At 40.8% G+C, this 142,952-nt stretch overlaps 10 protein-coding genes and 1 pseudogene across 18 annotated transcripts; 4 read left to right on the top strand and 7 right to left on the bottom strand.

The window, feature by feature from the left end:
* Positions 1-4,085: 4,085 nt before the first annotated feature.
* Positions 4,086-10,562, bottom strand: LOC142369105 (uncharacterized). 2 transcript variants are annotated; one of them, XM_075451361.1, is made up of 7 exons: positions 10,261-10,562; positions 8,329-8,459; positions 7,882-8,235; positions 7,446-7,682; positions 7,103-7,327; positions 6,676-6,751; positions 4,086-6,112 (listed from the first exon to the last, which is right to left on the bottom strand). In XM_075451361.1, the coding sequence occupies exons 1-7, from the start codon at positions 10,436-10,438 to the stop codon at positions 5,040-5,042; spliced, it is 2,274 nt and encodes a 757-aa protein (XP_075307476.1). In that variant the 5' UTR covers positions 10,439-10,562; the 3' UTR covers positions 4,086-5,039. The 2 variants fall into 2 exon arrangements, with proteins under 2 accessions (XP_075307476.1, XP_075307477.1); XM_075451362.1 differs by having other exon boundaries at positions 6,676-6,733.
* Positions 10,563-22,537: 11,975 nt separating this feature from the next.
* LOC142368703 (GTPase IMAP family member 7-like) lies at positions 22,538-24,692 on the bottom strand (annotated as a pseudogene).
* On the bottom strand, positions 24,519-30,972 carry LOC142368983 (uncharacterized). 2 transcript variants are annotated; one of them, XM_075451202.1, is made up of 7 exons: positions 30,682-30,972; positions 28,149-28,279; positions 27,702-28,055; positions 27,266-27,502; positions 26,923-27,147; positions 26,493-26,568; positions 24,519-25,949 (listed from the first exon to the last, which is right to left on the bottom strand). In XM_075451202.1, exons 1-7 carry the CDS (start codon positions 30,857-30,859, stop codon positions 24,865-24,867), a joined length of 2,286 nt encoding a protein of 761 aa, XP_075307317.1. In that variant the 5' UTR covers positions 30,860-30,972; the 3' UTR covers positions 24,519-24,864. The 2 variants fall into 2 exon arrangements, with proteins under 2 accessions (XP_075307317.1, XP_075307318.1); XM_075451203.1 differs by having other exon boundaries at positions 26,493-26,550.
* A 1,690-nt stretch (positions 30,973-32,662) lies between these two features.
* LOC142368702 (E3 ubiquitin/ISG15 ligase TRIM25-like) lies at positions 32,663-36,334 on the bottom strand. The gene is made up of 7 exons (XM_075450896.1): positions 36,098-36,334; positions 35,207-35,566; positions 34,931-35,026; positions 34,363-34,596; positions 33,808-33,970; positions 33,659-33,718; positions 32,663-33,568 (listed from the first exon to the last, which is right to left on the bottom strand). Exons 1-7 carry the CDS (start codon positions 36,332-36,334, stop codon positions 33,039-33,041), a joined length of 1,680 nt encoding a protein of 559 aa, XP_075307011.1. The 3' UTR covers positions 32,663-33,038.
* An 11,297-nt stretch (positions 36,335-47,631) lies between these two features.
* LOC142368631 (GTPase IMAP family member 7-like) lies at positions 47,632-50,011 on the top strand. Its single transcript, XM_075450841.1, has 2 exons — positions 47,632-47,744; positions 48,555-50,011. The coding sequence occupies exons 1-2, from the start codon at positions 47,738-47,740 to the stop codon at positions 49,634-49,636; spliced, it is 1,089 nt and encodes a 362-aa protein (XP_075306956.1). The 5' UTR covers positions 47,632-47,737; the 3' UTR covers positions 49,637-50,011.
* Positions 50,012-51,720: 1,709 nt separating this feature from the next.
* Positions 51,721-57,326, top strand: LOC142369255 (GTPase IMAP family member 7-like). Its single transcript, XM_075451578.1, has 3 exons — positions 51,721-51,893; positions 54,911-55,100; positions 55,636-57,326. The coding sequence occupies exons 2-3, from the start codon at positions 55,094-55,096 to the stop codon at positions 56,679-56,681; spliced, it is 1,053 nt and encodes a 350-aa protein (XP_075307693.1). The 5' UTR covers positions 51,721-51,893; positions 54,911-55,093; the 3' UTR covers positions 56,682-57,326.
* Positions 57,327-58,091: 765 nt separating this feature from the next.
* Positions 58,092-61,814, top strand: LOC142368701 (tripartite motif-containing protein 16-like). The gene is made up of 7 exons (XM_075450895.1): positions 58,092-58,328; positions 58,868-59,227; positions 59,418-59,513; positions 59,848-60,081; positions 60,474-60,636; positions 60,738-60,797; positions 60,891-61,814. The coding sequence occupies exons 1-7, from the start codon at positions 58,092-58,094 to the stop codon at positions 61,421-61,423; spliced, it is 1,683 nt and encodes a 560-aa protein (XP_075307010.1). The 3' UTR covers positions 61,424-61,814.
* A 1,845-nt stretch (positions 61,815-63,659) lies between these two features.
* Positions 63,660-77,831, top strand: LOC142368589 (uncharacterized). Of its 2 annotated transcripts, none has more exons than XM_075450798.1 (7): positions 63,660-63,946; positions 68,178-68,308; positions 68,415-68,645; positions 68,917-69,153; positions 69,272-69,496; positions 70,120-70,177; positions 74,536-77,831. In XM_075450798.1, the coding sequence occupies exons 1-7, from the start codon at positions 63,769-63,771 to the stop codon at positions 76,089-76,091; spliced, it is 2,616 nt and encodes an 871-aa protein (XP_075306913.1). In that variant the 5' UTR covers positions 63,660-63,768; the 3' UTR covers positions 76,092-77,831. The 2 variants fall into 2 exon arrangements, with proteins under 2 accessions (XP_075306913.1, XP_075306912.1); XM_075450797.1 differs by having other exon boundaries at positions 70,102-70,177.
* Positions 77,832-86,393: 8,562 nt separating this feature from the next.
* On the bottom strand, positions 86,394-89,681 carry LOC142369251 (GTPase IMAP family member 7-like). 2 transcript variants are annotated; one of them, XM_075451569.1, is made up of 2 exons: positions 89,584-89,681; positions 86,394-88,030 (listed from the first exon to the last, which is right to left on the bottom strand). In XM_075451569.1, exons 1-2 carry the CDS (start codon positions 89,588-89,590, stop codon positions 86,952-86,954), a joined length of 1,086 nt encoding a protein of 361 aa, XP_075307684.1. In that variant the 5' UTR covers positions 89,591-89,681; the 3' UTR covers positions 86,394-86,951. The 2 variants fall into 2 exon arrangements, with proteins under 2 accessions (XP_075307684.1, XP_075307685.1); XM_075451570.1 differs by having other exon boundaries at positions 86,394-88,027.
* Positions 89,682-98,427: 8,746 nt separating this feature from the next.
* LOC142369249 (GTPase IMAP family member 8-like) lies at positions 98,428-119,709 on the bottom strand. Of its 2 annotated transcripts, none has more exons than XM_075451567.1 (4): positions 119,103-119,709; positions 118,440-118,538; positions 105,022-105,765; positions 98,428-100,479 (listed from the first exon to the last, which is right to left on the bottom strand). In XM_075451567.1, exons 2-4 carry the CDS (start codon positions 118,444-118,446, stop codon positions 99,767-99,769), a joined length of 1,464 nt encoding a protein of 487 aa, XP_075307682.1. In that variant the 5' UTR covers positions 118,447-118,538; positions 119,103-119,709; the 3' UTR covers positions 98,428-99,766. The 2 variants fall into 2 exon arrangements, with proteins under 2 accessions (XP_075307682.1, XP_075307683.1); XM_075451568.1 differs by having other exon boundaries at positions 98,428-100,476.
* Positions 119,710-125,004: 5,295 nt separating this feature from the next.
* Positions 125,005-130,359, bottom strand: LOC142369247 (uncharacterized). Of its 4 annotated transcripts, none has more exons than XM_075451563.1 (6): positions 130,119-130,359; positions 129,736-129,833; positions 128,391-129,425; positions 128,038-128,289; positions 127,713-127,937; positions 125,005-127,480 (listed from the first exon to the last, which is right to left on the bottom strand). In XM_075451563.1, the coding sequence occupies exons 1-6, from the start codon at positions 130,291-130,293 to the stop codon at positions 126,374-126,376; spliced, it is 2,892 nt and encodes a 963-aa protein (XP_075307678.1). In that variant the 5' UTR covers positions 130,294-130,359; the 3' UTR covers positions 125,005-126,373. The 4 variants fall into 4 exon arrangements, with proteins under 4 accessions (XP_075307678.1, XP_075307679.1, XP_075307681.1 ...); XM_075451564.1 differs by having other exon boundaries at positions 128,053-128,289; XM_075451566.1 differs by lacking the exon at positions 128,038-128,289 and having other exon boundaries at positions 129,357-129,425.
* Between the last annotated feature and the right edge of the window lie 12,593 nt (positions 130,360-142,952).

Here is a 142,952-nt window from a genome sequence, read left to right as displayed (position 1 = left end):
AAACCTCAATTATCCATTGCCTCTGGGCTGCTACATCCTGCATCTGGGTCCTCCGTTACATTTTCACAAGCGCAGATATTTTTTTGTTCTTTTTAGTATGTCCTCTCAAACTTTAGATTTGTAGAGGGTATGCTTTTTTTCACAAGAGATGTAACTATTGGGCACTTTATCATTATTGTTACTGTTGCCTGTTGGCAATCTGGGACAGAAATATTTAGCTTAGCTACTGTAAAACCCTGTCAGGTGTTGATTGCTAAATAGTAGTTTTTTCAAGTATAGTTATTTTAAAGCATTTGATGGTCAGACTTGAACATTTATAAACATGCACCACCTTGAGGTAATTCTCACTTCCCACTTAAACGTGTAGAATGGCAGCTAGAGTGTTGATGAAAGAAAAGCCTAGGCTACAAACGAGGTGTATCAGATGCACTGTGCTTTGTGGTAGGCATAACTTCCTCTGGCATGGGCTCTAAATATGCAGACCATAAAAAAACTACAACGCATTAAACAACAGAACATGGGTGAAAAAGCAAATATCCACTGTAGGGTTTCTATAGTCACTGTCTGTGCTGTAGGATAATCTCTGCTGCTCCATCGAGCCGTAAAGAAAGAATAAACTAAACAACTTTCAGAAGTCAGTCACAAGTCTGAACAGTCTGTACGTGCATCAAATAAATGAAGTAAGAATTAAGCAGTTGTGGTGGGTCAGCGTCTCTCTTAAGCATGGCGGCCTCCTCCTTCAGCTGTAGCTGCAGCTCGTTCGGCCCTCTTGAACCAGCTGCTGCACTCAACTGCATCCTTTCTGCAAAGAGGAGATCCGCTCTGCAAAGATCCTGTCACAACTAGTGAGCCAGGCCAACATAAATGCATGCATATTTCTTGTGAATTTGTTCACGAGCAGGGCCTGATCTTTAACTCATCATCAAAGTGATTCATCTGTGGTGATTAAAGCAAAACTGTGTCACACAGAAAATCACAGAAATGCTTGACTGGGCTTATAAGATTCTACTTTTTTTTTTTTTTTCACTTCATAGTTAAAAGTTGGAATGTGTATGACTTGTCTCCACTGCCATCAAGTGGTTAAAATGTGTTGCATTTTTGCCAGCATGCCAAAGTTAAAAAAGTTTGGCATCATGTCCAACATACCAGTACCAAATTCCATGCCAGCTGGCTTAAGACACCGAGAGTCAGTGTTCTCAGAAGTATGCCTGGGGAAACGTGCTGTTCCTGCTCATACAATGCTCGCTTTAAATTTCACAATCAATACTTTTTAGTGCCAGAACTTCTTACCAACATGTTCCATTTTACTTTAGCTCCACTAAAAGACACAGATGTAGCCCTTGGGGTCAGTCTTTTCTAATTTTGTTTTCTGCAGCGTGATGCTGTATTTGCCCTCTCCAGTAACTGTGTCCACAGGGAATGGTGACGGGCTCTTTTACGAGATCCAGACAAACCAAAGTTGTATATGTTCACATCATGGATTTGGAGAATTATGCACGGAGAACATTGATATCATTGTGTTTTGTCAGCAACCTGACGATTCAAAAGGTTTTAAATCCACATACATGTTCAATAATGACTAAAACTCTGAACATTCTGTTTATTTAAATATAGATCAAAACCATTTTCACTTGCTGATACTGAGGCTCATGGGAGCTGCTTTAAGATTTCCATTTACAATAAACTTTTCTATACCTGCGACCAGTTGCAGCAACAAGGGTTGTGTTAGAAACAGTTCAAATGTCCAGCTGGTGTCGGTTATTACTAATTTCAGCCAGTCTGTTCCACCATCCCTCTGATCGAAATGTTCATTAAATATGATGAATGGTTACATTTTAAATACATAAGCTGGCCTATGTCCCCTTACTATGTCCTCCTGTAGAATATATATTCTGTGTCCAAACCAGCACCTGAACATATTTATTGTTTTGAACTATATATTAAGAATGAGTTGACATCAGTGCTGGTCAGCACTGCATAATACAGCCTGTGATTAATAGTGTAAGTACCAAACAGATCAGGAGAAGCTGATTCATGCTTTCATCTCCAGCAGACTTGACTACTGTAACGGTCTTCTGACTGGACTCCCCAAAAGAGTCTCAAACAGCTGCAGCTCATTCAGAACGCTGCAGCCCGAGTTTTAACCAGAACAAAGAGATCACATCACATCACCCCAGTTCTCAAGTCTTTACATTGGCTCCCAGTCAGATACAGAATAGATTTTAAAGTTCTGCTACTCGTCTACAAATCACAGAATGGTTTAGGTCCAGAATACATGAATGACATGCTAGCAGAGTATAAACCCAGCAGAGCTCTGAGATCTGCTGACTCAGGTCAGATAGTGGAGCCCAGAGTTCAAACTAGACCCGGTGAAGCAGCTTTTAGCTGTTATGCTGCACACAACTGGAACAAACTACCAGCAGAACTGAAATCAGACCCAACTGTAAGCACTTTTAAATCCAGGTTAAAATCATTTCTCTTTCGGTGTGCTTATGGTTGAGTTTATATCTTTCTTTTTCCCCTCTTCTTTGATTGCTTTTAACTGTGTTTTTAATTTTTATTCTATTTTTTTTTCTTTAAATTGCTGCTTTATGCTGTTCTTTTAAATGCCTTGTCTTTATGTAAAGCACATTGAGTTGCCTGTGGTATGAAATGCGCTATATAAATAAAGATGCCTTGCCTTGCCTTACCCATTACACTTAGCTGACGCTTTTTATCCAAAGCGACTTACATCTATTTAGATACAGGGTATTGGTTACAGGCCCTGGAGCAATGTGGGGTTAGGTGCCTTGCTCAAGGGCACTTCAGCCATGAATAGAGGTGTAGGGAGAGGTAATGGCGGGACTTGAACTTGCAACCCTCTGATCCTAAGTCCGCCTCCCTAACCACCAGGCCACGGCTGCCCAATATTCGCTGTGTAATTTTGCAGAAATTATGATGTCATTTTGTGGTATGAATCAGTGTTATTGTTCACATTATTGTTGGCATTTAAATGTAGGTGCCAGAGAAGAAGGGAGAAACATTGTGATTTTGGTGTAGTACTTTGGAGGATAAGAGGAATGAATTGTACAACAAGACTTTTGTAAGTAGCAGGTAGCCACAAAATAAACCACCGCTGATGACGGCAGACAGGCAGGTTATCAGCAGACAACACAAAAAAATCTAAGACCGAAAGTGCGTCTTAGAACTTGATAATCAAAGTTAATAAAGCATATCAATAATTAACCGTACTGCCGATTTACAATTTCATACAGATGAAAATGTATGCAAATCAAAATAGAATCCAGTTTTTAATGGAAAGTGTTTGCCGGGTGACAGTGGTGAAGCAGAACAGAGGTGCCTGCCAACATCCAAACAAAGCAGGAGGAACAGGTTGCTGTGTATTTTTTTTATAATGAGGTCCCTCTTTGCTTTATAGTAAATTTAAGATAGCTTCCATTTTCTCCTGCAGGGGGTTCATTGTGTGTCCTTACTGGCTTCTTTTAATGTGTTTATTCAGTTCAATTCAGTCAGTGTGATTATTACATCCTAGCCGATTCAATGAAGGTGCAATGGTATGTATAACCTGAGATTCCTCATGTTGTTTGAATCATCTAAAAAGTGACATGTAAAAAGATGACGCTGCACTGTTTGCACAGGTGTGGCAGTAGTCAATTACTTTACCCGATACTAGAGTGGTAAACTGAAGCAGGAAGATTCAAAGGTCTGGACCTCTACACAAGTGGATATAGCGTTATCTTATCACTGAAATTGTAACCTCATCATTCCTTCCCTAAGTAATGATATGGGACTTTATTTACTGCCAAAGCCAAAAGGGGTCAAGTCAGTCAGAAAGCCTGAGAAGGGCCAAATTAGTCCTCCCAGAATCCCCACACCCATGTGTATGGCCCTGTCAAAAGATACGAGCCATCCATGAGCAAACACCTAGACAGTATAGACATGTAAGAACTGTATGCATCAGCACAAGAAGACCATAAATGTAAGAGAATAAATACTAATCACAAATGCACTTTAAAAGAACAAAGGGTTTTATAATGTCTACAAATATAATATGGACAAATGACTCAGGTAATCCCCTCAGGGGCTTTTTAGCATCACATGTTTAATAAGTCCATGAACAAACCACGTTGATACAGATTATATCAGGACACAAAGTGAACTTGAATTGTTATAAAATGTAGTGAGAAGCACATGATACAAAGTAAAGAAAAAGACAGATAATTAATCAGACTTATAAGGTCAATTTTGATTGACTGCAAGAGAAGCTGCTGAGTAACATAATAACTCATTTGTGTAAATGTTCAACACCATCAAATAAACAGAAGATGCAGCTTTAACAGAGACACGCCGTGCTACACAGAGGCGGTGTACCTTAATTCCCCAAAAATAAATCACATTTACGTTAAAATAAAAACAATTGTTTAGGAACTTTGGTATTGCACTTTATTCACCTTCTCTTAACAGAAGCAGAAAGTGTTCAAGGACTCTTAACCCGTAGTGCTGATCAAAGGGAAGTTTACGAAAAAGAGCGGAAAGTAGTAAGACATAGAATAATCAAACTAATTCTTTGCAGCAAGACTCTAATCCCATATGGTTCCTCCATTTGTACTTAAAAGAGCAAAAAAGAAACAAGAGCTTCGATGAAGAATTCCTTCAAGGTTCTGCGCAACATTGACCGGGTACTGGGTAATGGAATGTGCCCCTCTGTGATGGGTGGATTATCATCATTGTTGTTTCTTCTACTTGCTCTTGTTTATCAATGTGATGGCAGCTAAATGACAGAAAAAAAATTCCTATGTCCACAATAAAGTGCATCATATCATTTACTTTAGATTTAGATTTGTTGACTGCATATGGACTCTTGAGTTCCACCGGATCACAAACTATGCATGTTCGGATTGTCCAGGATGGACTGCACTGCTGCAGGATGACTGACTGAATCATTTTTAAAAAAGCAGATGCACAGGTGTTCCCCCGATAAGAGTCAAAGGCACAGAATGAGATGCAAGTAAATGACACATCCGTTAAATCCTATTAAATTACGAAGTTCCCTCCTTCATGACAGCTTCTGCTGCCATTTTCATTGCCTCCATTGGATTTTTTGCTCCCTTTGCTGCATCACGTCCAACAGTACCACCTTTTACTCCTCCAACTACAGCCATGGCTGTTAGTGCCACACCAGCAACAACGGCAGTAGTCAGTGCTACCTCTCCTCCTGCTGCCGCCATTGCTGTTGGCGCCCCCGCTAGAGCCGGTATCTTTTTCGCAGACTTCCATAATTCTGCTGGTCTCACAAAGCTTAGAACATCTTTAACCCTGCTTGCCACACCGAAGAAAGCCCCCAACAAAGCTCCCGTTGCTGCACCTGTCAGGCAGATCATAAAATCATTGAACACATCTGTTTTGGCCTGTTTTCTGACCTCTTCTGGGGTCAAGTTTCCTGATGACTCTCTTATGTGCGCTTCCCGTATCTGTATTTTTCTCTCCACACTCTGCAGAACGTCATTGGTGTAGTAGCGCCCGCTGTTTTCCACGACCATCTTGTCTATTGTTTGAAGTAACGCCTCCAGCTGGAACTGGTTGCTCCTGTAGTTGTTCTGCTGTTTGTTTTTCCAGTTTTCGCTGTCAAAGACATGACACCGGCCGCCACACTTCTTCACCAGATCATTCAATTTCTCATTCTGACTGACAAACTCTTCAATTTTCATCCCTTTGGGGAGCTGGTTGCCGTGAGTGAAGACAATCACGGCGTACTGTAACGCACCTTCTGAGAAATTTTTCAGTATTGTATTTATGACCTCCTGCTCATGCTTTGAGAATTTGTCCACCCTAAGTACAATAAGAAAAGCATGAGGCCCAGGAGCACACTCTGTGATACAACGCATTATCTCAGGCTGCACATCCTCCTCAGACTCGGTGTCAAAAAAACCAGGGGTGTCAATCAAAGTGATGCTGCTTCCATCGATGGCCCTGGTCTCCGCTTGGCATTTCTTGGTCCCAGAGTTGGGAGTATGGTTTACCTCGAAAAGATCTTCTCCAAAAATGGTGTTGCCCAGGTAACTTTTCCCTGATCCAGTTTTCCCCAGCAGGATGAGCCTCTTTGTGGTTGACACTAGAGGAGAATAATGACTCTGATCAGTACATGAGTTTTTTTTTTTTTAAGCAAGCTATTTCCCTTTTACTTTGGAGGAAACAATAGCCATTGCATGAAGTATGCTTTGGTTTAATTCAAGAAGCACTAATAAAAAGACCTGATCCACTACATTATTGCCTTCACATTTAGTAAAAAAAAACAAAGAGCCAGGTTTCCATTCATTAGTAAAGCTAATTTTAAGTGATCTTTATAGAGATGGAAGAAAAGAAAAACGAATCAGGTACAGGCTACGTTGCCAGTGGTTGTAATTCAGTAGAAGTTGTCCTAAGTTGATACAAACCTTGATATGGGAGAAAAAAAAACAACAGCACAAAAGGAATGACTTGAAACGGCTGGCGAGTCACAGCATATTAATCTTTGCCAAGTCGAACGTGATTCACAAAGTTGTTTCAATTCCACCTAATGTGCTGCAAGTCTCCTTTGAAACTTAACAAGAATGTATTGACTTTTCTTTTTAAACCTCTCCATTAACCTTCTCTTACACTCATCTTCTCTCTTGGGTCTCTTAGGGCTACACCCACCTTTGCCTTGATCTTGTTGCTGATAGTCATCGACGAACTCTTTGCATTTCAAAGCTTTCTGAACAGATGTGAAGACCTGGAGAGACAAGAATGTACAGGGTTTAACATCAGTTCCTGGATACAGTCATCTGATAAAGACAGAAACATCACCTGATGTTTAATATAAAAAGCTCTTTCCAACCATAATGCTTATCTACTCAAACGTCGGGTTATGGCCTTTAAAGACAATTTTACACAGTTATTTTAAGGTGTCCCTGATGAAAGATGACCGACTTGAAAACTTGAAAAACTATATTGCACTGCTACGACCTGTGCCGTAGCACAAAAAGAATCCAAATCATCTGGAAACTAACTCTATAATAAGCAAAAAAAAGGACTTTGTAAACTCTTCAGTTGCTAATAATTAGTGGCACCATGCATTAATTACCTCATAAGCCTCGTCATCATTGGGGTATATGACAATGCGGACCAGGAGCGGTGAGCTGCTGGCTCGGCCCTGTTCAAATTTATTAACTTCCTCCAGTAACACCTTGGCTACCACAGTGTCAGGAAAACGAAGGGCAAGCCCAGACCCGAGCACCGGAAAAGCGACAGATCCAAACCCTCTGTTCTCACAGGCAGTCAGGATGTTGCTGATGCCCACTCGCAGCACCTGTAAAAGGTAAACATCTAGAATTCTTCAAGCGCATGCACACAGCTTAATGGAAACACGCCCCACGCACACTGCTCTCACGACAAGAAATTCTCACAGAAACGCCCAGTAATTTCACCTGGACTGAAGATCCATTTTCATCATCATCCCAGCGACAGAGGTTGACGAAGAACACTGCATGAGATGGAAGTCCAGGCAACCCCTCCACCAGCACTGAGTCGCCAGGCATCGATTCATCTCTTTCTTCTGCTCGAAACCTTGAAGTCAGCTGAGGACCGACGATTTCATTCAAAATGTTACCAATTCGGGTAGAGAGAGGATCATGGAGAACCATGGGTGATACCACGGCATCAACCTGAAAGAAGAACAGGACATGTGGTGCAGATTGAACAGCAAATTAGTCAGAAACTGTGTGTTTGCATAGCTTTATAAGAAGGAAATGGTAGATGTGCAGATAGAGAACAGCATGATCTATTTTGAGAGATGCTTCCTGTCACCTGATGATTTAAAATCAGACATCCACACCACTTTAAGTTTTGCAAGGTATTTCTCACCTGTTGGGTCTCGATGGTCCCCTGAACAATCTCTACACAGACTCGGCCTCCAGAGGCTTCAGGAACTGCATCGAACAACTCCTGATCTGGACTCTCCTCACTGTGGTACTCGTAATAGCCATCAAGTGTATCCTTTCCAGTTCCAACGTTACTAATTTCACCAACAGCTCCAGAATTAGCCCTCTCCTCATCTGGGTGAAGGTGGGCAGAGGAGCATTCAGGGGTCAGCTCTTCCTCCTGGTCTTCCTCAGCCTTGGGCCTTTCCTTCGGGGAGGTCGATGGCTGATCGTTAGGTTGTAGCTCACAATCTTCACCATTTGATGAAGCACCTGAGGCAGGAATGGACTGAGGGTCCTGCATCAAAAACACATTCAAATCTTAACAGTTTACTGTTCTCAGTGACTGACATGTGTCAGATCAGAGAAACCTTGACGAAATTGCACTGACCCCTTCTGGAGCTGTGGGGGTGGTGCTGTTAGAGGGGGTGGGAGCTTCCCAGCTGCCCCGGACAGTGAACACCAGGCGACCATCTGCGAGCTCCACAGCATGCTCGGATCTCTTTAGGACTTCCTGCTGATCTAAAACAGAATGTGTCACATTTGTTATTTCAAGAATTAAACATGACCTAAAGAATACATTTATTCTCATGTCATGCTATGCATAACTACCACACAGAGACAAGAATGAAGCTAATCATTTATATGAGCCGCGACAGTTATTCTTTACAATGGCTGCTGTGGATACATGGAGTCATATTTTGGAAACAATTGAAAAATACTGATTTCATTTCCTCTTGGATACTGTCAGACAACATATATTTTGATTCCAAGATATCTGTGACAAAGCTCTTATAAGCCGATCAGCCACAACATTATGACCATTAAGAGGTAAAATGAGTGACACTGCTGATCTTGATCATAAGCAAAGTCCTCCAAGAAAAGAGTCAGTCCACATGTTGCAGCAGCATTCCCCGGCAGCAGCAGCTGGAATAACTGGAGGAAGGAATCAAATAAGGCATCAAAGGTTTTCAAAGCACCTCAGATAACAATCTGTAATTGTTTTGAGAAGCAAGACGCTTTATTTTCAGGACCCCAGCAAACTAGCCGGACTACCTTCATCAACGCCAAAACTCGGCTGGAACTCGGCTCACAGGACGCAGCGGGGGGTAAGAAAATGTTCATAAATGAAATTGCTAATATGGGATGTCATACAGCTTCATGTCAAAAGAGGCGAACTATCCCTTTAACATTCCAGTAACATGGGGCACCCACAGTGTTTTTTTTTCCCACACCCTGACTGGTCAGAGCACTTTTGGCAGCATGAGAAGGACCTACTCCATATTTGGCAGGTGGTTATAATGTTGAGGCTAATCATTGACATTGTGTTCACAGTTATCACCATCCTTTAGGGGCACTGGGTTCACGTTGTTTACCTCATAAACAGGAAATCACTGCCAGTCTGCATTCAAAACTGAGATCATCTCACTTGCATCAGAACTTTACCCGAATGGCAAACTTTTTTTTTTTTTTCTTCCTTCTCTTATCGCATGTAACAATATTGCACTGCGCAAGGCAATGGAAATGGGCACAATAAGATTAACACCATGGGTGTTAACTGCAAATCAACATTCCAAGAATATAGAAATAGGCTACGGTATTTTGTATTTATTTAACTTCACCTAGTCACTCATTGCCTAAAACAGATGGTTGACATTTCTCCGCCTCGGTTTTACATAAGGAAGCACATTCCTGCATGCATCACATCATGTAAACAAGGCCTGTCGACACGCAGGGATGAAATTACTCACAAAAAGTACTCAATTACAGTAACGTGAGTACATGTAATTCGTTACTTTCCACCCCTGATTAATGGAAATTATATTGTTGGCAATAAAAGGAGAAGGAAAATAGAAACGGGAACATTTCATAGGAATAAACACGGGGAGTCAGAAATGATGAAAGAAGTCGAAAACGAAAAGAGACATCAAATCAAATAAAAAAGGATAGATGGCTGAGTAAATAAACAGGGATATCAACACAAAGGTGAATCAATGCAGGTGAAAATCAAATCAATAATTACATGTGACATTAGTTACATATCGACTTTGGTTTCGTTTTCCGCGGAAATTCCCACTTTCTTTAACAGCGCTTCCACACCAGTTTTGACCTGCTTTATGATTTATTGTGCAGTCTCGTTTGCAAATTAAGCACTTAAACTTGGCCCATCCAGTCTTTGTAAAGAGAGTTTTCAAAGAAATGGGACTAATGTACCTACAGTTGGATGGACAGAGTTCCTCTTGGATAAGACGACCCCCGTCATAAAATAATGAAAAGAGCAGATTTAAGTATGAGCAGATAACTGAGCGTATCTTTACTGTACCTTTTTGACATCGGAAAGTTAGACAGTAGACGTTGTCAGCCACAGTCCTCAGTGGAGCGCACTCTCCTCCGCCGGATCTGCGTCGAACACGGAAATACGCTTCCACTTTCTTCACCTGCTGCTCCCCGAGAGGCTTGTGGCACTCGAAGAAAACAGGGTACTGGTGAATATCATCCATCGTCCGCAGGAAAGGGGAAGAAGCCGAACTTCCGCAGAATGCAGCACTTTGTTGAGCGACAGATTTACAGTATCACAGCTCCGTGTCCGTTCCACGCAGAGCTGTGCTGATAAGTGAGAGCAACTGCAAAACAAGCGTCAGCTGATGCTGTGGGTGGGACGGGCTGTGATCCGTCTGTCTGACCTTCATACGCAACACTGATAACCATAACGCGCGAATATTAGGCTACTCTGTCCTTTTTGTTGGATCAAACTCCCTGTAATTCAATAGAAAACTTAAGCATGTCATTTCTTGCAGCAGACCTCTGAAATACTACTTTATATATATATATATATATATATATATATATATATATATATATATATATATATATATATATATAAAAACAAATTTGGATGAATCATGAATTAAAACTGAAATATCGAATTCTCAAATATAAATGAACAAAAAGTCCTGTGCAGATTTAGTCCTCAAACTGATCAATTGAATTTACACCGTTTGATCCAGCAGATGTATTTTATATGTCTTCCAAACAGACAAAACCAGTTACTCCATTCTAGCAGGACTTTTCCAGTGTTCCTTATGTGCAATTATATTTTGTCAAGACTATATATGCTAAAGGTATGGAAGTTGCCTGAAGTGGCATTGGTAAGTGTGTCACATTTTTACAGCAATCAAACATCAGCTTTGTGCTGCTTTCCAAACATACGAGACAATTAAGGCTCCTTAACAAATGATATCAAATCATCATACAAACTGTTGTAGTAGTGGAGTTACTGTCAGACTAATTATCAATCTCTTGGCCGGGGCTACAGAGTGTAAAGGTCGACCAGTGTTGCGTCAGCTGAGACGCCATCTACTCCCTACCTGGGTTTTCATGTGGATGATTCAACTAATACAGACAGGGAAATATTCCCCCATCATTACGCTGCTAAAGACACGGCTTTAATCAACATTTACACTTAAGACTGATATGCGAGTGAATTTTTTGGCCAATTAACGAAAACTCATACGCCGAGTATGCATATTGATTTATTTCTCTTAAAAATGACAATTAGGCCTATGCACATTTTTTAAAAAGTAAAAGGTGGGTTTTTAACACTGATGGTAGATGTGGAAAGGAGAGCCGACTTTTTCTGAGCAGCTGCTTAAAGGGACACTATGTAATAAATTAAGTCATTTATTAGCTCAAATCAACATATTCATTCATAAGTTAGTCCTCATTGGTGTAAAATTATCTCTGTCAACAATCTCACTTATCCTCCTGAGTGAAGAATAACTTGTCTGTATCTACATAGAGCGGGCAAGCTCTATGGAGGCTGCCATGTCCTTCCGGTCTATGAAAAATGACGAAGTGCCGAGAGGGACATAAAGCACTTCGAATCGCGATTTCCCCACCAGGCCTACAAGCAGAAATGACGTCATTGTGACGTCATTTCCGCCAAATGGCTTACAGCCGCTAATGCTAAATAGATTTTATTCCTTGGCACATATGTCTTTGTGTTCATTAGCTTTCTTTTTGTAAGTGCATCATCTTCTTCTTTTTATTATTATTCCTATGCTCCCCTTGGATATCTTCTTTTTGGCGTTATGCTCACATTTGTAAACTGTTATTTTGTTGATTTACTAATAAAGTTTAAAAAAAAAAAAAAAAATGCTAACTAGATTTTATCTCGTAAATGCTCCCACTAATGATGCATTGATTGTTACCAAACTTCTGCCGTAGTACACATAGGCTCTTAACTCACAAAACGAGGCATTAGAAAGTTTGTAAGTTTACCGGGAGTTTATTTACCGCTGCTAATGCTCCTATTGCTAACGCAGGCTAATGCTAACGCTTCGTCGACGTCACTTCCGGTAACTCCCGGAATATGACTAATTGCATTGCTTGCACACCAAAGGAGATGTTATGTTATCTGACATGTTATCTGTCATTTGTATTTATAGTGTTATTGTATGTGTGTTATGTAATCCTTTGTACTGTGTGTTTTGATTTCTTTTTGTTTGTCTGGACCTTGAGTCTGAAGCTATAGCTTCTTGAATCTTGACACATTCCGCCTGCCGTAGTTCAAGAAGTTGCAGCGCACATTTGAAAACGTGAGGCGCTAGAGAGCAAATTCATTCAACTTTGCAAAATAAAATTGCACCACTAGATGGGGGAAGAAATTACATAGTGTCCCTTTAAAACAAATAAGAACTCCAAAAAGTTGGGAACTCAGGGCCATAACACCGTGGGACTGGCTGGAAACCACACTGGAGCATTTAAAATCAAATCAAGCTAATCACTACTGTGGAACACACTCCGTTTGTCTTGCTGAATACTGGGAGTTTGAATGCAGGAGCAGATCAAACTGACGGACCAAAACGGACCGGAACGGACCCAGATTTAGCCAGATACACATTAAGAACTCTTGTAGAAGTCATCTGTTTATAGGGTTGCCAACTCCCCGAAAAATAAATAAGGGACACCTCATTAGAAGGGTCGGCCGAAACCGATTGCCTTCACCCTTCCTGGCCTGGAAACAATTTTTTAACTATTTGACTCGAACCTGAATTGAATTAGATGCATATTTTTGAGTGACATGAACACATGGAAAACAAATTATTATCCAGCAATTCACTTTAATATAAAATAACAAATTAACTGAATAAAATAAGTATCTTTCTTAAAGGAGAAGTTATTTGTTTTTTTTTTACCTGTGTCTTTATTTCACCAATACTTTAAGACGAATGAATGAAAAAATGTTTTTCCCCCTGTTTGAGTAAACGTACTATTGCACTGTTAGCTCATAGTTGCCGTGTTGTTGTTATTTTGTAGCAGAGTGGTGCAAAAAGTCTACATCTCTGTTCATCATTAAGTGGTTTCAGAGTTACATGGTTCTGTAAAAGCATTCAGAAAACAATACAGCAATGTACTGATATTAGAAAATGTAGTTTGTACTTTTAAAAGTAAGTTCTTCAGTACTTTAACTTGAGTAAAATTTTTAGCGACTTTTACTTGTAGTTGAGTAAGATTTGACCATGAGTATCAATACTTTGACTCAATTATTGGAGTTGAGTACTTTGTCTCCCACTGCTTAAAATAGTGTTGGCGTCTGCGTAACTGCCATGTATGCTGCTTTGTTGTCTTCCGCTATCTTCTCAGTAACTCCTCGACCAATGGGATGAGCGTATTCTCGTGTGTGAATATGCTGTCAGCTCATTGGTCACAGAGCAGGACAGGGCCTGGGAAAAATTTACCGTATATTTTCATATAAAGCCCCGTTATTCATTTCCATTGGCATGATACTGCCTATTTTTGGATTCTCACAGTAATACGGGACAAAGTGCGTCCCTTTTCAGTTCAATACGGGACGGATGCTTTTGTTTCTAAATACGGGACGATTCCGTTTTTCAAGGGACGGTTGGCAACCCTATCTGTTTATGTAATATCCAATGATTATAACACCAAATTATTCCATAAAATATGAAAAGTTGTTCAAAATGTTACCTTGGTTTAGGTAACTTTTACTAAAATAAAAGCTTACCTTTTCAACATTCATTACTATTAATTACTGGAAAACATCCATACAAATATCAAAAACACATCAGCAATACCACAACAGTGAAAAAAAAAAAAAGGCATTTAAGGCATTTTATTAGGAACGGGGATTGGAGAAGCTATCCGTTTCTTCCGTGAAATTAATTAATCAAAATGAATCACATTTTAATTGCATATAAATATCTGATTTGACACTGGGTTGGACTGTAAAGCATTCGCCTCCAACGTGTTTAGATAAGGGTGTCAAAGTCGTGTTTTCTAAAATTAATCTTCCACAAAACTCCACATTTATAGGGCATTCGTAGTTAAACAACACGATTATATTATGAATATGTTTAAAAGTTGCCTCGCCGGTCATATTGCGTATTCCGTATTCTCATCGATATGCAGTCCTGAGTTTGAGCAATGCGCGTTCCCGCGACAGGGGATGCAATTCTCGGCAGGCATGCATTTCTCGGCATAACACCTGTTGGCAAGTCTGGAGATTCACTTGAGACGGACAGAGACTGGAAAGTCTGCGGGTCAGTAAGTCCGAGACACAAAAAAATAAAAAATAATGATTGAATAATACTTTAAGATACTCGTCTGCTTAATATACGCTGTCTTTTTTGTGAAAGAGTGATGGAGCAGACAACTTACAGGGCTATCAAGTCTTGTGCAGTTCCCATTTTATGGAAAACACATTTAAACCGTGACCCAAGTCACGACGCTGAAGTTGGCATCCGATTCGCCAGCCTCCGATTATGAATTCATTAAAACCTTTTTCTGATTTGTGAAAATGCAGAACAGGGCCATTTTACTGCATTTTTGGTATTCTGATCACCATAAACTGGGTCCTGTATGGAAACTACATTACTTAGACTGCTCAAATCTGGAAAGAATTATTCTAAAGAGGGTACAGAGTCTTTAAAACACATTTTATTATTTGTGAAAACTTTATTTGGTCATTGAAAATTCAAAAAGTTCATCTGAGCTTTCTTTCTTCTTTTCATTTGGACCATCCAAAACCAGAACCTGTATGAAAAATAATCAAACATAGGTTTAATCATTCATCACGATATAAATGATATCAAACACACTTTAGAATTTGTGAAACCTTTCGTTGTCCCAAAATTCACAGAAGTCCTCGCCTCTCCATGTTCATTTTAATTTCCATGAGGATCTCCTGTCTTTCACTACATAGGAAAAAGAAAAAGTTCATGCATTTTACATCACTAACTACTTACAAGAGTCTTCTTCACTTGTTGACTTTTTTATCTAGAAACAATGACTTCTCTCACCTTTCTTCCATCTCCCCGTGGTCAACCTCTGCCACCGATTCAATCACTTCCAGAGCCTTTATTGTTGCCTGCATCAGACATCCCATAGTCCAACCATTAATATGCCCTATTCTGTATTGGATGCTTTGATGAAATCTGCATCACAAATTTATTGCTGTCATCTCATTAATCTTTCCACTAACATGTGCTATCATTTCAGACCCTGCTTGTCTTCTCCTGCTCCCATCATAGTCATCTTACCTCCCATCTGAGTGCAGACAGGACCTTCTTCATCCCTTTATTAACAATATCTTAAATACTGTACCACAACTTCCTAATTATATCGTCTATCAAACCCGTAGTATTTTGCCATTATGTGTTATGTGCACTGATGAATTGGATATTAAACATTACATTTTGCTGTTAGAGTTAACCCTATACCAGACAAGACAATTTGTGAATGTAAGGTTGATTGATTTTGAGGAGTTTCTTGGCTTTGATGATGCTGAAGAACGTGCTGACCCAATTGATGGAGATTTATGGCAAGCACATATGTTTGAGGATGACGATAACGGCGAGGATGATTTTGAAGGGTTTGAATGTGAGTGGAAGACTGAGAATTACCACCGTAATCGACCGAGAGGTTTCAACCGCACACCAGCGGTGAAAGTCGATTTTACAATTTGCTGTTAGAGTTAACCCTATACCAGACAATTTGTGAATGTAAGGTTGAAATAATATTTACTTAATCAAGATTGTCTTTCTGGAATGTTGAAGATGTCTTTTGGGTTAAACTATTTCTTCATATCTTCAAGTGGTTGCCAGTGAGAAATAAACTTCTTGTTAAGTTGTTGTAATATAGATAGTACAGTGTGTAGTTTGGTCAGTTAAAAATGTGTAGTGTTGTCGTGGCTCCAGAGTAGAGTAAAATAAATTACAACAGGAAAATGGGATACTGTAATGAAGGTTATCTTCATTACTGACTTTTGGTCTTTGAGGTCACATGAGTAGTATTTTTAATAATGTGGCACAAATAAATTGTCAAATGTTTTATTGAATGTGTATATTAACAACAAGTGGGTGTGCAGGTCCTGTGTTGCCCTCAGCGGGGAGTGAGGGGGGACCAGGCCTGTAAAGGGAAACATCCAGTCAGTTAGTAGCCTGAAATGCTCTGTGATAAGGATACATGTAGCTAAAGGATGTGATAATCTGTGAGGTGACTATGCTGTTTGGAATTGTCAATTCTGAAAAACATATATATATATATATATATATACATACATACATACATACATACATACATACATACATACAAGGCTTCATTACCATTCCCCCCAACCCCGTGTGTTCTACTTTTGTGCCGCCTATGTAATGAATTACACAACCAAGCAATGAGAAAAGCTTGTAATTTAGACAGTGACATTGACTTACCTGTTGAGAAGAAAGCAGGCAACCTCAGCATCCATTTGAAAATCTTTCTCCTTCATTTTGCTCTTTCCATCTGGGAAAAGCGACCCAGATCTTTACCCTCTTTTAGTGGATTTGCCGGTCACGTTGCCTTTTCAATTCGCTTTTTTGGCGACGAGGATCCCTTCTCCTGTGGCGTGGCATAACTATGGTCTTCCATTGCGAACAAAAGTGCAGGCCGTTCAGGCTGGTTTATACCAGAGAATGTCTAATGGCGTAGACTGGCTCTGTTTATACCTGCGTGCAAACGTGACATCAAAATGACGTCATTTCCGCTTGCAGGCCTGGCGTTGGGGAAAACGCGATTCGAAGTGCTTTATGTCCCTCTCAGCACTTCGTCGTTTTTCATAGACCGGAAGGACATGGCGGCCTCCATAGAGCTTGCCCGCTCTATGTAGATACAGACAAGTTATTCTTCACTCAGGAGGATAAGTGAGATTGTTGACAGAGATAATTTTACACCAATGAGGACTAATTTATGAATGAATATGTTGATTTGAGCTAATAAATGACTTAATATATTACACAGTGTCCCTTTAAGTGTGGCAGTGAGACACATTGGGCTAAAGGGTGCAGAGCAGTGGAGAGACAGAAACCGTCGGGAAACGGGCAGAGGTTGTGACTGGGGTCCCAAAGAGATTTAAACCCAAAAACATCTAAGCCAGAGCCCGTGAACCTGTGTACAATGCAAGGAAAAAGCAAAAACCTTCACACTCGTCACCCTCATGTAGCACCTTTAAAATCAAATGTTAAATGGAATGATCGACCACCGCGCCCATTCGACCCGTGTACAAAACGCAAACAAGTGGCACAGCTGGTAGGCAAAAAGTGTCTTGTCTGGTGCAAAATGAATGGCAGGAAGACTCAGGCTAGCTTTACACGACAACCATCTGAACACAATCCGCAAAGGGGCGTTGCGTTCCCACCAGGGCTCTAAATTAACACCCGCCAACCCGCCAAATGCGGGTGAAAGTTATTTTTGGCGTGTGGGTCACTCTTGGTTTGGAAATACGATAGACGCCGGTGTTCAGTCGATTTGTCCTACTTGTCGAGAATTGCTACTTTGTGCATGCGCCGAGCCGATTTTCTTTCGTTTTCACGCCCATAATGTTTTGCTACCCTGCGTCTGATTATTTTCTCTTTTGGAAGACATGCAAAGTAATAAAACACTTATCGTATTAACAAGCAGTTAGGTTAACATGCACAAATGGGGTGTCATTCACCATTTGATTTTTGTATTTGGGAAACTTCTGTCTTTATTTAGGTGACTCTGCTCCGTCATGAATGCATTGAGAAGGGGGAGCATTATTTGACAGCGTGTTATTGGTACAAATACAGACGCAAACACTAACTAAATGTGGCGATGGTTGGGACAGCCGGCCGTGAAGAGAAAAGATATGCCTGCCAAAGGAGGGGAGGAGGATGATATTTCGAATATATTGAATCTGGCATGGTGACAGTTTGCGCACACGCCGGCCCCACTTTGTGAGAAAAGGGAAAAATGGAACTGATTTAGATGGATCCGAAGACAGTTCAGAGAGCTCGGACGATGTTTAAGCATTTCACAGTATCCCCCTTATAATTAATCTCTGCACATAGTTTGTGTTTAATTTTGTGCATTATCTGCACTAAAACATGGTTAGAAAGTTGTTAAATATTTCCATTTTTGTAGATTCAGGGTTCACATGAATATAAATCAGTTTTAAAGTTATTTTTTTATGTACAAAAAATGTGACCCTGAATAGTATGTGAGGGTTGAGGAGTAATGAAATGTTAGAATAAGTTTTGTATGTACATAAGTTTAATTATTGTAATTATTTTAATTGGATATACATTCCCAATTTCACTGTAAAATGAATTTAAAGCTTTAGTTAATAAATTGATCAAATTAATTCAGTGGCTCTCATCTTTCTTTTTTGCACGGAAAAATATGTGGCTAGTGGAAATTCTGATTGGCTGGTAACTTCAGAAACTTACTAGCCACATTGGCTGGTGATCAAAAAAGTTAATTTAGAGCCCTGGTTCCCACTTTTTATTTCGCGTTTAGACGAGCGTCTTTGGGTGGAAATCTGCATGCACACGGTGACGCAAAAGTGTGTGAAATTTGATGTAGTATGCATGCCAGGTGGCTAGGTGGTACTGTGAAGCACTGCCATACAACAACACCAAGAGCGCGCGCATGCGTTGAAACTTCCTTCTACTTCTCTCCGTAGTAGCGCGAAATAGGAAATAGCCCACAGTCGTAAACCAGAACATGGCAATTGCCGTAGGTAATTAATTCGCCTTCTCTGTTCTCATATATCTGTAATTACTCGGCTTATTTGCTGAAAGGACTCCTGAATAGCTATCAAAGCAGCTAAGACAACTTGAATGTCTGACTGATGGAAATAATCCGACATGTTTGTCATTGTTAGGCTGTACTGTACATGGTTATGACGTCAACGCGTATGCGAGGATCCCCATCGTGAGCAGCTCAGAGCACACATTTGCGTTTTCAATCCTTTAGACGGGAACACGACGGTGGAGCGTCTTTAAGATTTCCACTCTGGAGGGTGGGTTCATTTTTTTCCGTTTTTAAGCCCCAAAAACGCTGTCGCCGTCTAAACGAAAGGCACATCTGATAAAATATTTTGACGGTTTCACACGAGAGCGTTGTCGTGTAAAGCCGGTCTCAAGCCCTGTGGGACACAGGAGCACAAGTGTCCATCATGGAGTGAGGCATGGAGGACTCAAAACGTACCAGATGCCAGAATCAACCCTATCAGCGACCTGTTAAATGATGATGAACTGCTGGATTTAAGAGCTGCCAACGGCTCAGAAATACCTTTTCAGGGCTGGGTTGGGGTTAGTCCCAGTCTTTGTAATCCAAAAGCTAAAACAACAAGCTCTGATGAGATACTAGTTCCAGCACTAGTGACCAGGGAGACTAGCTGCTTTCGGACAGAGCCGTTCTAAGAACGCAGTTATAGGAACGGTCCTCCTCGAATTCCGTTCTGATAACTGTCCTTCCCCAGCAGAACTGTTTCAGTCTGCATTCGCACATGAGTCGGGACCAGGTCGGGAATGATGCGGTGCACGCAGCCGTCTGCGTCAGCGACAACATGTTACTTTAGCGCCACATTCAACAACAAAACAAAACCCGGTAAAAGTAAGGAGAGAAGAAAAAACACCGCAAAGAAGCTAATATGGAGAGCGGGGAGGCCACCGTGTTCATGGTCTGCATGATGGTGATATTAATCACATCAGGCGTCTAATTTTGAGGCTGGAAGAGCTCACAGAGAGTCAGGAGACGAAGGATCGAGCGCAGTCGATACTTTTTCATTTCATGAAGGAAGAAAGGAGAGCAGAGCGCTGCAGACAAAGGAGACAACGTGTAAGTTTAACTTATTAAACACGCAGTGGTTGTGTCTGTGTCGTATGAGTAAACATTTCAGCCGTGATAGCATGACATGGGGCGTAGCTACCGACCACCACACACCTCCGTCAGATGTGTTCCTATAGAACCATGAAAAGACCCGACCTCAGAGAAGGAGCCAGACATCCCAAGTCTCCCGGAAGTTCCGGGAGTCTCCCTGATATTGATAGTTAATCACGGATGCCCGCGAGTCGGATAAAATATCCCGGATTTTAGACTATGCGAGGGAGTGTCTTTTTTTTTTTCAATGCGAGTAAGACCGTGCAGGCAACACAATAACTCGTGCACCATGCACGTATCGACTGCGCAGGCACGAGAGAGAGAGAAGGGTGTGAGGAGAGGTTGCTTGTGAAATCTGTGCGTATCTGTCCAAAGCGATGCTCTGTTCAACGAGCGTTCAGGGAGACTGCTTGTCAGAGGCCGTGCTGAAACCAATAACGTTCGGTGTGGGAGGGCTTCGATTTACTCTCTGACAATCCCCTAAGTTACCACTCAAAACTGTGCATCCTGCCAAATGGCAGAGGGTGAATCCTCGAGTAAAAAAAACGAAAATATAAGACTCATTTTACAGCAGAATATACTAAAGTGTATCCATGTCTGGTGAAGGTGAAGAATGATGACATTGTGGCGAGGTGCACTGTATGCAATAGTGACTTCAGTATTACTCACGGCGGACTTAATGACTATAAAAGACATGTGGAGGTAGGCTAAGTTGAACGCGCCATCATCTGCATTTTATTTCTGAAGGTTAAATGCTGTTATAAAGTAAAGCAAAACGTATCAAAGACTTATTTAAAGTATAGGCCTATATCTAACTAGCCAGCTACAGTATCTAAATATCTATATCCAGCCTGATAAATAAGCAAGATTAGAGACCCCCAAATAGGCGGGGGGGTTTGATAAGCATCTATCTGAAATTGGTCCTGAGTTCCTGTATTTCCGAATGCGGGAGAAAACGGCCCCGTGGATTAAAAGGTTATAGGAACTGCCAAAGGTTCCTACAGTCCGAAAGCGGCTATTGTTCAAAACCTATAATAGGGTTTAATGCCATTGTGGAGATAATGAGGGAGAGAGAGGACCAGGTTCAGCTAAGTGAAAGAGTAAATCACTAAGACTAGGATCAGGGAAGGCAGTAGCACTGTTAAACCTTATTCAGGGAGCTACGAGTGAGAATGTTATTTACTCTGTCGAAACAGGCCGCACATTTGTTGTAGTTCTAGGAGGACAAATACAGCTGCTCAGTCAAAACGGGATTGATCCACCTGTTAATTTGGACCACTTGACCTGTGAACAACAAGCACTGATTAAACAAGTTCTCTGTGAGGAATCAGGTACATTCGCCAGAAATAAAGATGAAGTTGGATACATCAAAAACTTAAAAATGGACATTAAGTTAACTGATGAAGTCCCAGTAGCCAAAACGTACAATGCTATACCTCGACCCTTGTATGAGTTTGCTATTATATTCTAGAACTACGGGTGTACTGCAAAATTAATGCTTGTGTTGAGGACAACATTTGAATCTGGAATAAGACTTCACTATGTTTATATAGTCAGTTAATTGTACAATTTATTGTGAAAAGTATTATTGCACTCGCAAATAGGTGGCAGTATAAGCTGTGACACTGAGTAGCAAACCTTTCAGAAGAAGAGTGTGTGAAAACGAAAAAGGAAGGAGACGCTCTCGTTCAGTGTGGATGTACGTGAGATGCTAAGATACCTACAGCTTGTTATGTTTTACCTGTCCCACCGGTGAAGTAATAAAACTCTACGTTTTCTACACCACTGAAGTCTTCAATGTGTGCAAGTCGTGTAACATCAACAAACTGCTTGTGCTACAGATTGAAAAAAAGTTTGACCCCTTTGTTAAATGATTCAACATGTTGAAAATGTTTCTCTTGTGCAGGAATGGCAGAGCTGTGCCTGATGTTTTCTTTATTCAGATCTTTTTCTGATTTCTTAGGTAGGCTACTCCTTTTCACCCCATTGTTTCATTTGATTTTTAAAGATTTGTAATGAGGGGATTTTTACTGACTAATATAAGTGTGCCAGTGGTCTGTCTCACTTTAGCAAATCAAGGCAATATTTTCTAAGGATTTCAGAAAAGTCTCATGTGTTTATCTAAAATGTTAAATATCAGGATGAGCAGTAAAAGTCCAAATTTGAAAAAAAAAAAAAAAAAAGAAGATGAATAAATAGTCCCAGGTGGCTTTAGGGAGGTACCTGTAGCTTGGAAGTTACAGTTTGAAATAGTTTCTTATTTTTAATTGGGCTAACAATAATCTCTCCGGTTGGAGGGTATGAACGGGCCGTGCAACCAGAATGACAGGAGATTAGCTGAGTTGGAAAATAGTTTGGCTACTTCTGCATGTAAAGTTACTGTCTCCTTTCTACATCACAGACATTCAGACTGAAACTGAATTTGAAGCCTTTTAATGGTATGAACAGCCAGTGCAAAACCCAAATGTTATTGTAGTACAAACAACCAGATCAGAGAAAAAGAAAAAAAAAGCTTAAAAGTCCCATGGCATGAAATTTTCCCTTTTTAAGGTTGTTTAACATTAATATGAGTTCCTCTAGCCTGCCTGCGGTCCCCCAGTGGCTAAAAATGACTATAGACCTAAACCATGCACTGGAAATTAATCTCCACCTTTGGTAATGTGACCATGCAGATGGCCCGATCGGGAAAGCCGCCGCTTATGACGTGGAGGTTGTTTCCTCCCAGAGCCCATATATGGCTATGCCAAAACTCCCTTTCCCCGCCCACAGCTCTTTGGCCAGCTCATTGCGCTGTATATGGATGTAAAAAATCTGTTTAGTTTATAAGTAATATCAAACTGATATCGGGTATCTGATATCAGGTCAATTGCTCTTCTGTTGTGGCTTGCTGGGATTGAGTTTGGCATGATGAGCTTTCAACATATATTTCTGAGATTGCTGAAGAATGTCCTGGACAGTATTTGTCTGGACAATTTATTGTGGAATGCTACAAGAATAGATATATTTGTCTCCTCATGTGTTGATGAAAATATCCCTTTAAGGTGCATTCAGAACAAATATGTACGTGGGATTATTTTACAATTAATCACGAGTTAATTACAAACAATCTCATGTTAAATCACAATGAAATATTTTGAAGCGATTTACAGCCCTGATAAAAACATCAGCACATCCCTGTTATTTTTATGTGTACTCTAATCATCGCTTTGCCCCTCTGCACCCCCAAATCCTAAACTCGACGTGGACTCATTCCAAACAGCATCCATGGCTTTCTGAAACGCATCCCTTGTAGTTTCTGCTCCTGCAGCAGCATGATATAACGCCACACCTCCTTTTACAATCCCACCGAAAGCAGCAGACACAATTGATGCCTTTTGTGGGTCTGTTGATACCAGCGCTGCAACATCTGAATTTTCTTGTACATTTTTACCAGTGGATGTAATTCCTGCCACACCAAGTAAAGCTCCTAAAACTGCGCCAGTTTCTGCACACGCTAATTTGACCATTAACTCATTGAGCACGTTGGTTTTCGCCCTCTTTCTGATTTCCTCAGTTGACACATTTCCTGATGCCTGCGTTATGTCTTCTTCCTGCTTCTGTATTTCGTTTTTCACGTCTTTCAGCATATGATTGGTGTAACACTTTCTATCGTTTGCCTCACTTATCTTGTCTATTGTACGGAAGAGCTCTTCCACTTGGAACTGATTGCTCCTGTAGGGATCTTCGCTGTGGAGCTTCCAGTATTTGTTATCGACAACGCGGCACCTGCCTCCACATTTCTTCACCACATCATTCAGCTCTTTGTTTAAGCTGACAAATTACTCAATTCTCATTCCCTCCTGTAGCTGGTCTCCATGAGTGAAGACAACTGCAGCATATTTCAGAGCGTCTTCAGAAAAATACTGGCAGATTTTTTTTACGACATCTTTCTCTTGCTCAGTGAATTTCTCCACTTTAAGCACAATGAGAAAAGCATGAGGCCCAGGAGCGCACTCTGTGAGACACCGAACTATCTCAGTCTTAAGAGAGTCCTCAGACCCACATGTGCCAAAAACACTGTGCATGTCAATCAGAGTGAGATTTCTTCCGCTGACACACTTGCTTCTTGCTCGAGTTGGACTTCCTTCTGAATCTGGAGAATGACTTATCTTGAACGCATCTTCTCCCAACATGGTATTAGCCAGGCTGCTTTTCCCAACTCCAGTTTTCCCCAACAGAACAATCCTTCTTGAGGTCAACACTAGGAGACCAAAATGGTATGTGAAATGGATCCAGTTTGAGTAAAGGCTTTTACTTGCAAATAAGTAGAAGAACCCCAGTGAAAGCCGTAGACATAAAAGTGATCCACCCACAGTTCTTACAGTTTACTACAAGAAGACGTCATGGCAAGTTTTGAAATAGTTTTTGAGATACTTTAATCAGGATCAGTAAAGTTGTGATATAACTAATAGAGGATGTGAAGCTGTTCTACTTGCTCTTGTTTATCAATGTGATGGCAGCAAAACAATTTCCCTATGTCCACAATAAAATGCATCGTATCATTTACTTTAGATTTAGATTTGTTGACTGCATATGGACTCTTGAGTTCCACCGGATCACAAACTATGCATGTTTGGATTGTCCAGGATGGACTGCACTGCTGCAGGATGACTGACTGAATATTTTTTTAAAAAAGCAGATGCACAGGTGTTCCCCCGATAAGAGTCAAAGGCACAGAATGAGATGCAAGTAAATGACACATCCGTTAAATCCTATTAAATTCCGAAGTTCCCTCCTTCATGACAGCTTCTGCTGCCATTTTCATTGCCTCCATTGGATTTTTTGCTCCCTTTGCTGCATCACGTCCAACAGTACCACCTTTTACTGCTCCAGCTGCAGCCATGGCTGTTAGTGCCACACCAGCAACAACGGCAGTAGTCAGTGCTACCTCTCCTCCTGCTGTTGCCATTGCTGTTGGCCCCGCTAGAGCCGGTATCTTTTTCGCAGACTTCCATAATTCTGCTGGTCTCACAAAGCGTAGAACATGTTTAACCATGCTTGCCACACCGAAGAAAGCCCCCAACAAAGCTCCCGTTGCTGCACCTGTCAGGCAGATCATAAAATCATTGGACACATCTGTTTTGGCCTGTTTTCTGACCTCTTCTGGGGTCAAGTTTCCTGATGACTCTCTTATGTGCGCTTCCCGTATCTGTATTTTTCTCTCCACACTCTGCAGAAGGCCATTGGTGTAGTAGCGCCCGCTGTTTTCCACGACCATCTTGTCTATTGTTTGAAGTAACGCCTCCAGCTGGAACTGGTTGCTCCTGTAGCTGTTCTGCTGTTTGTTTTTCCAGTTTACGTTGTCAAAGACATGACACCGGCCACCACACCTCTTCACCAGATCATTCAATTTCTCATTCTGACTGACAAACTCTTCAATTTTCATCCCTTTGGGGAGCTGGTTGCCGTGAGTGAAGACAATCACGGCGTACTGTAACGCACCTTCTGAGAAATTTTTCAGTATTGTATTTATGACCTCCTGCTCGTGCTTTGAGAATTTGTCCACCCTAAGTACAATAAGAAAAGCATGAGGCCCAGGAGCGCACTCTGTGATACAACGCATTATCTCAGGCTGCACATCCTCCTCAGACTCGGTGTCAAAAAAACCAGGGGTGTCGATCAAAGTGATGCTGCTTCCATCGATGGCCCTGGTCTCCGCTTGGCATTTCTTGGTCCCAGAGTTTGGAGTATGGTTTACCTCAAAAAGATTTTCTCCAAAAATGGTGTTGCCCAGGTAACTTTTCCCTGATCCAGTTTTCCCCAGCAGGATGAGCCTCTTTGTGGTTGACACTAGAGGAGAATAATGACTCTGATCAGTACACGAGTTTTTTTTTTTTAAGCAAGCTATATCCCTTTTACTTTGGAGGAAACAATAGCCATTGCATGAAGTATGCTTTGGTTTAATTCAAGAAGCACTAATAAAAAGACCTGATCCACTACATTATTGCCTTCACAGCCAGGTTTCCATTCATTAGTAAAGCTAATTTTAAGTGATCTTTATAGAGATGGAAGGAAAGAAAAAGGAATCAGGTACAGGCTACGTTGCCAGTGGTTGTAATTCAGTAGAAGTTGTCCTAAGTTGATACAAACCTTGATATGGGAGAAAATGGAGAGAACTCTTCTTATGGAATGACTTGAAACAGCTGGTGAGTCACGGCATATTAATCTTTGCCAAGTCGAACGTGATTCACACAGTTGTTTTCATTCCACCTAATGTGCTGCAAGTCTCCTTTGAAACTTAAAAAGAATGTATAAACTTTTCCTTTTTAAACCTCTCCATTAACCTTCTCTTACACTCATCTTCTCTCTTGGGTCTCTTAGGGCTACACCCACCTTTGCCTTGATCTTGTTGCTGATAGTCATCGACGAACTCTTTGCATTTCAAAGCTTTCTGAACAGATGTGAAGACCTGGAGAGACAAGAATGTACAGGGTTTAACATCAGTTCCCGGATACATTCACTGATAAAGACAGAAACATCACCTGATGTTTAATATAAAAAGCTCTTTCCAACCATAATGCTTATCTACTCAAACGTCGGATTATGGCCTTAAAAGACAATTTTACACAGAGTTATTTTAAGGTGTCCCTGATGAAAGATGACCGACTTGAAAACTTGAAAAACTATATTGCACTGCTACGACCTGTGCCGTAGCACAAAAAGAATCCAAATCATCTGGAAACTAACTCTATAATAAGCAAAAAAAAAAGGACTTTGTAAACTCTTCAGTTGCTAATAATTAGTGGCACCATGCATTAATTACCTCATAAGCCTCGTCATCATTGGGGTATATGACAATGCGGACCAGGAGCGGTGAGCTGTTGGTTCGGCCCTGTTCAAATCTATTAACTTCCTCCAGTAACACCTTGGCTACCACAGTGTCAGGAAAACGAAGGGCAAGCCCAGACCCGAGCACCGGAAAAGCGACAGATCCAAACCCTCTGTTCTCACAGGCAGTCAGGATGTTGCTGATGCCCACTCGCAGCACCTGTAAAAGGTAAACATCCAGAATTCTTCAAGGGCATGCACACAGCTTAATGGAAACACGCCCCACGCACACTGCTCTCACGACAAGAAATTCTCACAGAAATGCCCAGTAATTTCACCTGGACTGAAGATCCACTTTCATCATTATCCCAGCGACAGAGGTTGACGAAGAACACTGCATGAGATGGAAGTCCAGGCAACCCCTCCACCGGCACTGAGTCGCCAGGCATCGATTCATCTCTTTCTTCTGCTCGAAACCTTGAAGTCAGCTGAGGACCGACGATTTCATTCAAAATGTTACCAATTCGGGTAGAGAGAGGATCATGGAGAACCATGGGTGATACCATGACATCAACCTGAAAGAAGAACAGGACATGTGGTGCAGATTGAACAGCAAATTAGTCAGAAACTGTGTGTTTGCATAGCTTTATAAGAAGGAAATGGTAGATGTGCAGATAGAGAACAGCATGATCTATTTTGAGAGATGCTTCCTGTCACCTGATGATTTAAAATCAGACATCCACACCACTTTAAGTTTTGCAAGGTATTTCTCACCTGTTGGGTCTCGATGGTCCCCTGAACAATCTCTACACAGACTCGGCCTCCAGAGGCTTCAGGAACTGCATCGAACAACTCCTGATCTGGACTCTCCTCACTGTGGTACTCGTAATAGCCATCAAGTATATCCTTTCCAGTTCCAACGTTACTAATTTCACCAACAGCTCCAGAATTAGCCCTCTCCTCATCTGGGTGAATCTGGGCAGAGGAGCATTCAGAGGTCAGCTCTTCCTCCTGGTCTTCCTCAGCACTGGGCCTTTCCTTCGGGGAGGTCGATGGCTGATCGTTAGGTTGTAGCTCACAATCTTCACCACTTGATGAAGCAGCTGAGGCAGGAATGGACTGAGGGTCCTGCATCGAAAACACATTCAAATCTTAACAGTTTACTGTTCTCAGTGACTGACATGTGTCAGATCAGAGAAACCTTGACGAAATTGCACTGACCCCTTCTGGAGCTGTGGGGGTGGTGCTGTTAGAGGGGGTGGGAGCTTCCCAGCTGCCCCGGACAGTGAACACCAGGCGACCATCTGCGAGCGCCACAGCATGCTCGGATCTCTTTAGGACTTCCTGCTGATCTAAAACAGAATGTGTCACATTTGTTATTTCAAGCATTAAACATGACCTAAAGAATACATTTATTCTCATGTCATGCTATGCATAACTACCACACAGAGACAAGAATGAACCTAATCATTTATATGAGCCGCGACAGTTATTCTTTAAAATGGCTGCTGTGGACACATGGAGTCACATTTTGGAAACAATTGAAAAATACTGATTTAATTTCCTCTTGGACACTGTACATGTCAGACAACATATATTTTGATTCCAAGATATCTGTGACAAAGCTCTTATAAGCCGATCAGCCACAACATTATGACCATTAACAGGTAAAATGAGTGACACTGCTGATCTTGATCATAAGCAAAGTCCTCCAAGAAAAGAGTCAGTCCACATGTGGCAACAGCATTCCCCGGCAGCAGCAGCTGGAATAACTGGAGGAAGGAATCAAATAAGGCATCAAAGGTTTTCAAAGCACCTCAGATAACAATCTGATTGGGACTGGTGCCATCTGTGGAAGGAAGCTCAATTCACAGAGATGTCATCCAAAAACCCAAAGGCCTTTAAGGATCAACTGTTAAAGGGATAGTTCGCCTCTTTTGACATGAAGCTGTATGACATCCCATATTAGCAATATCATTTATGAACATTGACTTACCCCCTGCTGCGTCCTTTGAGCCGAGTTCCAGCCGAGTTTTTGCCTTGACAAAAGGTAGTCCGGCTAGTTGGCTGGGGTCCCGAAAATAAAGTGTCTTGCTTCTCAAAACAATATGCGTTCAAAAGAGTAATACATTTGCATCACAAAATCGTCCCTCCAGAAAAAGTCAGACCTCACATCGCTTGGCGCTATTTTTGCCTCCCTTTGTATCACTGCGTACAGCCACCTGCCGATAGCCAAACCTGTTACGGTGTTTGCTGCTCGGAAGCAGGCGACTGCTCGGTCTGCACTTCGGTCTGCACAGTTTACACAGCCCGTAGTGATACGAAGGAAGAGAGAAATAGCGCCAAGCGATTGTGAGGTCTGACTTTTTCTGGATGAACGATTTTGTGATGCAAATGTATTACTCTTTTTAACGCATATTGTTTTGAGAAGCAAGACGCTTTATTTTCGGGACCCTAGCAAACTAGCCGGACTACCTTCATCAACGCCAAACCAAGGCTGGAACTCGGCTCACAGGACGCAGCGGGGGGTAAGTCAATGTTCATAAATAATATTGCTAATATGGGATGTCATACAGCTTCATGTCAAAAGAGGCAAACTATCTCTTTAACATTCCAGTAACATGGGGCACCCTCAGTGGTTTTTTTTCCCACACCCTGACTGGTCAGAGCACTTTTGGCAGCATGAGAAGGACCTACTCCATATTGGCAGGTGGTTATAATGTTGAGGCTAATCATTGACATTGTGTTCACAGTTATCACCATCCTTTGGGGGCACTGAGTTCATGTGCACGTTGTTTACCTCATAAACAGGATATCACTGCGAGTCTGCATTCAAAACTGAGATCATCTCACTTGCATTAGAACTTTACCCGAATGGCAAACTTTTTTGTAATGGTGTTTTTTTTGTTTGTTTGTTTTGTTTTCTTCTTCTCTTATCGCATGTAACAATATTGCACTGCGCAAGGCAATGGATATGGGCACAATAAGATTAACACCATGGGTGTTTTAAAATTGCAAATCAACATTCCAAGAATATAGAAATAGGCTACGGTATTTTGTATTTATTTAACTTTACCTAATCACTCATTGCCTAAAATAGAGGATTGACATTTCTCCGCCTCGGTTTTACAGGAAGGAAGGAAGGAAGCACATACAAGGCCTGTCGACACGCAGGGATTAATGGAAATTATATTGCTGCCAATAAAAGGAGAAGGAAAATAGAAACGGGAACATTTCATAGGAATAAACACGGGGAGTCAGAAATGACGAAAGAAGTCCAAAACGAAAAGAGACAAATCAAATAAAAAAGGATAGATGGCTGAGTAAATAAACAGGGATATCAACACAAAGGTGAATTAATGCAGGTGAAAAATCAAATCAATATTTACATGCTACATTAGTTTCATATCTGTCAGGTTTACCATGTTACAGATAAGAGTTCGTGAACATGAAAACTGGAAAGTCACAAGTCAGTGACTTTGGTTTCGTTTTCCGCGGAAATTCCCACTTTCTTTAAAAGCGCTTCCACACCAGTTTTGACCTGCTTTATGATTTATTGTGCAGTCTCGTTTGCAAATTAAGCACTTAAACTTGGCCCATCCAGTCTTTGTAAAGAGAGTTTTCAAAGAAATGGGATTAATGTACCTACAGTTGGATGGACAGGGTTCCTCTTGGATAAGACGACCCCCGTCATAAAATAATGAAAAGAGCAGATTTAAGTATGAGCAGATAACTGAGCGTATCTTTACTGTACCTTTTTGACATCGGAAAGTTAGACAGTAGACGTTGTCAGCCACAGTCCTCAGTGGAGCGCACTCTCCTCCGCCGGATCTGCGTCGAACACGGAAATATGCTTCCACTTTCTTCACCTGCTGCTCCCCGAGAGGCTTGTGGCACTCGAAGAAAACGGGGTACTGGTGAATATCATCCATCGTCCGCAGGAAAGGGGAAGAAGCCGAACTTCCGCTGAATGCAGCACTTTGTTGAGCGACAGATTTACAGTATCACAGCTCCGTGTCCGTTCCACGCAGAGCTGTGCTGATAACTGAGAGCAACTGCAAAACAAGCGTCAGCTGATGCTGTGGGTGGGACGACCGTGGTGAAGTTGGTTTGAAATTGGATATTCGACATAAGGAAATAAGGTGTATTTTTTTCCAATACCTCCCAAGCCTTGTGACCTAGTGACTCCAAACCAATGCAGAGTAGTTCTCCTATGTAGTACCAACCACACACACCTTTTTTTACATCAATTGTATGCACACTCTATTTTATATGATTTTTTAAAAAGTAAACAGTGTAGGGATATAATCAGTGCAAAGCTGTCACTGTTGTTAAATAGAATTTATTGAGAAGTATGGACTAGCTCTATGTCAACTATAGCTCTGTTTACCAGCCTGTCAAGTCATCCAACGTCCCTCTTCTTTATGCTACCTCCCCAGCAAAATTCAGCATAGGAAAGGACACTGGCAGGATTAGTGCCACATAGCAGCACAGTTCTTCATTGGTTTGGGGTGTTTGGGTTCCATAAAATGGAAGCTATTGAGCTAAAAGCTGTTTTCCACAAGAAATAAATGGAATTCTTAAAAAAAAATAGAGGATGCAAACTATTACTTCAAATTGAGGTGTCTATGGTTGGTACTACATAGGAGAACTACTCTGCATTGGTTTGGAGTCAATAGGTCACATGGCTTGGGAGGTATTGAAAAAAAAAAAAGACACCTTATTTCCTTATTGTGAATATCTGTCGAATATCCAATATCAAACCAACTTCACCACGGTGGTGGGACGGGCTGTCATCCGTCTGTCTGACCTTCATAAGCAACACTGTTAACCATAACGTGCGAATATTACTCTGTCCTTTTTGTTGGATCAAACTCCCTGTAATTCAATAGAAAACTTAATCATGTCATTTATTGCAGCAGACCTCTGAAATACCACTTTTATATATATATATATATATATATATATATATATATATAAATAAATGTGTATGAATCATGAATTAAAACTGAAATATTGAATTCTCAAATATAAATGATGAACTAAAAGTCCTGTGCCGATTTAGTCCTCAAACTGATCAATTGGATTTACACCGTTTGATCCAGCAGATGTATTTTACCTATGTCTTTGAAACTAATAAAACCAGTTACTCCATTCTAGCAGGACTATTCCAGTGTTCCTTATGTGCAATTATATTTTGTCAAGACTATATATGCTAAAGGTATGGAAGTTGCCTGAAGTGGCATTGGTAAGTGTGTCACATTTTTACAGCAATCAAACACCAGCTTTATGCTGCTTTCCAAACATACGAGAAAATTAAGGCTCCTTAACAAATGATATCAAATCATCATATAAACCTGTTGTAGTAGTGGAGTTACTGTCAGACTAATTATCAATCTCTTGGCCGGGGCTACAGAGTGTAAAGGTCGACCAGTGTTGCGTCAGCTGAGACGCCATCTACTCCCTACCTGGGTTTTCATGTGGATGATTCAACTAATACAGACAGGGAAATATTCCCCCCATCATTACGCTGCTAAAGACTCGGCTTTAATAGACATTTACACTTTATAAGATTCGTATACACTTAAGACTGTTAATTGGCCAAAAATACACTCACATATCAAATAAACTCATACGCCGAGTATGCATATTTATTCATTTATTTCTCTTAAAAATGACAAAGACAAAAATAACAATTTCTACATGCACATTAAAAAAAAAGTAAAAGGTGGGTTTTTAACACCGACGGTAGATGTGGTAAGGAGAGCCGACTTTTTCTGAGCAGCTGCTTAAAACAAATAAGAACTCCAAAAAGTTGGGAACTCAGGGCCATAACACTGTGGGACTGGCTGGAAACCACACTGGAGCATTTAAAATCAAATCACGCTAATCACTACTGTGGAACACACTCCGTTTGTCTTGCTGAATACTGGGAGTTTGAATGCAAGAGCAGATCAAACTGAATATAAGTAACTATACGTCGACTTATTCAACTGAAACATCGATCACAGGTCGCCGTTTCTGCTGAGGCCAAAAACGTCCTCTCACATGTTCAATTGTGGCGTTTGTGGGAAAATATTGACTCAGTTTACAGCCCAAAGAGTGACCTCATCACCATAGCTTCATCACTTCTGCGCTCTCAACGTTTGATCCATCTCTCAGCCAGAGGCCTGGATAGAGAGGCTGAGTGAAGCTGGTCTGCTCTTTGTGGAGCAGAGTCATCTTGTCAGAGACGCTATAAAAAGACAGCTCGCCTGCCTTATAATCCAGGTACACTCCAATCCTGGAGGATGCAGGGCCCCGCACTTTTCTGGTTGCTGCGTTATGTCGGAAAGCGTAAGCACCTGGGGCGCACTTTAAGCTCCACGACTTCTTATTCTTTCCAAACGCCGAGTCGTCTGACGCTTTGCTGATGTCTTTGTAAGCCACTGCCACCTCCCACAAACGACATCTTGAGCTGACCTCCCAGTAGCATCGCTCCGACAGACCCTCTCTGCACAGCACCTGCCCCACATCCGTAAACCTGTCAGAGTGATGGGGATAAGGTTGCGGCCAGATATGACTCGTCACCCGCCGGCCTTGCTGAGAGATGGACAGACATCTGTGAACAGTGTTGGTGTCCAGCGTTAAGGTGCGACAGTCTGTTAGAAAAGCAAAGCAGGAACACGGGGCAACATTAATATCACTCATCTGGTGTTCAGTTCATTATTAAGATTTAATTTTGTACTCACAGTGTAAAAACTCTTCTCTGGTCTTTGGCTTAGGTGGCAGTACAACACCTACAGCACAGACTGTCGACAGAGGGGAAAAGAAAAAGATTCTGAATCCCACACAACATGAAAGAGAGCACCGTTCATGAACTACAATTTCTCTCACATACCTCTGGCAGAGATCTTGGGCCATGTCTTCTTTATGAGATCCTCTATGTCACCTTTCAGTTCGCACACACACTTAGTCGCCGTTTCCATCGAATGGCGAGGACGAACAACGGCACCGGGTGGCAAGTCTGGAGATTCACGTGAGGCGGACAGAGACTGGAAAGTCTGCGGGTCAGTAAGTCCGAGACAAAAAAAAAAAATTATTGAATAATACTGGAAGAAGATACTCGTCTGCTTAATATATGCAGTCTTTTTTTGTGAAAGAGTGATGGAGCAGACAACTTACAGGGCTATCAAGTCTTGTGCAGTTCCCATTTTAATGGAAAAACACATTTAAACCTGACACAAGTCAGGATCTGATCAGAGCAGAGCAGCAGTCTCAGAATGCTTTGCTGTTTCACCGTGTGACAATAGGAACGGAAAAGTATGTTTTATTGAGAAGTCTGCGGTCTTAATTTAGCCAGAAGTCATAAGATGCAAAGCCCGCTTTTAGGCTTTGTCCTAAAGAAATGTTACGCAAGTTCTGCATGTAAACTGACAGTAAAAACGTGGCCTGCCTGAATGAAATGAATGTGGTCGGTGGTTTGAGAAAGCTGGTCCAGGTCGGCGTCTCTTTTTCTCAGCTTGGCGATCTCGGCCTCCAGCTGCAGCTGCAGCTCTTCAGCCTGAGCGACGGCGATGTTCTCCTGGGATCCCATCAGCTGCTTTGCTAAAAGTCGCCTTCGTTGAATGGAGGAGATCAGCTCGTCCATGAGGTCGTCAATGGACTTCACTGCAGTCTGGCAGCAGCTCTGCTTGCACATACACCAAACACAACAAGACTTTTCTCTCATTAACTTTCACTGTGGTTCATTTTCAACCATTTTCCAAACCAGAAAAAGACCACTGAAAGCAAAACTTACTGGCAGCAACTCCCATTTTATGACTACGGGGGCAAACCAACACGTTACACAACATTCATTTACGTGTTAAGCAACATTAATTTTCTGCGTTACTCAACTGAGTCCACACATGGACTGAAGGAGCGAGCAGAAAAATGATTACAGAGGCATTAAATCCGAAGCTACGCCATAAGCTACAGCGTAGCTGATGTTGGAATACATAACCTGCTGTCCCATTCCACACCTTAAATTCCTTCAGAGCTTGAACCAGCTCATTCAGTTCGCATTCCCTCTCCTGGAGTCTCTTCTGGACTTTCTTTTGGTTCATGACCAGCAGTTCCTGAAAGAAATCGTTTGTGCAACAACTTGAATGTGGCCGGTTTAATCCAGAGAGAATTACTGGTTCTAAAAACTCGGACCAGGTTTTCAAAAGCTGCGAAAATGCATGCAGGTTTTTACATTCAGCACAAACACGTTCCTGTGTCATGTTCACTGTGCTCTGCTGTGTCTCCCATCATACCTGTTCTTCAGCTCTTTCTGCCGCAGCCGACACATTGGAATGGCGGCTGTGGTGCTCTATAGAGCACAGGCAGCAGATACACCTCTTGTCCGTCTTACAGTAGATGTCCATCAGCCTGTTGTGCTGCGTACACACCTTCTCCTTTACTGGGATCGTAACTGAGACCAGCTGGTGCGTCTTTAACGCGGGAAATATGTAGTGAGGCTTCAGGTGAGCGGCACAGTACGATGCCAAGCACGTCAGGCAAGACTTGGAGGCCGCGCTTTGTCTGGAACTGCTGCAGAAATCACAGGCCACGTCTGCAGGGCCGGCACAGGGAGAGCACTGCTGGGTGCTCAGCCCGCTCAGGTTCTCCACAACCTAAAAATAACAAATAAAAACAAACTGCTGAATCTCAGCCTGCAAAGTGGGACGGTTTCATATATCACATATATGAGCTCAACAACAGTCACACTGCAGAACCTGTTATTCAAAAGACTCACAATCTCAAACATACAATATTAAATTATTTTTTATTTTTGGCCATGTGGAACACTGAAGTCTGTCAGACAAGCTACAACTCCGTTCAGTTAAAGGCTTCTGAGGTACAAGGACTATTCATTTAGCATTTTATCGACATATTAAGGAGTTTGAGTTGTAACGGGACAAAAAAAAAAAACTGGTACTTGGACAGCAAATTTAATTTAAAACACACCATTTAATTTTGTGGAACATAAATTAAAGCATGTTTATTTAATGTTGCGAAAACAGATACTAAAATAGATATGACTTTTTTTTTTTTTTTTATAAAAGTAACAATAATTCAACTGTTAAGCCGCAATGTGGTGCTACAGCGTAACTTATCTGAGCTCATGAGTCTGTGGCAAACAGCTGGAAGTGTAAAAGCATCACCTCTGCCAGCATGGTGTTCTTCCCCAGAACAGGGCGGGACTGGAAGATCTGCCTGCACTGAGGGCAGCTGTACTCCCCCTTATTCTCTTCATGGTCCCAGCATGTCTCAATGCAGATTCTGCAGTAGCTGTGTCCGCACTGGACGGTGACGGGTTCTTTTAACAGATCCAGACATAACGCACACCAGAACTGAATGTTGTCCGTCGCAACACCTCGATGCAGCGGCTCCTCTGCCATGTTTGGATGACCTGCACACGTGCAGAGTGAGGGGCTTAATTAGATTCGTTTTCGCGGGAGAAGCTCTCCACGTGCCTGTGGGCGGCTCTCCCGACAACAACGTAACTCCATTCATTCCGAAAAGATGTTTGGAGGCTGTGGGTTTAAAGATAGTGTCCCGCAACCTTCATTTTATACAGAGATGTGTTGTTTTTGTAAATTATCCCCACTGATATAAACAGGCGGACAAAATGATAGAGTGGCAGTTTTTCCTGCTATTCCAGCGCATAAATAGTTTGTATTGTTTGTTTTTGAGGAAATTGATGTTTCCCTAACTTTGCATTATTGCTGTCTCAGCTTTTTTAAAATCTTGAGAGTTGTGACATAAAAGCACTTGCAATCATTTCCTGATCTAAAATAATCAAGTCACCATTACTTTTACAGCCGGCTGCCATGTGAGTAAACATGCCTGCCCTCAGGGGTCTGACGTCACACAACGTCTCAGAGCGTTTGGTCATGACAAAGCCGGAGACAAAAGATTTGATCAAGACTTATGTTAAGGGTTTGAGTCTGTTATCAGCACGGACATGTTTAAAGTAGTTTTCTTTGTGGTCTATTCGCACAACTAAATAAACACTTCAATTCTTTTGGTGTTTTTCAGTTTGAAACGGGTTTAGCTGCCCCACTTTATTAAAATATGATTGAGGATGTGGGAATGCCTACTTTGGGTAATTTGGGACAGACGTGAGGTTTTTAGAAATGTGGAAATATGCATGTGAGAAATGCTAGTTGCACAAAGGGCTAAACAGACATTCCATAAGACATATTAGAGTGTTCCTATTACGTCAACAAACTGCTTGTGCTACAGATTGAAAAAAAGTTTGACCCCTTTGTTAAATGATTCAACACGTTGAAAATCAACTTTATTTATTTCCAGACTCAGGGTCCATTTTCAAAAATCAAAACACAGTACATAGACAATGCATAAAGACAAACAGAAACACACGTATAAAAGACACTTGTACCAGTGTTTCCACATGTATGACCGGTATCGCACCGCACTAAGCGCAGGATTTGACACCAGCATAATAATTTGATTACATGAACCATCCAATCTGCAGATAAATTTATACATTAAATTCCTCAACAATGCATGGAATGTGTTGACCCCTACACCACAAAACAGTTCACTTGCACTGCTCCACTTGGGCTTCTTAAGTAGAATGCGCAGCCCATCATTATATGCAACTTGAAGTTTCTGCAGGCTACCCTTTTTATACTTAGCCCACAGGGGGGCAGTATACAGGGGGGTGCAGTATGCCTTGAACAGGCTAATTTGAACACTATCAGTGCACCAGTGAAACTTCCTCACCAGCATGTTAGTTTGTGCATATAACATGCCTGTAGATGTCATCATCATCACACATTCAGTCAGTAATTATATGTCCCAAATACTTTGTTTTGTTATTTACAGCAGAGGTCTTCAACAGGGGGTCCGCGGAGGTACTGCAGGGGGGTCGCGAAATCTTTTGATTTAAAAAAAAAAAAAAAACATTAATTTTTTTTTTTTTTTTTCTCACAAATTGTGTGCAAACATGTGCCATCCACAGATGGTTTGAGGATTCATTGTCCCATCTACATGCAAATACTCTGGAGTCTAAATCCCGCCGGCGGGATTTTTTTACACATCTCCAAAAACACATCTGTAACTCTGTGAGTTTTTGTCATTGAAACATATACGTGACACCATTAAAAACCTTGAAACTTCTAGTTTTCAAATATATATATATTAAAATAAATTATATAGGTGGCCCTTTTTAAAGAGAGTGAACAGAAATCTTTGGATTTTCTGTAGTCTCAGACTGCAGCAGCCTCCTAGGCCACACCTGTCACTATTCACATGTAAAGTACCAGGTGATTGAGTGGCTATTCACAGGTGAGAACACGCCCCATTCAGCCAGCATGTGTATGTATTCAACTCTCAGAGACAATACTTTTGTTTACAAGGTTCAACCTTCAAAAGTCTTGGCTAGATACATTTATAGTGTGTTTTCTTGCACTGTTTGAAGACCTCTAAAACTTGTTTTTTTGTGCAGTTGTGTTTCCCCTCAATTTAAATAAAACTTGTTTGTATTACATTCACTTCACTCTCATATTGTTTTTTGTTAGGCTTTTCCGAATACAACCATATGTGTCACTTTTGCATAGATGTTTACAGTTAGTTGAAATACTTGAAAATGTCAAGGTGGTGACAACTGCCTCAAAGTCTCTGAAAAGGCCTTAGACTCCAGGGGGTTAACCCCCTGGAGTATTTGAATAGCTCAGAGTTGTATGCAAGATGTTTATAAAAGGCAGTGGCACGGCCACCCTGTACCTTGCACATGTTTAAAATAAAAACATGAATATATTAACCTGTGTATTATTTGAATAGCTTAGTATTGAATGTACAATAACAGAGGACCTATGTTTATACACGGCACTAGGCCCCGTTAAATATAAAACACAATTGTATGCCATATAAATAGTAGGGGGTCCCTGCTCCAACTCTCCATCAGTTTGGGGGTCCCTGGCCTGTAAAACGTTGAAGACCCCTGATTTACAGGTAAAGCCTGCCCCGCCACATAAAAAGAAGGAAAAGTGAGATCCTTGTCCCCCTTACTTTTACATACAAGCACAACACTTTTCTTGCAGCTGTATTTAACATTAAAAGTCAATCCATAATTAGAACAAACATGTAGCATTTCTTGCAGCCCAGTACTGCTGGGGGAGAAGATGGCTAGATCATCGGCATACATGAGATGGTTTACCACAGGGCCGTGGGAAGTAGTTTTTAACAGGGGGTGCGGTTTAAAAAAAAAGAAAAAAGAAAAAAAAAAGGGGGGGGTTCTCAAACTTGTAGAATATTATGTAAATACAATAAATAGCTGTATATATCTCCTTCAATGAAATATTTTAATGAGCAAAAAACGGAGCCTTTCCTGCAATCTGACCGTGGAACTCTATCCGTGCTCGTGTGTAAAGGGCTCATATTTTGCAACATTGTTGCGAGCTTTAATTATATTAGAACGTTGTTTAAGTTCCTGTTGTTACATTGTGTTTAATCGTGTCCTGAACACACAGTTTAGGTCAGTGGCGGCTTTTTCGCCCTCGTTATGGTCAACGCAAACACCCATACCATTCCAAAAAAAAGTATGCAGCCTCATCAACTGGTAAAATATTGCATTTTATTAAAGCACTAAAAATTCATGGCAACAAGGGTAGCCTATACATTAGGCCTACTGAACTCATGTGTGTGATGTGTCCCACGTCAGCTCACACAGCATCAGTCGAAAGTAATCACTAACAGAACTAATTAGGAATTAACTACATGCTGCGCGGAGGTAGCTGCAATAACAGCATCGTCGAAAATAACTCAAAACTCAAAAAAACAACTATGCGTACATTACTGCTCGGCGGCAGCTGGCTTAACAGCATTTAAAAAAAATTAGGCTATATAGAGAACAGAATGTTGCTGGGCTGAACTTGTTGGCCACACCTCCATCTGTGGATGACGAGCACAGACAGACAGACAGACAGTGGACATTAAAGGATAAGACCGTTTTTTTGACATTGGGCCCTTGATTTCACATTATAACATGATGTTCTACTCACCCCTGCTTGTTGTTGAACATTTGGAGCTGTTCCGAAGATATTCGCGAGGCGTCTGGCTGCTCTCTTGAGATATTCGGCCATGAAACGGTTTCCTATGGGCAAGCTTATACAGGCACAAACTATGCTGTTTATAATTTATTAATTACTCTACACTAGCACTGATAACGTGGAGGTGCGTCGCTTACTTAAAAAAATCCGGGTTACTAATTTTGAATTTTAGCCGAATGAATAAATAGGCAGCAGGTCTGTGGGCTGTCTGTGGTAGTAGCACGACGAGGACGTCAGTAACACCCACTTTACGACCAAAAAAAATCAAAATTACAGTAACCCGGATTTTTTTAAGTAAGCGACGCACCTCCACGTTATCAGTGCTAGTGTAGAGTAATTAATAAATTATAAACAGCATAGTTTGTGCCTGTATAAGCTTGCCCATAGGAAACCGTTTCATGGCCGAATATCTCAAGAGAGCAGCCAGACGCCTCTCAAATATCTTCGGAACAGCTCCAAATGTTCAACAACAAGCAGGGGTGAGTAGAACATCATGTTATAATTTGAAAACAAGGGCCCAATGTCAAAAAACCGGTCTTATCCTTTAAACCAGAGGTGCCATAATATCATAAACCACGTCTCATTCTCAGCCTCCTCGTGGAATGAGCCTACACGCAGGAGCAGGACTCGCGTGCCGCACGCGAGTCCTGAGTCTTAACTTTATTTTTGTTTAACCTTTTTTTTTACTATTTTATTATGTTTATCGATGCATTTATAATGGATGCAAACTAGCAGAGAACAGTCGAGTCTAAGCATAGGCTACATAAGTAAACCGCGCTGTCTCGCATTACGGAGTAGCTACAGATGTCAATAGCAACTTTGTATCGGTAGACCGGAGCAGTGGCTCATTTAGTAAGAGACGTGCTTCCGTTGCTTGAGTCGGAACGTTTGTGTTTTGAGACGCCTGTTCAAATCCCGATCGGAGGAGACTGTGCAATAGGTTTTCATGAAATATATTTTTGTTAGCTCCCCACCATCTCGCAATGCACATTCAGCAGGGGGTGCAGCCGCAGCCCCTGCACACCTAGTTCCCACGGCTATGGTTTACCAGTGTATTCCCAACCATGCAGGTTGGGAATGACAGGTCATTCATATCAATATTAAAAAGAGCGGGAGAGAGTAATCCACCCTGTCGAACCCCATTTCCCACCCCAAATGGTGTAGAGAGTACCTCCCCCCATTTGACCTGCATGGTCTGGTTGGCATTATGACAGGATCCTAATTATACTGTTTGGGACACCCCTCTGTCTGAGTTTTAAAAACAATTTAAAACGATTTATTCTGTCAAAAGCCTTAGACGCATCAATAAAACAAATTAAAATGGAGGAATTCTGTGTTCTGTACATCTCCACCATCTCCTAAGAGCAAAAATACATTGATCAGTGCCATGCTTCGGCTTAAAGCCAAACTGATTATCTGTAGTGCCAATATAGCTATTAAGTCTATCAAGCAAAATTCTTTCCAGGACCTTGGATAACACACTGGCTAGTGCAATAGGCCTATAGTTATCCAAGCTCCCCACCTTGTCCTTAATAACAGGCACCAGTGTAACAGACTAGTATGAGGCAAAATACCATGAATACCATGTTTCTCTTGTGCAGGAATGGCAGAGCTGCGCCTGAGGTTTTCTTTATTCAGATCTTTTTCGGATTTCTTGAAATTTTTTCTCTTCCATTTCAAGTAACATTGGGATTTCTATCAAAAGGTCAGCTACTCCTTTTCACCCCATTGTTTCATTTGATTTTTAAAGATTTGTAATGAGGGGATTTTTACTGACTAATATGAGTGTGCCAGATTACAAAGTGGTCTGTCTCACTTTATCAAATCAAGGCAATATTTTCTTTTATCTAAAATGTTAAACATCAGGATGAGCAGTACAAGTACAAATTTGAAAAAAAAAAGATGAATAAATAGTCCCAGATGGCCCAAGTTCACCACTAAGGTGGCAATATTAATACATCTTTAGGGAGGTACCTGTAGCTTGGAAGTTACAGTTTGAAATAGTTTCTTATTTTTAATTGGGCTAACAATAATCTCTCCAGTTGGAGGCTATGAACGGGCTGTGCAACCAGAATGACAGGAGATTAGCTGAGTTGGAAAATAGTTTGGCTACTTCTACATGTAAAGTTACTGTCTCCTTTCTACATCACAGACATTCAGACTGAAACTGAATTTGAAGCCTTTTAATGGTATGAACAGCCAGTGCAAAACCCAAGTATTATTATAGTACAAACAACCAGATAAGAGAAAAAGAAAAAAAAGCTTAAAACTTTAAAACTAAAACGAGATTACACACACTGAAAATAATTTTCGTGATGTCAAAGTAATTATCACAATGTGTGAAACAAAACATCATAGACCAAATACCAAAAACTAAAAAGTATTTGAATTAAAAAAAAAGGCTTAACATGATTCAATAAATGTATATCATCTCAAACTTACAGAAAATGCATAGAACATGCAACAGCTTGAACAGCGTAGAACCCTGAGAGATGTGATTTTACACCTCATAACAGTGTTGAAATATGTATCATGGCATGTTGCATTTCCAATAATACTAATAATTTAGTTTGCACACAAAATAATAGTAAAACCAAAAGAAGAGGAAAGAAATACTAATTTTTTGAATTGGGTATACTTTTGTTTTAATAAGTTTTTTGTTTTTTTAAAAAACATTTAAAACATCATGGAAAAACTTTTCCATGGTGAAGGTGAAATAACGCAGTTCTAGAAACCTGTTTTAAATGTCAAATGATAAATTCTGGTCAAAAATAACTCCAAGGTTCCTCACTGTAGCATAGAAGTCACGGAAATACCATCAAGAGAAATTATATAGCTAGACCATTTCTCCCTTACAAAAGTAAAAATTTCAGCTTGTATTTGTTGGAACTATTTTCAAATATGTAGTTTATGTTTAAGGTTTTAATGTCATGGTATAACAACTGATTCCTCATCTAAAGCAGAAGAATTTTTATGTAGCCAAATTATTTGGAGTCAAAAGGTAGTTTGGCTGCACGGTGGTTAGCACCGTCGCCTCACAGCAAAAGGGCTCCTGGTTCGAATCCCCTTTGGGTCCTTTCTGTGTGGAGTTTGCATGTTCTGCCCGTGTGTGCGTGGGTTCTCTTTGGGCACTCTGGCTTCCACCACCCAAAAACATGTATGTTAGGTTAACTGGTGACTCTAAATTGTAGTTAGGAGCATGTGTGAGCGTTGATGGTTGTTTGTCTCTGTGTGTCCCTGTGATGGACTGTCGACCTGTCCAGGGCAGCTGGGATAGGCTCCAGCAACTCTGAGTCAGATTAAGCGGGTACAGAAAATGGATGGATGGACAATATTACCTGACGAACCTGGCCATAATAATCTATAAATACCAGCATGTCTTAACTGTGAATTCAGTAGGTAAAAAAGACACACGTCTAATAGTATCACATGGAATATGCAATACAATTTCTTAAGTAAATGAAAAACAGAACTTAGATCTTTGACAGGCAGCCAAGCCTGTTCTGAAGACTTGTGTTTGTGTGATGCATTCATACCATCTCGCTGCTGAGAAACAAGTCAGACAGGTGGAGAAAGACAGCGAAAGGCAGTCACAGCTTCCTGGGATCCGTTTTGATCTCTGCACTGATCTGTTTGGTTCACAGCGTACATGCTGCATAACTTATATGTTTGAAATTGCTTTGTGTGCAAGTTGGGGAGAAATGGGATCAGCCGAGTCAAAACCTGAGAGTGATGAAATGTGTTCCGAGTCCATCACTGATGGTAAGTCACTCTTATTCATTCTGAGTTGATAGTGATAATATGCACAAATAACAGCATGGATTAAGGAATAACTTAAGTCTGTCTGGAGGATTATTGACAATACAATTTCACATTTGTGTCAGATGAAATTAGCATTGTTATGTTGTCTTTACTGTGAAGTCGTGTTCATTTTACCAATATCCAACTGTTCAAATTATACTAAATTAAAGTAAAGAGTGTTCCCAGTCTTCCAGTGACAAGAAAAAAAAATCACTTTATTATCTGGAAGGAGTAACATCTCTACATGAATTTGAATATCTACTTTAACCCAATTGAGTTTTTATGTAAATGCTAAATAAGTAACAAAAAAATCATCAATCATGATACATCATGATATTGTGATCAGTTTACACGTAAACCTACCTCAGCCATCTCTGTTTTGGTATATATTAAACTCAAAATTAGTAAAAATTATGCAGTTGCTTCTTTAAACTTTGATATTTTTACCACAAAGCGTATAATATCACTGCCCCAAAGAAAAGAAAAGCAAAGTTTTTCCATGATATTTTTTCTCCGTCACCAATTTATTTATTTTTTTCCTTTCCTTTTGGTTTAAATATTATTTTGTGTGCAAACTTAATTATTAGTATAATTGGAAATGCGATAAATGATACATATTGATAAATGATAAATGATACAATGATACATATTTCAACACTCTTATGAGGTGTAAAAGCACATCTCTCAGGGTTCGCGCTGTTGAAGGTGTCGCATGTCAACATAAATACCGTACAGTTATTCTTGTGTTACAGAGTTTTCGAGAAGGATTGTGATCTTGGGTAAGACTGGAGCTGGGAAAAGCAGCCTCGCCAACACTTTATTCAAAGAGAATGTGTTTGCCACCAACCATACTCCCGAATCTGGAACAATTGAATGTCAAACTGAATCGAGACGCGTCAATGGGAAAAGCATCGTCTTTGTTGACACCCCTGGATTATTTGACACAAAGAGGTCTGAGGAGGAAATGAAGCCTGTGGTAGTGAAGTGCATCACAGAATGCGCTCCTGGCCCTCATGTTTTTCTTATCGTGCTCAGGGTGGATAAATTCACTGAACAGGAGAAGGCAATCATAGAGACACTGAACACATTTTTCTCAGAGGAAGCTTTGAAATATGCCACAGTGCTCTTCACTCACGGTGACCAGCTGGCTGAAGGAATGACGATCGAGGAGTTTGTCCGTCAGAGTAAAGAGTTGATTTGTATATTTACACATTATGATTCCTTGCCTGATGTCCTCTTCCATATTGCCTTGCTTCAAGTCTGCACAGTGTATATAATTTAAGGGATCTTAATCGTGTGTATTATTGTATTTTACAAAGATTATACCAATCAGAATATCATTTAAACCTCAGTGTGATCAATAAACTGTAACTTTCAAGTCATTTTTGGTTCAATTAATGGCATTTTTTTTCTTGTCAAATAATCATTTTTTCAACAATAAATCATCTGATTCCTTATAAACATCTAATAATACAATCATAATCCATTCAAATTAAATTAAATTAAATAATAGGAGATCATTGTAAACTGTTTCAGTGCTGTTTCTGTGCTATGATGCACTCTGAACCCTGACTGAAACTCTTCAAACTGATTAATTCTCTGTAAATACATTTTTACAAGAACTGTAGACATAAAAGGAATTAGATATAGGTATATAATTAGCTAACACTTCTGGGTGAAGAGTAGTTTTTTTTTTATTAAGTAATGGTTTAATCACAGCAACCTTAGAAGGCTGTGGTACAAAGCCTGCCAACAAAGACAGATTGATCAAATCCAATATGGAAGTGCTGATTAAGGGGAAAACATCCTTGAACAGCCTGGTTGGGATTGGGTTTAAAATATAAGTTGATAGCTTAGAAGAAGATATTGTTACTGTTAGTCCAATGCTAATGCTGGAAAGAAACAGAAAAATAATAAATACAAATCAGTTTCTAAATACACATCTAAAGCTGCTGCACTTGATCATACGGAGCAATTTCATGAATCTTCTCTCTGACAGAAGCTATTTTATTGGTAAAGTAGCTCATGAAGTCCTTACTGCTGAGTTAAAGGAATACATTGCTCAACAGAGCGAGGACTGTTTTGTTTAAGTTATGCATCATGCAAAACTAATTTTATAAAAACTACCCAACAGGGATGGGCATTTTGGGTGGTGTTGTGCAGATCAGTACTGAAGTATTGACATTTGCCATCCCAAATGTGTCAGTTTTAGGATCAATACTTTATTAAAAGTATTGATACGTTCACAAATCTGCACTTATTGCACTTAGTAGTACATAGTTATGTAGCCATTAAGAAGACCTACATGCGTTGCAGGGTTATGGTACATTGCCACTTGCTCGTTCTACAGGTCAGTTGCCATTATTTAAAATTACTATGCAAATCGTTTTGTTTGAATTTCTGCTATCATCATTACTCATCTTTATTACTGAAATTATAACTGAAAATGCTCTATAAATAAAAAAATAAGAAAGCTAATCCCAGTTTTGGTGTCATTGGGTGTATATATAATTTGAAACACTATATGTTTTAAATTCCCTTCTTTTAGCACATGAGGCTTTTGGAAAAATCATCGGTATTGCTACCAGTATCAACAAAATCCCCTTTTGTTTTAACTTGGAATCGGATCGAATGAAAGTTGGTGGTATCCTCATCACATCACATCTCACACTATTTCAAATTATCTTTGAGGTCGACTAATCAAATTCAATTCAATTTGTTGCTTATTTGTAATGTCATCATTAAACCAACATTAAATCACCAAAGCAGCTATTTGTTCCTGTCGTTTGCTGTCACACGAGCGTTCAGCTACAACAGAACCAATCATTTTTCGTTGTCTTTCCATCTGGTCTTTTTGTGAGGCTTAGTAAGAGAGTCCTCATCACACTGGTGGAGTCGCTGTAAGCTAGCTTCATCTTGCACATCCCTACCATACAATAAAGAGTTTCATTTAATGGATAGTCTGAATGAAATAAGTAAAGTGTAAACACTGTATGTTTATTGTTTTCCTGTTTTTTCTGTGACTACTGAAACAAATCTAAGTTTAAATGTAAGTATGATAATGTTGCAGAAGCCAACTCCCTTCTCCATTCTGTGAGGCTCGCTCATGCTGCCAAACCTGTGCGTGTTTTTATATCTTGAGAAATAAAAACAAGCAAACACCTCCAACACCCTAACACACCCTGTCTTGCAGATGCTTTCACTTTATACCAGTTCTACCTGTACTTGAACTACATAGAGTATATCAGAGCTTTTTCCCACTGGAAGACTGACAGATTTTACATTTCTTCATCCGTCCTATCATGCATCCTGTTTTTGTATCTGCTTCATTCTGTACGGGTCGGATTCTGTCCCAGCTGTTACTTGGTGGGTGATGGGGTACACCGTCGATAAACTGACAGTAAATGAAAGATGAAGAAAATGACATACAGACGTTCATGCTCAGACTTACAGCTATGACTAATTTAGAATCAGTAATAAACCTGACATGCATGTCTTTGGACAGTGGGAGCATGCAGGAGTAGCTGGAAAAAAAAAAAAAACGCAGGATAGGCCCTCATCTGACCGGCAGATTTGAACCAACAGCGTTACATTATAATGCCAACAAATTTTACAGTCAAGTCTACAAAGCCATATCCTTTTCCTGAATATAAAAACCTTATATTAGCTATATTAAAATTTGTACGGATTTTAAGTGATGTCATCTCTTGTGTGAATTGTGGTACTGTCTGTTAAGTTATAGATTGAGTTGTTTAATACACTTGTCCTCAGTGTGCTGATCTTACCATCAGCTCTCTGCCAGAAAACAAGTCAGACTGGTAGAAAAAGAACAATGCGAGGGGCAAGTCAAAGCAACAGCACGAGAGAACAGAGTCACAGTTGAGACGACTCGTGATTTTTTTGCACGGACTTCTATTTGACAGCATGGACGGTAAGTGAAGTTATTCCTTCCAGCCTTCGTCAAATACTATTATTTGAATAAAAATGATTAATAATTATGATTTTGGGGTATTTAGAAAATGAAAGCTGCATGAAAGGTTTTAAATGTTTGTAATTTAACTATGATCAAAAGCATACTGTTAAAAATTTCAATTTGAAACTTCTTATAATTTATCCATCTAAGATTTCATCACTGTCATGGGTTCCCTTTGTTACTCTTGGCTTATAATGTTGAGGAAACTACATATACTCTCATATATCGACTGGTTTGTTTGATACAATAGGTGCATTCTATGAAATAGAATGTTAATTTACTGTGTGTTATTTATTTATTTAAAAAAATATTCTTTAATTTTTTTAACTACTGCCTAAGGATGCTAAACTCGTTTCACTGTTTAACACTGTTTTTAAACATTGTTTTATCAGGGACAATAAAGATGTTCTATTCTATTCTATATACAATTGTTATGTTTGTTATTACAGGAAACTTCTCAAAATGATCCTTTAAGATTATAATAATGCATATTTGTCACAATTCCATTTTCTCACTGCCGCTTTAATTAATCCATTGTCAATTGATATAAACCAGATACGTGTGACTTCCCACATCTACAAAATGTGCTTGTTTGAGAACATTTTTTGTGTCTTTGTTGTAACTTTGACCCACTCTTTTCTGCCGCTCAGCATAAATTATTCAGGCACAACTGAGCAGAACACATCCACAGAGAATGGGTAACCAAACAAATGTCACACAAATTCACTGATCTACTGTCAATATCCTCCCATTTTCTGTCATTTTTAGTGCCAGAAACATTGAGGATTGTCCTGCTGGGAAAAACTGGAAATGGGAGGAGCAGCCTGGCTAATACCATATTTGGGGAGACCACATTCAAAGTGAACCGTTTCAATGAAGTGAACAAATGTACGGTTTCTCAGGCTGAAACCAGATGCGTCAGTGGGAGGAACCTCACTTTGATTGACACTCCTGGTATCTTTGCCCCAGGAAGGTCTGATGAGGACATGAAGCCTGAGATAGTGAGGTGCATCATAGAGTGTGCTCCTGGGCCTCACGTCTTTCTGCTTGTGCTCAAAGTGGAGAAATACACAGAGCAGGAGCAGGCTGTCATCAATCAAATATGTCAGTATTTCTCAGATGATGCTCTAAAGCATGCCGTGGTGGTCTTCACTCAGGGTGACCAACTCCCTGAAGGGATGAAAATAGAAGAGTATGTTGGCCAGAGTGACGGGTTGAGTGATTTGGTGAAGAAGTGCGGAGGTCGGTGCCACGTCTTCGACAGTAAATACTGGAAGAATGACCAGCCAGATGATTACAGAAGCAACCAGTTCCAGGGGATGGAGCTGCTCAAGACCGTCGACCGACTAGTGAAGGAAAACTCCGGAGGATACTACACCAATACAATGATTCAAGATGTGGAGAGAGACATTCAAAATGAGGAAGAGTGCATTAAGCAGTCATCAAAAAACATGTCACTGGAAGAAATCCGAAAACAGGCCAAAAGTAATATCATCAGGAAGGAGGTGGAGGGTGCAGCACAGTCATGGAAAAAGGGTTTTGTGGGTTTGGCAATCACAGGATTTCTAGCCGTGTCAGTTGTTTTGATGAAAAGCAGATTTGGGGTGTCAATCGAAGTAGCGCTGACTGAATTAGAACAGCTAGGACCAGTATTAGGAGAGGAAATATTGGTCCCGGCAGTGGCAGTGGCAGAGGTTCTAACAGTTGAGAAAGCTTTAGGTGCAACAGTGCAGGTCGTCGAGGAAGTAGTTGTACAAGTCGAGGCCGTGCTAAACACATCCGAGGTCATTTTTAACAATCTTCTTTCGTTGTTTGAAAGAACTTACAATCCTTTCAGTCCTTTTGAATGAGCACTGCAGGAAGATCAAATGAGGGAAGCAATGTTGTGTGTCACACTGAGTGGTTAAAAAGGTGTAACTAACTGGTCCACTTTGCCTTATTTGCTGTATGCCAAATGTGTGTTTCTGACTGTCTAATTTAAAAATTTGAGATGTCTTTTTTGTTTTTTCATTTGGTCGTTGTTCTTTTTCATTTGTTTGTCGTTAATTAGAGCAACTATACCAATTTTACAAATGAATTCCAACAAATTGAGAAGATCATTTTTTTTAAACAACATCTTCTGTAGATCCAAATGAACTCTTCAAAGCATTTGTTCTTATTTTTCACTTGGCTGTATGTGTGTTCTGGAATAATAAAAAGGTGGTTTGGTGGGTGAGCATACCTTTAATTCCACGGCAGTTTTTATTCTTTAAGGCACAAACAGCGAAATATACAATTTTGAGCAACATAGATGAGTTGGTTGGGAATGTGTGACTGCTGGAGTGGGACTTTAAAGATAAACTTTTACCAAACAGCATACGCAAAGACTGATGGCTAATATATTTGTTTCTAAACACTTTTGCTTGCATATTAATGTCTGTGTGCCAAGGATTGTCTGTTTCCACTCAAACATTTTCAATTTCATTACCTTACCTACAATCAATTACCTTAAAAGCAACAAAAAGAGCAGCTGTCGTCCTCCCACTGTGACACAGAATTTATAATGATTACTATCATCATGACATCTTTATGTATAATCAATGTCAGTTAGTATCACTGAAAATCACTTTAAAATCTGCTTTAACTTGCTCATCTTTAAGTATACATTTGTGTATGTAATGAAAATTAGCTTTCTTTGTTTTTTTCATATATTTTTTCCTGGTTTAGTATTGGCTCTATTTGATCTCGATAACCGATTTTGCATCACAACTTAACATTTAAAAATAATGCCTTGTCAAGGTGCTGATTTAAGGCAGCTTGGATAAGATTGAAAAACATGATAATCAACATATTAATTGCTGATTGCAGGTACATGTGGAATTACATGTATTTTTTTCAGTCATTTTAAAGTCAAAGTCAAATCAAATTTATTTGTATAGCACATTTCATGTACAAAACAATTCAAAGTGCTTCACATACAATAAAAGCATTGCAGCAGGGAGTGTAAGAAGCATTAAAAATAGATAAAGGAATATAAAGAGAAACAAATAATACAATTCAAATTAATTTAAAAACAAGCAACAGTCTAGATAAGTTAAAAAGATACTGTGCAGATTTCATGCATAGACACATGAGAAAAGAACTATTTTTAACCTGGATTTAAAAATGTCTACATTTGGTGAAAGTTTAATCTCCACTGGCAGTTTGTTCCACTTGTTTCCAGCATAACAGCTAAATGCTGCTTCTCCATGTTTAGTCGGGACTCTGGACTGGACCAGCTGGCCTGAGTCCTTGGATCTAAGAGCTCTGCTGGGTTTATATTCTCTGAACATATCACAGATGTATTTTGGGCCTAAACAATTCTGGGATTTGTAAACCATCAGCAGGCTTTTAAAATCTATTCTGTGACTGACTCAAGTTCATTTCTCACTTTTATGCCCTTGTGAATTTTCATCCTTGTATGGTAGATATGGAGTTCTATGAAGCGCTGGAATATGGGTCATCTGAGCTGATTCATGCGCATCTATATTTATCCATTATCTTACAAACAACCAAGATACTCAGAAGGAAACTGTGAATGAAGAAAACATGTCTTTCAACGCAGTCTAATTTATTTGTGTCATGGTGGAAGTTTCTGTACCCACATGCAGGAAAACAACCAGAGAGCGCAGTCAGATACAATGATAGTTTATTAAAAACCGGGACAGTGGGATGGATGGGATCCGGAACGGACTGCAGGCTTGTCTCTGCAGACGAGGGGAATGATTACTTTCAGGTCTAGGTTTCAGTTCAGATGATCAGTTAGATATCCTTACTTGTGAGTCTGGCGGGACTGAGAGTGGGCAGAGCGAGCTGCGTCGGAGGGTGGACAGAGGTAAGAGCTGTACGAGCTGCGTGCGGCTGAATCCTGAGGGAGGTATAAATCCACAGCGAGCACTTTACTTCCGGATACGAAAACTCCTCCACGGGTTCGACTCCTGGCAGGCTCCTCCTGCGGTGTTGAAGGGGAGACACTCGAGGAAAGGTCCGTACAGGCAACCAGATTCACGGGAAACTCCTTGGAACAGACAGCACGGATGGGATTCGGCGTGAGGTCAGCGGGAAACCTGACGAGGAGTATAAGACGAGGTTAGTTCTTTTTAGAGAGAGAGCGCTATCTCAGGGACGATTGTTACCAATGTTGGTTAACACTCTGGCGTCGAAGAGCAGTCTGAGCGCCGCTTATGAAGCTCATGGCCACGCCCTCCTAACAAGCCACAGGTGTGTGGACTTGTGGCCTCTGCAGACTTCCAGGAACGGACACCTGGCGACATCTTGTGACTGACCGTTGTAAGCAGCAGCCTTCTCCAAAAACAAATAAAACTTAAAGACAGACAAAAAAAACCACAAAAGACAGACAGAAAACACACAGGCCCTGACAATTTGATTTGTTCATTTGTGTGTACCAATGAAAGGTGGCTTCAGTGACACAATTACTTTCACATTGATATAAGGTAACTTCAGCAACTTGTAAAAAAAAAAAGCAATTCAAAGCAGCCAGCAACAACAACATCAAATGTCTGAAAAAATAAGAAATTAAAACAACTTCTGGTGTTGGAGCACTTCAGCAGATAACATCTCATATTCACAGGTGAGGACAGAATCAGTGAACACACAGCTGTCTGTGCCAAGGCCAAAACAAAAGCTCCTCTGGCTTTCTGCGGTACAAGGTCGTCTGTTACAGTTTCACCTGACGGGCCTCACACTTGTTTTAACCACACATCTGTAACTGTCCTAATGCCGTTTTGTTTTTAGCTGTATATACAGCATTTGATGCCTGTGACTGGTGCAGAAATCCTTGCAAGGTCTGATGGCTTCTGCAGGGGAACATGCACCCACATGTGTGTACAGGTACAATTCAGCATGAAACGTTCACTGCAGACAAGGCAGTTATTCAATGCAGCGCGCTCATCAGTCAGAGACAGCTTTGTTTGGTTCAAAGCTCACAGACAATATAATGCCACTCGTGGATGCATTCTTCATATCAGCATCAAGACTGAACTTTAAGAATAACGCACCAATGTTAAACATTGGTAAATATACCGTCTGTGATCACAGGGAAATATTTGAACATGTTCAGATTGATAACATCCCCTCGTCACACATATAAGCTCACGTCAACACACATGCAAAAGCGAAAGTGATGGCCATTAACTCCATTCACATTGCTTTTTAGTTATACTGTCATGTTCTGTAATGCTATGATTAATATTGCATACATTGTTATAATCGTCACACACAGTTTCATACATCTGCAAAAAGAAAAAAAAAGAGGCGTGCTCAGTGCTTTGCAATGATATTGCGTAGTTGTGGTAAACTTTGGCATGCTGGCAAATGTGGAAGAGTTTGTCCGGAATGTTACTTTTGCTTGTGTTTTTTTAATTCCACACAAAGTGTTTGATGGTCTGCAGTGTTTAGCTTTGCATGTTTCTCCTGTTGGGACACCATTAGCATCTAAGCTCACAGTGTCAGACATGTTATCCTGTAGCGTGGCAGTGGTGAAGCACTCTTCTGTTGTTGTTTGCACGATGGTCTGAAAACAGCTCTGTAGATTACTGTCACCTTGTGATGGTAGTAATACATTCCTACCAGCTGCTGGTTGAATCAGAATAGCTCTACAGCATTACATTAGCTCCATGTTTGTCTGTGTCATATATTTCCTTGTTACAATGCCATAGACTGTCTGGTTTCCATGCGTTTTTTGATGCTGTAAATATACAGTAAGATACCAAATGATCAATTAATCGCTGAAAATAGCGGCAAACAAAGTCAACACATACTGGTGTACAAACTAAATTGTTCATGAAAGTGTTAGCTGTTATTCTGTTGTACGAAGCCTGACTTACAGTTACTCATAGGACGTCTCCACATTTAAAAAAAAACAACAACCTTAAACTGAATTTTCGATGTGCCTGCAGTTTGTTGTGACAGCACACCTTCAACCCAAAGGTCTTACTTATTGTTTCATTGTTTAACTTTAGAACTGTTTCCGAGAAGCGTTGCATCTGTGGTGCCAACAAAAGCAAACAAAGCACCTCCTTTCAAATTCTTGACTGATGGAAAACTTGCTACGCCCTAAAAAGAACGGGTGCAGCAGCTGTCTTGCACAGCATTTATCTTTACTATGAAGTCATTAATATGGACGATATCGAAAGTAGTTTCAAGAGGCGTGATGCTGCAGAAGCTCAATGCAAAAAAACACTAAAAACATGTAAGTCAATTATATGTGACATCTTACTTGGATTCTTCTACATTGGCATTGATTAATATCCTCCCTGTTTGAAGCTAAATAAGAACAGTACGCCAATGACAACACACCACTCCATCCTGACACTTGACTTTAAAAAAGCAGCTTTAAATGGGCTCATTCCTTCTAAAGCTCTACATGGATGAAGTTTCAAGTTTCTTTCTTTTTGGCCATTTATTTTCAAACAACAACACATCTCTTTACTTGATTTTGTTGTATATACAGATATATATATAATTTTCCACCCAGCTGCCACATAAACAGAATACAGAGAAGACACAATTATGTGATCATATACTTTTTTTTACAGCAATTGTGAACATTATTCATTGAAATGTTACCGTAAAATTACAGCTTTTAAGTCTATAAAATCTTTAGCAATAGATCAGAATAAGAAGCTGAAATGACCTTTGACCATATTAAGTTCTATCTAAGTTGGAGTTTGAGAAGATTTCCAGTATATCTTTTTTTGTGTGTGCGTGTGTTATTCTTGGTTGAGTTAGCAGTGTTATCGGCCCCCTGAACTCCTTTGAAAAAGATAAAAGGAGAATTATGAAATAAAAGTTCAATAAAAAACAAATAAATATGACATAATTTTTTTTTCAAATTAATTTCTGAACGACATTCATTGATTCAAGTATCTTTTAAAAAAAAAACTCTTGATTGAAACAGCATTCCATAGATTCCCACCTCATGCATATGTGCTAGGACCCGCTCAACTGTGCATGTGGCCGTACAGAATGGCAACTCTTTAATGACTACAGAAACTATTCTTTAATGCCGACTAATTACAGTTATCAAGTCACAATGGAGCCTGCGTCATGCACAAATACTTTATATACACTTTCCATTGTTCCAGCTGGCTGTACTGAAATAATAGAAACCAACCAGCCAAACCGGTGGAAAATGAAAGTACGATCAAACTGCACAGAAGAGCCGGAGCAAAAACACACAGCAAGGACACCGCACAAACAAGCCATTCCTCGCCTCAAAAACGGCCACGAACTGCTGGAATAACTCCGGTGACTTCATATTTGACAACATGGACGGTGAGTTAAGCTTAATTCATATCTTTGTCAACCCTTCGCAACATGCTGCACTTTCTCTACACTTTGAACTTTCAAAACTAGCCTCATCCCATTACTGCCAGAATCATTTGCTGCCGAGTTCAATGTTCAAAACATTTAGTTGATCATCATGTTACCACCCGTTCCCTGTACTTGTTACTCCCCTGCATCACCCCTCCCAGTATATATGCTCCTTGGTTAGCCCCCCCTTCCTTTTTAAAAAAAAAAGGTTCCCTGCATTCCGAGACCACATCTTTTGGTTTAGAATAAGGTCTTTCAGTTTCTGACGCCTGCCTGCCATCAGTTAAGTCGTGTGTTTGGTCCCTCTAACCATACCATTATGGACCTTGGACAGAAAATAAATATAAAAATTACCCAAAATTCATAATGGGTTGATGTCAGCTTCACATCCTCTATTAGTTATATCACAACTTTACTGGTTCTGATTAAAGTATCTCAAGTATTGCCAACATTTACTCAAACTGGATGCCTTTCACATAACATTTTTGTGTCCTAGTGTTGGCATCAAGAAGGATTGTTCTGTTGGGGAAAACTGGAGCTGGGAAAAGCAGCCTGGCTAATACCATGTTGGGAGAAGATGCGTTCAAGATAAGTCATTCTCCAGATTCAGAAGGAAGTCCAACTCGAGCAAGAAGCAAGTGTGTCAGCGGAAGAAATCTCACTCTGATTGACATGCACAGTGTTTTTGGCACATGTGGGTCTGAGGACTCTCTTAAGACTGAGATAGTTCGGTGTCTCACAGAGTGCGCTCCTGGGCCTCATGCTTTTCTCATTGTGCTTAAAGTGGAGAAATTCACTGAGCAAGAGAAAGATGTCGTAAAAAAAATCTGCCAGGATTTTTCTGAAGACGCTCTGAAATATGCTGCAGTTGTCTTCACTCATGGAGACCAGCTACAGGAGGGAATGAGAATTGAGGAATTTGTCAGCTTAAACAAAGAGCTGAATGATCTGGTGAAGAAATGTGGAGGCAGGTGCCGCGTTGTCGATAACAAATACTGGAAGCTCCACAGCGAAGATCCCTACAGGAGCAATCAGTTCCAAGTGGAAGAGCTCTTCCGTACAATAGACAAGATAAGTGAGGCAAACGATGGAAAGTGTTACACCAATCAGATGCTGAAAGACGTGAAAAAAGAAATACAGAAGCAGGAAGAAGACATAACGCAGGCATCAGGAAATGTGTCAACTGAGGAAATCAGAAAGAGGGCAAAAACCAATGTGCTCAATGAGTTAATGGTCAAATTAGCGTGTGCAGCAACTGGCGCAGTTTTAGGAGCTTTACTTGGTGTGTCAGGAATTACATCCACTGGTAAAAATGTACAAGGAAATTCAGATGTTGCAGCGCTGGTATCAACAGACCCACAAAAGGCATCAATTGTGTCTGCTGCTTTCAGTGGGATTGTAAAAGGAGGTGTGGCGGGATATCATGCTGCTGCAGGAGCAGAAACTACAAGGGATGCGTTTCAGAAAGCCATGGATGCTGTTTGGAATGAGTCCACGTCGAGTTTAGGATTTGGGGGTGCAGAGGGGCAAAGCGACGATTAGAGTACACATAAAAATAACAGGGATGTGCTGATGTTTTTATCAGGGCTGTCAATCGCTTCAAAATTTTGTGTTTGTAATTAACTCGTGATTAATTGTAAAATAATCCCACGTACATATATGTTCTGAATGCACCTTAAAGGGATATTTTCATCAACACATGAGGAGACAAATATATCTATTCTTGTAGCATTCCACAATAAAATTGTCGAGACAAATACTGTCCAGAACATTCTTCAGCAATCTCAGAAATATATGTTGAAAGCTCATCACGGCAAACTCAATCCCAGCAAGCCACAACAGAAGAGCAATTGACCTGATATCAGATACCCGAAATCAGTTTGAAATGACTTAACAGTTTCTTTTACAATGACTGTGTATAGGGAAAAAGTATCTATGGTGTTATATTCATTTTTCAAGGAAACGATGTCTTGACAGAAGGAAATTTCAACTATTTCTATTCATTTTCTGTAAGTTTGAGATGATATACATACGTTTATTGAATCATGTTAAGACATTTTTTTTATTCAAATACAAGTTTTTAGTATTTGGTCTATGATGTTTTGTTTCACACATTGTGATAATTACTCTGACATCGTGAAAATTATTTTCAGTATGTGTAATCTTTATGAAAATCATATATTATATTTGACAGTCTTTAATTTTTAAGCTTTTTTTTTCTTTTTCTCTGATCTGGTTGTTTGTACTACAATAACATTTGGGTTTTGCACTGGCTGTTCATATTATTAAAAGGCTTTAACTTCCGTTTCAGTCTGAATGTCTATGATGTAGAAAGGAGACAGTAACCTTACATGTAGAAGTAGCCAAACTATTTTCCAACTCGGCTAATCTCCTGTCAGTGTGGTTGCACAATAACCCTCCAACTGGAGAGATTATTGTTAGCCCAATTAAAAATAAGAAACTATTTCAAACTATAACTTCCAAGCTACAGGTACCTCCCAAAAGATGTATTAATATTGCTACCTTAGGGGTGAACTTGGGCCATCTGGGACTATTTATTCATTTTTTTTTTTTTTTTTTTTTTACTTTTACTGCTCATCCTGATATTTAACATTTTAGATAAACATATGAGACTTTTCTAAAATCCCTAGAAAATATTGTCTTGATTTGCCAAAGTGAGACAGACCACTTTGTAATCTGGCACACTTATATTAGTCAGTAAAAATCCCCTCATTACAAATCTTTAAAAATCAAATGAAACAATGGGGTGAAAAGGAGTAGCCTACCTTTTGATAGAAATCCCAATGTTACTTCAATTTGGAAGAGAAAAAAATTCAAGAAATGGAGTTACGTTGTTGTCGGGAGAGCCGCCCACAGGCACGTGGAGAGCTTCTCCCGCGAAAACGAATCTAATTAAGCCCCTCACTCTGCACGTGTGCGGTTCATCCAAACATGGCAGAGGAGCCGCTGCATCGAGGTGTTGCGACGGACAACATTCAGTTCTGGTGTGCGTTATGTCTGGATCTGTTAAAAGAACCCGTCACCGTCCAGTGCGGACACAGCTACTGCAGAATCTGCATTGAGAGATGCTGGGACCATGAAGAGAATAAGGGGGAGTACAGCTGCCCTCAGTGCAGGCAGATCTTCCAGTCCCGCCCTGTTCTGGGGAAGAACACCATGCTGGCAGAGGTGATGCTTTTACACTTCCAACTGTTTGCCACAGACTCATGAGCGCAGATAAGTGACGCTGTAGCACCACATTGCGGCCTAACAGTTGAATTATTGTTACTTAAAAAAAAAAAAAAAAAAAAAAAAAAAAAAATCATATCTATTTTATTATCTGTTTTCACAACATTAAATAAACATGCTTTAATTTATGTTCCACAAAATTAAATGGTGTGTTTTAAATGAAATTTGCCATCCAAGTACCAGTTTTTTTTGTTTTGTCCCGTTACAACTCAAACTCCTTAATATGTCGATAAAATGCTAAATGAATAGTCCGTGTACCTCAGAACCCTTTAACTGAACGGAGTTGTAGCTTGTCTGACAGACTTCAGTGTTCCACACGGCCAAAAATAAAAAATAATTTAATATTGTATGTTTGAGATTGTGAGTCTTTTGAATAACAGGTTCTGCAGTGTGACTGTTGAGCTCATACATGTGATATATGAAACCGTCCCACTTTGCAGGCTGAGATTCAGCAGTTTGTTTTTATTTGTTATTTTTAGGTTGTGGAGAACCTGAGCGGGCTGAGCACCCAGCAGTGCTCTCCCTGTGCCGGCCCTGCAGACGTGGCCTGTGATTTCTGCAGCAGTTCCAGACAAAGCACGGCCTCCAAGTCTTGCCTGACGTGCTTGGCATCGTACTGTGCCGCTCACCTGAAGCCTCACTACATATTTCCCGCGTTAAAGACACACCAGCTGGTCTCAGTTACGATCCCAGTAAAGGAGAAGGTGTGTACGCAGCACAACAGGCTGATGGACATCTATTGTAAGACGGATAAGAGGTGCATCTGCTGCCTGTGCTCTATAGAGCACCACAGCCGCCATTCCAATGTGTCGGCTGCGGCAGAAAGAGCTGAAGAACAGGTATGATGGGAGACACAGCAGAGCACAGTGAACATGGCACAGGAACGTGTTTGTGCTGAATGTAAAAACATGCATTTTTTTACATGCATTTTCGCAGCTTTTGAAAACCTGGTCTGAGTTTTTAGAAGCAGTAATTCTCTGTGGATTAAACCGGCCACATTCAAGTTGTTGCACAAACGATTTCTTTCAGGAACTGCTGGTCATGAACCAAAAGAAAGTCCAGAAGAGACTCCAGGAGAGGGAATGCGAAGTGAATGAGCTGGTTCAAGCTCTGAAGGAATTTAAGGTGTGGAATGGGACGGCAGGTTATGTATTCCAACATCAGCTACGCTGTAGCTTATGGCGTAGCTTCAGATTTAATGCCTCTGTAATCATTTTTCTGCTCGCTCCTTCAGTCCATGTGTTGACTCAGTTGAGTAACGCAGAAAATTATTGTTGCTTAACACGTAAATGAATGTTGTTTAACGTGTTGGTGTGCCCCCGTAGTCATAAAATGGGAGTTGCTTCCAGTAAGTTTTGCTTTCAGTGGTCTTTTTCTGGTTTGGAAAATGGTTGAAAATGAACCACAGTGAAAGTTAATGAGAGAAAAGTCTTGTTGTGTTTGGTGTGTGTGCAAGCAGAGCTGCTGCCAGACTGCAGTGAAGTCCATTGACGACATGATGGACCAGCTGATCTCCTCCATTCAAAGAAGGCGACTTTTAGCAAAGCAGCTGATGGGATCCCAGGAGAACATCGCCGTCGCTCAGGCTGAAGAGCTGCAGCTGCAGCTGGAGGCCGAGATCGCCAAGCTGAGAAAAAGAGACGCCGACCTGGACCAGCTTTCTCAAACCACCGACCACATTCATTTCATTCAGGCAGGCCACGTTTTTACTGTCAGTTTACATGCAGAACTTGCGTAACATTTCTTTAGGACAAAGCCTAAAAGCGGGCTTTGCATCTTATGACTTCTGGCTAAATTAAGACCGCAGACTTGTCAATAAAACATACTTTTCCGTTCCTACTGTCACACGGTGAAACAACAAAGCATTCTGAGACTGCTGCTCTGCTCTGATCAGATCCTGACTTGCGTCAGGTTTAAATGTGTTTTTCCATAAAATGGCAACTGCACAAGACTTGATAGCCCTGTAAGTTGTCTGCTCCATCACTCTTTCACAAAAAAGACTGCATATATTAAGCAGACGAGTATCTTCTTCCAGTATTATTCAAAAATTTTTTTTTTTTTTGTCTCGGACTTACTGACCCGCAGACTTTCCAGTCTCTGTCCGCCTCATGTGAATCTCCAGACTTGCCACCCGGTGCCGTTGTTCGTCCTCGCCATTCGATGGAAACGGCGACTAAGTGTGTGTGCGAACTGAAAGGTGACATAGAGGATCTCATAAAGAAGACATGGCCCAAGATCTCTGCCAGAGGTATGTGAGAGAAATTGTAGTTCATGAACGGTGCTCTCTTTCACGCTGTGTGGGATTCAGAATCTTTTTTTTTTTTTTTTTTTCCTCCCCTCTGTCGACAGTCTGTGCTGTAGGTGTTGTACTGCCACCTAAGCCAAAGACCAGAGAAGAGTTTTTACACTGTGAGTACAAAATTAAATCATCTTAATAATGAACTGAACACCAGATGAGTGATAGTAATGTTGCCCCGTGTTCCTGCTTTGCTTTTCTAACAGACTGTCGCACCTTAACGCTGGACACCAACACTGTTCACAGATGTCTGTCCATCTCTCAGCAAGGCCGGCGGGTGACGAGTCATATCTGGCCGCAACCTTATCCCCATCACTCTGACAGGTTTACGGATGTGGGGCAGGTGCTGTGCAGAGAGGGTCTGTCGGAGCGATGCTACTGGGAGGTCAGCTCAAGATGTCGTCTGTGGGAGGTGGCAGTGGCTTACAAAGACATCAGCAAAGCGTCAGACGACTCGGCGTTTGGAAAGAATAAGAAGTCGTGGAGCTTAAAGTGCGCCCCAGGTGCTTACGCTTTCCGACATAACGCAGCAACCAGAAAAGTGCGAGGCCCTGCATCCTCCAGGATTGGAGTGTACCTGGATTATAAGGCAGGCGAGCTGTCTTTTTATAGCGTCTCTGACCAGATGACTCTGCTCCACAAAGAGCAGACCAGCTTCACTCAGCCTCTCTATCCAGGCCTCTGGCTGAGAGATGGATCAAACGTTGAGAGCAACGCAGAAGTGATGAAGCTATGGTGATGAGGTCACTCTTTGGGCTGTAAACTGAGTCAATATTTTCCCACAAACGCCACAGTTGAACATGTGAGAGGACATTTTTGGCCTCAGCAGAAACAGCGACCTGTGATCGATGTTTCAGTTGAATAAGTCGACGTATAGTTACTTATATTCAGTTTGATCTGCTCCTGTATTCAAACTACCAGTATTCAGCAAGACAAACGGAGTGTGTTCCACAGTAGTGATTAGCGTGATTTGATTTTAAATGCTCCAGTGTGGTTTCCAGCCAGTCCCACAGTGTTATGGCCCTGAGTTCCCAACTTTTTGGAGTTCTTATTTGTTTTAAGCAGCTGCTCAGAAAAAGTCGGCTCTCCTTGCCACATCTACCATCAGTGTTAAGAACCCACCTTTTACTTTTTTTAATGTGCATGTAGAAATTGTTATTTTTGTCTTTGTCATTTTTAAGAGAAATAAATGAATAAATATGCATACTCGGCGTATGAGTTTATTTGATATGTGAGTGTATTTTTGGCCAATTAACAGTCTTAAGTGTATATGAATCTTAAAGTGTAAATGTCTATTAAAGCTGTGTCTTTAGCAGCGTAATGATGGGGGGAATATTTCCATGTCTGTATTAGTTGAATCATCCACATGAAAACCCAGGTAGGGAGTAGATGGCGTATCAGCTGACGCAACACTGGTCGACCTTTACACTCTGTAGCCCCGGCCAAGAGATTTATAATTAGTCTGACAGCAACTCCACTACTACAACAGGTTTATATGATGATTTGATATCATTTGTTAAGGAGCCTTAATTGTCTCATATGTTTGGAAAGCAGCATAAAGCTGATGTTTGATTGCTGTAAAAATGTGACACACTTACCAATGCCACTTCAGGCAACTTCCATACCTTTAGCATATATAGTCTTGACAAAATATGATTGCACATAAGGAACACTGGAATAGTCCTGCTAGAATGGAGTAACTGGTTTTATTAGTTTCAAAGACATAGGTAAAATACATCTGCTGGATCAAACGGTGTAAATCCAATTGATCAGTTTGAGGACTAAATCGGCACAGGACTTTTAGTTCATCATTTATAATTGAGAATTCAATATTTCAGTTTTAATTCATGATTCATAAACATTTATTTATATATATATATATATAAAAGTGGAATTTCAGAGGTCTGCTGCAATAAATGACATGATTAAGTTTTCTATTGAATTACAGGGAGTTTGATCCAACAAAAAGGACAGAGTAATATTCGCGCGTTATGGTTAACTATGTTGCGTATGAAGGTCAGACAGACGGATGACAGCCCGTCCCACCACCGTGGTGAAGTTGGTTTGATATTGGATATTCGACAGATATTCACAATAAGGAAATAATGTGTCTTTTTTTTTTTCCAATACCTCCCAAGCCTTGTGACCTAGTGACTCCAAACCAATGCAGAATAGTTCTCCTTTGTAGCACCAACCAGGCACACCTTTTTTTTTTTTTTTTTTACTTCAATTGTATGCACACTCTATTTTTATGATTTTTTTTTTTTAAAGGAAAAGCCATTATTTCCTATAGGGAATGGTCTCTTTTTTTCAATACCTCCCAAGCCATGTGACCTAGTGACTCCAAACCAATGCAGAGTAGTTCTCCTATGTAGTACCAACCATAGACACCTCAATATGAAGTAATAGTTTGCGTCCTCTATTTTTTTAAGAATTCCATTTATTTCTTGTGGAAAACAGCTTTTTGTTCAATAGCTTCCATTTTATGGAACCCAAACACCCCAAACCAATGAAGAACTGTGCTGCTATGTGGCACTAATAATCCTGCCAGTGTCCTTTCCTATGCTGAATTTTGCTGGGGAGGTAGCATAAAGAAGAGGGACGTTGGATGACTTGACAGGCTGGTAAACAGAGCTGTAGTTGACATGGAGCTAGTCCATACTTCTCAATAAATTCTATTTAACAACAGTGACAGCTTTGCACTGATTATATCCCTACACTGTTTACTTTTTAAAAAATCATATGAAATAGCGTGTGCATACAATTGATGTAAAAAAAAGGTGTGTGTGGTTGTTACTACATAGGAGAACTATTCTGCATTGGTTTGGAGTCACTAGGTCACAAGGCTTGGGAGGTATTGGAAAAAAAAGACACCTTATTTCCTTATGTCGAATATCCAATATCAAACCAACTTCACCACGGTCGTCCCACCCACAGCATCAGCTGACGCTTGTTTTGCAGTTGCTCTCAGTTATCAGCACAGCTCTGCGCGGAACGGACACGGAGCTGTGATACTGTAAATCTGTCGCTCAACAAAGTGCTGCATTCTGCGGAAGTTCGGCTTCTTCCCCTTTCCTGCGGACGATGGATGATATTCACCAGTACCCCGTTTTCTTCGAGTGCCACTGGCCTCTCGGGGAGCAGCAGGTGAAGAAAGTGGAAGCATATTTCCGTGTTCGACGCAGATCCGGCGGAGGAGAGTGCGGCCCACTGAGGACTGTGGCTGACAACGTCTACTGTTTAACTTTCCGATGTCAAAAAGGTACAGTAAAGATACGCTCAGTTATCTGCTCATACTTAAATCTGCTCTTTTCATTATTTTATGACGGGGGTCGTCTTATCCAAGAGGAACCCTGTCCATCCAACTGTAGGTACATTAGTCCCATTTCTTTGAAAACTCTCTGTACAAAGACTGGATGGGCCAAGTTTAAGTGCTTAATTTGCAAACGAGACTGCACAATAAATCATAAAGCAGGTCAAAACTGGTGTGGAAGCGCTTTTAAAAAAAGTGGGAATTTCCGCGGAAAACGAAACCAAAGTCACTGACTTGTGACTGTCCAGTTTTCATGTTCACGAACTCTTATCTGTAACATGGTAAACCTGACAGATATGAAACTAATGTAGCATGATTGATTTGATTTTTCACCTGCATTAATTCACCTTTGTGTTGATATCCCTGTTTATTTACTCAGCCATCTAAACTTTTTTATTTGATTTGTCTCTTTTCGTTTTGGACTTCTTTCGTCATTTCTGACTCCCCGTGTTTATTCCTATGAAATGTTCCCGTTTCTATTTTCCTTCTCCTTTTATTGGCAGCAATATAATTTCCATTAATCCCTGCGTGTCGACAGGCCTTGTATGTGCTTCCTTCCTTCCTTCCTTCCTTCCTGTAAAACCGAGGCGGAGAAATGTCAACCATCTATTTTAGGCAATGAGTGATTAGGTAAAGTTAAATAAATACAAAATACCGTAGCCTATTTCTATATTCTTGGAATGTTGATTTGCAATTTTAAAACACCCATGGTGTTCATCTTATTGTGCCCATTTCCATTGCCTTGCGCAGTGCAATATTGTTACATGCGATAAGAGAAGAAGAAGAAGAAAAAAAAACACCATTACAAAAAAGTTTGCCATTCGGGTAAAGTTCTGATGCAAGTGAGATGATCTCAGTTTTGAATGCAGACTCGCAGTGATATCCTGTTTATGAGGTAAACAACGTGCACATGAACTCAGTGCCCCCAAAGGATGGTGATAACTGTGAACACAATGTCAATGATTATCCTCAACATTATAACCACCTGCCAAATATGGAGTAGGTCCTTCTCATGCTGCCAAAAGTGCTCTGACCAGTCAGGGTGTGGGAAAAAAAACCACTGAGGGTGCCCCATGTTACTGGAATGTTAAAGCGGCACAATGCAACTTTTTCATGGTCATAAAATTGCTTGGCAATCATCAGATTGCTTGGCTGACCCGTTCTGATGAAAACGGTGACATTTCCATCTCCATCTGGTGGCCCTAGACCGAAACAGCGCTTGCAACTTTGCCTGTGGCGCCGCCGCGTGCTTTGTTTACCTCTGGAAGTCTCGCGACACACGAGAGCTGAGAACTACTGCTTCACGGCAGGTCGTAAAGGGCTCTGAGCCGAGCCAGGTAGCCTGATAAGACACACCCCCTCTCCATTAGCTGTCGACGGCTCTACAACTCTCTGCCAGTGTCTTGAAAAATAAACTGTAAATTGCCTCTGGTGGGTTTACGACAGTCTGGCTAGACTGTCGCCTTATTTTCTACGGAGCTCCCCCTACAGCTTTGGGGTGTGTATTGCATGGTAAACAAACCCCGTATTACTGAAAGTTGCATAGCGCCACTTTAAAGGGATAGTTTGCCTCTTTTGACATGAAGCTGTATGACATCCCATATTAGCAATATAATTTATGAACATTTTCTTACCCCCCGCTGCGTCCTGTGAGCCGAGTTCCAGCCTCGTTTTGGCGTTGATGAAGGTAGTCCGGCTAGTTTGCTAGGGTCCTGAAAATAAAGCGTCTTGCTTCTCAAAACAATATGCGTTTAAAAGAGTAATACATTTGCAATCACAAATCACAAAATCGTTCATCCAGAAAAAGTCAGACCTCACAATTGCTTGGCGCTATTTCTCTCTACCTTCATATCACTGCGGGCTGTGTAAACTGTGCAGACAGAGCAGTAAACATCGTAACAGGTGCGGCTATCGGCAGGTGGCAGCACGCAGTGATACAAAGGGAGGCAAAAATAGCGCCAAGCGATTTGTGAGGTCTGACTTTTTTGGAGGGACGATTTTGTGATGCAAATGTATTACTCTTTTGAACGCATATTGTTTTGAGAAGCAAGATGCTTTATTTTCGGGACCCCAGCCAACTAGCTGGACTAGCTTCCTCAACGCCAAAACTCGGCTTGAACTCAGCTCAAAGGACACAGCAGGGAGTAAGTCAATGTTCATAAATGATATTGCTAATATGGGATGTCATACAGCTTCATGTCAAAAGAGGCGAACTATCCCTTTAACAGTTGATCCTTAACTCATTGGCTGCCAGCCATTTTCAGTTCAGAGCCACCCATACTGCCAAGTGTTTTTCAGTATTTTGACTGATTTTCCAAGACCCACAGAAAAGTGTGTCTTATGACTATGTACACACCGAAATTACCAAAAGAAAGAGTAGACTCTCTTCTTTGATCAGGAAAAAAAAGTTTGTGTCTACCATTTTCAGTCTTTTAGTAATAGACAGTAGAACATAGGTTGGTTTGACCCAAAAAACGGAGAAAACACGCTTTTTCTTTTTTTGTGCAAAGTGGCACTGCTGCCACCTTGCGGGTAATTTTGCCAGTATATTCTATGTTTAGTGTTTACAAGCCTAAGATTTAGTGACGAACTCCGCCAGATTGTCCCCCAGCCCGCTCCGTTAAAAAACGCAATTGTCGTCTATAGACGTCTTTGGCAGTGAACGTTTTTTTTTAAATTGACGTCTATAGACGTCAATGGCACCGGAAGAGTTAAAGGGGAACTCCGGGGCATTTGAAGCGCATTTCCATTGCTAGAGGTTGTCAAATACTGATAGTAGGACACAGACAGGTGCAAATCTGCGCTCCCTGTGTGGAGATAGCGCTGTTCGCTCAGCCTGTCATGCGAGGCTAATACGTGGTGGCTAAGGGGCAAGCGCTAACCCTTCCACGTAAAACAACAACTTGCACACTGCAGAAACGTCACACCACTTTATAAACCATCCGACAATAAAGTCACAAGCCTTACCATCAAAACCATATGCATGGTTCTCACATTACTGGCATGGGGACGTTACAAAACAACTTTATAAACAGCATGTCACTCACCGGCTGGTTGTAGGCTCGCGCATGTGAAAGCCCAAAAGAGTCGATGAAGAATAATCCCATATACAAAACAATTATATTCTCTAGAAAAACTGCGTTCAAGTATTTAAAACATTACAACAATACATATATTCTTGTAATGTTTTAAATACTTGAACACAGTTTTTCTAGAGAAGATAATTGTTTTGTATATGGGATTATTCTTCATCGACTCTTTTGGGCTTTCACATGCGCGAGCCTACAACCAGCCGGTGAGTTACATGCTGTTTATAAAGTTGTTTTGTAACGTCCCCATGCCAGTAATGTGAGAACCATGCATATGGTTTTGATGGTAAGGGTTGTGACTTTATTGTCGGATGGTTTATAAAGTGGTGTGACGTTTCTGCAGTGTGCAAGTTGTTGTTTTACGTGGAAGGGTTAGCGCTTGCCCCTTAGCCACCACGTATTAGCCTCGCATGACAGGCTGAGCGAACAGCGCGATCTCCACACAGGGAGCGCAGATTTGCACCTGTTTGTGTCCTACTATCAGTATTTGACAACCTCTAGCAATGGAAATGCGCTTCAAATGCCCCGGAGTTCCCCTTTAAAGGCCTTTGGGTTTTTGGATGACATCTCTGTGAATTGAGCTTCCTTCCACAGATGGCACCAGTTCCAATCAGATTGTTATCTGGGGTGCTTTGAAAACCTTTGATGCCTTATTTGATTCCTTCCTCCAGTTATTCCAGCTGCTGCTGCCGGGGAATGCTGTTGCCACATGTGGACTGACTCTTTTCTAGGAGGACTTTGCTTATGATCAAGATCAGCAGTGTCACTCATTTTACCTGTTAATGGTCATAATGTTGTGGCTGATCGGCTTATAAGAGCTTTGTCACAGATATCTTGGAATCAAAATATATGTTGTCTGACATGTACAGTGTCCAAGAGGAAATTAAATCAGTATTTTTCAATTGTTTCCCAAATATGACTCCATGTATCCACAGCAGCCATTTTAAAGAATAACTGTCGCGGCTCATATAAATGATTAGCTTCATTCTTGTCTCTGTGTGGTAGTTATGCATAGCATGACATGAGAATAAATGTATTCTTTAGGTCATGTTTAATGCTTGAAATAACAAATGTGACACATTCTGTTTTAGATCAGCAGGAAGTCCTAAAGAGATCCGAGCATGCTGTGGCGCTCGCAGATGGTCGCCTGGTGTTCACTGTCCGGGGCAGCTGGGAAGCTCCCACCCACTCTAACAGCACCACCCCCACAGCTCCAGAAGAGGTCAGCGCAATTTCTTTTAGTCATTTCGTCAAGGTTTCTCTGATCTGACACATGTCAGTCACTGAGAACAGTAAACTGTTAAGATTTGAATGTGTTTTTGATGCAGGACCCTCAGTCCATTCCTGCCTCAGGTGCTTCATCAAGTGGTGAAGATTGTGAGCTACAACCTAACGATCAGCCATCGACCTCCCTGAAGGAAAGGCCCAGTGCTGAGGAAGACCAGGAGGAAGAGCTGACCTCTGAATGCTCCTCTGCCCAGATTCACCCAGATGAGGCTGAAGTACCTGGAGGCAGAGTCTGTGTAGAGATTGTTCAGGGGACCATCGAGACCCAACAGGTGAGAAATACCTTGCAAAACTTAAAGTGGTGTGGATGTCTGATTTTAAATCATCGGGTGACAGGAAACATCTCTCAAAATAGATCAGCTGTTCTCTATCTGCACATCTACCATTTCCTTCTTATAAAGTTATGCAAACACACAGTTTCTGGCTTGACAACTAATTGCCACGCCTCTTTTTTTTTGCATATTTCACATCATTGTGGCTACAGACCAGTAAGCTGACTAATTTGCTGTTCAATCTGCACCACATGTCCTGTTCGTCTTTCAGGTTGATGCCATGGTATCACCCATGGTTCTCCATGATCCTCTCTCTACCCGAATTGGTAACATTTTGAATGAAATCGTCGGTCCTCAGCTGACTTCAAGGTTTCGAGCAGAAGAAAGAGATGAATCGATGCCTGGCGACTCAGTGCTGGTGGAGGGGTTGCCTGGACTTCCATCTCATGCAGTGTTGTTCGTCAACCTCTGTCGCTGGGATAATGATGAAAATGGATCTCCAGTCGAGGTGAAATTACTGGGCGTTTCTGTGAGAATTTCTTGTCGTGAGAGCAGTGTGCGTGGGGCGTGTTTCCATTAAGCTGTGTGCATGCCCTTGAAGAATTCTGGATGTTTACCTTTTACAGGTGCTGCGAGTGGGCATCAGCAACATCCTGACTGCCTGTGAGAACAGAGGGTTTGGATCTGTCGCTTTTCCGGTGCTCGGGTCTGGGCTTGCCCTTCGTTTTCCTGACACCGTGGTAGCCAAGGTGTTACTGGAGGAAGTTAATAAATTTGAACAGGGCCGAACCAACAGCTCACCGCTCCTGGTCCGCATTGTCATATACCCCAATGATGACGAGGCTTATGAGGTAATTAATGCATGGTGCCACTAATTATTTACAACTGAAGAGTTCACAAAGTCCTTTTTTTGCTTATTATAAAGTTGGTTTCCAGATGATTTGGATTTTTTTGATGCAATGCAGGCTTCAATTAAAAGCACTTAAAGACTTGAGACTTCAGTGTTAATATGTTTATTGGATGCCACAGATGCATTGTGTTTGCCGTTTATTTCCTGTATGATGGTACCTTCTGAATCATAGGTTACCAGACATGACTGCTATTTCTGTTTGGTAACAATAACAGCCGACTCTGTATTCTACTTTGCATTCGTACAGCTTTAGTTGGGAAGTAGGCACAGGTCGTAGCAGTGCAAGATAGTTCTAGTAAATTTTGCTTGCTGATTTATTTATTTATTTTTTTTGATTTTCTTTTCTCTTCTTTTCAGCGTTTCTTTCAAGTCGGTCATCTTTCATCAGGGACACCTTAAAATAACACTGTGTATAATTGTCTTTTAAGGCCATAATCCGACGTATGAGTAGATAAGCATTATGGTTGGAAAGAGCTTTTTATATTAAACATCAGATGAATGTATCCGGGAACTGATGTTAAACCCTGTACATTCTTGTCTCTCCAGGTCTTCACATCTATTCAGAAAGCTTTGAAATGCAAAGAGTTCGTCGATGACTATCAGCAACAAGATCAAGGCAAAGGTGGGTGTAGCCCTAAGAGACCCAAGAGAGAAGATGAGTGTAAGAGAAGGTTAATGGAGAGGTTTAAAAAGGAAAAGTTTATACATTCTTTTTAAGTTTCAAAGGAGACTTGCAGCACATTAGGTGGAATGGAAACAACTTTGTGAATCACGTTCGACTTGGCAAAGATTAATATGCCGTGACTCACCAGCTGTTTCAAGTCATTCCTGAAGAAGAGTTCTCTTCATTTTCTCCCATATCAAGGTTTGTATCGACTTAGGACAACTTCTACTGAATTACAACCACTGGCAACGTAGCCTGTACCTGATTCCTTTTTCTTTCCTTCCATCTCTATAAAGATCACTTAAAATTAGCTTTACTAATGAATGGAAACCTGGCTCTTTGTTTTTTTTACTAAATGTGAAGGCAATAATGTAGTGGATCAGGTCTTTTTATTAGTGCTTCTTGAATTGAACCAAAGCATACTAAATGCAATGTCTATTGTTTCCTCAAAAGTAAAAGGGAAATGGCTTGTTGGGCCATACACATGGGTGTGTGGATTCTGGGAGGACTAATTTGGTCCTTCTCAGGCCATATGACTGACTTGACCCCTTGTGGCTTTAGCTGTAAAGAAAGTCCCATATCATTACTTAGAGAAGGGATGATGAAGTTACAATTTCAGTGAATTCAGTGACCATCCGACTTTTAAAAACTGCTTTACCTCAGTAGAAAGTGATCTCCTTCAAATAGTTTACAGCTCACTGGCATCAGGCATTTTTCCCAAGTCACTAAAAACAGCCTCTATGATGAACAACTACAGACCTGTCTCTAATCTCTCTTTTATATCTAAGATTATTGAGAAAGTTGTATTTAACCAGCTCAACGACTTTCTGAAAAGTGGCACAAAAGTCTTGATAACTTTCAGTCAGGCTTCAGACATCATCACAGCACTGAAACAGCTCTGGTCAAAGTGTTAAACGACATTGGGTTGAATACTGATTCTGGTAATGTTTCAGTCCTGGTTCTGTTGGACCTCAGCGCTGCGTTTGATACTGTATATCACAGAATCCTGTTGCACAGGCTGGAAAACTGGGTTGGACTTTCTGGAGCGGTCATTAAATCAAATCAAATCAAATTTATTTGTATAGCACATCTCATGTAAAAAACAATTCAAAGTGCTTTACATAAAATAAAAGCATTGCAGCAGGGAGTGGAAGAAGCATTAAAATACATAAAAGAATATAAAGAGAAACAAATAAAATAATTTAAATGAACTTAAAAACAAGCAACAGTCCAGATAAGTTAAAAGATACCATGCAGATTTCATGCATAGACACATGTTTTTAACCTGGATTTAAAAATGTCTACATTTGGTGAAAGTTTAATCTCCACTGGCAGTTTGTTCCACTTGTTTGCAGCATAACAGCTAAATGCTGCTTCTCCATGTTTAGTCTGGACTCTGGACTGGACCAGCTGACCTGAGTCCTTGGATCTAAGAACTCTGCTGGGTTTATATTCTCTGAACATATCACAGATTGTAAACCATCAGCAGGCTTTTAAAATCTATTCTGTGACTGACTGGAAGCCAGAGTAAAGATTTTAAAACTGCTGTGATGTGTTCAGATCTCTTAGTCCGGGTTAAAACTCTAGCAGCAGCGTTCTGGATGAGCTGCAGATGTTTAATGCTCTTTTTGGGAAGTCCAGTTAAAAGAGCGTTACAGTAATGGAGTCTACTGGAGATGAATGCATGGATGAGTTTCTCCTGGTCTTTTTGGGAGAGGAAACCTTTAATTCTGTTGATGTTTCTGAGATGGTAAAAAGCTGCCTTGGTGACAGCTTTGATGTGGCTGCTGAAAGTCAGATCTGAGTCTATCAACACTCCGAGGTTACGAACTTGGTCAGTGATTGTAAGGTCCCGAGTCTCAAGATATTTACCAACGCTGACCCTCTTCTCTTTGCTACCAAACAGAATGATCTAAGTTTTATTTTCATTTAATTGTAGAAAATTCTCTCTCATCCAGGTGTTTATTTCCTCCAGACACTGACACAGTACGTCTGCTGGGCTGCAGTCGTCCGGTGACAGAGACACATAAAGTTGTGTATCGTTTGCATAACTGTATTAATTGATGTTAAAATTCTGCAATATCTGACCCAAAGGGAGCATATACAAGTTAAACAGAAGAGGTCCAAGAATTGACCCCTGGGGGACTCCACAAGTCAAGGCCACTCGCTCAGATTCATAGCTGCCAATAGTAACAAAATAACTCCGGCCTTCTAAGTAGGACCTGAACCAGTTAAGGACCGCTCCAGAAAGTCCAACACAGTTTTCCAGCCTGTGCAACAGGATTCTGTGATCTACAGTATCAAACGCAGCGCTGAGGTCCAACAGAACCAGGACTGAAACATTACCAGAATCAGTATTCAACCTAATGTCGTTTAACACTTTGACCAGAGCTGTTTCAGTGCTGTGATGACGTCTGAAGCCTGATTGAAACTTATCAAGACTTCCACTTTCATTCAGAAAGTCGTTGAACTGGTTAAATACAACTTTCTCAATAATCTTGGATATAAAAGAGAGGTTAGAGACAGGTCTGTAGTTGTTCATCATAGAGGCATCTAGAGTTCTCTTCTTTAGGAGTGGCTTAATGGCAGCTGTCTTTAGTGACTTGGGAAAAATGCCTGATGCCAGTGAGCTGTTAACTATTCATAGGAGATCACTTTCTACTGAGGTAAAAACAGTTTTTAAAAAGTCGGATGGTATTATGTCCAGAGAACAAGTTGTTGATTTCAGCTGCCGAACTGTTTCCTCTAGGATTTTTAAATTAACAATATTAAATTGTGACATAACGTCAGAGTTATTTCTAGGTTTTAGACACAGATTAGTTTTCTTGTTTGTCTGTGTTGCGTTAATGTTTTGTCTAATTGTTTTGATTTTTTGGCTAAAAAAGTTGGCAAATTCATTGCATTTGTCAGTGGAGAGGAGGTCTGGGTTTGACTGTTTAGGAGGATTTGTGAGTTTTTCAACCATAGCAAACAGAGTTCGAGAATTGTTGACATTCTTATTAATCATTTCAGATAAATGCAGCTGTCTGGCCTTGCACAGCTCATTGTTATAACTACGCAGGCTTTCTTTGTATAGCTCATAGTGAATCTGAAGCTTTGTTTTCCTCCATTTACGTTCAGCTTTCCTGCATTCTCTTTTCAGGTTTTTGACCGTAGTGCTGTTTCTCCATGGGGTTTTCTGTTTGATCAAGGTGCTCTTGATTCTTATCGGTGCAACAGCTTCCATTACATTCAAAATTTTCAAGTTAAAATGATCCAGCAGTCCTTCAACAGACTCTGCGCTCATTGTTGGTAACATAACTATGGCCTCCCTAAACTGAGCACTTGTTTTCTCATTGATGTACCTCTTCTTAACTGAGAAGCTGGTTGTTTGAACATTCTGAGTAATATGTAAATCAAATAAAATACAAAAATGGTCAGACAAGGTCAAATCAATAACCACAACAGAAGAAATATCAACACCTTTAGAAATGACCAGGTCCAGAATGTGACCTCGAAGGTGGGTTGGTTCTGTTACATGTTGCCACAAACCAAACATGTCCAGCACAGAAGAAAATTCTTTGGCAGTACCATCCGTCATATTATCTATGTGAATGTTAAAATCCCCGGTCAAGATAAAATGGTTAAAATCAGTCGAAATAACAGACAATAATTCAGAAAAATCATCAATAAAACTTGCACAGTATCCTGGAGATCTGTAAATGATTAAGAACGGGATTTTAGGAACACCCTTTAAAATAAAACTCAGATATTCAAAAGAAGTGATGGAAAGGTGGAAAGGGGAAAGTATAAAAGAGTCCATATACTATCTTCAGAAATCCTTCTATGCTGATGTGGTGACCTGTATTTCTGTTGAATCGGTAAATAAAATATAGAGGCTGAAAAGACGAGTCCTGGCTCCTGTAAAGATCATCTATTTTCCATCCAGACCCCTGGTGAAATGTCCAGAGGGAAAGATCATGTTCAAATATTGCAGCAAATCTTTTGGAGCGGGTGCCAGTGAGACACTTCCTATTCAGATACATGTGGCAATCGATGCCAACTCAAGAAGGAGCCTCATCTGCAATAATCCACATGGTTTGAGAAAAAGCAATTTCCACAGCATAATTCCTGCATTACATCCTGCCTGTTGGGCACTCAGCACAAACAATCCTCCTTGAAAAACAATTTGCCACTCTCTCATTAAGCTTATACAGCCATTTTATTTACACTGACTGCTTTACCTTTCTTATTCAACTGAATCACTGTGTATGAGTTCATGTATGTTTTCCTATACATGACAACAAGTTTAACTGATTTTAAATGTTGTCTTTTAGTGCCAAAAACAGCAAGGATTGCCATGGTGGGAAAAACTGGATGTGGGAAAAGCAGCCTTGGTAACACCATACTTGGAGATAACAATTTCAAAGTTGGGCATACGATTAACTCTGAACAAAGTGTATGTCAAGTAAAAACAAAATCTGTTAATGGAAGAGACATCAGTCTGATTGACACGCCTGGTTTGTTTGACACGAACATATCGGAAGAGGAGCTGAAGTCTAAGATCGTGAGCTGCATCACAGAGTGCTCGGCCGGGCTTCATGCTTTCCTCATCATGCTCAAAGTGGAGAGAGTCACAGACCAAGAGAGGAATGTCATTGACAAGATTTCTGAGTTCTTCTCTGAAGAAGCATTGAAATATGCAACAGTCGTCTTTACTCATGGAGACCAGCTCGAGGAAGGACAAACAATCAAAGATTTTGTCAGCCAAAGTGAGTTTATGTGTGATTTAGTGGAAAGGTGCGGAGGTAGGTGCCATGTCATTGATAACAAATACTGGAATGGGCGCCCAAAAGATGTATACAGGAGCAACCAGTTCCAGGTGGAAGAGATACTTAAATCAATTGACAAGACGATAAAAGCAAACAAAGGAAATTGCTATACCAATGAGATGCTACAAGCAGTGCAGAAAATCATTCAACAAAAGAAGCAACACATTGCACAGTCTGACGGAAACATGTCAGAAAAGGAGATCGACGAGAAGGCTAAAGACTGGTTAAATAACATTTTGATCAAAGCATCGGGTGTTACTGCAGGTGCACTGTTGGGAGCTCTTTTTGGTGTAGCAACGTGTGTTGCAGTAGCTTTCACATTTGTAATGAATGCAGTCGCAGCAAAATGCACAGGAGGTAAAGCAGCTAAAGCTGGAACAGCTGGAGCAGCAGGAGCAGTGGGAGCAGCAGCAACAGCTGGAGCAGCAGCAACAGCTGGAGCAGCAGGAGCTGGAACAACAGAAGCAGGAACAGTTGGAACAGCAGAACTATTAGTAGGAGCTGGAACAACAGAAGCAGGAACATTTGAAACAGCAGAACTATTAGCAGGAGCTGGAACAGCAGAAGCAGGAACATTTGAAACAGCAGAACTATTAGCAGGAGCTGGAACAACAGAAGCAGGAACAGTTGGAACAGCAGAACTATTAGTAGGAGCTGGAACAACAGAAGCAGGAACAGTTGGAACAGCAGAACTATTAGTAGGAGCTGGAACAACAGAAGCAGGAACAGTTGGAACAGCAGACCTATTAGCAGGAGCAGCAACAGCTGGAGCAAGAGGGGCTGGAACAGCTGGAGCACCAGGAGCAGTGGGAGCAGAAGGAATAGTAGCACGTGGAGCAGGAGCAGCCAAGATTATGGCAGGGGCAATACTGGGTACAGCTGCAACAGCAGGAGCAGTGTTAGGTGGAGTTAAAGGGTATCAGGCAGCTGAGAGAGCCAAAACACCAAAAGAAGCAGCAAGTGAGGCACTCAAGGATGTGTGGCATTCAGGATGGGATGTTATGGAAAAATGTCAAGATTTTGTCAAAGAGAAGTTGAAACCAAAGGACAATTCCTGTTGAAAATGTATGATAACAAAGTAATGTGGCGCTGTAGACCATATGTCCAAATCAAAATGTTTAACTTTTTTAACTTTTGCATTTTTAACAATAGTACAAATAATATCAGAATCAGAATCTTTATTGTCTTTGTGACAATGAGCCATTGCACAACGAAATTAAAGGTGCAAGTTTCCAGTGCATACGAAATATAGAAAATAGAAAACTAAGAAAAATAGAAAACAAATAGATCAATTAAAAACTACAAAAATCTAAACCAGCTCGTTCATGCTCGCACTATTTTCTTAGCGGTGGCGGAGTAATATCAACGAACATTCAGTACAAAATGTCAAATAAAACACGACAGAAGCAACTTTTCGTAACGAAATTTGATATGGATTACCAGTGCACACCAGTAACCACTCCGGTGAGTTGATGATTTTGAAAACGGACGTTTATTGTGCTTTTACGGACCTTTTTGGACATGCGCATGACTTGCCATTCTGAAGCAGGTTGAGAAGAATCAAAATTAGGCAAATACCGGAGACAGCAGTAAACATCAAAAAAGCGGTGAGGGGGGTTCTAAAACATTGCAGACGACTCAGAAAAGAGGCTTAATGTTGAAAATACCGCAGTTCCCCTTTAATGTTCCCGAGGGGGCAGGAACTGTGCAGTTCTTCTATTGAGGGGAGAGGGCAACCGACTATCTGCTGGGCAGCCTTCACAATTCCTTGGATCTTTTTCTTCTGTGCAGCTTTTAGTGCGTTCTGCAAGTTTTTCTGCAATTTACAAGCTTTAAAATGTTTCATTAAGTCACAGTAATTGATGTTAGATACATTTTTACTATCATTTCTAAACTAATTATTAGATTGTCCTAATGAAAGTGGTGTTCAAACTTTTTTTTTGTTGCATTCGTGTTCACAGTAATAACTGTTGCAAAAGTTTGCCAGACTATTACTTGCTTTGATATATCATGCTTATGTTGTCCATCAGTTAGCATATATAAGATTTTTATCTGAATTTAAAATGAAATAAAAATAAACAAAAACTGTTTCAGCAGACAGGAAAAGGGATGTTTGCTTCTGTGCATCTTATTGTTTTTCCTGTTTCCCTCTTTTATCGCCCACAATGATTTGGTTAATCACCTGACTGTTGTCCACTCAACCTGAAACACAATTCTTATTCCGTTGGGTATGTTTTGAGAGTATAAAATCTCTTCTAAAATTAATACATGTTCAGTTACATAAAAGATTCAAGTCAACTGCAACATGCCCAGTAATGTTAGACTGTTTCATCTCCTCTTTAATATGACCCAAATAACACTAACTGCTGGGTCTGAATCTCTCTGTTGTGTATGTGAATTGTAAAATGAATTTACTTCCTTGACACTATACTGCAATGTGCAGCTTTGCAATGTGCACATTGTAAATGATTAATTGATCATTCTACACTTGATGAAAAAAAACATGACCAAAGGTGGCTAGAACAGTGCTTTGTTAAGTTTTCTGTGCTTTAATTAACAACTTTTCTGGTACTCAGCAACTATTTTGAAATTTTGACTTTCTTTGGCCTCATTACTTTTGTGCTCCTCTATACTTCTAAACCCCTGCATTTCAAATTTATAAATAAATATATAGATTATAAAAGTATTATACTTCATACCCCTTTCCATGTTTGTAATTGATATTACATGGTTTTACAACTCACACGCTAGTATTTAAATGATTCAATACCATTCAAATTGTTATTAAAGATGTAATGTTGTTCTGAATAGTTTTTTTTTAAATGTTTTCACTGAAATCAGCTGACAAACTGTCTGAGAGTTGAAATGAGGCAGAGAGATCACCATGAATGGACTGTGGTGTTGTTTGTAGCTCGGTAACAACTTAGTCGACGGTCACACACAGGCGGACTCTCTCTGTAGACTGCATGGAATTAAATTAAATTCAGATCAATTAAAAAAAGAATTACTCTAAAGAGAAATTAAAGTATTGTTTCACTATGGTTACAGCTCATGGCAGAAATGACCTCCTGTACCCTGCTGTGTTAAAGCGGAGCAGGGGAAGCCTCTATTGAACTGGAGAAGTTCGATCCTTTTCTGGTTCCACTCAAGTATGTTTTCAAATTTTGAAAACAATAACTCAAATGAAGAGACAAACTTCTGGATGGACAAAACAGCAGCGTGGAAGAATATCTCAGAGCCTCCAAAGTTAAAATCATTCACCTAACAGCACCCCCAGCTGGTGCCTCTGCAGCTGTGGGCTCCGATCCCCCGACTCTAACACCACCTCAATGTTTTATCAGTCTGAGCTATCTGCCCATCACTTTAACATTCTCACACAAGCTGTACTTTCATGGTTGGTCTCCAACCGTGAAAGAAATGATGATTAAATGCTGCCTGAACCTAAATCTGTCATTTACCTAAAAATTAAATACAACAATAGAAAACCATTTCACATAATGAAATGAATCCCTTTCTAAACCACAACATATATGATAAGCTTCTTTTAGCTTATTGAATACAACAGTCACAGAAAACTAACAATCTGCAAGACTTTATTGACTTATACACAATTAAGATCCAAGACAAGCTTATTGGCAACTCGTCAACATTTCCAAATGGAGACAAGCTTCCAAAGCGCAGACAAAGTATTAAACCTAAACATTTCAAACAAGGAAAGCAAAAACCATTAATATAGTTAAACACAGTAATTAACAGTACGCGTGCATTACTGCGAGTTACGCTGAGTACGTCTCCGGCTCGGTCTGCTGCTAACTTACAGCTACACTGTTCCCCTCTGGAAACAATTCAGTCTTATTTACACAGCACAAAATGTCATCTCAACACATAAATAATATACTTCAATTCATTGAAATCATTCACACAGAGCTAATTCAAAAACTTTTTCCTAACTAAGGAAACCAACAATTTGCACAGAAGCTTCTCTTCAGTCCGATCCTCCATCCTGAGCGCAGGGCAGCTGGGGGCCGAGGGGACAGGAAAGGGGGCACCAGCCCCGGGATACCTGCTGAAAAAGAGAAACTCTGTTAGAAAAATATCCAACTGTGACATCTTTAAGACATGATGCAGAAATCTCAGCCCAATAATAAACAATAAATAAATGGATGGATGGATGGTCCAGTGTGTGGGTGGAAAATATCACCTTCAACAGCTGACGCGATGAAATGAAAACTGACGGCTTGGTGAACTCAGGAAGGAGTGAATAATGAGGTGAAAGCAGAGGAAGCTGAGGACCAACTCAAGGCCACTTTGGTGCTGCAAGTCTACATTTTTAGACAGGGACTGAATGTCTAAGGTTTGTTATGGTGTTTAGTCACATTTATTTCATTGTAAAAAGAAAGTACACATCCCTAAAATCCCATTATAGCATCAAGATGAGTTATTTTCTCATGTTTTCTTTAGATTTAAAGCGTGTACACCATGGATAAGAAGGCACTAGTTGTAGGAAGGCGCTGTTGGTCCGTTTCTCCAGCACCCTTCCCTGCGGTTTTTCCAGGGACAACTTGGGACAACTTTTTAAATGGGGATACAGAAGTTGTGGTCATTTGTGTGTGGTCACCCAAATGGTTTCCACTGTCTCTGTGTAAAGCCTGTTTGATCGCCTCTCATGGGGCACCTTAACCCTGAGGAACAGAAGGATAAGGCCGAGTCAGCTCAGGAGAGGAATTGGGATTTGGAATAAATAAAATCTCTCAGAATCAAATGCCTTTTGTGTCTTATATGAATGTGAACAATCCTTGTGTTACTGGGCTTATTCACATCTTATACCGAAACAAGGCCACGCTTTAACTACTTTTCCCTGTTTTTTTTTTCTTCCTTGTTATCCATTTCTTCAGTTAGCATCACCTTCATGACAGACAGATGTGCTGCTGCTGGGGCGGCTGAGTGCGCCTCAACATCACGTTTCTCTCAGAGACCCAACAGTAACTGCTTAGATGTTGTCCATTAACTGATCTGTCAGTTTTAAAAAATGTCTCCGGAGAAGGCGAGCTGTCCTTGTGGATCTGAGCGGATCTGGAGTGTGGGACATGAGCTGAGGCAGGGAAAGGAAAACCAGATTCAAGATTCATGTCTTCTAAATGAAGACTCCAAGTCAAAACAAAACATCAAATATGTGAACTGGGAATATGTCACATACAAACAATTGTAAATTTCTTAAGAAAAGTACGTTATTACATACATAAATATAGGATTTAAAAAAAGCGCTTACAATTATTTGGAGGCTTTTGTTTGTATGTCTTCACCGGAAGTGATATCTAATTGCGTGTCTGCTAGCTTGACAACCTCTTTGCATCTGTCTCTATACTTCCCTCTGGTGGCCATAAACTGTAACTACACCCTGAAAGTCAACATGAACATTGAAATGTGGGAAATCTTTATCAAATGAGGTTTTATTATGGAATAGAGCATTCATATTAATATTTTAACAACACTGTCATATTTAATTAAGATTATGAATGCTGAAGTTTTACCATAGCTTACATTTCTTATCATTACCCAGTGAAGATAGATAGATAGATAGATAGATAGATAGATAGATAGATAGAAAGTAATTTTGTTAATATGATGAAGGCACCAGCTGCAGTCCACGGATTCTGTCTTTATACTGTGAGCAGGGCGTTTCTGCCCTCTAGTGGCCACAAATGGTATCTCACTGTTTTATCAGTCTGAGCTATCTCACAAATCTTACTTTGATTGTTGGTCTCTATCCTGAAAGAAATGATGATTTGATTCCTTAAAGAATAAAAACTGGAAGTCTAAAGAGATTTGAACCCATGATGATTCCAACCCCAGGCAGCATCCCATCATCCTGAGCTACTCTTTCTGAGAAACTTTGTTGAACTTTAAAAGTGCTGTGATCATAGTTTCCACATTCTCTGAGGTTCAAAGCTTTCAGCCAACAGCCTGAGCTGTTCAACTACACACTGAAAGGTAGAATCCTAAAGTTTCTCTTTTCATTTTGGCTTCAAAAGTCCCAGCCTCCTCTGAGCTGAACAACCTGCCCTTCCTTTTCTAAAAGCCATCAGCATCCGAAGTTGAACCCCCTCCCTCTGTTTCCCGAAGCTGCTCTGTGTCTGCCTGAACCACCAAACCACAGCTTCAGCCTCCTTTCTGAGCTGGTTCCATTCTTCTGTTCGGATGCTGAACTGCAGAGTTTATTTCTTCAAGAGCTTTGATCCCTCATCTTGACAAACTAAAAGCTGCTCAGTAACAGTTTGAGCCATTAAATCAGAGAATGAAACTTTAACCAACTTAACGATTTCACTCTTTACTTTGGCCTTGCTTGTGCTGCTTTCTTTGCACTTTTTACCTGAGACTGATGACTACAGACTCTATCTTTTAGATTTCCAACATGTTTCCTGTGAAGCAGCTTTGCTCATCAACAGTCTTTGGTTTGTTCAGCTGCTTGGTGTTGGGTTGGGACTGTTCTGTCTCATGCTCTGTATCCAAATAAAGTCTCTGACTTGTTGGTTTCCAAATTTAAAGACTGATCAAAATTGAGTGGAACCTGGAAAAGGCTTGAACTGTCCATCTGCCTTTTCAAGCTGCTCTCTAACAGACAGAGCTGTTCTTCCTGACAGCAAACTAGTCTTTCTTGAAGCTTTTGTATCTTTGGTTTTCAGATTTGGCCTTTAAAATGGAACTGATTCATATGAAACCTCAGCAGCTCCTCGTGAGATCGACCAAACTCATCACTCGTGAATCCGTCACACGCTCAGATCCGGAAGGACAGCTCGCCTTCTGCGAAGACATTTTCTAATCTGACAGTTCAGTTAATGAGCAACATCTAAGCAGTATTTATTTACATTCAGTCACTCGTAAATAGTAAGTAATACAAATCTACGCTGTTATCAGGTCAAATTGCTTTATATTACATCTGTTAATAGAATTTTATTTTTGAAAGGCACCACCGGAAGTGTCAGTCATTTGTAATATCTCTAGCTTTACTTTTTCTGTAGATACCATTTGTGGCCAGTAGAGGGCAGAAACGCCCTGCGCACAGCAGAGGCTCTGAATCGGCTCTCTATAAACGGCTCTGGCTCACAGTATAAAGACTGAATCTGTGGACAAAATGACTTTGGAACAGATTTCACTCCATTTCAGACACAACGGGAGAACAATGCTTTCAGTAAAACATTCAAACTGACAAAGTACAACAATCTTTACGAGAAGTTTCATCCTTAAAGGTTTTTACCAGTTAATGTGCAGGTTTGAAACTGGTCCTACTTTACATCTTTTCATTGTAGTAAGCTCTATTCCCTAATGGTTTCCACTGTCTCTGTGTAAAGCCTGTTTGATCGCCTCTCATGGGGCACCTTAACCCTGAGGAACAGAAGGATAAGGCCGAGTCAGCTCAGGAGAGGAATTGGGATTTGGAATAAATAAAATCTCTCAGAATCGAATGCCTTTTGTGTCTTGTATGAATGTGAACAATCCTTGTGTTACTGGGCTTATTCACATCTTATACCGAAACAAGGCCACGCTTTAACTACTTTTCCCTGTTTTTTTTTTCTTCCTTGTTATCCGTTTCTTCAGTTAGTGACGTCACCTTCATGACAGACAGATGTTCTGCTGCTGGGGCGGCTGAGTGCGCCTCAACATCACGTTTCTCTCAGAGACCCAACAGTAACTGCTTAGATGTTGTCCATCAACTGAACTGTCAGATTAAAAAAATGTCTCCGGAGAAGGCGAGCTGTGCTTGTGGATCTGAGCGGATCTGGAGTGTGGGACATGAGCTGAGGCAGGAAAAGGAAAACCAGATTCAAGATTCATGTCTTCTAAATGAAGACTCCAAGTCAAAACAAAACATCAAATATGTATACTGGGAATATCTTATATAAAAAAATTGTAAATTTCTTAAGAAAAGTACGTTATTACATACATAAATATAGGATAAAAAAAAGCCCTTACAATTATTTGGGAGGCTTTTATTTGTATGTCCTCACCGGAAGTGATATCTAATTGCGTATCTGCTAGCTTGACAACCTCTTTGCATCTGTCTCTATACTTCCCTCTGGTGGCCATAAACTGTAACTACACCCTGAAAGTCAGCATGAACATTGAAATGTGGGAAATCTTTATCAAATGAGGTTTTATGATGGAAGAGAGCATTCATATTAATATTTTAACAACACTGTCATATTTAGTTAAGATTATGAATGCTGAAGTTTTACCATAGCTTACATTTCTTATCATTACTCAGTGAAGAAAGATAGATAGATAGATAGATAGATAGATAGATAGATAGATAGATAGATAGATAGATAGATAGATGATCTGCTATGTTACACATGCATGATTCTATGATCTGTAAAGTCTCATCCTTAAAGTGCTTATGAAACGAATTTTAATTGTTGGAATTTCACAGTTTTTGCTGCTGATTCTAAAGGTTCCAAGCCTTGCGATTAAAATGAGATATTGTCTGGATAATAATTTATCCGGGAAGTCATGTTAAAACGGGCTCAAAAGGAGCCACATTTTGTCTTTTTTTGCGAATTCTTTTTTTAATGCGTGACGTCATAGGGTTGACACAGCAGTTCTCGTAGTCTAACTGTAATGGTGGCGTCTATGGCTAGGACATCAAAGCACGGCAGAAAATATTGTGTTGCTGGAGGGCCAAATGGTGTTAGTTGCAAAAATAGCAGCTTCACTGAAGGCATCTCTCTGCACATGTTTCCCAAACCAAAAACTACTGGAACTGAGGCTGACAAGGAGAAGGCAAAGACAAGAGCACGGTGGATACAGTTTGTACGGAGGCATCGTCGTGATTTTGAAGTGTCCTCAACATCCGTGTTGTGCTCCGTACATTTCCATCAGAACTGTTTCACTAAAAATGTGGAGATCGCGGGAATGGTTGGGAATAGGAGACGTCTTTTAGCTGAAGCTGTTCCAACTATTGACATTGCTGGACCTGGTGTGCCGACGGAGACTGTCCCTGCTCGAACTACTGCTCGGGCGCGAAGACAGGTGAGTCTGAAATTTCCAGATCGGACATAATTGGACTTGTTTTTTTTATATATAATAATGTTCGCTTACTGTTCGCTTCTGAGAGGCAAGTGTCGACCACTGCTATTGGCTGAGAGCACGGTGGATCGTATCACAGCGTGCTGCCGCCTGCCGATAGCTGCACCTGAATTGCTGCTCGGAAGCAGGGGACTGCTCGCTTTGCTCTTCGGTCTACACACATATCCAGCTAGAATTGCTGTCTGGTCTCTCCGGTGATTGCGCCGGCTACGACATCCGAGGCTCCGTGGATTACTCCTACCGATGGCTGCTGTCAGTCGTGGCGAGGCCGGGTGCCCATCTCCCTGCCGCCGACCCGTGAGGATCCGCAGATGGGGCCGCGCACTGGAGGATCTCCGACCCGTTAATCCACGCCATTGTTTATTAAGCTTACATTAAAACCATGTTATTATCACATACGGTTTTTTTAAGTGGCTGGATTTCAAAGTGCCCCTTCGTTATGTTTCAACGTGTAAAAGACAGCGCAGCAGCCTGCCATATCTGCGAAACCGGCATGTTCAAATCTTTTCCAGTTTACCACAGCAAACATACACTATTGTGTCATTTGATTGATAGCATCTTAATAATAATCAGCGTGTAGTAGGAGCGATGGCTGTTTTGTGCCGCCGATCCTGTGCCGAAAATGGTAACTTTCTTTCATTTTCATTACCCATACGGGAGGTGCAGAGAGCCTCTACAATATAGATATTAAATCGATTTGTGTGGCTTAAATTCAACGAAAGTTTTTCCACATAATGTTAGAGGTGTGTTCTTTCGACCTGCTGATGTTTGTATCAGAATTTTGGTTCCTTTATGAGATATAAGTCCATCAAATGTATGTTATTTTCGCAGCCAGCCATACTAGCAAATAAGGGAGTCAACCCTATGACGTCACGGTCACGTGGCCAATTTCGCACCAAAGGCCACATAATTCACACTTTTAAATGGCCGTTTTAACAAGTTATGCCCGGAAAATTTAGTTCAAGTTGGATTGATGGTTTTAGAAAAAGACAAAAATTTCATTTGAATGATAGATGAACATTAGTTTCAGTGCATCTTTAAAGATTTTTACCAGTTACGGTGGAGGTTCGAAACTGGTCCTACTTTACATATTTTCATTGTAGTAAGCTCTGTTCCCTCTCTGACAGAAAGCCCATGCTCTGATCGATCGATCGATCGATCGATCTATCTATCTATCTATCTATCTATCTATCTATCTATCTATCTATCTATGGGGGGGTGACTGATCTATCATCATACACCCGCGCTCCTTTAGTTTCACCCAAAACATTTAGATTTAACATTTAGATTTAGATTTAGCATTTAAATTTAACATTTACATTTACATTTACATTTACATTTAACATTTAGATTTACATTTACATTTACATTTACATTTACATTTACATTTAACATTTAACATTTAGATTTAGATTTTGATTTAGCATTTAAATTTAACATTTAACATTTAGATTTCAATATTTAAAATATCTCTAAGTTGACAAATATTGTTGTAAATGTGCAAAAAAGTGAAGCTCAAAAATTCACACGTTTTTTAAACATTGTTTGAAGCTAAATATTGCTGTAATTTTCAGCGTGAGCCGCTTTACAAACAGCACCCCATAGGCCCCAGCCGGGAGATGAACCTGGAACCCTCCCGCTGTGAGGCGACGGTGCTAACCACGATACCAACGTGGAGCCCACAAAAGAAAACCATTTCACATAATGAAATGAATCCCCTTCTGAACCACAACATATATGATAAGCTAACATGGCTTCTTTTAGCTTATTGGAAACACAAGTCACAGAAAACTAACAATCTGCTAGACTTTATGGACTTAAACACAATTAAGATCCAAGACACAAGCTTGAAGACTGAGAAAAATTTTGTGGAACCTGGAAAAGGCTTGAACTAAGTCCCTCTGCAGATCAGCAGGAACAGCTGAGAACAGGACTGAAACTAAACTTCACATTCCATGCAGATCAGTTTGGAAATGTACTGAAAGTAGTTTAATGAGGGGATGGTGCTGAGAGCTTCTTCCTCTCATCCTGTTCTCAGCTGTTCCTGCTGATCTGCAACAACTCACATCTGACTGAATATGTGTGGCTGCTCACTCTGACCACACTCCACATTACAATCAAACATGGAAACGTTGGGATGTCTTATGAGTGAGGACTTCATTGGAAATAAAACTGTCAAATATTCTGCTTAAACCTAAAAGGCAACCTGCACTTAAAACAAGTCAAAAGAACGATTTTGTGTGTGTGTGTAAATGATTAAGATAAAAAGAAACCAACAATACAGGAGGGTTTTTTTTATTCATGATTAACATTATATGCATAAAGAGCAGTGTTTGAACAGCTGTATACATAAAGGCAATAAATCAGTGTTTCATATTAGAAAGATATCATTGTTAAACCTTAAGGCAACATTCTCTTTAAACAGCCGATGCTCTGTTCCAGTGACCTTTATCAGTCTTTGTATAATGCATAAAATCAGTGACAAAAATAATGACACCTGCACACAAAAGAGTCAACTACAGAAATCAACTTATCAACGAATCTGTAAAAAACCACACCTGGCAAAGAAAACAGATTCCCTCAACTTCCATATTTAGATTGAACAAATTTGCTAAAAGAGAATTTAAAAATGTATTGTAACACTCCCATCCCAATAAGCACAGAATAAAATTCCAGTTAAAGTTCATTTAGGTGTGAAAGCGGGATAAAAGACAAATAAATGAATAGATGTATTGTTTAGGTTTCCAGTAGTTAAAGTATGACATGTATTTCTTAGTCTTCATGTACACTTAAAGTGTTCCATCATCTAATAAGCTTAATAAAAGCTCAGCTGCAGCCTAGTTTAACTTTGATTTGGTATATATGACTTGATTTTCCTTTATATTTAACACTTTTTTAATCGGCTTACCAACAGCCTTAGCTGTGTTCATTACCGCCTCTACAACCGAGTCTGATTTATCAGCTTCACAATACCCAGTATAACCTCCAGCTGCTGCTCCTCCAATAGCAGCAGCTCCTGCTACTATACCAGCTGCTATACCTGCTGCTGCAGTTCCTCCAGCTGCCCTTACCACTGCCACTGCTCCAGCTGTTCCCATTGCTTTCAATGCCAGGACAACTGCAGCAACCATCACAGGCACACCGAGCAGAGCTCCTAACAACGTTCCTGTTGTAATACCTGCAGCTTTCTTGAGAAAATTTAAGACATTTTTCTTTGCCCGACTCTTAATGTCTTCCTGTGACACATGTCCTGATGATGACTGAATGCGTCTTTCCTCCTCTTGAATTAGTCTGCTCACTGCTTGTAGCATTTCATTGGTGTAGAAACCTCCATTGTTTGTCTTCACCATCTCTGTTATTGTGTTGAGCAGATTTCCCACCTGGATCTGGTTGTTTCTGTATTCATGCTGCTGGTTGTTCCAGTATTTGTTGTCAACCACATGGCAGCGGCCTCCACATTTCTCCAGGAGATCACGCAGATCCTCATTTCCTCTCACAAACTCTTTAATCGCCATCCCTTCGGTGAGCTGATCACCGTGAGTGAAGACGACCACAGCATATTTGAAAGCTTCCTCAGAAAAAGTTTGTTTCATTTTAGAGACAACCTCTTTCTCGTGCTCTGTAAATTTCTCCACTTTAAGTATAATGAGAAAAGCATGAGGGCCAGGGGGGCACTCGGTGATGCACTTTGCTATCTCAGGTTTCAGGTCCTCTTCATTCTTGCGATTGTCAAAGAATCCAGGAGTGTCGATCAATGTGATGTTTCTTCCATTAACCTCTCTGGTTGCACTCTGACATTCACTTGTTTCAGAGTTTGCAGTGCCACCTATCTGAAACACTTTCTCTCCAAATATGGTTTCAGCCAGGCGGCTTTTCCCAACTCCAGTTTTCCCAAGTAGAACGATCCTTAGGTCTGCTGCAAGAAGACAGTAATGATTTCACATTATTACATCTTCAATTAAATACATTATACACACATACACACACATGTCCACTTGCATATCATCAGAGCAGTATTTGAGCAGATGAAGAAGCTTTTTGAACCCACACAGAAAGATTTCTTTCACGTCACCCTCCACGATTCCAAATCTTTTCTTGCTTCACTCTGATAATAACAACAGTAATATCGTCTCTTCCGACTTCCGGTTCACGACCGTGGAAAAAAAATCTCAAGCATGCACAGAACGCAAAATCTAATTCCCCACGTGCTTCACCCGTCTGCAAACACGTTTAAGTCTTAATCCGATCGCGAGTAATCCGATCCGATCCAATTTCTTGTCAGATTAAGGTGCCTACATGCACTTAATAACTCAGACTTATTGTAATTTAGCCAATTATCCGATCCTTTCAGAGCCATGTAACCCCACTGATCGTCTTCTTTTTGTGGGTATGGTGGTCCCGGAGTATTTCCTGTGCTCACAATATTAATTGTAATGTTCAAGTAGGATAGTTTGGACATTTTAGGGGTCTTGAAGACGTACATGTGTTGTACAGCAGACCCCAAAAGCCTGCAGTGTACATCGTGCTGATGTGCTTGTGTTTCTGTGTTTATAGGTGAGCAAAAATGATGGAGGAATTTAAAATGTTACAGGTATTTAAATGAGTGTCTGTGACTAACATTTATTTATAGAAATGTGATCTTCATGTAAGAGTTTTGAAAGTTAGATGCAATCCCTTGAATGAGCCTCACTAACCAGAAAGTCATGGGTGGAACCACTCATTTCCTGCTAGCATACGCGTTGTGTGAGTTTACAGTACATTATCAGTAATAATGTGTTTAGAGAGTTAGTTAAGTTGATATTTGTTCCATGCAAGCTTAATGGTGAGATATGTGCATGTGTCCTTTAGCAGATCTGAATAGCCTGCTGTGTGCTCTCCTATTTGAGTAAAGAAGTTGAGGCTCACATGCTAATTGTAAAATGTGTGATTAGTGTTTTTAAAGACAGTTTGTCTGTGTCTTTGGTTTTGCCTTCTGACATGTCAGCCTCTAACTGCCCCTCCTTTAAGTATTCATTCCTGCTTCCAGTGTTCGACACGCTCCACGAACCACAGCCCAACAGTGATCTACACTTTATTCCTGCCAACAAGTGTCTTAAGTTTCCACCGAGTTTGGTCCAAATGATTCTTTGGATGCAGCATTTTTACAGTGTTTTTATATATTTGTGTACAGTGTGTACAGTATTTTTCACACACACATTCAGTATGAACATTTCATAAAACAAATGAAATGTTCATTTGTTTTTTTTCAAACAGAAACATTATTCAAGAAGTTCCATCAATCTTGTATTTTATACATCATCAACATGAATCTGTTTGATCTACTAATTGTATTTGTGTTATCAGGGCAGCTCAGCTGACATATTGGTGTTGTGCATTTTATGTCTTTGAAAGTTTTTAATTTCAGACATTTTAGCTCTTCATGTTTTCAGTCATTCAACCCACAGATAAATATTCATTATCTCTACTCACCCGCCATGATTTTAGAAATCAAAGTGGAAATCTGTTGGAACTTGTTCTCTGCTCCGTTCTGTGCTGTGATTGTAGCTCGTCTGTTCAAATCACTTCCTCGAGATGCAATAACAGGGGAAAATAATGGTGTTTTAGAGGCGGAGCTAGTTTCAAACTGCCTCTGACAATGTTTTAACTCACAAAGACTTGAAACTTCCTCTAAATGTGGACAGAAAACATTACATGTAACATCAGGTCTTAATGGGTTCAAACATTTTCACCCTACAAAAGTATTTTTAGAGTTTGTGGATTTGTTTTTGGACTTTGTTTTGGTTTTGTGTGGATTTTTTCTGGGTTTTGTTTTGTGTTTCCTTGTATGTAATCATGTAGATTTCTCGTTTCACATCTCTCACCCATAGTTTCCTCAGCCTCCATGTTCAGGTCATTCACTCCACTCACTCACCTCTGTTCAGCTGCTACCTTTCACCAATCAGTTCTCAGTATTTAAGCTCTCTGTTCTCTCAGTCATTGTCAGATCCTTGCTGTTACAACCACTTGTTCCAGTTCTTGTTTCTAGTCTCTGATTAGTCTAATTTTTTTTTTTCATGTTTTGGCAGCATTTTTTAAAAAAATTTTATGTACTTCTGGTTTGGCCTCACTTTTTGTTTAAAATTTAAATAAATCAGTTCAGTTGCCTTCAACCTCCGATCATTTGCTGTATCTGTATTTAGGTCTTTCAAAAACACTGTACCTCAAACCATAACGAATATAAACTATAGCCTACTTTAGCAACTGCATGCAAAGCTGATATCAGTTTGAAATTACTTTTAAAGAAGCTTCAGTACAGCTTCGTTAAAATGGTATCCTCTAGTGTTGAGTGCACGCCCTGTTGAGTCACTGCCTGATCGGTATGTAACACCTACAGACTCCTGCACAGGAACAGGGACATGTCTGGTGTCAACTGTAAAGCCCTAGGTAGGGACAAGATCAGAACTTTTCGGCATTGTCTGCAAGCTCAGGCTTTGCACCAGGCATGAGCTGCAGCGGTGTGAACCTTGGCCCTAAATGGGCTCTGACACTGTCCCAGCAAGAAATGTGATTAAACATGTGTGGTGAATGATGGTGGAGCCAGAAATAGCTGAAGTGAGCCTTTTGCATCCTAAGCCAGATTCAGTAACCTCCTGGAAGGAAAAAGTGTAGCCTGTTGGGTCCAGGTGTGGAGAGATTCTACTGTCACAGTCCATATTACCAAGAAGAAGTGTCAGATCCAACCCAGGGAGCAAAAAGGTGTGAGGCACACAGGTGTTAGAACCTAAATGTTTATTATGTACAAACTAAAAGCAGTGCCATGTGCTGGACAAACAAGAAACAGAGCTGAGCAGAAACCATGAAAGCGCAGGGAGTGCTAAAACAGTGATCTGGAGAATAAGGAAAACTAAATAAATGTACGACAGAAACTGAACTAAGCCAAAAAAAACACCAACAAACCAAGAACAATCCAACTAAACCAGTAAAACAAGTTCAGTGAAACAAAAGCCACAACACGAACTTCATGACGGAAAACCCACAGACCGTGACAGATAAGCAGTTTGATGTGGGACATGATGTGATGCTTGTTCACTGTAAAACACCCGATTCCTATCATCCAGGATTTTAAACACATCTTTTCCTACTGCAACAGGCCCTATGACAAAACCTTCAACATTGTTGTCCATAATAAGAATATAATATCAATGGAATATGTTTTGTAAAACACCAGCTCCAGCTTTTCATGCCTTTTTGGGATAGAGCAAGATTTTCACAAGTCAAAAAAGAGGCACTTTTTATCTTTGTTTTTAATGGCAACACAGAAACTCCATGAAATGGAGTTACAGAAGTAAAACAATAAACAGTAAGACCTTTGGGTCAAAGATGTGCTGAAATAACAAGCTGCAGGAACAAAACAAATTCAGATAAAGATTTGTTTTATAAAAAAGCTTGATTAACTTTATGAGTGAAAAAGGTTACAGCTAACCTGTGAAAACCCAAATTAACCATATAAAACACCTGAAGGCTGAAGTTATAAGTGAACACTTCAGTTATTAAAAATGAGTACGTGTTGACTTGGTTAACCACTGTTTTTAGCTGTTACGGAATCATTTGGAAACTTGCCGTCTACTTACAGCAGCAGAATATGGATGTGGAAATGACTCCAAAGAAACTACACAGTCTACGGCATCGTTACAAGGAATTTATGAAAAGGCTGCACCCTGTAATAGCTTTGAGATGAGAGAAGTAGATATGAAGGTGCTTTAACTGGTGTCGACAACCATGGAAAAGAAAAAATTTGAACGCTTAACAAAAGCTTAACCTCCATGTTGTCAAAATACAAATCACAAAAGTGACTGCAGCACTTTGACTTGTACTTTGATTTTCTGCTGGCTTGGCCTGTTGGTTGGCCATTCTCAAGCAGTGCTGTGAGTCCAACATCTGACCATGAAAAACTATCAGGTGCTCTGAGGTCAGTACAAAATGCTACAAATTTAAAATCTGCTTAAGAATAGGTATCCATATTTCCCGTCCCAGAGTTGATGTTTGCTATGTTTTGTCTTCCATGTCATACTATCTCCTGCAACACAAAAACACCTTATCGACACGTTAACGAGGTTTAATAAGTTGATTCTTTGCAAAAGGGGACTCCTGTGGATGTTTCATCAGTCAATGGTTTACAACGTGGTGTGCTGGGGGGCATTATATCCAAGAAGGACAAATCCAGGCTGGACAAACTGATCAGGCAGGCTGGCGCTGTGGTTGGCCTGAAGCTGGACTCTCTGAGAAGAGGACTATGGACAAACTATTGGACATTATAGACAAAGCCAGTCACACTCTGCACACCGTCTTCAGTGAACAGAGGAGCCTATTCAGTGACAGACTCGTCCTTCCCAAGTGTAGGACCAATAGACTCAAAAACTCCTTTGTCCCTCACTTTATCAGACTGTACAACTCCTCTTTGGGGGGGGGGGGGGGGGGGGTATCAGGGGGTAGACAATGGGAAGGAGCACTAGAACTAGCTGGATAAAGGATTTCTTTATTTTATTTCTTTATTTTATTATTATCAAACTTTGTATGTATAATTTTTATCCTATTTTTTTTTTTTTCTGTAATGGTGCTGCTGGAATCTTAATATCCCCGAGGGAACCTCCCAAAGGGATCAATAAAGTTCTATCTCATCTAAACTAATTCTTTAAGAGTTAATGCTTTCACCAAACCCAATAAAAGTTCAATCTGTCTGCCTAAAACTGCTGATCTTTTTTCTTTTATTCTTAGATTATCGATACAATTAATTCCAATTGTGGAATTGCCTGAATATAAACTATAACAACAAATTAGTCATCATAACAAGGAGACTGTTACATTAGCATACATTACAAACATTAGCCTATAGGGCCTGCACGGTGGTGTGGTGGTTAGCACCATCGCCTCACAGCGAGAGGGCTCCAGGTTCAACTTCCGGCTGGGGCCTTTCTGAGTTTGCTTGTTCTCCCCGTGTATGCATGGGTTCTCTCTGGGTACTCCAGCTTCCTCCCACCATCCAAAAATATGCATGTTAGGTTAATTGGTGTCTCTGAAAATTGTCCCTAGGAATGAGTATGAGTGTGTGGTTGTTTGTCTCGTTTGTCTCTGTGTGGCCCTGTGATGGACTGGCGGCCTGTCCAGGGTGTACCCTGCATCTTGCCCGATGACAGCTGGGATAGGCTCCAGCTCCTCCCCCACATGAGCTGAGGCAGGAAAAGGAAAACCAGATTCAAGATTCATGTCTTCTAAATGAAGACTCCAAGTCAAAACAAAACATCAAATATGTATACTGGGAATATCTTATATAAAAAAAATTGTAAATTTCTTAAGAAAAGTACGTTATTATATACATAAATATAGGATAAAAAAAAAGCGCTTACAATTATTTAGGGGCTTTTGTTTGTACGTCTTCACCGGAAGTGATATCTAATTGCGTATCTGCTAGCTTGACAACCTCTTTGCATCTGTCTCTATACTTCCCTCTGGTTGCCATAAACTGTAACTACTCCCTGAAAGTCAGCATGAACATTGAAATGTGGGAAATCTTTATCAAATGAAGTTTAATTATGGAAGAGAGCATTCATATTAATATTTTAACAACACTGTCATATTTAATTAAGATTATGAATGCTGAAGTTTTACCACAGCTTACATTTCTTATCATTACCCAGTGAACATAGATAGAAAGATAGATAGATAGATAGATAGATAGATAGATAGATAGATAGATAGATAGATAGATAGATAGATAGATAGATAGATAGATAGATAGATAGATAGATAGATAGATAGATCAGAGCATGGGCTTTCTGTCAGAGAGGAAACAGAGCTTACGACAATGAAAAGATATAAAGTAGGACCAGTTTCAAACCTGCACAGTAACTGGTAAAAACCTTTAAGGATTAAACTTCTCGTAAAGATTGTTGTACTTTGTCAGTTTGAATGTTTTACTGAAAGCATTGTTGTCCCGTTGTGTCTGAAATGGAGTAAAATCTGTTACAAAGTCATTTTGTTAATAAGATGAAGGCACCAGCTGCAGTCCACAGATTCAGTCTTCTTACTGTGAGCAGGGCGTTTCTGCCCTCTAGTGGCCACAAATGGTATCTCACTGTTTTATCAGTCTGAGCTATCTGCCCTTTAACACTTTCTCACAAACCTTAGATTCCTTAAAGAATAAAAACTGGAAGCCTATAGAGAATTTGAGGGAATTGAACCCATGATGATTCCAACCCCAAGCAGCATTCCATCCTGAGCTACTCTTTCTGAGCACCTTTGTTGAACTTTAAAAGTGCTTTGATCATACTTTCCACGTTCTCGGAGGATCAAAGTTTTCACCCAACAGCCTGAGCTGTCCAACAACACACTGAAAGGTTGAATCCTAAAGTTTCTCTTTTCATTTTGGCTTCAAAAGTCCCAGCCTCCTCTGAGCTGAACAACCTGCCCTTCCTTTTCTAAAAGCCATCAGCATCCACAGGAGTTGAACCCCCTCCCTCTGCTTCCAGAAGCTGCTCTGTGTCTGCCTGAACCACCAAACCACAGCTGCAGCCTCCTTTCTGAGCTGGTTCCATTCTTCTGTTGGGATGCTGAACTGCAGAGTTTATTTCTGTAAGAGCTTTGATCCCTCATCTTGACAAACTAAAAGCTGCTCAGTAACAGTTTGGGCCATTAAAGGATAAGACCGTTTTTTTTACCATGGGCCCTTGATTTCACATTATAACATGATGTTCTACTCACCCCTGCTTGTTGTTGGTCATTTGGAGCTGTTCCGAAGATATTCGAGAGGCGTCTGGCTGCTCTCTTGAGATATTCGGCCATGAAACGGTTTCCTATGGGCAACGTTATACAGGCACAAACTATGCTGTTTATAATTTATTAATTACTCTACACTAGCACTGATAACGTGGAGGTGCGTCGCTTACTTAAAAAAATCCGGGTTAATGAAATTTTGAATTTTAGCCGAATGAATAAATAGGCAGCAGGTCTGTGGGCTGTCTGTGGTAGTAGCACGACGAGGACGTCAGTAACACCCACTTTACGACAAAAATTCAAAATGACAGTAACCCGGATTTTTTTAAGTAAGCGACGCACCTCCACGTTATCAGTGCTAGTGTACAGTAATTAATAAATTATAAACAGCATAGTTTGTGCCTGTATAAGCTTGCCCATAGGAAACCGTTTCATGGCCGAATATCTCAAGAGAGCAGCCAGACGCCTCTCGAATATCTTCGGAACAGCTCCAAATGACCAACAACAAGCAGGGGTGAGTAGAACATCATGTTATAATGTGAAATCAAGGGCCCAATGTCAAAAAACCGGTCTTATCCTTTAAATCAGAGAATGAAACTTTAACCAACTTAAAGATTTTCACTCTTTACTTTGGCCTTGTTTGTGCTGCTTTTTTGGCACTTTTTACCCGAGACTGATGACTACAGACACTATCTTTTAGATTTCCAACATGTTTCCTGTGAAGCAGCTTTGCTCATCAACAGTCTTTGGTTTGTTCAGCTGCTTGGTGTTGGGTTGGACTGTTCTGTCTCATGCTCTGTATCCAAATAAAGTCTCTGACTTGTTGGTTTCCAAATTTAAAGACAAAATTGAGTGGAACCTGGAAAAGGCTTGAACTGTCCATCTGCCTTCTCAAACTGCTCTCTATCAGACAGAGATGTTTTTCCTGACAGTAACTCAGTCTTTCTTGAAGCTTTTGTATCTTTGGTTTTCAGTTTTGGCCTTTAAAATGGAACTGGTTCATATGAAACCTCACCAGCTCCTCTTGAGATCGACCAAACTCATCACTTGTAAATCCGTCACACGCTCAGATCTGCGAAGACATTTTCTAATCTGACAGTTCAGTTCATGGACAACATCTAAGCAGTATTTATTTACATTCAGTCACTCGTAAATAGTAAATAATACAAATCTACGCTGTTATCAGGTCAAATAGCTTTATATTACGTCTGTTAATAGAATTTTATTTTTGAACGGTACCACCGGAAGTGTCAGTCATTTATAATATCTCTAGCTTTACTTTTTCTGTAGATACCATTTGTGGCCACTAGAGGGCAGAAATGCCCTGCTCACAGTATAAAGACTGAATCTGTGGACTGCAGCTGGTGCCTTCATCATATTAACAAAATGACTTTGTAACAGATTTCACTCCATTTCAGACACAACTGGAGAACAATGCTTTCAGTAAAACATTCAAACTGACAAAGTACAACAATCTTTACGTGAAGTCTCATCCTTAAAGGTTTTTACCAGTTACTGTGCAGGTTTGAAACTGGTCCTACTTTATCTCTTTTCATTGTAGTAAGCTCTATTCCCTCTAACAGAAAGCCCATGCTCTGATCTATCTATCTATCTATCTATCTATCTATCTATCTATCTATCTATCTATCTATCTATCTATCTATCTATCTATCTATCTATCTATCTATCTATCTATCTATCTATCTATACTGGGTAATGATAAGAAATGTAAGCTGTGGTAAAACTTCAGCATTCATAATCTTAACTAAATATGACATTGTTATTAAAATATTAATATGAATGCTCTCTTCCATCATAAAACCTCATTTGATAAAGAGTTCCCACATTTCAATGTTCATGCTGACTTTCAGGGTGTAGTTACAGTTTATGGCCACCAGAGGGAAGTATAGAGACAGATGCAAAGAGGTTGTCAAGCTGGCAGATACGCAATTACCCACGCCCACTCTGCTCCACCACCAACCAGCTTCCAGGAGGAAACAAGCCAACTGTTTTTTTTTTTCACTTTATTCTGGGTCGTCACAACTTACACACACGTGCGCACACACACACACACACACACACACACACACACACACACACAACGGTAATACGTCACAAAGAGCTCACCACATATGTGATGATAATGCCTCAACGACATACGTCAATGTAAAACACGCACATAACACGTGTTTTATACGTCATAACACGTCATTAAACGTCAGAGGCGAAAGTTTATAACTAGGACCCAGAGATCAGCAGCTTTGTGTTGGGAGGTTGTGGCTCCCCTCCCTCAGGGAGCAGGTTGAGAGGCTGATGGCAGATGGGCGTTGAGTCTCGGCTGCCAGGACAGCAGTCAGGCTCTTTCCATGCGCACAGTATGAGGCTGTGGCTGGAAGCGTCTGCTCCGCACTCGCAAGTCAGGCTTGTGTTGTGGACAGGAGCCCCCGGAATTGGTTGCGTCTTGTTCTCGGTCCTCTCATGTCCTTCTGATCCCTGAGTCTTTTGTGTTCATCCCAAACACAATCATCTGAGGCTACAGCAGTGCCCGCTGTCACTGCCGTGCATTGTTAGCCTCCATCACAACAGCTGTTCTCACTTTTCCATGGCAAGGAAACGAAAACAAATCAGCACGGGTCCAACACATCACTTGTCCACTTCACTAGTGGGACCTGCTAGTTGGTTTTAAAGGGGGAAAAACTGAGATCGGGTTTAAGTATTAAGTTAACCTGCCGAGTCTTGGAAATAACTAGAATAATGTTAACTCCTTGGCAGGAATAAAGATCTCTGCAGCTCTCTCATCCACATCATGGAATTTAAATTTAACATTTAGATTTAACATTTAGATTTAGCATTTTGCATTTAAATTTAACATTTAGATTTAAATATTTAAAATATCTCTAAGTTGACAAATATTGTTGTAAATGTGCAAAAAAGTGAAGCTCAAAAATTCACACGTTTTTTAAACATTGTTTGAAGCTAAATGTTGCTGTTATTTTCAGCGTGAGCCGCTTTACAAACAGCACCCCATAGACCCCAGCCGTGAGATGAACCTGGAACCCTCCCGCTGTGAGGCGACGGTGCTAACCACGATACCAACGTGGAGCCCACAAAAGAAAACCATTTCACATAATGAAATGAATCCCCTTCTGAACCACAATATATATGATAAGCTACCATGGCTTCTTTTAGCTTATTGGAAACACATGTCACAGAAAACTAACAATCTGCAAGACTTTATGGGCTTACACACAATTAAGATCCAAGACACAAGCTTGAAGACTGATAAAAATTGAGTGGAACCTGGAAAAGGCTTGAACTCAGTCCCTCTGCAGATCAGCAGGAACAGCTGAGAACAGGACTGAAACTAAACTTCACATTCCATGCAGATCAGTTTGGAAATGTACTGAAAGTAGTTTAATGAGGGGATGGTGCTGAGAGCTTCTTCCTCTCATCCTGTTCTCAGCTGTTCCTGCTGATCTGCAACAACTCATATCTGACTGAGTATTTGTGGCTGCTCACTCTGACCACACTCCACATTACAATCAAACATGGAAACGTTGGGATGTCTTATGAGTGAGGACTTCATTGGAAATAAAACTGTCAAATATTCTGCTTAAACCTAAAAGGCAACCTGCACTTAAATCAAGTCAAAAGACCGATTTTGTGTGTGTGTGTAAATGATTAAGATAAAAAGAAACCAACAATACAGGAGGTTTTTTTTATTCATGATTAACATTACATGCGTAAAGAGCAGTGTTTGAACAGCAGTATACATGTTTCATATTAGAAAAATATCATTGTTAAACCTTAAAGCAACATTCCCTTTAAACAGCCGACGCTCTGTTCCAGTGACCTTTATCAGTCTTTGTATAATGCATAAAATAAGTGACAAAAACAATGACACCTGCACACAAAAGAGTCAACTACAGAAATCAACTTATCAACGAATCTGTACAAAACCACACCTGGCAAAGAAAACTGTGTTCAGATTCCCTCAACTTCCATATTTAGATTGAACAAATTTGCTAAAAGAGAATTTAAAAATGTATTGTAACACTCCCATCCCAATTCCAAATCAGCGCAGAATAAAATGAAGACAGAAAGTAAAATAGGAAATGCTCTGATTATCAGGCCAAAAACAAGATCTTTTAAGGGGAAAAATATCCAGTTAAAGTTCATTTAGGTGTGAAAGCGGGATAAAAGACAAATAAATGAATAGATGTATTGTTTAGGTTTCCAGTAGTTAAAGTATGACATGTATTTCTTAGTCTTCATGTAAACTTAAAATGTTCCTTCGTCTAATAAGCTTAATAAAAGCTCAGCCGCAGCCTAGTTTAACAGAGCCTTACTGTCCTCCGAGCTTTGCTTTTCTTTATATTTAACACTTTTTTAATCGGCTCTGCAGCAAGATTACCAACAGCCTTAGCTGTGTTCATTACCGCTTCTACAGCCGAGTGTGATTTATCAGCTTCATAATACCCAATATAACCTCCAGCTGCTGCTCCTCCAATAGTAACAGCTCCTGCTGCTATACCAGCTACCACACCTGATGCTGCAGTTCCTCCAGCTTTTTTATTTAGGTGACATTACGAACTACAGGTGACATGGTATTAACAGCACTCCTAATTGCTTCCCATATCTTGGCTTTAGCAGGTCCCGTAATTCCACTGCTGACACTGTTTCATTCTCATGACTCAACACTCAACTTTTCCTGGCACAGGAGAGAGGAAGCACAGCCTTATATGGTATCATTTTGGGCGTGGAGTATGCAAATGTACTATCCTCGTGCACGTGCCCCTTAAATACGCACAGGTGGGATTCATCATTTACACAGGTCGTTTACACACTTTTTCCGAAGTTAAGCGCGCTTGTTGAATCTGACGTAGCGTGTTCGTACGAGACCTTACGAAAAAAGTGAGATAAATTTAGAATAGAAATACGAAAATGTTCTTGCATGAGGCCCATTGTCTTCCTGTGACTGAATGCGTCTGTTCACTGCTTGTAGCATCTCATTGGTGTAGAAACCTCCACTGTTTGTCTTCACCATCTCTGTTATTGTGCTGAGCAGATTTCCCACCTGGATCTGGTTGTTTCTGTATTCATGCTGCTGGTTGTTCTTCCAGTATTTGTTGTCAACCACATGGCAGCGGCCTCCACATTTCTTCAGGAGATCACGCAGATCCTCATTTCCTCTCACAAACTCTTTAATCGTCATCCCTTCAGGGAGCTGATCACCGTGAGTGAAGACGACCACAGCATATTTGAAAGCTTCCTCAGAAAAAGTTTGTTTTATTTCAGAGACAACCTCTTTCTCGTGCTCTGTAAATTTCTCCACTTTAAGTATAATGAGAAAAGCATGAGGGCCAGGGGAGCACTCAGTGATGCACTTTGCTATCTCAGGTTTCAGGTCCTTTTCATTCCTGCGATTGTCAAAGAATCTAGGAGTCTCGATCAATGTGATGTTTCTTCCATTAACCTCTCTACTTGCACTCTGACATTTACTTGTTTCAGAGTTTACAGTGTGATTTATCTCAAACACTTTCTCTCCAAATATGGCTTCAGCCAGGCTGCTTTTCCCAACTCCAGTTTTCCCAAGTAGAACGATCCTTAGGTCTGCTGCAAGAAGACAGTAATGATTTCACATTATTGCATCTTCAATTAAATACATTATACACACATACACACACATGTCCACTTGCATATCATCAGAGCAGTATTTGAGCAGATGAAGAAGCTTTTTGAACCCACACAGAAAGATTTCTTTCACGTCACCCTCCACGATTCCAAATCTTTTCTTGCTTCACTCTGATTGTTGCTCTTCTATTTTGTAAACCATCACTCAGTGGGGTTACATGGCACTGAAAGGATTGGATTATTGGCTAAATTACAATAAGAATGATTTGAGCAAGGGTAATTATCCTTGGATATATGGCGGTGAATGAATCGGATCAGAGGCACAAAGCATGTCATACTCCGATACGATAGGTGGCGCTGTACCCATTTCAACTATTGCTAATAGAGCCACTTCCGGTTGACCGCTTCACCACCACCAACAACCTCAGGCATTTGAGAAAATGGCGAATGAAGAGCAAGATGAAGCTACGTCCCTCTACATTTAATTTGTGATGAGCTGCTTAATGCACAAACGTAATGCACAACGGCGCATGTTTTTCTTTCTGACGGCTACTACAACAGTAATATCGTCTAATTCACCACGTGCTTCACCCGTCTGCAAACACGTTTAATTTGACTTTCAACCGAGTTATCTCGGGGTCTTAATCCGATCGCGAGTAAGCCGATCCAATTTCTTGTCAGATTAAGGTGTCTACATCAGAGCATGTGAACGGAGCGGAGCGTGGAGCGGACGGTGGAGCGGAGCGGTGAAATATGGTCAGAGTGGAGAGCGGTTTTCAGTTCAAAATCCGGAGCGAGGATTTCGCTCCGCTCCAGTTCGCTCCGATGCGCTCACAACGTCAAATAAAAATGGCGGATTATAAAATTTGTAAAATAACATTTTTGATTTAATGTAGTCTAGTGTAATAAATTAATAATTAAAAAGGAAACGCGGGGCAACATGAATGGAGCGAGATGTTACGTTCACAGCTGGGGACAAGCAGCCACGCGGGCCTTGTCACCCGTAGTAAATGAGGAAGTGAGCAATTCAAGTCGAGGGCGCAACGGTGTGTTCTATGTGTGGCGGAGCTAGCATAAGTTGCAGAGAGAGTGCGAACAATAAACAGGGAAACGCCCGAACTGTAGGGCCTACAAATGCTATCGAGCGTGGATTGTGTATTTCGTCTGGAGTTTTGGGACACGGGAACGCTCGGAACAGGTCAGGTACCGTGAAGACATATTCCCCTTTCTGATTGTCTGAATTAAGCTGACTGCTCAGGTGCTAGTTCTAACCCTACCTAGCGCCCAACATTTTCTAAACATTATTTTTTGTACGTCAGAGCCACCGTTACAGTGGCGATAATTTAACAGCCAGTTAAATAAGACAATACACCGGTCACATCATTAAATCAAACGCCGTGTGTCCCAGGGCCCTGTCATAATTACATGAAGTAAAAATGTCAGAAAATTCCTTCTCCTGAAAATTTGAGCGAGCGTGGAGCGATTTCACCTGAGCAGCAGGAAAATTAAGGTGAGCGCGGAGCGAGTTTTGAGCGGAGCGTCCTGGCGCAACTTTGAGCGGGGAGCGAATGAGCGAACATCCTCCTGAGCGGGAATTGCGCTGCGCTCCGCTCCGTTCACATGCTCTGGTCTACATGCACTTAATGACTCAATCTTATTGTAATTTAGCCAATTATCCGATCCTTTCAGTGCCATGTAACCCCACTGATCGTCTTCTTTTTGTGGGTATGGTGGTCCCGGAGTATTTCCTGTGCTCACAATATTAATTGTAATGTTCAAGTAGGACAGTTTGGACATTTTAGGGGTCTTGAAGACGTACATGTGTTGTACAGCAGACCCCAAAAGCCTGCAGTGTACAGTCACATCGTGCTGGTGTGCTTGTGTTTCTGTTTTTATAGGTGAGCAAAAATGATGGAGAAATTTAAAATGTTACAGGTATTTAAATGAGTGTCTGTGACTAACATTTATTTATAGAAATGTGATCTTCATGTAAGAGTTTTGAAAGTTAGATTTAATTCCTTGAATGAACCTGACTACCGTAAATCCTCTAATATTGGCCTGTATTCCATTACTGGCCGGGATTCTAATATTGGCCGATCTCGCTGTCGGAGGAGGTAAATACTGGCCGGACTCTTATACAGGCCGGGTCTATAATTAGAACCAACGATTTCTCTGGGCAGCCTCAACATTATACCGGTACTTGTGATCGTAACATACAAGACTTGCAGCTCAATGCGCTTTACAGTCAGATTACCGGTAACAACAAAGTTAAAGCAAAATTAAGTAAAATAAAAAATAAACAAGTAGGCTATATGGTATGTTGAAATTAGCATTCACTTCTATCACTATCGCATTCGAATGCGATCACGATCGTGAGTGAGCCTGTCCACTGTGACTTGCAATAACGGCCAAACTACGATATCGTTTTTTACAGCCCTGCGCTGCTGCCCGTCTGCGCGAGGAAGAGAACAGACAGGCAGCAGAACATGAGGAGGACGAAGAAGAACTGTACAATAATGAACTTGTTGTAGAGACTGGAGCGAGTGATGAGGAGATTACGGGGAGAGATGAAATACCGGTAGCCTAATTATCACCATGGTTAAGTGACAATGCACTACTGGTAACTGCGGTCAAGTGAGCCGCGGATGAACGAGTGGCGGCTCACTTGACCGCAGTCTACTGGTACCGGTATGTTTGCTACGTTTCTGTTACCATATTACCGGTACTACACTGGAATTTAGCCTGAATTGCCGGTATTTGTCTATTTTATAGGTTCAAATAGACACAAAATCTCGTTTTTATTCATTCCACTGGTAGTCTGTTTTGCTCAAATAGAAATAGAGGCCTGTCTCTAATTCTGGCCTCCTTCCAATAATGGCCGGGACCAAGATGCACGTGAGTGAATAAAGGCCCCGGCCTATATTAGAGGATTTACGGTAACCAGAAAGTCATGGGTGGAACCACTCATTTCCTGCTAGCATACGCGTTGTGTGAGTTTACAGTACATTATCAGTAATAATGTGTTTAGAGAGTTAGTTAAGTTGATATTTGTTCCATGCAAGCTTAATGGTGAGAATTGTGCATGTGTCCTTTAGCAGATCTGAATAGCCTTAAAGGCCTACAGAAAGCTGACACTACACCCAATACATAATGATAATACATACACAGAGGAACAATAATGATAATTGGACTCTACACCAAAACATTTCATAAACGCATGAAATTTGCGATTTTGAATTTGCCGCTTGGAAATCCTTCCTGGAATTCCAGACTGGGGGCGGGGCTTCCGTGCGACGTCACATGTGCCATGGGTTTTCCTGGCTGCCGCTATTGTAGTATGCTTGTTGAGTGGTGAAGGCAATAAAACGTTGGGTTCAGTGCAGTTTTTATTGCGAGTCGATGTACGAAGTGCTGTGGGTGCGTGTGTCAGCAGCTCACAGCACCGGGGACAGAGGAAGCAGAGAGACCCGCGGTCTTGTGTCTGTGTCTCCCTGTCCGCCTGCCTCCTCTCTGGTGAAATCAGCCGGAGCCATCCCGCCGTGTTCAGCTCCCTGCGGTGCGGACACTCAGGGAGAATCCACCTGGCGGAGAGCGGACACACCGCGGGATGGTTGCCCTGAAATCAGCGATCATCATCTTGATGATCGCTCTGCCGGCTGATTTCCACTCTCCACCTGGCGGAGAGTGTGTCCGCTCTCCGCCAGGTGGATTCCTGTCCACACCGCAGGGAGCTGAACACGGCGGGATGGCTCCGGCTGATTAATCAGCCGGAGAGGAGGCAGGCAGACAGGGAGACACAGACACAAGTTCCGACCGCAGGTCTCTCTGCTTCCTCTGTCCCCGGTGGTGTGAGCTGCTGGTGCTGAGGGCAACACACGCACTTCGTACATCTACTCGCAATAAAAACTGCACTGAACCCAACGTTTTATATTTCCAAGCGACGTCCCGCGGCACACATAGAAATTTGCCGTGAAGAAGCTGTCCAGGTCTGGCAAACTGCTGGCTTCGCTACTAGAACTACTGGTGATTGTTCCAGCAGCTGGCACTCGCGACGTCACGCACCTGTCGTTCCAGTTTGCCAAATTCGAGTCAAATGTGGTGATAGTTTATTGGGCCTAATCAGGACTATCCAGGGGCCTAAAATTATTTTAAAATCATAAAAAAATTCCATGGTATATAAGGAATCGATCTGCTATATGAGAGTTAGTTAAGTTGATATTTGTTCCATGCAAGCTTAATGGTGAGATTATGTGCATGTGTCCTTTAGCAGATCTGAATAGCCTTTAACATTAACATTTCATAAAACAGAAACATTATTCAAGAAGTTCCATCAATCTTGTATTTCATACATCATCAACATGAATCTGTTTGATCTACTAATTGTATTTGTGTTATCAGTGCAGCTCAGCTGACATATTGGTGTTGTGCATTTTATGTCTTTGAAAGTTTTTAATTGAAGACATTTTAGCACTTCATGTTTTCAGTCATTCAAGCTACAGAAAAATATTCATTATCTCTACTCACCCGCCATGACTTTAGAAATCAAAGTGGAAAGATTTGTGACATTTTTCTTTGCCTGACTCTTAATGTCTTCCTGTGACACATGTCCTAATGATGACTGAATGCATCTTTCCTCCTCTTGAATTAGTCTGTTCTCTGCTTGTAGCGCCTCATTGGTGTAGAAACCTCCATTGTTGGTCTTCACCATCTCTGTTATTGTATTGAGCAGCTTCCCCACCTGGATCTGGTTGTTTCTGTATTTTTCATGCTGGTTGTTCTTCCAGTGTTTGTTGTCAACCACATGGCAGCGGCCTCCACATTTATCCAGGAGATCACACAGATCCTTATTTCCTCTCACAAACTCTTTAATCGTCATCCCTTCGTCGAGCTGATCACCGTGAGTGAAGACGACCACAGCATATTTGAAAGCTTCCTCAGAAAAAGTTTGTTTTATTTTAGAGACAACCTCTTTCTCGTGCTCCGTAAATTTCTCCACTTTAAGTAAAATGAGAAAAGCATGAGGACACTCGGTGATGCACTTTGCTGTCTCAGGTTTCAGGTCCTCTATATTTTTGCGATTGTCAAAGAATCCAGGAGTGTCGATCAATGTGATGTTTCTTCCATTAACCTCTCTGGTTGCACTCTGACATTTACTTGTTCCAGAGATTGCAGTGTCATTTATCTCAAACACTTTCTCTCCAAGTATGGTTTCAGCCAGGCTGCTTTTCCCAACTCCAGTTTTCCCAAGTAGAACGATCCTTAGGTCTGCTGCAAGAAGACAGTAATGATTTCAGATTAATGATTGCATGTAACTAATTGTTGTTGTACATCTTCAATTAAGTCTGTTATATATATATACATATATATTCCACATATTAATCAGTAATGGTTGTTTTATAAAACTACGGGAACATAAACTACCATATAACTGTCGCTGAATCAACTGACTTTCATAGTTAAAGCTATAATGTGTAATATTTCACGTTGTCTATTAACAAATTTGAGTCTTATCATTCACAAGTATTACCTCAATCGTAATTAATTATCTCCATCACAAAAGTGCAGTGTTCTTATATTCTTTATATTCAGCATGCGAATGTACATAACAGTGTTACACCCCAATGAATGTCTCCATGTCGCTCCGCCATTTTAAAACTACGGGATTTGTAGAAGGACATGTCATCAGCTTCGCCCTTTCCATTTCCACATTTCGATACGGAAAGGGCGAAGCTGATGACATGTCCTTCTACAAATCCCGTAGTTTTAAAATGGCGGAGCGACATGGAGACATTCATTGGGGTGTAACACTGTTATGTTCATTCGCATGCTGAATATAAAGAATATAAGAACACTGCACTTTTGTGATGGAGGTAATTAATAACGATTGAGGTAATACTTGTGAATGATAAGACTCAAATTTGTTAATAGACAACGTGAAATATTACACATTTTAACTTTAAACTGAATTTTTTTTTTTAAAGACCACAGGTTCCGCTTTTGTTGCTGCTGCAAGTTTTTTTTAAAACCATGTCTGTGAGAACAGGAAGTTAATTTAAGTACCATCAAAACAGTATTTGTGCATTAATTCCAGACTCTTTAACCTACGCAGAAAAAAAAAATTTCAGTCACCCTCCGTGATTCCAGAAATCAAATGAAAATTGCAAATGACATGCACTGATCTATTCATTCTACTCAGAAAAAGCAGAAAAACGTTGTATGATGAAGCTACTATACTTTACGTGTCATTTCACCATCACAAGTTGTGCAAGTTTCCGGAACGCTGTCAGTGAAAATGTGTTTAGAGAGTTAGTGAAGCTGACACATCCAAGCTTAAAGGTGAGATATATGAATGTGTTGTTCAGTAGACCTGAATAGCCTGCAGTATGTTCTCTTATTTGTGTAATGATGTTGAGGCTCGCATGCTAACCTAAAAATTTGTGGTTAATTGTCTGTAACTACAGTTTTTCCTTGTAGCCTGTCAGCCTCTAACTGCCCTTCAAGTCTTCACTAAGTTGGGTCAAAACGTTTTGTTTCTTTGTTTGCGGGGTTTTTACAGATTTTAGTACAGTGTGCATAGTATTTTTCACAGATCCAGTCAGTATAAACATTTCATTAAAAAAATTCAAACAGATACATTATGCAGGAAGTTACAGCAATGTGTTTGATCTATAAATTGCACTTGTGTTATCAATGCAGCTCAGCTGACATACTGCTCTGTTGTTCATCTTATATACGAAAACAGCCTCCGATTCGCGAATTAAAGGGGTGGGCATAAAGGGCCATTTCACTGCTTTTTTTGCATTTTGATCGACCAAAACAAGGTCCTGTATGGAAACTACAAAAGTTACACTGCTCAAATCTGGATGGAATTATTCTAAAGAGGTTGTAGATTCATTAAAATCTTGTTTGGGATTTGTGAAACCTTTTTCTGATTTGTGAAAATACAGAACAGGGCCATTTCACTGCTTTTTTGGTATTCTGATCACCCTGAACTGGGTCCTGTATGGAAACTACATTACTTAGACTGCTCAAACCTGGATGGAATTATTCTAAAGAGGCTATAGATTCATTAAAACCTTGTTTGGGATTTGTGAAACCTTTTTCTGATTTGTGAAAATACAGAACAGGGCCATTTCACTGCATTTTTGGAATTCTGATCACCCTGAACTGGGTCCTGTATGGAAACTACATTACTTAGACTGCTCAAATCTGGATGGAATTATTATAAAGAGGCTATAGATTCATTAAAACCTTGTTTGGGATTTGTGAAACCTTTTTCTGATTTGTGAAAATGCAGAATAGGGCCATTTCACTGCTTTTTTGGAATTCTGATCACCCTGAACTGGGTGCTGTATGGAAACTACATTACTTAGACAGCTCAAATCTTGATATAATTATTCTAAAGAGGCTATAGATTCATTAAAACCTTGTTTGGGATTTGTGAAACCTTTTTCTGATTTGTGAAAATACAGAACAGGGCCATTTCACTGCATTTTTGGAATTCTGATCACCCTGAACTGGGTCCTGTATGGAAACTACATTACTTAGACTGCTCAAATCTGGATGGAATTATTATAAAGAGGCTATAGATTCATTAAAACCTTGTTTGGGATTTGTGAAACCTTTTTCTGATTTGTGAAAATGCAGAATAGGGCCATTTCACTGCTTTTTTGGAATTCTGATCACCCTGAACTGGATCCTGTATGGAAACTACATTACTTAGACTGCTCAAATCTGGATATAATTATTCTAAAGAGGGTACAGAGTCTTTGAAACACATTTTATTATTTGTGAAAACTTTATTTGGTCATTGAAAATTCAAAAAGTTCCTCTGAGCTTTCTTTCTTCTTTTCATTTGGACCATCCAAAACCAGAACCTGTATGAAAAATGATTAAATATGGGTTTAATCATTGATCACATGATATAAATTATATCAAACACACTTTAGAATTTGTGAAACCTTTCTTTGTCCCAAAATTCACAGAAGTCCTCACCTCTCCATGTTCATTTTAATTTCCATGAGGATCTCCTGTCTTTCACTACATAGGAAAAAGAAAAAGTTCATGCATTTTACATCACTAACTACTTACAAGAGTCTTCTTCACTTGTTGACTTTATTATCACGTTCTTTTATCTAGAAACAATGACTTCTCTCACCTTTCTTCCATCTGCCCGTGGTCAACCTCTGCCACCGATTCAATCCGTTTCATTTTTCTGACTACTTCCAGAGCCTTTATTGTTGCCTGCATCAGACATCCCATAGTCCAACCATTAATATGCCCTATTCTGTATCGGATGCTTTGATGAAATCTGCATCACACATTTATTGCTGTCATCTCATTAATCTTTCCACTAACATGTGCCATCATTTCAGACCCTGCTTGTCTTCTCCTGCTCCCATCATAGTCATCTTACCTCCCATCTGAGTGCAGACAGGACCTTCTTCATCCCTTTATTAACACTATCTTAGATGTCTGTAAAACAACTGTTCAACATTGTCTTTGCCTTGCAGCCCTTTAGCCTATTTGTGAATGTGATAACCTGCCATTGTAATAATGAGATTAAAAACTGTCTATTTGGCTAAAGTTTGTTTCCAGTTGCCATTTTACAAGACACGTCAAGAAAATAAAAATTTATTTTATTTGACATATTTAATGTAAAATAATGGGTGGTTAAGACCAACAGTAATCATCAGGTTGTGCTTAAATGATTTAGAATACTGTACATGGACATATGTATCTGTTAGGATGGCCATGTAGCAGCTGGATACGCAAGGTAGGAGGCTTGAGGCAGAGGTAGTGATGAACCAACCGGGTGTTTTATTCACCAACATTTACATCAATCATACACTTTAACATGGACACATACTGCGGACCAGGAGCACTGTGGTCCTAGCAGCATTAGTAGCAACAGGACCAACTCTCTCACTGGTACAACTGGCAGCCTTATCCTACTCTGGCTCCACCAACCAAACCCCTGGGGGATTCTGCTCCTCCCATTACACATCCCCATAACAACAACACACAAAAACCTTAAAATACATTTACCCTCTATTATAAAATCAATCAATTCCTAGCATGTCTAAACAAAAGTACCAAATCTACCAAAGACTTCCCCTAACTGATTCTGGTGCACTCCCCCCTACACTAATCAGCACATGGTACGACCCGGAACCTTCAAACGCTGCAGACTGAATGTAGGGACTCTTTTGACCGAGCACCCTGGAGAAGAGACATAGGTGAATGACTTTACACACAAATTTCAGAATTCACAATTCCAAACAGCATAGTCACCTCACAGTTTATCACACCCTTTAGCTACATGTATCCTTATCACAGAGCATTTCAGGCTACTAACTGACTGGATGTTTCCCTTTACAGGCCTGGTCCCCCCTCACTCCCCGCTGAGGGCAACACAGGACTTGCACACCCACTTGTTGTTAATATACACATTCAATAAAACATTTGACAATTTATTTATGCCACATTATTAAAAATACTACTCATGTGACCTCAAAGACCAAAAGTCAGTAATGAAGATTACCTTCATTACAGTAGCCCATTTTCCCATTGTAATTTATTTTACTCTACTCTGGAGCCACAACAACACTACACATTTTTAACTGACCAAACTACACACTGTTCTATCTATATTACAACAACTTAACAAGAAGTTTATTTCTCACTGGCAACCACTTGAAGATATGAAGAAATAGTTTAACCCAAAAGACATCTTCAACATTCCAGAAAGACAAATCTTGATTAAGTAAATGTATTTCAACCTTACATTCACAAATTGTCTGGTATAGGGTGAACTCTAACAGCAAAATGTAATGTTTAATATCCAATTCATCAGTGCACATAACACATAATGGCAAAATACTACGGGTTTGATAGACGATATAATTAGGAAGTTGTGGTACAGTATCTAAGATAGTGTTAATAAAGGGATGAAGAAGGTCCTGTCTGCACTCAGATGGGAGGTAAGATGACTATGATGGGAGCAGGAGAAGACAAGCAGGGTCTGAAATGATAGCACATGTTAGTGGAAAGATTAATGAGATGACAGCAATAAATGTGTGATGCAGATTTCATCAAAGCATCCAATACAGAATAGGGCATATTAATGGTTGGACTATGGGATGTCTGATGCAGGCAACAATAAATCATACACTTTAACATGGACACATACTGCGGACCAGGAGCACTGTGGTCCTAGCAGCATTCGTAGTAACAGGACCAACTCTCTCACGTGGTACAACTGGCAGCCTTATATCCTACTCTGGCTCCACCAAGAAATAGTTTAACCCAAAGGACATCTTCAACATTCCAGAAAGACAAATCTTGATTAAGTAAATGTATTTCAACCTTACATTCACAAATTGTCTGGTATAGGGTGAACTCTAACAGACCAAAATGGTACCACCACGTAAAGCGGCGGCGCGATCGTTTTCGCAGCGACCCCTCGAGAGGAAAAACTGTGTAAAAAAGTGTAATTTTAGTGTATTATTGTATTTATATCGTTAAGTTATGTGTCTGAAATCTACAAACTGCCCTCAAGAGGCCGCTAAACTGCAACACTCAGACGCAGTATCACAAAAAGTCTACCAACGGAGTCTACTTATGGGACTTAAACACTGCCCAACGGCGTTACCAACGGAGACAAAGGACGCGCTACAGTCTACCAGCCTGCTTCGCAAATTCCTGAGCTCGCCTGAAGACAAGGGCCGGGTGAGGAGGCGCCGAAAGCGGTGTGAGAGAAGACGGAAGAGGGGCAAGAGAGCCGGTGTCCGTGCTAGGCTGATGGCTAATGCTAGCCGACCGGCTCTCCCGTCCATCCTGCTCTCTAACGTCCGCTCACTTGAAAATAAACTGGACTACATCAAACTACAACGGACTACTCAACGGGACACTAGGGACTGCTGTGTGTATCTTTTCACAGAAACATGGCTCAGCGACCGCGTCCCGGAGGCGGCTACTCAGCTAGACGGACTAGTCTCGCATCGAGCCGACAGAGACCCGCTGTGCGGTAAGACACGAGGCGGGGGACTGTGTGTTTACATCAACACGGACTGGTGCAACAACTCTGTCCTAGTCTCCAAGTCCTGTTCATCGCTGGTGGAATACGCGGTCGTGAGATGTAGACCATTCTACTTACCGAGAGAGATATCCTCTCTGCACATTGTAGCTGTGTACATTCCTCCCAGCGCTAACGCTAAGGAAGCGCTAACCGCACTGTACGGGGCCATGAGTGATCTCCAAAACAAACATCCAGAAGGACTGCTTATTGTCGCCGGAGACTTCAATCATGCTAATCTAAAAACAGTGCTTCCAAAATTCTACCAACATGTGGATTTTGCAACGAGAGGAGCGAACACGCTGGATCTTGTTTACACCACCATACCCGGTGCATATCGTGCCGAGCCCCGCCCCCACCTGGGATATTCTGACCACATCTCCGTCAAGCTGATCCCAGCATACAGACCGCTGGTCAGACGCTCCAGACCAGTCAACAAACAGGTAAAGACCTGGCCGGAAGGAGCCATCTCTACCCTCCAGGACTGTTTTGAGTGCACTGACTGGCAAATGTTTAGGGAAGCAGCAACCACCAACGGCTCCACTGACCTAGAGGAGTACACGGCTTCAGTCACTGGTTTCATCAGTAAGTGCACTGATGACGTCACGGTCATCAAATCCATCACCACGCGCTCTAACCAGAAGCCATGGATGACTGCTGAGGTGCGTGCACTGCTGAGAGCCAGAGACACAGCATTCAGAACAGGAGAAAAGGAGACCCTGAGCAGAGCGCGGGCAACACTGGCCCAGGCTATCAGGGATGCAAAGCGAGCGCATGCCCAGAAAATCCACGGCCACTTCAGAGACAGTGGAGACACACGGCAGCTGTGGCAGGGAATCCAAGCCATCACTAACTTCAGGACAACAACACCGGCCTGTGACAGTGATGCCTCCCTGCCCGATGCGCTGAACGTGTTCTACAGTCGTTTTGATGCAGAGAATGATGTGGTGGCAAGGAAGAACACCCCCCCCCCTCCTGGCGAACAAGTGCTATGCCTGACCACAGCTGAAGTGAGAAAGACTCTGCACAGAGTCAACCCACGTAAGGCTGCTGGCCCAGACAACATTCCCGGGAGTGTGCTCAGGGGATGTGCAGACCAACTGGCAGATGTCTTCACGGACATCTTCAACATCTCCCTGAGCAGTGCCATCGTCCCATCGTGCTTCAAAACCACCACCATCGTCCCTGTGCCCAAGAAGTTCCCTGTGTCATGCCTCAATGATCACCGCCCCATCGCACTCACCCCTACAATCATGAAGTGCTTTGAGAGGCTGATCCTGAAGCACATCAAGAACCATCTGCCTCCCACCCTAGACCCCCTGCAGTTCGCGTACCGAGCCAACCGCTCCACCGACGACGCCATCAACACCACCCTCCACCTAGCACTCACCCACCTGGACAAAAAAGACACTTACGTCAGAATGCTGTTCATAGACTTCAGTTCAGCATTCAACACTATCATCCCACAGCACCTGATTAGGAAGCTGAGCTTGCTTGGCCTGAACACTACCCTCTGCAACTGGATCCTGGACTTTCTTACGGAGACACCCCAGTCAGTCCGGATCGGAAACAACTAGGGTTGGGCGATGTCTTCTTAATTGGCAGAAGACGATGTTTACAGTGAAACATCGTGATGGACGATGATATCGTTGTCGTCGTCGTCGGGGGGGGGGGGGGGGGGGGGGGGGGTTTGGGGGGGGTTACGACTTATGATCAAATAATAAGAATACAATTATGATAAAATAATAATAATAAAACGGTAGTATGTAAGCTACATGGTGATGATTCTACACAGACTTCCCAGGCTTTAGCTGTAAGAGGAAAAAAAAAAAAAAAACATCCTTCCATTGCGTTTGAATGGCCCGTGCCAGAATGTCACTATCCGGCTGTTCAGTTGCTCCGCTCGTTAACACAAACAGCTGATCGCATGGCCGCAACTCAGTGCATTTAGGCATTTGGAAACTTTCCCAAACTATGGGAAGTAACCAGAGAAAGTAACCAGAGCAGGTTTCCTTTGATGGCAAAAATCGCTAGAAAGTGTCTCTGCTTATGCGCTACCAGCACGCCTTCGGAAAGAGTTTTCAGCCCCGCCGGCAGTGTGGTCACCCCAGTCCGCAGCTTAGCCGACGCTGGTTTTTTTGGCCAGAAACATTGATGTGTAAATATGTTGGAATAGGCTGCACCCGTGTCCGCCCTCTTAACATTTTAAGTTATTACAGTTTAGCGCGTTTCGGTACAGGTAAGTCATGCTTTATGTTTGTTTGTTTTATTATTTTTCTTGCGCTTATATTTTTATTATTCTTTCCTTTTGGTGTTCTGCTGTGATATCATAGGCCTATAGTGAAGTGCATGAAAAATTATTTTAAAGCTTTTGCAGTAAAAAAAAAAAAAAAAAAAAAAAAAAAGGTAAATGCCATAGCCATTGTGTTTCGGTTTAAAAAAAAAAAAAGTGGGCGTGGCATCACGATGGTTACCATCCATCGTGATGGTGGGTCATAAATGACGATGATATCGTCCATCGGCACAACCCTAGAAACAACACCTCCAGCACCACCACACTGAGCACAGGGGCACCTCAAGGCTGCGTGCTCAGTCCACTGCTGTTCACACTCCTAACCCACGACTGCACAGCACTACACGAATCGAACCACATAATCAAGTTCGCTGACGATACGACCGTGGTGGGTCTCATCGAAAAGAACGACGAGTCATCATACAGGGAGGAGGTGGAAAAGCTGATCACCTGGTGCAAAGCCAACAACCTGTCTCTGAATGTGGACAAGAAAGCTCAGCAGCATCTCCACTTCCTGAGAAGGCTGAAGAGAGCCCACCTCCCTCCCACCATTCTCACCACCTTCTACAGAGGGACCATAGAGAGCCTCCTGGGTAGCTGCATCACCGCCTGGTTCGGTAACTGCACCCAACTGGACCGCAAAAACCTTCAGCGTGTGGTGAGGACGGCTGAAAAGATCATTGGAGCCACTCTCCCCTCCGTCTCAGACATCTACACCACACGCTGCATCCGCAAGTCAACCAGGATTCTTAAAGACCCCACCCACCCCTCACATAGACTTTTCTCACCCCTCCCATCTGGCAGAAGGTACCGCAGCATACGGTCTGTCACCACCAGACTACAAAACAGCTTCTTCCCCCAGGCCATACGACTCCTCAACGCTCAGAGACTGATCTGATCACCTCTGTTGTCCCAGCTGTTCTTTATTGTTGCTGTTTGTTGCACTGAAAAACTTCTTGAGAAACGTTATTTCATTGCACTGTATACTGTGTATATGGCTGGAATGACAATAAACCCTCTTGAATCTTGAATAAAGGCTCTGGAAGTAGTCAGAAAAATGAAACGGATTGAATCGGTGGCAGAGGTTGACCACGGGCAGATGGAAGAAAGGTGAGAGAAGTCATTGTTTCTAGATAAAAGAACATGATAATGAAGTCAACAAGTGAAGAAGACTCTTGTAAGTAGTTAGTGACGTAAAATGCATGAACTTTTTCTTTTTCCTATGTAGTGAAAGACAGGAGATCCTCATGGAAATTAAAATGAACATGGAGAGGCGAGGACTTCTGTGAATTTTGGGACAAAGAAAGGTTTCACAAATTCTAAAGTGTGTTTGATATCATTTATATCATGTGATCAATGATTAAACCCATATTTAATCATTTTTCATACAGGTTCTGGTTTTGGATGGTCCAAATGAAAAGAGGAAAGAAAGCTCAGAGGAACTTTTTGAATTTTCAATGACCAAATAAAGTTTTCACAAATAATAAAATGTGTTTTAAAGACTCTGTACCCTCTTTAGAATAATTATATCCAGATTTGAGCAGTCTAAGTAATGTAGTTTCCATACAGGATCCAGTTCAGGGTGATCAGAATACCAAAAAAGCAGTGAAATGGCCCTATTCTGCATTTTCACAAATCAGAAAAAGGTTTCACAAATCCCAAACAAGGTTTTAATGAATCTATAGCCTCTTTGGAATAATTCCATCCAGATTTGAGCAGTCTAAGTAATGTAGTTTCCATACAGGACCCAGTTCAGGGTGATCAGAATTCCAAAAAAGCAGTGAAATGGCCCTATTCTGCATTTTCACAAATCAGAAAAAGGTTTCACAAATCCCAAACAAGGTTTTAATGAATCTATAGCTTCTTTAGAATAATTCCATCCAGATTTGAGCAGTCTAAGTAATGTAGTTTCCATACAGGACCCAGTTCAGGGTGATCAGAATACCAAAAAAGCAGTGAAATGGCCCTATTCTGCATTTTCACAAATCAGAAAAAGGTTTCACAAATCCCAAACAAGGTTTTAATGAATCTATAGCCTCTTTAGAATAATTCCATCCAGATTTGAGCTGTCTAAGTAATAGAGCTTGAAAGTCCCGCCTCCTTGACGTCATCCAACTTCCTCCCCTCGGGACCACGGAAGTGTAATAATTTGCAATTCAAGTCAATGACGGAGCCATGACGGAATAAAACTATTTTTTGCGCTTGATGGAATTGAGTCTTGCATTTCACATATGTTGTGTAGGACATTTTTTAATATTTTTTCATACCAGTAGCGTAACAGTTTAGCGGGCATAAGTGCTTCATTGTTAAGTTATTTTTCTGAGCATTTCTCGAACTACAGCATGTAGCGTTTGGCACGGAAAATAAACGTCATCACGTTTGGGCGCGCGGAGGAGTGGAAGAATGGCGCTGTCGTTGGCCAGTTTCACTCAGTTTTTCGAGGGCGAACGAAAACTTGTGAGCCGAGGAGAGAACCACTACCAGTCGGGGCACGTGGAGAGCTTCTGCTATGCTGGTGGTGATATGTCTGGCTTCGTCCATGCCAGCCAGCGAAGATGGTGGGATCAGTGACGTAGCATATGCGACGCAATGTAGTCTTTTTACCCTAACTTTTTTTTACAACGTTTAACCAGGCACTCCTACGACAAATCGCCAATGTTTTTGCATGAACTCATGCATATTGAACCCCAGAACATCATGCTTGTACTGTAAAAAGGCATATAATGACTGGGAACAGAAGACATCATCCTGCCCATGTCAATAGATCCAGGCATGAGGTCCCATGGGGACGACGGAAGTAGGAAGAAGAAGCAAAAAAGGGGGCGGAACTTTCAAGCTCTATGTAGTTTCCATACAGGACCCAGTTCAGGGTGATCAGAATACCAAAAAAGCAGTGAAATGGCCCTGTTCTGTATTTTCACAAATCAGAAAAAGGTTTCACAAATCCCAAACAAGGTTTTAATGAATCTATAGCCTCTTTAGAATAATTCCATCCAGATTTGAGCAGTCTAAGTAATGTAGTTTCCATACAGGACCCAGTTCAGGGTGATCAGAATACCAAAAAAGCAGTGAAATGGCCCTATTCTGCATTTTCACAAATCAGAAAAAGGTTTCACAAATCCCAAACAAGGTTTTAATGAATCTATAGCCTCTTTAGAATAATTCCATCCAGATTTGAGCAGTCTAAGTAATGTAGTTTCCATACAGGACCCAGTTCAGGGTGATCAGAATACCAAAAAAGCAGTGAAATGGCCCTATTCTGCATTTTCACAAATCAGAAAAAGGTTTCACAAATCCCAAACAAGGTTTTAATGAATCTATAGCCTCTTTAGAATAATTCCATCCAGATTTGAGCTGTCTAAGTAATGTAGTTTCCATACAGGACCCAGTTCAGGGTGATCAGAATACCAAAAAAGCAGTGAAATGGCCCTGTTCTGTATTTTCACAAATCAGAAAAAGGTTTCACAAATCCCAAACAAGGTTTTAATGAATCTATAGCCTCTTTATAATAATTCCATCCAGATTTGAGCAGTCTAAGTAATGTAGTTTCCATACAGGACCCAGTTCAGGGTGATCAGAATACCAAAAAAGCAGTGAAATGGCCCTATTCTGCATTTTCACAAATCAGAAAAAGGTTTCACAAATCCCAAACAAGGTTTTAATGAATCTATAGCCTCTTTAGAATAATTCCATCCAGATTTGAGCAGTCTAAGTAATGTAGTTTCCATACAGGACCCAGTTCAGGGTGATCAGAATACCAAAAAAGCAGTGAAATGGCCCTATTCTGCATTTTCACAAATCAGAAAAAGGTTTCACAAATCCCAAACAAGGTTTTAATGAATCTATAGCCTCTTTAGAATAATTCCATCCAGATTTGAGCTGTCTAAGTAATGTAGTTTCCATACAGGACCCAGTTCAGGGTGATCAGAATACCAAAAAAGCAGTGAAATGGCCCTGTTCTGTATTTTCACAAATCAGAAAAAGGTTTCACAAATCCCAAACAAGGTTTTAATGAATCTATAGCCTCTTTAGAATAATTCCATCCAGATTTGAGCAGTCTAAGTAATGTAGTTTCCATACAGGACCCAGTTCAGGGTGATCAGAATACCAAAAAAGCAGTGAAATGGCCCTATTCTGCATTTTCACAAATCAGAAAAAGGTTTCACAAATCCCAAACAAGGTTTTAATGAATCTATAGCCTCTTTAGAATAATTCCATCCAGATTTGAGCTGTCTAAGTAATGTAGTTTCCATACAGGACCCAGTTCAGGGTGATCAGAATTCCAAAAATGCAGTGAAATGGCCCTGTTCTGTATTTTCACAAATCAGAAAAAGGTTTCACAAATCCCAAACAAGGTTTTAATGAATCTATAGCCTCTTTAGAATAATTCCATCCAGATTTGAGCTGTCTAAGTAATGTAGTTTCCATACAGGACCCAGTTCAGGGTGATCAGAATTCCAAAAATGCAGTGAAATGGCCCTTTATGCCCACCACTTTAATGCGCGAATCGGAGGCTGGCGAATCGGATGCCAACTTCAGCGTCGTAAAAAAACATGAGTCATCTCTACTCACCAGCCATGATTTTAGAGATCCGAGGGACAATGTGTTGTAACTTCTCTGCTCTGACTGTAGCTTATGATTTAATCGAGTCACTTCCTCAAGTTGCATTAACTGGCAAAAAAAAAGAAAAAAAGTTTTAAAGGCGGAGCCAATGTCAAACCTCTGAGAATAATTTAACTCGAGACCTACTTCCTCTAAATGTGGATGGGAAATTCCTATGTTGCACGAGGTGTTAACCAGTCACAACATTTTCAACATAGAATAAAATGTATTTAACTTTCTTTGTCACGCTTTATACACACATTAGAAACAAATCAGAGGTGTGTGTGTGCCTGCAGCTGCCACCTTTTCAACATTGTAATCACACTCGCGGTTAACGAGCAGACTGTTTCCAATCTCTCTATCTGTATCAAAATTCTTAAGGCTCTCATGCTTAACAGCAAAACATCTGATAACAGTTCTGGCTAACTTTGTTTTGGGTTTTTTCGTTGCTACCGGGTTTATATTTAGGTCGCCATGTCTGTTCCCAGCCTGCCACACCACAGACAAAACCAATATTCAATTCCACCAATGATGTGCTTTTACAACATGATTGCAGTTAATACATCTCTTTTATACACATACACAAACATTTCACAAAACATATTTAGACTTATACATTATGCAGGAAGTTACCCCGAGCCTGTTTTTTGATACGCAGTCGATCCAAATCCGTTTGATCTAAAACGCTATTTGTCCTTTCATGTAATTCTGCAGACATACCACTCTGATTAATATTATGTGCTCGAGAGTTTTCAGTTTCTGAATGTTTAAGCAGTCCTAAAGGCCCATTTATGCCCTACGGAACCGGACGAAATTCGTCTGTCCGGTCCATACGTTGCTCCCGGAGCTTCTGTTTATGCCTCCGTCCGTATTGCGCACGTCCGTAAGAAATCCTCTAGAGGGAGGTATTATATTGAGTCATTGTCGGCCGCGGGTTTGAGAAACATGGCGTCAATTGAGGAAGTTGCAGTCATACAAATGTATATACCCCCTGACCATCTCACAAATCCTCTCCTCCATTACCTGGCATTTTTAAATCTTAAAATGTTTTAATCTCCTACTCTTCGTTCTTCTTCTTCCTCCATAACTTCCGGAGCCAACACGCTCCTGACTCTCTACTGCCCCCACGAATTCCTCTGGTATTGCTCCGTTTCGCCCGGAGCTCACCGGATTGCTAAACTCTTGACCTACGGACAAACTGACGGATGAAACGCCCCCCGGAACCGGGTGAAAGCGTCCGTTTCCGTAGTTAACGTAGGGCATAAATGGGCCGTCAGTTTGTCCGTAGGTCAAGAGCTTAGCAATCCGGTGAGCTCCGGGCGAAACGGAGCAATACCAGAGGAATTCGTGGGGGCAGTAGAGAGTCAGGAGCGTGTTGGCTCCGGAAGTTATGGAGGAAGAAGAAGAACGAAGAGTAGGAGATTAAAAAATTTTAAGATTTAAAAATGCCAGGTAATGGAGGAGAGGATTTGTGAGATGGTCAGGGGGTATATACATTTGTATGACTGCAACTTCCTCAATTGACGCAATGTTTCTCAAACCCGCGGCCGACAATGACTCAATATATACCGCCCTCTAGAGGATTTCTTACGGACGTGCGCAATACGGACGGAGGCATAAACAGAAGCTCCGGGAGCAACGTATGGACCGGACAGACGAATTTCGTCCGGTTCCGTAGGGCATAAATGGGCCTTTAGTCTTTCAACCTACACAGCAAAAGAAACAATGAGTCATCTCAACTCACCTGCCATGATTTTTATGTTGGAACCTATCGGATTGTATCTCGACTTTCATTCAAGTCACTTCATCAAGTTACAGTGACCAGGGAAAGACATTGAACCATTGAAACTGTCTTATGAGTGCTGCACCCTGTTTTAGAGGCAGTGTAGGTAATGAATTACCTGTGAGAGTCATAAAAGCCGACACTCCCTCTAAATGTTGACACAGGGAAAAACATTTGTTGCATCTGGTCCAAATCTGTTAAAGGTGATAGAGAATGGTTGAATGGGGCATTAATCCTTGTTCTGTGATGTGATATGTAGCCCAAAAAAAATTGGTTGGGTCTGTAATGGCTCAGAACCTCCCTAAAAGGCTCTCTGAAACAGCTGTTACTATGCTGGGTTTAGAATGCGTCTTTTTCCGTCGTTTCAGAGCTTATCTGGCAACCTCATTATGAAATGCAGGTTGCCGTTGCTTGATTGGCTGCCCTTTCTCTCACTGAAAACAGACACCGACTGAAAAGAAAGCTCATAAGAATCAGAATTCGTTTTATTGCCATTGTTAGTGAACAGTGTTCACTAACTAGGAATTTGCTGCGGCGTAAGGTTCAAACATGTAACATAGGATAAAAAATAAAGAATAAAAATATATGAATATAAAATGTACAAGGTGTGTACAACAATACACAGTATCCAATATACAGAGCAACAACAGTGCAGCTTCATTAGTGCAATTTTAATGATGGTAAAGTGACTGGGGCAGGTTATGAGGTGATTATGAAGTGTTCATAAGTCCAACTGCAAGGGGAAAAAACTGTTTTTGTGACGGGAGGTTCTAGTCCGAATGGACCGAAGCCTCATGCAAATAGTCCATGTGCAGCGTGAGAAGGGTCAGCTGTGATCCGACCTGCTCGCTCCATAGTCCTGGAGAGGTGCAGCTGATCACCGGAGCGAGACACAGAAGTCTGGGTCTGTCCCTGTCGGAACTGACCATGAGCTGCTCGGAACGGAGCTTTGTGAAACTGTAGTCCGTGAAATGCGCAGCGCAAAGGAAAAGTCGGCGGTTGTATGTACTGGGGATGCTGTTAAAAATAAATAAAAGCCATTGATCGCGAACATTGCTTTCCGGGGGAAGAATATGTAACGATCGTAGTCCGCTTTCACAGCCTTGGAAGGCTCACCTGTTCCTGTTTCTCGCCGAAGGGGCGTGTCTGAAACGGGGTGGCTGTGGATTTGGGTGCGGGGGGGGGGGGGGGGGGATTTCTGAAAAAGTGACGTCACTTTTTCACAAAAACGGATAGGGGGATATAAAAAGGGGAGTACTTGAAACAGAGGTTCTGGCTGGCACTTCGTGTGTACTCCCCACAGCGGGGAGACTCCGAACTAACACCAAAAACGGGAAAAAGACGATTTTGATTCTCTATCCCCTTTAAATCATTTTCAGTAGGCCTATTCATTAAGATGGATTATAGGCTACTGTAGAAGCTGTACGCAAAGATGGCGGTCAGTTTAAAACTGCTTTTAAAAACTAAGCCACATCACGGACCGCCTGAGATGGTACTTACGCTGTATATCAATACCAAAAATAAATAACTAAATAAATCATCTTACCCTTTACAATATATTAGTGTGCTCATGGAGCTTATGAACATTCACAGCTGTTTCCTTTACATTGTGCCGTTGCTTTTTCATAACATACTGATCAACACAGTCCACGTGAGAGGTCTGGTAAAACATTAACAGGAGCATATCTTTATTCCTCCCTGGTTGTAATGCTCAAACAGATTGTCTGTCCCAGGAAATTACTTCTTTAGGTTGTATGTACATGACGCACAATTCATCACAGCTTGAAAAAGCAGAAATGGTTGCATGTTAAAGCTGCTCGGTGGGAACCAAACTATGTTGATACTACAAGTGATTTATCTGGAGTTGAAGTACATCTTATGATTTCAGGCACCCTGCTAACACTTTTAAAGAGAAAAAAGATGTTTTCTAAGTGGATTCTTGTAGAGTGTTAAAGTTTGGTTGAGGGGGACACTACCTGCGTTGTACTTGATGTTTGGCTTTACATATGCAAACTTTAGAAACAACCTGAACATTTCTGACAGTATTCCAGGTTTTCACTGTGAATTATATCTATGAACAGACAAGCATTCACTATGAAGATTGTAATATTCCATATCAAGTTTAAAAAAAAAAAAGCCTGGAGAAATCAACCAGCCCTGGACACATTATCTGTGGGGTTCTATAACCTGTAAATTAGTGGACAAAATAAAAGATTAAATTTGTGCAGAGAGTTTACAAATATGCAGCTGAATAATGCTGCACACTGAACCCACAGCAGCAATGTTTTATGCCATCCAATCTTGGTGAAGACAATGTGCGACTGATGGAAAACCCTGAGAAGAAAACAAAACAAACAAAAAAAAACACGTAGCAGTGCAAAAATAACTGGAGTGGCCCCTCCTGTTAAAGCACAGAGGCACAGCTGAACAGTTTACCATATTACATTCACATCACCTGCATGTGGAAAACATTACAATTTAAGGGTCAACTCGGATACATGCACACTGTCCTGAAGATCATGAAAATGATCCACTCTGTTACACAAAGGACAAATGAACAGGTTATCCACACTTAAAGATAACATGCCCGTCTTCACTGGAAACATCACCGCACCACATGCTGCACCAACGCCAGCTTGCATCCTTCCAGGAATGCTTCTACACCGTTCCAACATTCCTTGTGTAGCGACACGAGGCGTGATGTATGGGTGAAGTCAGTTTAAAGATTCTAATGTTGCCAGACTACACCAGTTTGGCAGTTTCAGCTAGAAAAATATTCTAAATCTTCTCAACTCAGAAAGACAAGGGAGGCACTCCGTTTTTTTTTTTTAAAAAGGGTAAAAACCTCTGGGACATAAATGAAAACATATTTCCCATCCGGCTACGTTTATATGAATTGTCTCCAAACAAGCCTTGTGGTGACATGTTGTGGCTGTGAGATATAACTCTATGATGAGTCTTCATGGGACACATCATTTTTGGTTGTGAGAACTCAACTTTCCACTAACAAAGACGAGCTGAAAGGGCTCTTCAGGAATATTTAGTTAATTTTTGTATTTCTTTATGTTTTTTATAAATGTAAGATTACTGTGGAAATTATTATTTAAGAGATAAAGGTGACTGCATATTAAATAAAAAAGAGCAAACAAACAAAAACACACACATTTCAAGTGTTCGGCCACATGGGGGTGCTATAACCTTACCAATCTGAGGACTTGGGTGTAAACTTCAGTTCCACTGCAACTCCACCACACACTGTTTTAAAAGCATGACCTCTGCCAGCACGTTGTTGTTTCCCCAGAACAAGTCAGGGCTGGAATATCTCCTGCAACTGTACTTCCCCTCCTCCTCTTCCAGGTCCCAGCAACCCTCAATGCAGGATCTGCAGTTCTTTTAGCAGATCTGGACATGCCGATTCAAATCTAAATGCTGTGTGTACGATCTACACAAACAACTGAATAAACACTTAAATAATATTTGTTGTCTTGTGTTTTTCAAACAGTTTTAGCTGCCCCACTTCATCAAATATGACTGAGAATAAGGGATGGCCTATTTTGGGTGATTTTGGACAGTCTTTAGTTGGAGGAAATTAGTATTTTAGGAATTATTTAAAATGCTAAAAATATTTAAGATGTATGTTGTTGCAGCACAGCTTATTTACTCTGTGCTCTGTGACAGTCGGCTAACTTCACACGGAGTTTCCTACTGCTAGTTTTGTGCAACATAACATGGCAGGATATTTATCAGATTTTGAAGTCGTGGACGACGACTTTGAGTATGATGGACTTCCATACTGGAGTGAATAAGCTGTGCTGCAACGGGGCGCATTGATGAAGTCATCCCACTAGACACATGTGTAGAAAGCTCCCATAAGCCCCCGATAGCCCCAGATAACAACAACATGGCAGCTTTGAACTAACAGTGCAATAGTACGCGCTCATTCATTAATTCGTCTTAAAGTATTGGTGAAATAAAGACAGATAATGCCTTATTAAGAGGCTGTATTGTCTATGCCCTGTTCTCTCCCTTTATATAGATATACGCTGATCTCGAGTGATCTAAATCTGCCGAAGGACACAGACTTTCACCAAACTGTTATTGGTGAGTAGATGAACGTATTTTATGCCAGAAATAAGGTCAAGGTTTAAAAAAACAGATCTTCCCATTTAAGGACTGGACAGTGGTGTGGTCGTTAGCACTGTCGGCTCACAGCGAGAGGGTTCTGCGTTCAACTCCCGGCTGGGGCCTTTCTGTGTGGAGTTTGCATGTTCTCCCCTTGTATGCGTGGGTTCTCTCCAGGTACTCCAGCTTCCTCCCACTGTCCAAAAAACATGCATGTTAGGTTAATTGATGTCTCTAAAAATGTGTGTGTGTGTGTGGTTGTTTGTCTTATGTGGCCCTGTGATGGGCTGGCAACCTGTCCTTTCCTAATAACCCCTGGGATAGGTTCCAGCCCCCCGCGACCCGACCCACGGATTAAGCGGGTATAGAAAATGGATGGATGGTTCACTAAATCAAATAGTTTAAAAGATTGTCAGATTTAGCAAGAAATACGATTTTAGCACATCACCAGCCTGCAAAACAGTTCACTCCTTGTACTTCCACCCATTGAGCCAAATTAAACCAAAGTCAACTCAACAACAACAGTGGCAAATTAAAAAAACAGAAGAGCATTCCTCATAAGATAACGGTCCCATCCAACTTGCAGCCCTCGCATTCTCCAGAAGGGAAAGAAAGAGCAGACAGGGAACATTGTGTGTTTGCACATTATTTTTATTCTTGTTTAATGAGCCCCTTTGTCATTTATGTGCACTGTCACCCATGTACATACATCAAAATTGTCTAAAATGCTTGAAAACAGTCAAATATACAGAAATATTATCATGAACGAGAAAGAATATTATATTTAAATTTTCAAAATCTATTTAAACTTAAATTGCTTTTGTGAAAAAGTTTCCCCAAAGAAAATCGTGCTTAGAATTAAGATCAAAATAATTACAATACTCCAAAGGAATTACAGATGTAATAGAAAATAAGTTCATAAAGGTCTATTATTTGTAGTAGTAGTGGCACTCAGGAGCATATACCAACCTGGCATCCATTAGATGCTTCATCAAAACTGACTTTCCACAGAGCTGAAGCAGAATGGTGCCTGATAAAGCACCTGGAGCAGACCAATCAGCTCCTCTGGCGTTTCAGCTTCTGTTTCACAGGTATTACATGTTTATACCAAAGCGAGTAGCACGTTTTGAGTAATATGCACCAACTGACACAAATTTGTTTTCTCAAAAACATAGAATAAAATTCACATTTGATGTATTTCAGACTGGATCCACACATAGCACACGTGTGCAGTAACTTAAGTTCCAGTTGGAAGCTCGTGTACACCCATGGATGTCATTGTAGTGTTTTATTTTTTTTCTATAATTTTCAACAAGCTGCCGAGACGGCAGTGTCACCATCTACAATCAAATTAGTTATGCAGAAAATATTTGTGTTCAAATAGACAGAAGATATAGATGGCCTGTAGTACCTTAGGTGGAAGGCATTAGACCTTAGGAACACTGTTCCGATGGAAGTTCAGATAGATAGCAAGATACTTTAGGGCTGGTTCACTGCCAGTGAAACTTTTAGATTATATAATATAGATGGAATAATGGACAACCTTGGAATTCTTCAGCATAACCTAAACCATTAGCTGGATAGCTGAAAGGTAACTGGGTGTCTCAACAGATTATTGATCCCAAATACACAAATAAGAACTGAGTGGAATGGGTAAAGCAGGTTATGTCTTTATGTCTTTAGGAATGGCCCCGAACCAAAATCCTGACCTCATTACAATCAAAAAATAGATTTTGTCTGCCAGCAAAATATGTTGTGTTTTTGTGAGGAAACCAACAAATGTACAGTACCTATTCTACCAAAAAGAGTGGTCCAGTACAGAGAGGAACATTTACATCATCGTTATCAGTTGTTTGACGCTTGTGTCATAGATACTTTTTAAAATGCTTTGATTTGAAGACACACCATCTGGGCTCATCATCAGTCACACAATCTGCATTTCTAAGTTGTGTGATATTGCTCTCTAATTTAACCTGGGTACACACAACATGCTATTATTCTATGATGGTTGTACTAACAACATAAACAATGAAAACAACAACAATACTCCAACTGAGAGGAGGATGGTACCAGCATTTGGTACACTGACAAAAAATGAGAACAGGAGCAATAAGTAGAAAACAACCACCAGCAGTATCTGGTATCTGTGCTTTTTCGTTTCATTTATAAAATCCATAGCATAATACATTTTTTTTACCATCCACACAATTGTTGGAATAGCTGCTTGTAATGCCTTAATTCCCCCAAGACCCGAGAGAACAGCTCCAATTTCGGCAGCTGGTCCTGTGGCTTCAGCAGCAACTGCTGCTCCTGCTACATCTGCTGCAATCACTTCTCCTGCTTCTGCTACAACCATTCTTCCTTCTCCACCTACACCTGCAGCTCCTGCACCACCTGCACTTGTTGCTCCCCCTGCACCTCCCACACCTGATGGTCCTGCCCCTCCTGCACCTCCTGCACCAGTTGCACCTCCTGCTTCTCCTGTTCCTGCACCCCCTGCACCGGTTGTCCCTCCACCTGCTCCTCCTGCCCCTCCAGTACCTTGTGCACCTGCTGTACCTCCTTTCCCTACACCTCCAGCATCTGTCGCACCTCCAGCTTCTCCTGTTTCTACATTCCTTGCACCAGTTGACCTTCCTCCAGTCTCTCCAGGACTTCCTGCACCACCTGTTCGTGCACCATCTATTCCGGCACCAAATACACCTAGTGCCCCTGCTCCCCCTATTATTGCACCTCCTATCCCCAGCACTGCTCCTCCAATTCCTGCAAGCAGACTATCATTTCCTCCTCCTTGTTCTCCCCCAGTTTCTCCACTCTTGTGTTCTTTTTCCTCAGTCTTTGTTGCTGCTTTCTTGTGTCCTGCTTTTCCTTCAGATTTTTTTCCAGCTTCTTCTACTCCTCTTCCCTTTCCTGCTCCTTTTTTTGTTTCCTGCAGAACTGCAACAACTGACCCAAAAAAAGTATCTTCCATTGATCCAGCACCTGTTAATTGGACCCATGCATTTATATCAGCAATGCTGTCATGGTAACCTTCTTTGTTTTCCACTGCTGTATTGTCTAATGATTTGAGAAGCTGCTGCATCTGGACCTCGATGCTTCTACGACACTGAAAAGACAAATAGCAATTTGACATTATTTTTATGATATATAAAGAATTATATACACACGCATACTTGTGAATAAAGCATTTACTAGGCAGTTCCTCATTCGCTCTTCAGTACTTGTGCAAAATATGTGCATTTATTTCAGAACATTTTACCTTATTATATATCTATATTATTTGTCATTTTTGCATTGCAATTTTAGGGAAAAGGGAAAAGGTATTGCATTTTCTTTACCTCACGAGACTCTGCTTCATTGGACTGGAGGACAATGTGAACAAGGAACGGTGAGCTGCTGGATCTGTCCCGCTCAAATGCATAAATCTCCTCCAGTAATACCCTGGCTACCACAGTGTCAGGAAAACGCAGGGCAATCCCAGTACCGATCACAGGCAGAGCAACAGATCCAAACCCTCTCTTCTCACAGGTAGTCAGGATGTTGTTTATGCCCAGTCTGAGCACCTGTGAAAAGTTCTCATTATTTTTTAAGAATAGAATATTGTTTTATGCAAATGACTCATGACTGAGAATTCAATCAAACAGAAAGAGCAATGAAAATGACCCCCTTGTAATTTACCTGGACTGCAGTTCCCTTTTGGTCATTATCCCAGGGAACGAGGTTGACAAAGAACACAGCACAGGATGGAAGTCCAGGCAATCCTTCCATTAGTACCGAGTCACCAGGCACCGATTCATTTCCTGCCACCTTTCTAAACCTTGAAGTTAGGTGATATCCAACCATTTCGTTCAAAGTTTTTCCAATACGAGTTGAAAGAGGATCATGACCCACCATAGGAGATGCCAGAGCATCAACCTAGGAGATGAACAGAGTTTTGTGGAGTTTATAGACAAAACTACACATGAGGTGGATTTTTGATAAGGTGTCACACAAAGAAACAGAAAAATGTTTCACACCTGCTGGGTTTCGATAGATCCCAGAACAATCTTGACATGGACTTTGCCTCCATGGTCTCCAGCCGCAGTTCCTCTCCCTACTTTTGTGCCAGCAGCATCCACCTGGAACTCCACATCACTTGGCATGTAGTTTCTGGTACATATGCCCTGAAGAATCCGGTCACATGCTTCCAGCATGGTTCTAACCACCTCTGCTCTGTTATCTATCAATATGATTCTGCTCAGACTGCGCCCACTCTGACTGCCAAACTTTTTAACAGCTGTTACAACAGCCTCACAGCACAAAGTGAGAGGAACACCAAAAACACCTGAGCTGTAAAAAGGCATGGTTATGGACCTGAATACATTCTGAACAGTATCCAATGGCTTTTTCAGTCCTATCGTCTTTCTACAACCTGCATTTCCACACCCAAGCCCCACGGCACTCAAAGGTTTCTTGCACTTTGGAGTAGCTCCTGAGGTCACTACCATTTTGCCTGTTGGAATCTTTCCATTTGATTTAACTAAGCAATAGCTCCCACGCTGAATTTCAGGACCACCGACCTCAAGAGCAACCCCTTCATAGGCATCCAATACCTCATTGGTAGTATTCAATAGAGGGTCAGCATCCAGCTTGGTGATGTCACCCTGACATACCAGTACCTGGAGCCCATCACAAAGGCTGTAGCTGGCTACTACTGTGTTTCCTCCAGTCAAACCCCAAGACCCCGAGTTCTCACTAAAAGATGTCCAGTCTGCTATATCAAACAAGTCTGGATTTACTTGAACATTTTCCCTATCAGGCAACCAAGCTGATCTGTATTTCCTTTCCAATGTAGTTTGGCAAGAGTTGTTAGCTTTATCTTTCTGAGTATTTCCTTCATGAAAGGATATGTGGGCATAAAAATGTTTATCTTCCACAACTGCCCAGTTACGTACTGCATATACAGTTATAAGTTGAGCTGATCTGACTAAAGTCCTACTTGCCTGTAGGTAAAGCTGAGCAGGGCATAACACTGGGCTGTGGTCTTTCATAGTCTTTTCACATTTCTTCAGCTGAGAAAACAAAAGGTGATTGTTACAACATCGTTCACACTCTTCACCACTTGGCAGACAAGCTGAGGTAGGAATGTATTGTTGGTTCTGTGTTGAAAATACATTCAAATGTTAACGGTCTGTTGGTGTCTTCATCCACAAAATATATTTATTATAACACAGACATTAATGTAACACTTGTATACATCATGAATAATATTATGTGCAGTCTTTCTTCTTTCACTGTGTGTAACTAACTGGTAAACTGTAAATGGTTATTTATTGTTTGATCACAAAACTTTTGCTCAAGAAAGTAAATGTTGTGTTTTACCTCAAGGACAGATTTCAGATTGGCTCTGACAGTGAACTCCACAGAACTACGCCCGACCTTCACTGTGTGCTTTGATCTCTGAAGAACGGCTTGCTGATCTGACACATAATGTCTTATATTAGCTAGTTCATTTTGTACATAACTTACATATTAAATAAACAGCCCAATTTAACACATCACAGTCAAGACATCAAGTTTTAAGTTTTACAGTTCAGAATGAAAACATGGTTACTTCAACCCTTTTCTCATAAAACTGATTTGGAACAAATGTAATGGTTGATGCAGTAACATATGGACTTCAAATATGAAAGGTTACCTCTTAAACAAGACTGTGCATAACATAATTTGGAACATGGTTTAATAATTCATCGTTTGTTGCCTACCTTTTTCATTTTGGAAAGCAATACTGTAGATGTTATCAGTTACAGTCTCAATTTGTCCACAGTTTCCTCCACCTGACCTCGATTTGGTTTGGAAATATGTTTCTACTGCCTTCTTCTGATCTTCTAGAAGCTTGGGATAACTAAAGATAATTGGATAACCGTATGTGTTACCCATCCTCTTAATGTAGAGGTAAATGTAAAGAAGAGCTGCGCCACTGCTTATAAAGAAGAGAGTCTGAAGAAACAGGAAGTAAAACTAAGTTATGCTCAAAGCTCAAGAGATGTGCAATTTGATACTTAACAAATGAAATTAGAAATTATGAAATTAGTTCCTTTGTGGTTTTCAGCCATGCAGACACCATGTTACTAATGTTACTAACCAACTAGTTTTAGGGCATGTTACCTACCGCTTTCAGTAAATTGCCTGGACAGTTGTTTTTTCTAAATCAACTGTAACCAACAGAAAATGAGAATTAAACTTAAAAGACAAAGAGTGGAATAGACACAGTTTTCTAAAGCTTGAACAATGTTTATGTATAAACACTTAAACCTGCTTGATTCAGTTAAGCAGACACCGAAAATGGATGAATAACCCTCTAAAGTGGGCATCTGCTCTGATCAGCTGTGTTGACAGATAATCAGAAATACAAGGGTCCAGTATGATAATGCCTCTTATCCACTGCACTTGCAGGCTATAGCCTATTCAAGCTACATTAACTTTTTTATGACTTGTAAGATAACTGCTACCCACTATTGTGGTTATTTACAGATGACCACCTTTCGATTTTCAAACATATTTATGATTCAAAGGCACATCTAAAGCATTTTTTTCACATTCTGTAATTTGGTTCCATTTTAATGAAGTTTTCTTGACTACTTAAATTTACACACTTTCTAACCACTAAATTTCCAAAAGGAAAATATGAATTAGTATAAATAAGGGCTGCACGATAGTCTGGTGGTTAGCACCATCAACTCACAGCAAGAGGTTTCTTAGTTTGAATAATTTTCTGCTCCACGGCCCCTTTTGCTGTTCTCTCTTCTGCAGCTCCTGACCACTGCTTAAGCTGCTGCTAATTCAGTTTAATAGTGAGAACTGAATTAAAAAATATATTCTATCAATTCCAATTAGTGACCTCAGCTAAACATGCTGAATCTTTCCAAAACCAGTTCCCAGTAATTGTTCAACTTCATGTTCCTACCAACCTTTGACTTACAGAGTCAAGTGATATTTTTGCATTGCTTGTGCACTCAAAATTAAGAAAGAGTTTTAAAAAGATGTGTGCAGTAGTAGTAGTGTGTGCAGTGTGATGGTCAGATCCTCTGATAGAGGAGGAGCCTATGCAGCTGTGTAAATCATCATCACATACACGCATGGGAGGAGGGGAATCTAGTAACTGTACAAAGTATGTTTGACTGCAAAACCGTTTTCAAGGTACTCTGCCACCTCTGACTTTCTGCCTGAGAGCTCATCATACATGAAAGCCTAATTTTACAGCAGAAATATCTTTGATTTATTTGAGTGTTGTCATGCCCACGGGACTCATGTTTTAAGTTTTATGTTTTAGGTTACGTTTTGGTTTTCAGTTCATGTCTTGGTTTTGAGTTTGAGTCTTGTCATTGTTTTTCCCCCTCTCTTTGGTCATTAGTTCCTTCACTGCACCTGTTAGTCATTATCACCAGCTGCACTCACTCTCCAATCACTCCCAGCCCTCCATTTAGTTCCCAGTCTCTCCTGTCACTTTCTGAGATTCTTGCCATCCTTACCTTCTTTACCATGCGCCTGAATTTTCACCCCCTCATGCCATGCCACGCCACGAAGTCACGTTCTGTTAAGTATTTATCCATGCCATGTTTAGTTTTTTGTTTTTGGTCATAGTCCTGTTAATGTTTTTCTGATTTCACAGTTCAAGTATTTGAATCCGGCTCAGCCGTGCCTTTGTTTGAACTTTGTTTTTTTCTTGTGAATAAATCCCAGTTCTGTCAGAACCACTCTCGTCAAAACGAGACGAGAACAGAGATGAATTTCAGAAGCTTATTCTGAATGCATACAATTTATATTTGGCGGTATGGCTCTGTTCGGAGGAAGTTCCCGACTTTTCCATGAGCTCCATGGAAGCCAAGACAGGGAACAGCAGCATCCTCAGGTGGAGTGCCTTCCATTTGCTGTAAAGGCAACAAACCCCCTAGAACAGAGCAAGCAACAATGAACAACAGTATGACATTGTTTGGTAGTGATGTTACCTCCAACACCGAAGCTCCGAAGCACGCTTCAAACTCGACAGGGTAGTTATAGTGAAGCAGTGGGCCGGAGCTCGCTTCATGTGACGTCACTGATGACGTTTGAACCACTTCACTGCTTCATTCAGACCGAGTCAGCTGACTGCTTCGAGTTGATAGCGGAGCTTTGAACATTTGCCGCGATTCAGTGTATTCAAGATGGCTAAAGCCCCGGTTCATGTCCCCGTTCTACACGTATACGTTACGAACAGCTCACGTTTTTTGATATTCGGAGTTTTGGATTATTCTCTCATGGAGCAACCATCGAGGAAGCGTTCTAAAGTGTGGGGATATTTCGACCCAAACAGTTCCTTGTCACACCAGCCTCCTCTGTTCCCTGTGACAGAGTATTTTCCAAAGCTGGAGAAATTGACTAAAAAAAAAAAAAAAAAAGAAACCGTTTGAGCCGTTCTACTGTGCAAAAACTGTTTTTCTTTAGGCTAATAAAAACACCTGAAGTAACACAAGCACCCTCTTTATTACACCAATCACATGCACTCCCAAAGAAAATATGAATGACAAACCAAAAATGTTCCCATTGTTTTTAAATTATTATTCCATCCATCCATCCATCATCTTCCGCTGCTCCGGGGGTCGGGTCGCGGGGGCAGCAGCTTGAGCAGAGAAACCCAGACGTCCCTGTCCCCGGCCACTTCCTCCAGCTCTTCTGGGGGGACCCCGAGGCGTTCCCCTGCCAGAGATCCAACGTGTCCGGGGTCCTCCCAGTGGGACGTGTCTCACCAGGCGTCCAGGAGGCATCCTAACCAGATGCCCGAGCCACCTCATCTGACTCCTCTGGATGCGGAGGAGCGGTTCTACCCCGAGCCCCTCCCGGATGGCCGAGCTTCTCACCCTATCCACCTACTGTCCTGGCGGTGAATCACGCAGCACACGCAACCGCCGGCAAAGCAAAATGAAGCATAAACGTCTCGAGCCATTAACACAAGCGCAAGACGCAAGCGCAAGGGCAGTTAAAAGAGGTATCAGCCTTAAGGAGAGCCCACCCTGCGGAGGAAACTCATTTCGGCCGCTTATAGGCTATTGGCGATCTCGTTCTCTCGGTCACTACTAGGGTTGCCAACCGTCCCTTGAAAAACGGAATCGTCCCGTATTTAGAAACAAAAGCATCCGTCCCGTATTGAACTGAAAAGGGACGCACTTTGTCCCGTATTACTGTGAGAATCCAAAAATAGGCAGTATCATGCCAATGGAAATGAATAACGGGGCTTTATATGAAAATATACGGTAAATTTTTCCCAGGCCCTGTCCTGCTCTGTGACCAATGAGCTGACAGCATATTCACACACGAGAATACGCTCATCCCATTGGTCGAGGAGTTACTGAGAAGATAGCGGAAGACAACAAAGCAGCATATATGGCAGTTACGCAGACGCCAACACTACTTTAAGCAGTGGGAGACAAAGTACTCAACTCCAATAATTGAGTCAAAGTATTGATACTCATGGTCAAATCTTACTCAACTACAAGTAAAAGTCGCTAAAAATTTTACTCAAGTTAAAGTACTGAAGAACTTACTTTTAAAAGTACAAACTACATTTTCTAATATCAGTACATTGCTGTATTGTTTTCTGAATGCTTTTACAGAACCATGTAACTCTGAAACCACTTAATGATGAACAGACATATAGACTTTTTGCACCACTCTGCTACAAAATAACAACAACACGGCAACTATGAGCTAAGAGTGCAATAGTACTTTACTCAAACAGGGGGAAAAACATTTTTTCATTCATTCGTCTTAAAGTATTGGTGAAATAAAGACACAGGTAAAAAAAAAACAAATAACTTCTCCTTTAAGAAAGATACTTATTTTATTCAGTTAATTTGTTATTTTATATTAAAGTGAATTGCTGGATAATAATTTGTTTTCCATGTGTTCATGTCACTCAAAAATATGCATCTAATTCAATTCAGGTTCGAGTCAAATAGTTAAAAAATTGTTTCCAGGCCAGGAAGGGTGAAGGCAATCGGTTTCGGCCGACCCTTCTAATGAGGTGTCCCTTATTTATTTTTCGGGGAGTTGGCAACCCTAGTCACTACCCACAGCTCGTGACCATAGGTGAGGATAGGAACATAGATTGACCGGTAAATCGAGAGCTTCTCCTTCTGGCTCAGCTGATGGCGCACCGATCCGCCTGTCAACCGCCCGATGCATTCGTCCCTCACTCGTGAACAAGACCCCGAGATAGGCCTACTTGAACTCCTCCACTTGGGGAAGGGTCTCATTCCCGACCCGGAGAGGGCAAATTATTATTTCATGGGTAAATTAATCAATCTTTAATGAGGTACTACAAACCCATATGTACAACACACATACGTATACGTGTTATTATAGTGTTATTATATGCATCACATTCGCAGGGCTTCATATGGTGCAACAATCGCTACGCCAGTAGATGTCACCCAAGGGAATTGAATGAAGCTTCGAGTAGTGAACCACTTTATGACACAATGGTTCAAAATGATTCAATGCTTCAAAAAGCCTCGTTTTGCCATCACTATTGTTTGGCAATAAGAAGTCAGTGGAGCAGGGGAGGTGGTGGGTGCAAGCAGAGAGCAAAAAAAAACAGTGACAGCAAACCAAGTTTAAATGAAGTGCCCCAAATGCCAGCATCCAATTGCCAGCATCAGCTGATTACCCATTGAGCGCAGCTGGCCATAAGGGTTGGGTCGGCATCAGCCAATAGCAAAGGGCGCGTTGACTACGTGGTCTGCCAGAACTAACGCGATGCTCCATTTTTGCTTTCATCCTTTGAGTCTGCATCCGCGTCCTACCTCACCACCAAAACCCTGACAAGTGTTGATTTTGTCAGATGACACAGCAGCTATAAAATCAGTGTTTTATCATAACAGAGCAGCAGTCTAGAAATACTTTAAGCATGTCAAACATGTCATCTTAATGGACTGATTTTCAATCCCAATTTCTGACACATTTACCTGTCTGACAAAAGTAACACAAACATGTGAATGAGGGCAGCTTCATTGCTTTATTTAAGTTTGTGAGCCTCACCACCACGTTGGCTTCAATGGAGAAACAAGGATTCGTAAATAAATCATAAACTTCAATAATGTAAAGCTGACGACCTGTGTACGTTTGATGTAGCCTTTAATGTTTATACATTTTTGTGGGAATTGTATAGATCAATGCCAAGATTACCCGATCAAAATCCAAATATTATATCTAACAATATATTACATTGGTAAGTAGACCCTCTGTATCACATAGATAATTAACCTTCTACAATTAAAATCCGTCTGAACACAGCAACACAAGACTTACATGTCAATGACAGAATAAAATCAGAGGTGGAAAGTAACAAATTGTATTAACTCGCTTTACTAAATCTATCATTTCACTGAAGTATGTTTTATTTAGGAAATCTCTTTGTTGCCTTACTCCTAAGGTTTTTTGGGCACATCCAACAAGGAGGAGGCCCCAGAGATGTCCGAGTTTCCTTCATGGACCTGTTGCCTCCATGATAAGCAAAAGATGATGAATGGATGTTTTTTAGCATTGTTTTTTTGCCATATTATAGAGAATGAGAGTACTTCCTGTGGCATGGCTAATCCTCCTGGACCTCGTCAGACGCTTGGGGTGAAGTGACCAGGGGGTAGGCAGACCCCAAAATCATCAGGAAGGGCTCCAGCCCTGGCTATTGCAAAGTGGCTTGAGCTCTGGCCATGGCATAACACCTACAGACCCGTGCCCAGAAACAAGAAGTAGAACAGGATTTATTGGAACATTGTATGCAGGCTCTGCCTTTGCGCTGAGCAGGGGCTGCAGCAGTGTGGACCTTGGCCCTGACATGGGCTCTGACACTGTCCATGCAAATAATGCTGCTGGGGAACAGGGAACACAAGACTCATAAAGTAGACCCAACTCCTCTACACCTGCAGTGGGTGCAGTCACACTGTGCCCAATGTGCTAACTGGGAAGCTGAAAGCTGGGAGGCTGGAAGATGAATTGAGTGGAGACAGAACAGGAAGGGGCCTGTAAATTGTTCTTAGGTTCCACTTTTTTAAGTAAGTTTTCTGCTATCTATGGAATTGATAGCAGTTTGGGCTTGAATAACAATGTCTTTTCAATTAATGAGTAAAGCAAAAATCTATGGTGATTGTTGGTGGAGCCAGAAATAGCTGCAGTGAGCCTCTTGCATCAAGGTATAATGTCAGGAAACATCAGAGAAACTTAACTGTGAAACTTACTTGAACCAAAGACAAAAAAATGAAAACAATTCAAAAGAAGCAGAAACTACCGGTAACTAAATGTATGAGATAAACTGAACGAAAGCCAAAAGAAACACCAACAAACCAAGAAAAATCCAACTAAACCAGTAAAACAAGTTCAGGGAAACAAAAGCCACAACACAAACGTCATGACGGAAAACCCACAGACCGTGACAGATAAGCATTTTGATGTGGAACATGATGTGATGCCACTGTTTTTAGCTGTTACGGAATCATTTGGAAACTTGCTGTCTACTTACAGCAGCAGAATATGTATGTGGAAATGACTCCAAAGAAACTACACAGTCTACGGCATCGTTACAAGGAATTTATGAAAAGGCTGCACCCTGTAATAGCTTTGAGATGAGAGAAGTAGATATGAAGGTGCTTTAACTGGTGTCAACAACCAAGGGGAAGAAAAAATTTGAACGCTTAACAAAAACTTTACCTCCATGTTGTCAAAATACAAATCACAAAAGTGACTGCAGCACTTTGACTTGTACTTTGATTTTCTGCTGGCTTGGCCTGTTGGTTGGCCATTCTCAAGCAGTGCTGTGAGTCCAACATCTGACCATGAAAAACTATCATGTGCTCTGAGGTCAGTACAAAATGCTACAAATTTAAAATCTGCTTAGGAATAGGTATCCATATTTCCCGTCCCAGAGTTGATGTTTGCTATGTTTCGTCTTCCTTGAAAATCAGAGGTGGAAAGTAACAAATTATATTAACTCGCTTTACTAAATCTATCAATTCACTGAAGTATGTTTTATTTAGGAAATCTCTTTGTTGCCTTACTCTTAAGGTTTTTTTGGGCACAACCAACAAGGAGGAGGCCCCAGAGATGTCCGAGTTTCCTTCATGGACCTGTTGCCTCCATGACCAACATCTGATAAGCAAAAGATGATGAATGGATGTTTTTTAGCATTGTTATTATAAAGAATGAGAGTACTTCCTGTGGCATGGCTAATCCTCCTGGACCTCCTCAGACGCTTGGGGTGAAGTGACCAGGGGGTCGGCAGACCCCAAAATCATGGGCTCCAGCCCTGGCTATTGCAAAGTGGCCATGGCATAACACCTACAGACCTGTGCCCAGGAACAAGAAGTAGAACAGGATTTATTGGAACATTGTATGCAGGCTCTGCCTTTGGGCTGAGCAGGGGCTGCAGCAGCTGCAGTGTGGACCTTGGCCCTGACATGGGCTCTGACACTGTCCATGCAAATAATACTGCTGGGGAACAGGGAACACAAGACTCATAAAGTAGACCCAACTCCTCTACACCTGCAGTGGGTGCAGTCACACTGTGCCCAATGTGCTAACTGGGAAGCTGAAAGCTGGGAGGCTGGAAGATGAATTGAGTGGAGACAGAACAGGAAGGGGCCTGTAAATTGTTCTTAGGTTCAACTTTTATAAGTAAGTTTTCTGCTATCTATGGAACTGATAGCAGTTTGGGCTTGAATAACAATGTCTTTTCAATTAATGAGTAAAGCAAAAATCTATGGTGATTGTTGGTGGAGCCAGAAATAGCTGCAGTGAGCCTCTTGCATCAAGGTATAATGTCAGGAAACATCAGAGAAACTTACTTGAACCAAAGACAAAAAAAAATAAAACAATTCAAAAGAAGCAGAAACTAACTAAATGTACGAGAGAAACTGAACAAATGCCAAAGAAACACCAACAAAAGAAAAATCCAACTAAACCAGTAAAACAAGTTCAGGGAAACAAAAGCCACAACATGAACTTCATGACGGAAAACCCACAGACCGTGACAGATAAGCAGTTTGATGTGGGACATGTGATGCTTGTTCACTGTAAAACACCCGATTCCTATCATCCAGGATTTTAAACACATCTTTTCCTACTGCAACAGGCCCTATGACAAAACCTTCAACATTGTTGTCCATAATAAGAATATAATATCAATGGAATATGTTTTGTAAAACACCAGCTCCAGCTTTTCATGCCTTTTTGGGGTAGAGAAAGATTTTCACAAGTCAAAAAAGAGGCACTTTTTATCTTTGTTTTCAATGGCAACACAGAAACTCCATGAAATGGAGTTACAGAAGTAAAACAATAAACAGTAAGACCTTTGGGTCAAAGATGTGCTGAAATAACAAGCTGCAGGAACAAAAGAAATTCAGATAAAGATTTGTTTTATAAAAAAGCTTGATTAACTTTATGAGTGAAAAAGGTTACAGCCAACCTGTGAAAACCCAAATTAACCATATAAAACACCTGAAGGCTGAAGTTTTTAGTGAACACTTCAGTTAATAAAAATGAGTACGTGTTGACTTGGTTAACCACTGTTTTTAGCTGTTACGGAATCATTTGGAAACTTGCCGTCTACTTACAGCAGCAGAATATGGATGCGGAAATGACTCAAAAGAAACTACACAGTCTACGGCATCGTTACAAGGAATTTATGAAAAGGCTGCACCCTGTAATAGCTTTGAGATGAGAGAAGTAGATATGGATGTGCTCTGAGGTCAGTACAAAATGCTACAAATTTAAAATCTGCTTAAGAATAGGTATCCATATTTCCCGTCCCAAAGTTGATGTTCGCAATGTTTTGTCTTCCATGTCATACTGTGTCCGGCAACACAAAAACACCTTATCAACACGTTAATAAGGTTTAATAAGTTGATTCTTTGCAAAAGGGGACTCCTGTGGATGTTTCATCAGTCAATGGTTTACAACGTGGTGTGCTGGGGGGCATTATATCCAAGAAGGACAAATCCAGGCTGGACAAACTGATCAGGCAGGCTGGCGCTGTGGTTGGCCTGAAGCTGGACTCTCTGGTGACGGTGGCAAAGAAGAGGACTATGGACAAACTATTGGACATTATAGACAAAGCCAGTCACACTCTGCACACCGTCTTCAGTGAACAGAGGAGCCTATTCAGTGACAGACTCGTCCTTCCCAAGTGTAGGACCAATAGACTCAAAAACTCCTTTGTCCCTCACTTTATCAGACTGTACAACTCCTCTTTGGGGGGGCGTATCAGGGGGTAGACGATGGGAAGGAGCACTAGAACTAGCTGGATAAAGGATTTCTTTATTTTATTTCTTTATTTTATTTTTATCAAACTTTGCATGTATAATTTTTATCCTTTTTTTTTTTTTTTTTTTTTCCTGTAATGGTGCTGCTGCAATCTTTATATCCCCGAGGGAACCTCCCAAAGGGATCAATAAAGTTCTATCTCATCTAAACTAATCTTTTAAGAGTTAATGCTTTCACCAAACCCAATAAAAGTTTAATCTGTCTGCCTAAAACTGCTGATCTTTTTTCTTTTATTCTTAGATTATCGATACAATTATTTCCAATTGTGGAATTGCCTGAATATAAACTATAACAACAAATTAGTCATCATAACAAGGAGACTGTTACATTAGCATACATTACAAACATTAGCCTATAGGGACTGCATGGTGGTGTGGTGGTTAGCACCATCGCCTCACAGCAAGAGGGCTCCAGGTTCAACTTCCAGCTAGGGCCTTTCTGTGTGGAGTTTGCTTGTTCTCCTCGTGTATGCGTGGGTTCTCTCCAGGTACTCCAGCTTCCTCCCACCATCCAAAAATATGCATGTTAGGTTAATTGGTGTCTCTGAAAATTGTCCCTAGGAGTGAGTATGAGTACGAGTGTGTGTGGTTGTTTGTCTCATTTGTCTCTGTGTGGCCCTGTGATGGACTGGTGGCCTGTCCAGGGTGTACCCCGCCTCTTGCCCAATGACAGCTGGGATAGGCTCCAGCTCCTCCCCTGCGACCCAACCAACAGATTAAGCAGGTATAGAAAATGGATGGAGATTAGCCTATAGTTTAAGGGTTTTGTAGATTTGCCATGAAGATAGTTATACACTAAATGTGACATCTTTGATGGGTTTATTGGAACCCCTCATTTGAAAGTCTTTCTCTATTTGACTGACTGGTGGTAAATTATAACTAATGAAGTTGTCATGGTAATTTATGAAAATGTGTTAAAAGCATCTCAAGCTTATTTATTTATTACTCTTTGGCTCCCCCTACAGTTGTAGGACATTATGCTGCTGTCTTAAAGGGATAGTTTGCCTCTTTTGACATGAAGCTGTATGACATCCCATACTAGCAATTTCGTTTATGAACATTGACTTACCCCCTACTGCGTCCTGTGAGCCGAGTTCTGGCCTTGTTTTTGGTGTTGACGAAGGTAGTCCGGCTAATTGGCTGGGGTTGCAAAAATAAAGCGTTTTGCTTCTCAAAACAATATGTGTTCAAAAGAGGACTGCTCGGTCTGCACTTCGGTCTGCACAGTCTACACCGTGAAACAGGCGCGGCAGGCGGCAGCACACAGTGATACGAAAGGAGAGAAAATAGCGCCTTTTTCCTGGACAACGATTTTGTGATGCAAATGTATTACTCTTTTGAATACATATTGTTTTGAGAAGCAAAACGCTTTATTTTTGTGGCCCAAGCCAACTAAAACTTTAACAACTCTATGATGGAGTCTTCGTGGGACACATATTTTTTGGTTGTGAGAACTCAACTTTCCACTAACAAAGACGAGCTGAAAGGGCTCTTCAGGAAAATGTAGTTAATGTTTGTATTTCTTTATGTTTTTAATAAATGTAAGATTACTGTGGAAATTCTTTTTTAAGAGATAAAGGTGACTGCATATTAAATAAAAAGAGCAAACAAACAAAAACACACACATTTCAAGTGTTCGGCCACACGGGGGTGCTATAACCTTACCAATCTGAGGACTTGAGTGTAAACTTCAGTTCCACTGCAACTCCACCACACACTGTTTTAAAAGCATGACCTCTGCCAGCACATTGTTGTTTCCCAGAACAAGTCAGGGCTGGAATATCTCCTGCAACTGTACTTCCCCTCCTCCTCTTCCAGGTCCCAGCAACCCTCAATGCAGGATCTGCAGTTCTTTTAGCAGATCTGGACATGCCGATTCAAATCTAAGTGCTGTGTGTACGATCTACACAAACAACTGAATAAACACTTAAATAATCTTTTTTGTCTTGTGTTTTAGCTGCCCCACTTCATCAAATATGACTGAGAATAAGGGATGGCATATTTTGGGTAGTTGGAGGAAATTAGCATTTTAGGAATTATTTAAGATACTCCAAAATATTTAAGATGTATGTTGTTGCACACTGCACATCATACTGTTTAAACTGCCATTGTTTAATAGTTACTAGTTTCCAATGTGGAAACGGAAAATGCGAAGCTGATGACATGTCCTTCTACAAATCCCGTAGTTTTAAAATGGCGGAGCAACATGGAGACATTCATTGGGGTGTAACACTCTTATGTACATTCGTATGCTGAATATAAAGAATATAAGAACACTGCACTTTTGTGATGGAGGTAATTAATAACGATTGAGGTAATACTTGTGAATGATAAGACTCAAATTTGTTAATAGACAACGTGAAATATTACACAATATGGCTTTAAGAACAGGACCTTTGTTTGATTTCCTCCACATCAGTTAGAATGGAGCTAGTCTTGGATGTGGAAGTCCCAGGCTGAAAATTGGTCCCACCCTGGCTCTGCCACAGAATATCCCACCGCAGCTTATTCGTAAAAATGCACCATGTTGAAGGTTATGTGTTTTGTTCTGCATGTAGATTATGTGCTACAACGTTGTGCGACAAAGCAGCAGCACTTCAATCAGTCATAATGGAAAAAACACACAAACAGGAGAACTTTTCATGTTGAGGAAAAGCAGAAGATTGCTCACATCCAAATCCATTTAAATATACATTTAATTGTCTTTGCCCATAACCTTCTTTGTACAAAGTTACACTTTGCAGGTTATGTCTTTATGTCTTTAGGAATGGCTCTGACCAAAATCCTGACCGCATTACAATCAAAAAATAGATTTTGTCTGCCAGCAAAAGATGTTGTGTTTTTTATGAGGAAACCAACAAATGTACCTATTCTACCAAGAGGAGTGGTCCAGTACTCACCAGATTTATTTTAGAAGCTTTGGGACGGCCACCAAATGTATCAAGGTCAAACACACTCAGAATCAAGAAACAACAGAGCTGCACCATCATGAAAAGTCAGATCCTCTGATAGAGAAGAAGCTCGTGCAGCTGTGCGAATTATCTGGTTTAAATGAAGAACAAGCAAATCTTCAGCATTCAGAAAGTGTTTTATCCCAATACATCTTTATTATAATGCTCCTATAAAGTCTCCTGATTGTGGACATTCACATAAAATTGTCACATATTCAGTTTTTTTTTGTACTTATCAGGCACGGACATGTGAAAAAAAATTTTTTGCAAACCTTTTTATGAAAATGTTTAAGATGAA

Source organism: Odontesthes bonariensis, chromosome 19, assembly GCF_027942865.1.
Source record: "Odontesthes bonariensis isolate fOdoBon6 chromosome 19, fOdoBon6.hap1, whole genome shotgun sequence".
Taxonomy (NCBI): domain Eukaryota; kingdom Metazoa; phylum Chordata; class Actinopteri; order Atheriniformes; family Atherinopsidae; genus Odontesthes; species Odontesthes bonariensis.
The sequence above is the reverse complement of the archived record's forward strand: the minus strand, read 5'-3'. Positions and strand labels throughout refer to the sequence as shown.

What these genes read in the sequence shown, in the direction of transcription:
- LOC142369105 (XM_075451361.1), bottom strand. Translation starts at nt 10,438, where the DNA reads ATGGATGATATTCACCAGTACCCTGTTTTCTTCGAGTGCCACAAGCCT. An exon ending in GGACCATCGAGACCCAACAG is followed by an intron (nt 7,683 to 7,881) that starts GTGAGAAATACC and finishes TTCTTCTTTCAG; the next exon opens with GTTGATGCCGTGGTATCACC. An exon ending in ATGATGACGAGGCTTATGAG is followed by an intron (nt 6,752 to 7,102) that starts GTAATTAATGCA and finishes TTGTCTCTCCAG; the next exon opens with GTCTTCACATCTGTTCAGAA.
- LOC142368983 (XM_075451202.1), bottom strand. Translation starts at nt 30,859, where the DNA reads ATGGATGATATTCACCAGTACCCCGTTTTCTTCGAGTGCCACAAGCCT. An exon ending in CCCCCACAGCTCCAGAAGGG is followed by an intron (nt 28,056 to 28,148) that starts GTCAGTGCAATT and finishes TTTTCGATGCAG; the next exon opens with GACCCTCAGTCCATTCCTGC. An exon ending in GCAACAAGATCAAGGCAAAG is followed by an intron (nt 25,950 to 26,492) that starts GTGGGTGTAGCC and finishes ATTCTCCTCTAG; the next exon opens with TGTCAACCACAAAGAGGCTC.
- LOC142368702 (XM_075450896.1), bottom strand. Translation starts at nt 36,334, where the DNA reads ATGGCAGAGGAGCCGCTGCATCGAGGTGTTGCGACGGACAACATTCAG. An exon ending in CAGAAAGAGCTGAAGAACAG is followed by an intron (nt 35,027 to 35,206) that starts GTATGATGGGAG and finishes GATTTCTTTCAG; the next exon opens with GAACTGCTGGTCATGAACCA. An exon ending in AAGCTCTGAAGGAATTTAAG is followed by an intron (nt 34,597 to 34,930) that starts GTGTGGAATGGG and finishes ATGTGCAAGCAG; the next exon opens with AGCTGCTGCCAGACTGCAGT.
- LOC142368701 (XM_075450895.1), top strand. Translation starts at nt 58,092, where the DNA reads ATGGCAGAGGAGCCGCTGCATCGAGGTGTTGCGACGGACAACATTCAG. An exon ending in ACCACATTCATTTCATTCAG is followed by an intron (nt 60,082 to 60,473) that starts GCAGGCCACGTT and finishes ACTGACCCGCAG; the next exon opens with ACTTTCCAGTCTCTGTCCGC. An exon ending in GCCCAAGATCTCTGCCAGAG is followed by an intron (nt 60,637 to 60,737) that starts GTATGTGAGAGA and finishes CTCTGTCGACAG; the next exon opens with TCTGTGCTGTAGGTGTTGTA.
- LOC142368589 (XM_075450797.1), top strand. Translation starts at nt 63,769, where the DNA reads ATGGATGATATTCACCAGTACCCCGTTTTCTTCGAGTGCCACTGGCCT. An exon ending in AACTTTCCGATGTCAAAAAG is followed by an intron (nt 63,947 to 68,177) that starts GTACAGTAAAGA and finishes ATTCTGTTTTAG; the next exon opens with ATCAGCAGGAAGTCCTAAAG. An exon ending in GCAACAAGATCAAGGCAAAG is followed by an intron (nt 70,178 to 74,535) that starts GTGGGTGTAGCC and finishes GTTGTCTTTTAG; the next exon opens with TGCCAAAAACAGCAAGGATT.
- LOC142369249 (XM_075451567.1), bottom strand. An exon ending in GATTTCTAAAGTCATGGCGG is followed by an intron (nt 100,480 to 105,021) that starts GTGAGTAGAGAT and finishes GTCTTCTTGCAG; the next exon opens with CAGACCTAAGGATCGTTCTA.
- LOC142369247 (XM_075451563.1), bottom strand. Translation starts at nt 130,293, where the DNA reads ATGGGTAACACATACGGTTATCCAATTATCTTTAGTTATCCCAAGCTT. An exon ending in ATCTGAAATCTGTCCTTGAG is followed by an intron (nt 129,426 to 129,735) that starts GTAAAACACAAC and finishes TTGTTTTCTCAG; the next exon opens with CTGAAGAAATGTGAAAAGAC. An exon ending in ATGAAGCAGAGTCTCGTGAG is followed by an intron (nt 127,481 to 127,712) that starts GTAAAGAAAATG and finishes TTGTCTTTTCAG; the next exon opens with TGTCGTAGAAGCATCGAGGT.